Here is a 144,179-nt window from a genome sequence, read left to right on the forward strand (position 1 = left end):
TCTGAATAGCAGGAGAAAAATAAATTTGAAAATGTATGAAGCAGATTTGTGAGCTCAGTTTGCCCACTATAGAGTAAATTCAGCTCAGGATAATAAATTGCCCATACACGATATGTAGGGAAAAACAAGGCTACTGCCTGTTCACACCCAGCACTGGCATGCTTTACTTTCACCAAAGCTGATGGCCTTGTGCTAGTCCCGCAGACTGCCTTTGCACCAATGGCTGCCAGTGTTAGAGACTTGCAATGAAACTGGAAAGGCAGCAAACATACTGGGTTTCACAGAGCCTTGTGCACTTACTTGCTGCTACCCTAGGCCAGGCCTAGGGTTTCAGCATACACAGTGCATGCATATGGAATTGCAGTCCTGAACTGTGTAACAGGGGTGGCTCTGTGGTTTCTACACAAAACTGAGTCTGTCAAGGTTTCCAGCTGAGTTTGCTGTAAGAGTTAGGATCCAGCCCAGGCAGAGAGCACCATGCCAGCCTCATGGTTTCAGATAGCGCTGCTGCTTTGGACAGCACCACACAGCTGAGCTGAGTTGCTAAATTATGATGAAGTGGTCAGCAAGGAAACAGGGTCCCAAGTGCAACCCCTTGGTTGCTTAGAGATTTCACTCTCTGAAGTGGGCTGATAGTTCAGAACCTATTAGTTACGTCTCAAACAACGTCTAGAGAAAGGCATGTCCACACCAGATCGACAGTTTTTGATTGATATTTTTACATGACAGATGGCAGGCACAGAAGCAAGAACTGTATGTCAGATCAGTAAAGCAGAGGTGAGTCTGCAACAGGCACTCATCCTCTGGCCTCTGGCCTGCCATGGAGCTGGACAAGAATTGCTGCAGTGCAGCTTTCATCACTCCACTACATTTTCCTTTGAAAAAACGACAACATGTCAAGCCTTAAAGAGGTCAGCGCTGCCAGTTTCCTCCCTTCCACCCTCCTTCCCTGTTCCTGGCACATTAAGCTGCTTGCTACTCTGCTGCTCTGCTGCCAGGAGAGTGGAGCTCTAGCCAAGACAGAAATTAAGCACTGACTCTGATGCTGGTGGACATAGCCTCTTCTGTGCTATAGCAGGTACCTCATCCCTGACCCCCAGCATCTCCCTGAATCCCAGCCCGCACGTGGACGCATGCAGCAGCCCCTCGCATTCCCCTCCCATCAGGGGTCCGCACTGCACTTCGAAACGTGTGAGGCTGCTGGGAAGACTCAGTGCCCGCTACGTGCTTCAGCATTGTCGAAGCAGTTGGGCTCGGTGGCTGCGCCGTGCTCAGCCCAGGGAGCACAAATCAGCTCCTGGAGACCCATCACACGGTTAGGGCGAGCCAATGAGCAGCCGCGGAGAGGGCACGAGTTGCCAAAAGAGCAGATGTGTCCGAAGTCTGTACCAGTTAATTTCGTGACCTACTGAAATCACAGAGAGATTTATACTGCTAATTACTGACTTTGTTTCTGGTTTAATCATCCTTCCCTTCACCTTTCTGTAAAGCTGAGAAGGGAAAAAATGCTGGTAAACAGCATGTCTTAAGCAGGATGGTTTTTCGAACAGAATCATGTGATTGGAACGTGATTGGGGTTTTTGGAGAAAAACATTGACAAAGAAAATATTTTAACTAAAGCTTTTAATTTAGCAGTGAGACATATTCTTACTTTCATTTGTGAGCCAGAATCCTTCAAGCAGCGAAAGCAAAATGATTTAAAAACATTTCCTCTGCCCTGGATGTGAACGAGCGAACTGTGAGCAGCTGAAATTTCTCATCAGTGCTCAGAAAAATGGATGACGGGGATGAGAAGCTGTGAAAACGCTACAAAATATGCAGAGACCTTGACTCTGTGGAGTTTTATTTCCCTTTGTAAATACCTTTGGCATGTAATTTCACAGAGGCTAGTACAGCTATGCATGTGCATAAAATTGCTACATAGAGGCAGCCTCAGGAAACAGGTTAATGTGAACCTATTTCCTGTTAAATTTTTTTTCCGGTGATTTTTTTCTGGCTTCATGCATTTCTCACCCCTGTGCTTCTTGGATGCTGTGTTCATGTATTTTACATCCACACCAGCCCTGTACAGACCATGCAAGCATCCACACAGAAAGGCCAAAGAAAGAACCACAGTTTGCCAGACTGAACAGAACATCCTTATCTTTGTTATTTGCACAGCAAATCTGATTTCAAAACTGATTCCTCCTAAGGCATTGGGCAAACTATTCAAGGCTCTAAAGAGAGGTGGTAGGTCTTGCAGAGCCACTGGGCATCTTGGTAGTGTTGACAAGAGGCAGAGACCGTCAGAGAGCAAAGACTCTAAATCCTTATTGGTTTTTCCTTTGGGAAATATTTGGGAAGAATATGTGGTGAACCAAATAGCATATGTTGATCTCACTTCAGACATGCAACCTGCAGTTTAGAGAGCAGATGAAGAGAATAGTCAGTGCCGTATGTCCCTCTGTGTGTTTTGCTTGAGCAGCTACATCAGTTGGAGCGTTGAGTGTTTTAACCTGGAAATCAAAGAAAGAGAGGCGGGATGTGTCTCCGTGCACCACTCTCTGTGGCTCAGCCTAAGGCAGGCGGGACTGGGAGCTCCAGTTTCTGTTTGCTCCCAGCTGACTTTGGGTGTATCTCCTGCAGTTCCTACCAGCTCTCTCTCCACTAGGTTCAAGGTTTGCCTTGTGCATGGGGTTTGGATAAACTAAGAAATCTGTAGGAAAATGAGCTTCAGCACTTCAGGGCCTCGTCTTCTGCTTCCCGTGTACTGAGAACCAGACCACTGCCTGGCTGGAGGCCTGGCCATCAATACCCCAGTGACACCACAGTGCTGGGCGGGCTGGTGCTGGCGGCCCCTCAGACCGGGATAAGTGGAGCCGTGTACCGCTGCCGTGAGCTGCTCCCGGGGTTCTGAGCAGGGTGCGGGGCCGCAGCCCCAGACTGAGCACAGCCAGCGCTGCCGCACCTCCACGCTGCACAAGCCCTTGTTGCCCCAATCCAGGAAAATTTGTTGTCAGGGACTTAATTCCGTATGAAAGGAATGTTGTTTCGTTTCAGAACCAGAGATTTCCGACAAGACAGAGCATGAGCTTTCTGAAAGGAGAGTGCTTTTTGTTTTTTTTCTCACAAACATGCTCAGACATAGCTTTCCTTTCAGCTAATTAAGCTGTTTTAAAGCAAACTGGTCAAACAGTGACATCGTAGTGGGGAGCCTTGGAATCAATTGCCTGATGTAGAAGGCAGGACATTTAAAGGGTGACTTCTGCCATTGTTTCCCCTGGCTGAATCTTTTCTACTTGGTCAATGCTGCCAGAGTGACCCTATACAATCGGGAGAATTCAAAGCCACTGACCTCAAGAGATGCCATTAAGGAGGCAACTGCAGAATAAGATTTCATGGTCGGGAGCCAAATTTACCTTCTCCTTCCAAGTCTTGATGCTTACAATATTTTATATGTATGCTTTCTTCCTGTCATTAGCATATTGTTAAACCATATTGTTAAATGAAAAGGGAATGCAGAGATGAAGCAGCACTGGAAAAAACTGCATCTTGGGGATGAAAGAGCCGCACTGTGTAAAAGGAGAGCTAGAACTGAAAACAAATAATCTTAAGGAGTTACGGTGGTTCCTTCAGTGCTGTGACAGTGAGTGATTGGTAGGAGTAAGATTCACTCTGCTAGCACAGAAGATGGACTCTGCATAGCATATATTTTGTTAAAGAGAGTATGACATCCATTGTTTTTCCAAGCTGCTGGATATAAAATCAGTGAGTTTCAACATCTGCCAAATGACCGTACAGTTTCCCATGTGCAAAGAATAGACAGATTTGAAACATTCTATTAATAACCAGGCGCGCCAGCAAAAATGGGTTCCTCACTGCATTCTTTCTGAGGACACCAGGGAAAGCATTCAGCCTGTCAGCTGCCGCACAAAGAGACCTTGGGAAACCTGCAAACGTGAGAGCCGCCGCTGCCGCCCCGCCAGAGCCCTGATGCAGGCAGTGGGCACAGCCGGGAACACTTCCCATGCCACGGAGGGCTATGCTGCCCTGCTGCGTAGGGAGATCCCGGGGCCGTGCTGGGGTCCGCAAGGGCCTCGCACACACATAATTGTGCATTAGTGCAGGATTTCTTGTCTGGAGCGGCACTTTGAAGGTCATTTCTTCCAAGAGGTCAAAGAATTTGGAGTAAGAATGATTGCCCTCACTTGGCGCTTGCTTTACTGACCCTCTCATTTCAGCCATGGCTGAGAAAGGCCACACCTCCTGGCTCCCATCCCACAGGCAGCCCCTGGACTTCCCGAGTAGTGCCACACATGGCAGCAGCCTCACACTCCCCTGCCCTGTCAAACCCTGCAAGGAGCAGGGCTATGGATGCAGGGGAAGGAGAGGAGGGTGGTGGAAGCTGTTGGGCACCATGGGTCACGCTCCTCCTCCTCCTCCTGTGTAGTCGCAAGTTCGGCACGACGGCTTGCTCTGCAGAAGCCATGTGTTGTCATAATGTAACATCGTTAAACAAAGTGCTTAGAGCAGTTTTAGCAGAGCCAGAACATGAACAACAAAACCCGCCAATTACAGTATCATTTTGTGTAGTTGTTAAGGTTTCAAATGTCTCCAACTTTCTCTGGTAGGCCATATTGAGCGTGTCACAGCGAACATCTGAGATAACGATTTGCTAGGCAATGTGCAATTCTCGCCTTTTTTTTTTAATATCAGAGAAGAAAGAGTTCTTTATAATAATTTGGCTCAAATGTCTACACACATTGCTCCAGCGTCTGTAGCAGCATGTGTTTCTAGGATTGTTCTGGAAGAGAAAATGCAGAAACAGCAGGGAGCAGAAGATAAACAGGCAATTCGTGACTCATTAAAACAAGCATTGGTAGCCAACATTGTGGAGTGCGCGAAGGCCCCAGATCCAACTCGCCTATAAACTTTTTTTACCAGCTGGACTTAGCATCTGTCAGAGTTTGGAAGGGGAGATAATCTGGTACAAATGATTTCAGTGTGTTGCATTTATTAACCTGCCACCTTACATAACACCGCGATCGGGAGCATGGGATGGCTGGAGCAATGGCACACCTTATTGTCAGAGCATTACCACTCCGCTATTAAGGCTGCCTTCTTTTCTCTCTCTTTTTAAATTGTAATGAAGACAACAGGGCAACCGCAAAAGGGATAATGAAGCGAACTTAAAAAACAGCTCAGTTTTGAGAAATGAATGTGCCAAGACAATCACCTCTGCGGTTCTTTTCTCCTTTTATTTTTTTGCCACCCTGTGACTGGTGCCAGGTTGGGAGAGCATGCTGAGGGGAGGGGAGGCCCCATGTCCCACATGGAAACAAGCGGGATGCTTCTCCGAAGGGTGCTAGAGAGTTTTGAATGCGTTGTTCCCTCTATATCGCAGCTCCCCTCGCTCGTGGAGAGCCTGATCCTCCCCTAATTAATGCAGATGGAAAATTTCCTTTTGGTTCCAAAAGGGGAACGCTGGTTTCTTATGCTCTGCAGCAGCTACTGCCTTGACAAAAGGAAACAAATCTTTCAGATAACATCTGTACATGTCTCCTAGCTTGGGGTGAGGGCCCTTCCAGCTCACCAAACACCCACTGGGGAGTGCCCAACAAATAGAAAATCACAGGGTGGTGTTTTGCTTCTTTACCTGATTAGATGCCACGGATTTCAAAATAATAGAGATGTTTCCTCTCTAACACAGAATATGTGTTAGCTTATGAAATATGAATATGCCAGTTTTCTGTAGCTAAATACAGTTTTGCCATTTTAAAAAATGAAAACTGCTGAGACTTTGGGAGGAAAAAAATAACACTCAGGCTTAGGAATACCTCGCATTTCATTACGGTTAGCCTATTATTTGTAGTTTTGAAACTTTATTGGTCCCCAATCTAATCTTTTCTGAGTATGAAAACATTAACATATGGTTTAACACAGCACAGGGCTGGAAAGTCCATATCCCAAATGCACATTGTATGCAGGGTGACATTCACACTAAATATCATCCCACAGGGTCTGTACTCCATTTTACCTGGGATTGGAGAGCCATGAAATCTCTGGAAAAGTTGTTCATGAGTCTGAACCAAATGGTGCACAGTGTACTGAGATACTAGTAGCGTGTGCTGCTGCCAAAGGTTGTGGCTCAAATGTCTCTCTAAGTAACATTAAAAATCTGCTGCTTCATGCCTATGAATTTCAATATTTATAGCGTTCAATAAAATGGTCCACTGTCAGAGAGAGATGTGCCACTGTGCGCTCTCTGAGCAGATGGGCCGCAATATGGCACATTTACATGGACCAGCTGTGGAGTGCAGAAATGAATGCTGGTCATAGGCAGGGTAGAGGCACCACATCTGGAATGCAAACAGCCCAGCCTCCGCAGCCGCTGTAAAGTTTCCTGAGCAGGGCGCACGCTGATTTAGGACTGCTCACCAGTGTCCCTTAAACTGCATCAAGAGTCCTCATTAACACAAGAGACTGCAGCGAGGGTTCGGGCCTGGAGCTGCTCTGCTGGGCATCTGTTGGAGCCTGGGGATGGCACTCCGCAACCTGCCGGAGGGCACCCCGGGGAGGCATTCGTGTTGGTGCCGTGTTATGGGCTGAATTCAGCTCTTTTAGTGTAATTCTCTCCTGTACAACATTATCACTCGATGCCTTCCAGCGCGAGCAGCAAATGCGCTTCCTTCTCCCTCCAGCCCTCCCCACGCCTCTGTATGCAGTTCTGCTTATACTGGGGAACTGAACTGAGTATTTTTGTAAGCAAAAAGCAGTGAATGCTCCAGCACCAAAGAGAAAGAATGGTGTGCACACCTGCTTCATCTCTGCAATGAAAGGGGCTCAAGAAACCTTTAGGTCACACTTTCTGGAAAAAAGGGCCAGCAGCTACTTCTGTATAAATCATTTTACACTGCACTTGGGAAAAATCCCAGAGCCTCTGGAGTCAATGGCAGAATTCCCACTGATTCCCAATATAGTTAGGGCTTTGCTCAATTAGAATAAATAGACCTTCAATTGGGTATAAAATGTAATTTACTCACTTATTAAGGCCCCTCTGTGCCTTCAGAGTGGTCTAATGTGTCCTCAGTGTAAATAAAAATTATACCTTTAAATCAAAAGGACACAGAGAATACATATTCTTGGTTTAGTGTGGAAATAATCAAAACCGAACCAACTTACTGTCATGGAATCGCGAAGTGTATGGGGTGAAGAATGCAGGTGTGAGGGACAAGCCATTTTTTGCAACCAGAATGTCTGTGGCCTTGCAGCCTTCCCAGAGCTCATCTGGGTGACACAGTGCCTGATGAGGCACAGTGCTTCCCAGTGACAGACCTGCAGCTTGGCAGCTCCCCACTTAACTGCCTTTGGGTCTCAGATGAAGCGGTGTAAATGGGGGAGTTACATGCATCCCCAAGGCTGAAAACTCAGAGCTACCTAGAAGAGTTAGTGCTGGACTGCGAGGGAGTTTCCTAGCCCTCCTCTCCCCTCCTCCTGCCTCCCACCCTCTCACCCCTGCCATTCACGTGTTTTTAGAGCATTTTTTAAGGCTTGGCTGGTTTTATTGAATAGGCACACAAAGGGGGAAATAAACCGCCCGATTTATGATTGCTTCTGTCATCTCGTTGGAGGAAGGCATGACAAAAACTAACACAAATTGGGTTCAAACAAGAGCATTGCCGTCCTTTTCATCATTCCTGGGAGCCTGTGACACTGCAAAGCCCAAATATGCTGAGGAAACTTATCACTGAGGCATGCACTGTAAAGGCCTCATAGTGTGGAGCATCAATGCATATTTTAAATGTTGCTGAAAACAGATATATGCACTTGGGCCCAATTCTGCTCTCACAGAAGTTAATGGCAGAGCTGTCAAGGGCTGCAGCTTGGAGCCCATCTTTGTTCTGCCATTAATAATGCAGAGTACAGCTGAAACGGCCAGGGCACACCAGCACCACGCAGGGCACAGTGCATCGCACATGATGAGAGTGCACACAGCCTCGGGACAGCCTCAGCTCTGGCAGTTGGAGCATCCATTGTTTCTAGCTGACATGGATATGATCTGGCTTTATTTGAAGCTGCTGCTTCTTGTGGGGGAAGAAGCACAACCCAGATGTGGAGGGCACTCAGCACCTGTCTCAGAAGCAGGGGATGGTGCTAACCCAGGGGTTAGAACCTGAGTAATCGTTCCTCCACAAGCACTGTGTGGAGGGTATCAGGGGAGCCATGTGCTGAGCAAAGGCTCAGCCTGCAGCCCACAGCCCACTTTCCCTGAATCAACCAGAAAGAAGTCCTGCCTCATTGCACGAGAGCAGTGAAGAGCTCGCAGCCAGCAAGAGAGAAACACTGGTGCATGGAGGTGCTGGTTGCCCCTAGCTGCCTTGGAGCAGATGCGCCGGAGCGGCCGTTCCCATCACAAATCACCGGAGGCTGGATGTCCATCAGGCAAGCACTGTTCCAGCACAGAGCTGTCTGGCGCAACATGTGCCTGTCATGGACGGCTGCACAGGCAAGTTTTCCCATCTTGTAGGAGAGATTTTGAGCATATCCTTCCTGACAAGAAACAAGTCTATTTACAGCTGGCTTCTTTTCATAAATAACCCAGCCCCTCACTACGCTGCACACATACATGTATTTGGCTTCTAGTGCAATTTATTATTCATTTTTTTTCTTTCCTTCTTTTCTTTCTTTTTCTCCCATTGAAACTGCAGCCTAAGGAGCTCAAAGTCTGCTGTAATTGCCAGAAGGAGTTTCCCAAGTGCTGGGACCTCGAGGTCCCTGTTGGATTTCATTCCTTCCCAGGCTCTGCAGATAAAGCAGGACTCCTGACTGGTTCTTACCATGCCAATGGGATACCACTCTATCCTGGGATCAGCAGCGCTTCAGAAGAAGCTCTTCTCTGCCAATACCAGCATTTCACTGCTTGAGAATGAAAAATATAGTCCTGGACGACTGCACGGTAAGGCAAGTTTTTCTGCTCTGGTCAAGTTATACACAGTGGGAAAAGGCAGGTGATGGAAAGTTATGACAGACTTCAGAGTTTCTACTCATGTCCAAGATCTGCTGACTTCCAGCTTCAGGGTAAATTTAGAGCAGCCTGTGAACCACCCTAGCTTGTGCTGTTCTGGCAGGGGTCACTGGAGGGGTTCCTGCCAGCTGACTAGTGGGCTGGATGCAATCAAATCATGAGCTTTATCCAGCCATGGACTGTGCACCTGGCAGCAGCACATGAGCCTTGAGCTCCCCTTTTAAATGGCTGATAGACTTGATTGAACTGAGCAGAAAGATTTTGTGATGCTTTATCCCCATTCGTGGTGCAGAACTTGCGCAGGCCGAGGAGAGAGGTGGGTTTAGGTTTGGATCTGTGCATCCAGAAGAGCTGCCAATCCCCAGGAGCTCTCAGGGACTTTTTTGTGGTACCGGGGGAAACCTACCGGCAGCTGACTGACAAAGTCAGGCTGACTTTGGCATTCCTTCATGCCTTGCACAGGAAAATGAGAATGTCTATTATGAACTGAGCATCCCTCACCTGGAAATTAATGCAAAGTTGGTGCAGAGCTCCCTTCATGCCAAACTCTTTCCAATAGGAATGAAGGAAGAGTTCACTGTAGGGTCTGCAGCAGATGGGTGGACATGGGAAAAAAGAATCTGCAGGTAATTAGCCCCGATTTGTGTCTGCAGTCCCGTTCTTGATGCAAGCTTTAGGGATCCATTTGCTGCATGACAAGTAGTTTGTGAAATGCAAAAGCATCACCAAACACATCTCAAAGCAAGGTGATAAGGTGGGTCAGTGTCTGTCAGCCAGCAGCAGGCCAGCACAACCAGGGGAGCAGCAGTGGCACTTGGTCCATATGTGTGTCCTGCTCTTGCTGCTGAGCAGGGTCCTGCCACACCAGTTTCAGATATTTGGGAGCCAGAAGGGACCATTATATCATGCCGTCACCAGCCTGGATGGGGCTGCCCAGGCAACAGATGGCTGAAATGTAAGCAAAGCTCATCAGGAGGAAGAATTTCTGCTTTACAATAATTTTCCACCAAAAAAAAGCAACCCTAAAGCAGGAAATCCTGATAGCTCACACAGGGCTTTAACAAGAGGGGGAAAGGAAAAGCCAACTCCATGGTATTTTGTTCTGGAATCATCAGAACACAGTGTTTTTAAAACAAACCAAGCTCCCTTGGGCTCAGACCAGCTGCCATACAGTTTCACCCCCGGCATTTAGCAGGGGAAGATTTTCAGCCATAGGCAAGCATAGCGCTGACAGAGGGGTACCGCAGTGGGTTGTGACTTTGCTGAAGGCTCAGCCCATGCTGCTCTGACCGAGCTCTGGGATCTGGAGAAAGGTGCCTGACGCACTGCGGCTAGCACCCAGATGCAGCTCTCAGAAGAAATGTCTCTGTGGCACTCACAAGCGCTGCAGTCTGGTGCAGGGACACTGCCAGCCTGGCCCATGGGACAGCAGGCCTGGCATCAAGCCCAACTTGTACCCCTCATTCCCCCACGGGGGTCAGTGCTGCCTCTCATTCAACCAGGGGCCAGAGCGAGGCACCGGTGATGCCATTTTGCAGTTGGCTGCATCATCTGAATAGAGCTGAAGAGCGCTGCGGGAACAATGAGATAAAATTCATTTCTAAAGAGCCACTGCAGCATTAGCATCGCAAGGTCAAAAATGTGCCCAGGCGGCAGCCTGCAGGCTGGGCCCAGGCACCTGGAGGTGCTCATCACCCGACATGTCAGGTTATGTGCTCTGGAGCCCCCTGTAAGCAAAATCCTTGACTTTATGAAATGAAATAGAGGCCTAGCTGAAGGGATCTAGAGGGAAGCTGCCTTCAGCTTCCTTTCCATCCCTTTGCTCCCAGCTGTGGTTCCTCTCTCCTGACCCCAGAGCAACAGTTCACCTGCTGACAGCAAACTCCCTGTGCTCACGTGTCCACAGGTAAGGCACTTCAAAGGGAGCAACCACAGCAGCACGATCCATCAGCAGGGCCCTTCGCACTGATAAATGCATACCAGCCTCTGGATTTATCTCTGAGCTGAAAATGAGTAATAGAACACAGTAAATACTCACTGGGGAAAATCCAAACAGACCATCATTCACGTGCTAAATTTTTCCTATTATCTATCATGCTACTGCTTACTGACCAAAAAGACTTTGCATAGCAGTAAAGCTGTCTTCCTTCGGTGAAATGAGAAAGGGGTTAGGAAGCACAGAGAATATTTGCATTTAACTTCATCTCATGGAGACAGAGCATTAAAATGCTATTTGGTAACTTAGTCATAGAGAAGAATAGTAAAGACATAGGACTTTTTCTCTTTTTTTCTCTTTTTTTTTTAAGATGCAACTCTTTTAAGAGTCCCCTTAAGAGCGCTCAGTAGGGTGTGTCAATATTGCTCCCCATGGAAATCATATGGTTTGCCTATGCAGACAGTGAATTGTTTTGTGGCTGTGAAATATTGTGTGTTGCCCTGCGAGCAGTGGAGCCAGTGGCTCGAGGAACCGTTGTTGAGACTGACAGTTACATTGTGCCCCTGAATAGTGAAACGGCAGAATCAAAAACTCAAGTGGACCCAGACAGAATGTCCTGACCTTTAAGTAAAAGGCTGATTGGATATGGTGTGGGCTCCCCTTCATCTTTCACCATAATCCATTACACCTTTCTTGGCAAACCCTCGTAATTCATGTGGGTGCACAGATACATTTCCCATAGAATTTTTTTGTACATGCTTATCATTAAATCTCTCTCTTATAACTTACTTGCTTTTGCCAAATCTGATTGCAAGTTTAAGTACAAGCTCCCTATGTTTAAGCATTCGCAGCATTCCACCTAAGAAGTAATGCTGTGTCCTACAGTGTGAAAGCCCAGCAATGATAAATTTGTAGGAGCTCAGCCAGAAGGAAACTTCCTGCAGCACAAAAATAAATACACACCAAGATATCGTGTAATAACTTGTGGTGGAAAAAAAGCAGACTCAAGCCATGTGAAAGCACTGAACTTCAGTATATTAGGTCTACTATTTCAAATTTGACTGAACAAGACTGTAAAATACTTGGGGCAGACACATTTTATGTCTCTGCAATGTGCCACGTGAAGTGTCTTGTAAGAAGAAAGAAAATAGTAACAGAATCATTAATGTTTGCTGCAAACTCAGCTGTAGAGTTTGATGTTACCTAAACAAAGGAGAACATCATGCTAGTTCAGTCTTCATTTTTAATTCCAAAATTCATTACCAGTATGAATTGTTTCCTTAAATAAGAGCTGTGTGTATGAAACAAAATGTGGCAGTACAGAAAGACACCAATTTATTTTTAATAGAAAATTGCTAGCATGTGTAGAAAGATGAGTTTCCTTCTTCAAATACTGGGTACAATCCTACAAGTCAGAACTGGTTTGCACTCAGTGACATATTTAGGAGAAGCTGCATTACCAGCACCTTTCTGTGCAGTTCTCTGCACCTGAGAAAATCGGGCAGCCAACTGTAGCATGAGGAGCACTCCTTCCCCGAGTGTCTGTGCACATCAGTGTGGGTCCCAGCACAAGCACTGCACCTGCATCTTCTGCGTGGTGCTGGGGGAAGAGCAGAAGCAAAAGGCAGACAGGTTGTTTGCTGCGGCTGGAGAACTAAATGTACAAGGAGGGCTTGTCAGGATGGTCTTGGTTTTTTTAAAGCAAAGCCCTGGAATGTCAGCATGGCTCTCTTATTCCCAGCACTTACTCTTTTTATGGATAACAGTAAAATTTATACGCAATATCCCATGTTCAATTGCTTTTTTTCTTAGAGACACATGCGCTAATGGACACATCCCTTAGAGTGTTTCAAGGACTGACTGCCCCTTTTTCAACCTTACTCCTTAGCATATGTCAATTACCTTTAGTTTTGTGGTTCTGAGTGCAAATTTTTCATGCAGGTCACCTTGCAGTTTTGCAATACTGTGTTGATATTAACGTCTCAAGCCAATTTTATGTTATCATATATATAAAGATGTATTCCTCTGTAAGCCACTGTATGTGCAGAGACATTATTTACCTGGATGTTATCTCCTCTGTGAATAGATCGTGCTGCTGTATGCACACATTCCTATCTCACGATGTTATGCACTTTACCCGCTTGTTCTGAATGAGACTGTACGACAGTTTCTGACACGTCTGAATGTGGCACTGGCATTTTTTGCATCCCCGTTCTGCGAGAGGCAAGAATCTTCAAACTTAATTAGCATTTTAAAGAATAGGTTCAGTTCTGTGGTCCATTAAAGTCAGCTAAATTGATGCACTGCATGTCTTTATTTCAAAAATAAAGCTGAACAATTAAAGCCCATGTCTCTTTGCTCAGCTTTTGATTCCTCACAAAGCTTTCCCACTTGCTGCCTTTGGATGTAATGTTAACAAAGTCAGTTAACATCAAGAGCAGCGCTAACAGGCATGGCAGAATTTCTTGTTTTTGCTCAATCAGTCTGTGTTCAAACTATCAGTTTGATTTATTTGTCCACGCTGACCCTTATTCACCACTTAATTATCCTCATATAATGTTTCAAGAGCCTCCTGACACAAGGAGAAAAACAATTGCCGATGTTCTGTGGAACAACTGTTGACCTGATGGCCAAAATGATGACTGGGGGTCGAAGGTTGTTCTCCTTTTGAAGAACCCTCTCCATTCTTGAGGGCTCTGGCTGGAGCCGTCCGGCCCGCTGCTCCTGGCCTCCCTGCGCCCCTTGGCATGGCCAACCTCCCAACAGCCAGCCTCCTGGGCAGCTCCTGCATCCCAGGAATGGTGGTGTTGGCTGGGCAGTCAAGTGCGCTCACTCTGTTCCCATCAGCTCTTACCTGGACCAGACTGAACTGAAATTAGAGTCACATCTGCTGCGACAAACACATGCTACTAATTCAACAGCCTCCTTCGTCACCTTCAAGCGAAGGCTGGCACTTGTGTGCACTGGAGAGGACATCGCTTTATAGTTTGCAAGGTGCACAAACTGTCCCTTGCTCGAGATAACACACAATGACTTCCATTCATCCACTCCTTTCTGGCATTCTGGCTTCTAAGCAGTGAATGACAGTTCCCATTTGTTTACCATTCAGAAGTGAATAATCAACTAATAGGTGAATTTTGACAGGATGCTGGCATCTCATGGGGATGGAGGGCATGATCCATATTTTCAGGGAAGCTGAAGTGGTGATAGGGACTGGAGAAAGGAGCAGCTGAAGTGCAGCAGCATGAGTATCCATGCAGTGATTGAGTGAGAGGCATGGACATGAAGGCTGTCAGCTGTTGGGGCTGTGCATGAGAGAACCTGTGCTTCCTTTGAAAAGCAGTAGCCACCTCAGGTGTGGGAAGTCAGGGCACGCCTGGCTTAGTGTTTCCAGATAATTGACCTTCTCTAAGTGTGCGGGCTTTGTATTTCTGCAAACTGACACCATTTCAGAGCACCATCTGTACGACACCACTGAAGACCGTGCTCGGCCATGAAGGCCTGACATCCTCCCCACCAATAGGTTAGGCCTGGCTCCCCAGCCCTGGGATCCTCACTCCAGAAGGACCCTTTGCTAGCACAGAGGCAGTGAATCAGGTGCTCTGTCATCCCTCCATTCTCACTTAGAGGCTGTGTGCATGCATTTATTTCTGGCCCACTTAATTCTGCCCAACTTGGCAACCTCAGCAGAGATCTGGCAGGCACTGTGACTCAGGAATAGCATGTGGCCTCACTCAGGGCCTTCCTGTTTGCTCACTGTTGCTTGTAGTTCTCCACCAAATCACCGTGAAGGAGAAACTGTGGAGAAATAAAATGGCAGCCTGAGTACCAAGCCACAGCAGTGGGTTCTCCATCTCACAAGAGATCCTCCATCTCGAGGATAATGTGGTTGTGCTTTGCCCACCACCTTCTTTCAAAACTTCTGTTTGAGCTGAAATGCTCCTACATTAGCATTTTTGCTATTCAAAAGGCTCTCATGCTGTTTTCAAGCAACGTTTTTTGTTTTCATTTTTTATGAAAACTCAAAACCTGTCAAAGAAATGTTTTGGCCAAACTGAGAAAAATTGCTTTCATCAGTCTTTTCCAGGAGAGAAATAAATAAAGAATTCTCCAGCTGTCTTTATTAAACCACAGACATTGAATTGTGAAGGCAGGATGCTGCCAGCTCTTAGCTGGCTCCTCTCACGATGTCCCTGGGAAATAACCCTCAGCAGTGCCTGGTGTGCCCAGAGCGCTGTGTCAACACAGACTGCTCCCATGCCAACACTGCCAGTGTAGCCCCTCCTTGCAACGCAGTGGGAAGAGTTCAGTTACATTCCCAGTTTCATAGACAGAGAGTGGAGTGTTGAGACTGACAACGCTCACATTGTCACCTTTGAAGACCTGAGGAAGCACGAGGGTTTTTCACGTGACTTGCTCAAGACCACATGGCAAGCCTGTGCCAGGGTTGAGGACCTTCTCCTCACAGTCCTGTGTGTAGCCTGAGATCAGCAGGCCTGCCATCTGTTTGCCACAGAATTAAGAACCAGGTGCAGATCCTTGCCTGGGGTCACTTCAAATGCCAGCAAAAACCGCATGGTGAGGTAGTTCATCAGGTACCTCTGTCAGCTCCCCATGCCACGGCTGGCCAGATTTGGTGCATCCTGTGAGCGTGGGTCCATGCCCAGCATGCCCCAGTTTTTGTCTCCACGGCCCCGCTTGGCTGTGCCTCCAGCATGGAGCTTACTGCCCTCTGTGCCGCAGCTGTGCTGGTGCGAGGCGCAGCACCAGCCTGCCTGCAGGTGATAAGTCTTGATCTGAAACCCACAACTTTGATCAGTGCTAGGAAAATCAAATTATGGCTATTTTATGGTACCTAGGAGAGGGCCAAGAGTTGCCATGAAAGCTCATCTTTCATTCTGAAAAGAGCATCTAATCGCTTAGGGGTAGAATAGCAGGACAGGGAAAGTCTCAAACCTTGTCTGAAAGATGGAAAATTTATGGCTGCAAAGGGCAGCGTATATCAAAGAGCTTTTGGCCAAGGCTCACCAATAAAGCCATTCACCTACTGGGTGATGTGAGGACAGAGCAAGATGAAAGTAAAGTTAGATCATTTCTTCCCATCACAACAAAAAGGTTGATAAAGAATATACTTGATATCAAACAGAGCTTCCTGCTGTCTCTAGTTACCTGGGAGTTTGGAGCCTGCAGTTTGAATAATGTTTCCCCTATAATAGGGTTGACAGCAGAAGTGTGGAGAGACTGATGGGCCTTCATGCAGGCTCAGCTTTTGTAGTTCAGGCTCATTCTTTATTCTCAGAGTGGAGCAAATAATAAATGTGTAAATAAATAGTTACCAATCTTCTGGCACGGTAAAATAACTAGTTGCTTTCTTGTGCTGCAAAGAATTCAATCATATTCACAGTAAAGCTGCACACAGCTAACACTGCATCGCTTGCGATGTTTCATGTGTTTTGCAAATAGCTCTGCAAAGTCATTTGCATCATTTGAGATGGAGCATGGGTAACATTAAATGTGTCTGCCAAAGGGACTACAGCAACCACAAATGCAACTCGGGAAAGTTAGGTGCTTACAGAAATACAAATTTATGACTTATTTTGTCTGTTTGGTTTATAAAAACAAGTCTGTGCTAAATTCTGACCCAATCTGGTCCTATTAGTATGTTTATTTGTTTAATAAGAGCTCTGAGAAAATTAGAACTGGATTTCTACTAAAAGCTCTGTTTCTTTTTTGCAAAAATAATGGGATTTCTACTTGACTGCAGTGGCTGTTGTGCTCTGGGTTTACCATTTCAAGCTCTGCTGTGTTGTCTGTACATCTGGGTGATAATTTTGCCCCTTAGCTCCACAGCAAAGCAGAGAAATATTTTAAATGATTCTAACTGGGGCTTTCTCAGTGAAACATACAACATTTAAGCCAATGATTTCAATGGCAGATGCAAGCGAAAATAATGCACAAGTACTCTGAACACATCTAGGCAAATTATTTATTTCATCAAGTGTTTTCCATTTGAACATGAGCAGGAAGTGTGCTGCTGCTGATTCCCTAACTGCTGGCACCCTGCTCCCTGTTTGTAAGCAGGCTGCGTGCACCGCACCCTTCTGCTGCCTCAGGTCAGGGCTGCGCGCTGGAAAAGCACCCTCATCGAGTACATGGCAATTTGCAGAGAGCAGTAAATGAGATAAAATGGGTGTTTTTAAGGAGGCACCCAGGGAGATGAGAGTGAGTACGCCCTGCGAGGCTCTCCTAAATTAAAGCATAATCTCTGGGGCAGATCCTTAGAGACGACGCGGTACCATTATTCCCCTCAGCTTGGGGCTTCAAAGGCACTTTTTTTCTTTTTTCTCTTCACTGAGGAACTTGTTCTCAGGCATCTTGAAATGAGGGGCAGCTGAATTTTTGCTTTTTCAACAAGTCATTCAAATGACAGCTGATTCTAAAATGTAACGGCACTGGCAAAAAAAATTAACAAATCTCTTCTTCAGTAAATGTTTTCCTTTTTAGACAGAACAAAATGCAAACAGTGAAAGTTGAAATAGTTTCTGTAAGATTTTTCCTATTTTTACCCACAGCCATGCTGTTTACCTGAAACTCCTTTGTGAAAACGGAGCTATTTATTGTTTCAGTTTTACTCTTGTACAAAAACTTCAGTATAAAACTGTGCAAATTATGACTGAAATGACCTAAAAAGGAGGAGAGACATTTTAAACTCAGTTGTGCCACACAATACTTGTTCTAACTAATTTGTACAACACAGTTGAAAATGATGCGGATCCAAATTTTTGAAGATGGGATGTTCTTTATATCCTGGTGCTACGGAGATGCCTCTCAGTCTCCCAAGGGCAGCAGCACGTGTGAAGCCAGTGCTCTGAGAAGGCAATGCAGAATGGCTGGCTGCAGCTTTATGTGGCAGTCCAGCGTGGTGTTAGCAGCATCCTGGACATCAAACAGCTGAAGCCCACGCTTAAACAGTGTTAGCGAAGTAGTGCTAAATAGGTGCGTTGGCACTTCATTAATTAGTAAATTAATGCCTTTAGCAAATAGCCTGCCTGCACGCTTAGTGTCTGTTTCTGTCCGCAAATATTTCCAGGCAATATTAGCAGCTAGTGGCATAAATACAATTAAAATGGGTGCAGATTTGGCTGCTCGTGTTAGCAGCAATTAAGGAAATGAGGAAAAATCTTCGTAAAGTGTCAGTGTGTCACTGCTAACCCTGCGTGCAGTAGTGTCATTAGCTGCCATGATGCTGATCTCTTTATGAAGAGCCTGTGTTGAAGATGCCATTTTTGTTTAAACTCATCTCTCCAGCACAAGAGCCACCAAGTCTCTGACTTCCCGGGCAGAGGCTGACACCCGGTCTTTGTCTCTGCAAGTGCATCCAAGCGCAGCAGCACTGCGCACATTGCTCTTTGCTAGGCAGTGACAACTGCGGCCAGCAACTGTCCCAGGACTGCATCCTTTTGCAAGTGAGAGTTTTACCAGGGGGTTATAAAGTTCATATTCTAAGCCAGACTTTAATGCATTAGACTACAGAAGTGAAAGTGGATAAAAACCTGTTTTATTGTACTGAGTAATTTTTCCATTCTTTGCAGCAGAGAAGAGGGAAGTACCACCACACTGACATAGAAGACAGCCCCTGACAGAGCTGCAATGCTGATGAGAGCTGGAGTGAGATGCTGGGAGGTACTGAAAAATCTGCTTGTCGGGAAACAGCTAATGATCACGATGGAGCTAGGACAGCTCCTTGTCTGCAGAGAGACTCCCCATCTCTGATAACACACATGCTCAGTCTGCTTCCCTTGCCTTTAAACACTACCCAAAACCAGAAGTGAGCATTTCAGTTACAGCAGCAGATCTCTTTGCATCAGTTTCCTACATGTCCACGTATACGGTCTGAGAAGTGCAGTCTGATTTTGGGCTGTTTGAAGCAGAGGCCCAGATGCAGGATTTCTTACCTTTGTCACAGGAGGTCATCTTCTCCCCAGCAAGAATCCTGCAAAGTTTCTTCCAGGCTCCAGTTTGTTTCAAATATAATTCTTTGACTAGAATTTCACACAAAAATCATTGCTGTTCTCCCTCCACCTGAGCAGCTGGGAACTCAAAGGCACATAGGCACAATGGCACTACAGAGAAGAAGAGCTATTTAAGGGATTTGTTCCAATTTCTGTTTAATATAGATGTGCTGCCACAACATCATGCTGACAGGTGAATGCTGGTGGAAGGGTCTGCAGCCCCTGCTTCCCTTTGCAGTGCCGTGTGGCCTGTGAAGCTCCAGCAGAGACCTGGGCAGGATCCAGAAGCCCTTTCTTGTTCCTCTCTGTGCCAGAAAACCCACTAAGCACAAGCTACACTCTCAGGGTCTGCTTCCTAAATCTGTCAGACAAGTCTGCACCTAATTCGCTGATTCCTCAAAACTATAGAAGGAGCCCAGGGAAGATGTTAGGGAAAGCACTGAGGGAGCCCTCCCTGCTGGCAGTGATGCCTAGCTGGGGCTGCAGGGAGGACCAGGTGAAGTGGGTCCTTCCCACCCATGCAGCACCCCAGTGCCTGCCCACCCGTGAGCATGTCTCAAAGCAAGAGTGGTGAAACTGAATGAGAGATTTAGGGTCTCGCTGAGTTGGAGCCTCAGTCCAAAGTCTTTTATTTCTAATTGTTAATAGCAGTAAAATGATAGTTTTGCTGTTTATTCATTCAGCAAGAAATGAATGCCTTAGAACAAAGATGACAAACAGTTTCCAAACCTTTACTAACAATTTATGTATTTTAACTGGAAGGAACAGGTTAAAAAAATATTATTTAACAACCCTAACTCCATCACATATCTTAAAGCATATGCTTTATGCATACTTTTTTACATATTATTTTCACGCTCAACATAGCATGAATATTCTGTAAAAATCATATTATTGTAATTAGAGGAAATCATGACTACTCCAGAGATATGAAAGATGAACTGCCTTCTATAGCCTGTGAAAGATATTTTCCTGCATAGCCTTTTAGAGGAGCTAAGCAGTTAAAACATGAGATGCTGTCTGCCTTTCCAAAAGTACACAAAATCAGTTTATTGTCAACACATGTCAATATATTTACTTGCACTGAGGAAATGGCTTCTGTTGATTGTTTTCAACTGGGCTGATGCCTGTATGCCAGATTTGCAAATCAAATGTTACCACTACTGTTTTTCTGGCAAAAGAAATCAGAGCTGTAACTGGAATACCGAAAATTGTCTGTCTTTCACAGTCACCTGACAGCACTTACAGGCACAGGTATGAGATTGCGGCCTTTATTATTCTAAAGCATCAGTGGTGAAATTCAGGCTTTTCTCCACTGTCGTGTCTTCTGCAGACATTTCTGGAGGCTGAAGGACAGACTTAGGGAAAGCCTTCCCAGCCGACCGAGCCTTTTGGATATGAACTGTCCTAAGATGTTTTTAGCAATAGGGAAACAGTAAGAGAGCACCAAACTCAGGAGAATTTCCAAGCATAAATTTAGGGGAGTTGTACCTTATTGTAAATGTAGGCAACGCATGCTTCTACCAGGTCAAGACTCCTGGATTGGAGCTGTGCTGGTTTTAAGGGATTCCCAGAGGTCATTTTGACCAACCTTCCACTCAAAGCAGGACCATCTTCAGTCAGGCAAGGCAGTCATGCACTCATCAGACTAGATGTAATTCTCAATACACCTCATCCATAAGTGTCCAGCCCCTGCTGTGTCTTTGTGAATGTTTCCATTTGCCTTTCTCCACGACATCCAATCCACCAGCTCATGGTTTGGAAGAGGAGAAAGAACAGTGGCAGGCACCAGCAATACTGAAGCTTGACTACCTCGAACCAGAGGGATTCAACATCAAAAATGAGAGGCACAAGGCCTCTCTATTCATTGCCTTTTCCCATTAGCAAACCTTAAAACAATTAGCCTCTGCTCTTTCCAGAAAAACAAGATTTCTCACTTCAGTCTTCAAGTTCAGTGGAAGCTCCGGAAGATTTTTCATTACTGCCACCTGATTCAAATTTCCTCATGAGTGCAGAGATGGCACACATTTTTTCTGCCATTATCGCTCCCATCTTGAGCACTTTCTGCAGTGTAATTTGTTCACCTTCACACGTGGTACAAGCACAGCACAGTTTCCATTTAAATGTGTACACATCCATGCAAGTTGTATTTAAGTACTAGGAGAATGATTTGCAAAGCAGAATGAAAAAAATACGAATAATTTTGTATATGGTTTATGAAATTCCTTACAAATACTTTGTTACTTTGCATCTACAGAATTACTCATAAAGTTTGGAAGCACTGAGCTTTTAATAACACAAATGAGTTCAACCCCTTTGGATTCTCTGGGCCTTTCCCGCAGGAAGGCGATGGTCCACATTCAGGGCTCTAGCTTGTTACAGCAACCAAGTCTGGAAAACAGCATGTGGAATCAGTCAGTACCAGTGTCTAGAAGAAGAATAGGCTCAGCCTTGAATGTTCATGTTGGATATTGTCTGAAAAGTTGCCCATCATGTTACTGCTTGGAAGCTGTGGCAGTCGGAGATGACACGCTCCGGCTTCCCTATTAGCCCCCCTGCGCCGCGAGGACAAAGGCAGCGGCAGGCTCCCAGCCAAGCACATACATTTGCAAACTGCCGCCAGTCAGTTCCCAAGGCCAGGGGCTGGATGCCATTGACAAAGAGATGTGAACCGCAGGCTCGGCCTGCTCCGATCTCCCTGCCGCGTGAGTGGCGCTTCTCATGGAGATCCACTGGGCCTGCTCCGTCCCTCCCAGCCGGCAGTGGGCTGCCCAGGGCTGCCTCTTACTGCTCAGGTTTTCAACCAGACTGCTCTACTCAGCACCGCGGTGTCACATAGACCTCAGCAGCATCCCCTTACACCGTGGGTTAATGTGCAGGTATCTATCTGCCAGCACACGCAGCATTCCTTTCTTTAATCCACAGTGTGGATCACCGGCTTCATGAATTTGCTGTTCTCCATCAGTAGAGCCGAAGGGCAATTCTCTATGAACTGCAGTTTCCTCTTGGAAATTCCCAGCGCCCAAGCCTGCACTCCTGTCATGCTGTGATCCCAAATCTTCACACTTCCTAACAGCCCACATACATACCCCTCACTAAATACCTTTGACGATACTCCCAAGATCCAACAAGAATATGAGCATCTCAGGAACAATCTGTGCTAATGAGGGCGGCCTCAGTGTTCACAGGAGGGTGGGGAAACCCGTGTGACACAGGAGACAGCAAGCCTGGAGCAGACTGTACTTTGGGGATTCTCACTAGCCAGCAAGAGAACATCACACCTTCTTTTGCCAGTTAAATTAGCGCTCTAAGTTGAGGCAGGCCAAATTTCAGCTTGTGATAAGGTGAATTATCTGGGCCTCAGCACAGCCTGTGTGGCAAGACAGCCCTGCCTGTCCCGGGGAGGTGCTCAGCGTGATGTGGACTTCCCTTCTCATTCCAGCACAGACACTACCTCCCAGGTGGCTTTTCACTAGCAATTTGCCAGTTAGTTGGGAGGCAAATGCTAGGACCTGCCATGCATGCTTGGTCTTACCACGCAGGAGCTGCCTTGGGAGCAGAGGAGCTGCGACAGTGTACCTGAAATAAGCTGGAGACAGGAAGGTCCTTATTATTTGGAGGCTGAAAACACTAACCCAGCTTGGAAGTTTCATTATTAATAGCAGGATTTCCCTTCTCATCCTGTGATCTTGGCCTGGCAGGGTCTTATGTGTGATTTTATCCACACATCTGAAAATGTGGGAAAAATCATCCCAGATTGCAGCTAATCTCAAGCCGAGAACTTCCAGACAGTGATTCCTGCAATAAGCACCTTCAGGGCAGTGGCAACTCCCTTGTATTTCTGTATCTGGTTACAGAGCGGCGGCCTGCAATGCTCCTGCCCCTCTGGTCAGCATCCAGGCAATGCCAACACACTACTTTCAAAATGCATGAGTGATGCTCAGTCTGGTGCAGCAGCAAGGGATTTCTCTTTTTTCCTTCTTGCAGAAGTGGAGTGTGATGGTCGAAGTCTTCAAACCTCATAAACACTAGAGCTGAGGACTCTGCTGGCTTTGATATTCTACATGTATCTGCAAGACGAAGTAACGTCAGGAATTAAATCCCACTATGGAAAAATCTGCCAGTTCATTATTGTAGGTTTACTTAAGAGAATGTATGTCAAACAATCAGAGTGATTTTTTCCAGCAGACTTTTATTCTATTCTTTCCCTGATGTGACAGGCTGAGGACTTGAGCACATTTAGGAAAGAACACTGGATCCCAGGAATACAGGCTGAAAGATCACTGCGTTACTGTCACCCCCCACCATGAAAGAGTGCACAGCAGAGGTGCAGACCATCATCACCACCCTCAGTTTGCTCTCAGAGTCACATCTTTAGGACTACAGCACTGATAGAAGCAGAGTAGTCAGTAGTCAGCTTATCTGTGAACACATAGCAAACATTATATTTTTGATCCTCCTCCTCGTTTTTCCCTCTGCATAACTCTTTCTCCTCTTCAGCAGTAACTCAGAGTGTATAACTCTGACTACAGTACATATCACCCGTTCAAAAACATTTTTCCTGTTCATCTAGCTTTTAGCCAAGGGCTTCACAATCTTCTTTCTGAGATTAAAGCCAAAACTTAGCTCAAAGCAGTGGCAATGATTCTATTCTTGAGTCAAACATACATCAACCAGAAAAAGCAACAAATATGCGTTGCATTGGGCATTGCATTTGGAGCCCAGAAGAATTACTATTGTTGTCATAACTGGGAGAAAAATCCCACAAAGCTGAATATGCGCACACACAAGCTAATACACTACACACACAAACACAGATTTTTATGAGCAGTGCCATCAGCGAGAAGATTGTTTATAGCTGCCAGTAATTTATAGCTTTTAAATGTAATGTTGGAATGCAAATAACTTTCCCTATTCCCTTCCTTCTGTGACCTGCTCATGAATAAGGCTGAAAGGAGCCCGAGCAGGAGACACAACCAGGGAGGAAGAGGAGACGTAGAATGAATCAGCCTGCCCCCGCTTTCTCCCAGCTCCTGGAAATGTCACTGGCTGTCCATGGGATCAGTTCCCAGCTCAGCATGAGGACGTGGTGCACAGCTATGTGTGACATAACACTTAGCAGCTCCCATCCCCGGCAGCCGAGCAGGAATACTGCTCTGTCTACCATGAGCAAAAATGTATGAAATGGCATTAGGCAAGAACAAGCTTTCTGCTGGCTTGCAGCAGGAAACTGAGGTTTTTCCTTTCCCTGTGAATGATGATCCTAACTCTTTTCTCCTACCTTTTTACATCAGTAGGGAAGGATGAGATATTTAAAACTGTTGTTCTGTGCCTTCAGTGCCACTCAGTATCAGAACTACTGAAGTCATTTTTGTCACTGTTTAGTGATGATGCAGTTCATTGGTACTATTGGGAAATGTGCTTGCTCTTTTTGCAATTACAGTCTGATGAAACAACTTTCTAAGTGGTCACTTACAGACAGCAGCCTTTGTCCAACCTGCAGAAAAGAAATAAATGAAACCAATTACTCTGTATTCTAACCTCTACTCAGGCTTGACAGTGAAGTCTTAGAGGAAGATATTTAAAATAATACAAAGGTCAGCAAGTTACTGCAGAGTTCATACTCACAGGGTTAACAAAAAAACTTGTATACAGAGCTTCTTAGCTCCCTTCTCTTGTGTTTTCACAGCTTTTCTTCTCCTTCTGATGGCAGGGATTTCTATTTATTATTATGTATGGTTAAGTTATGGCTCCAAAAATATTTGGGGGATCTGCAGATGAAAAGTCAAGGTCTAGCCTGTCAGGTATTTGTGAATCCACACTGAAAAAGTGTCTGCCTCACCTCTCACACTGTTGAATAACAAACAGAAACAAAAATTTTATGGTACCAGGCAGCTGTGAATAAAGCTATCAGACTGATCCCAAGCAAAAACAGAAACAGTTTGTTTGGCAAAAACTTGAGTCATCAGCATCTTAGAGAAATAATAAAGAACTCTGGGCCACTAATTGCATGGAAAAAAAAAAAAAGGTAACGTGTTTCTAAATGCTTAAATAGAATAATATAATGAACTTCATTTAAAGGCCATGGAAACCTTGGGAGTTATTTTGGTGGGCAGAACACAGGGGTCAACTTTTTCAGCTTCTTGCCACCACCTCTGCAGGCAAGAAAATCCCACCAGATTTAGAAGGGGAAGCTGAGGTTTCATGTGCTCACGTCATCGCTGCGTGGGAGTTTTGAAGAAAAGTATTAATATCACAGGAACTGCAAAGCAAACGAGTGGCAGCTGGGCTCTGAAGGGCATGGGGAAGGATGTCAAAGTCTGAAGAGAGACACAGATTTCACAATCATTGAGTAATTTTGCAAATCTACAGGGCAACACAGTATTTGTAATGCACATCAATACACACGCATATAAGCTGGCAGAAGCAATCTCATGCTAGAGCTGCAAAAAGTCAGCTTTGGTCTGAGGAGCTTTGTTTTTGTCACGTGGATAGATAACTAACATTTTTGTTTTTCAGATTGTTGCTACATAGAGATAACAAGTCTGGGGTTTTCAGCAGTTTTAATGATCTGAGATACCGACGATAAACTCAATTCCCTAACACAGATTAGCAGAAAACTAATTGGGTTTGGTTAACTGAAAACCTCTGCAGGAGACATTTTTTCAGATAAGATTTTCAAGACCATTATCGTTTAAAAAATGATCATTAAAAAAAACTGGAAAACAAATAAATAAACTGATAATTTTTCATCCGGAAACTTTTAACATTTTCCTACCAGTTAGAATTTGTTCATTAGACATAATTTTCAATTTCCTCATATTTTGTAATTTTCTTTAGGTGAGGGAATGTTTTTAAAGTTATCGCAATCAAAGCAAAACTTGTCTCTTGGGAGAAGGTCTCCCTCAGGTTGCTCTCCCAGAAGTGTGGCTTTACCCACCACCACCGAGGCTGTTGTCCCTGCAGTCACGGATTATGTGGGTTGCTTTGTGCCTGGGATATCAGTCTCAGAATCTTTCCTTGGAGGGCTTCATCAGTCCCATTGTATTGTGAATGCAGGTTTTGTTGCTGGCTGCACCAGTGGATTCGGGGTTACAGCCTTAGACCAATCCCTCATCTTACTTGAGGAAAGAAGATGTGTCTGTCATCTTTGGTGGGTCAGTCTGCTTTGCAAGGGGGCTTTGGTAAAATGCAGTCCTGCTCCTGAGCAGTGACAATCTGGACTCTAATCCCAGCATAGGTACAATAACAATAACACTGAGGAGTCATGGCACAGGGTTTTCCACTGTGCCTTGACAGATTTAGGCAACTTTCATGCCTCTGTCTCACAGCCCTGTCCATCCTTTCAAAGCAGCACAAGATGAAGAAGCACCATAAGATTTTGTATACAAGTGAGCCTATCCACAACATTTCACATGCCATACACCGTGAAGCAGCAGCCAGAGTAGGCATTCTAGGAATGCCATGCCTCAGTGTTGGCCTCCTCCAGACACATTTATCCTCTGCCAAAATCAATGCATGCTTGCTCCTCTGAGTGCCAGGGGGTGCTCTGGGCTGCAGGGTCCTGGTGGCATATCTCCATGAGCAGCCATGGGCCTGCCCTTCCCTGGGAATCCCTGTGCTGCGTATTCCTCCCCTCCACACTCACACTGATGTGAAAAGCCAAAGAAGGGTTTTTGCCTTTTTGAGACACTTCCCAGTTTTTAATTCATTAATCCTTCTGCTTCCAGAGAGCAGTAACCCCAGGCTGCTGTTCCTGCTGGAGAGAGGAGGGAGCAGCTCATTGTGTGCTGCTGAATGCCAGGCTGCTTCACTGTGCAGTAGGTATCTACAACATGAACTAGAATTCACTGTATGCATCTCTTTGCCTTCCACATCTGAGAGTGACTCTGATGAAGTGGAAGTGAAGTTTTTGTGTATTTACAGTACTCATCAATTCATTAATTCATTAAAGTTGCGTTTTATTGAACATCAAGTACATTCTATCTAGCAAATAAAAAAATTAGTGCAACAATTATCTTGAAAAATGCTGTTATGCAGTTCATTTGGATAATTTAAAGCTGTTACCATTTTATAAAAGAGCCAAATTACCAGATTCATAGTAGAAACAATCCTAAATTATAGTTAATAAAGTTTCTGCAACAACAGCTCTCTGAAAAGTGACTGCACTTTTATGGAAGTTTGGGTTTGTCTCCACTTAAAATATGATCAAATTCAAAGTGTCCTTATTTGTTTAGACCCGTACTTCTTGGAAATATTTCAGATTCTTCAGCTACTCGACTTTCAAACTCCTTGTAAAATCAGCACAACGCTAAAGTTACAAATACTGGCACACTTTCAGACATGTCATGTATCAGAAAATATTTTCCTGGAGAAACAGAGAGCATGCAGACTGGGGTTGGACTGAGATGGCAGAAAGGAGCTAAATAAACCAAATGAAGTGTGTCATTTGCCACAGTGGAAACTCTAAATATACATTTGCCCATTTTTAATTACACGGAGAGTAGAAAGCGTGACATTTAGCAAAGACAAATTAAGTTTCAGATGGAAAGCATCACTGAGGTCAAGATGTAGCTGAAGAAAAAGATGATGTAATTAAATATTGCCAGTTGCATTACTAAGACTCACATTTATGGGAGCTGTTTGAGACCTTTCCCAGAAAGGAGCAAAATTTGGCATTTTTCCTGAATATCTTTGCGTGAAAGATTTTCAGATCTCTATAAAATCTGTGGAAGTCTCCATTTTGATGTATTTCTGCACAGCACCATGAGCTGCTGTACACTCGAAGCGCTGCAAGGTACCGTGATCCTACTTTGTAGTAATGAGGCACATTTACAGAAATATTCAAGACAGGGTCCCCCACTGTCAGCAGAATAAGGTGCAGATTGTTAGCTCTTCAGTGTTCAAAACTACTTCAAATTCCCTGAGAAAAGTAAATGAATCACTCCTAAGCAGAAAATAATATCAGTCCAACAAGAAATATATGTGAGCACATAATTATGCAGCAATTGCTGTTGAAAGGTATTTCGTTTTGCACCGAGCAATTTTTAATTGTAAATTTCGTAGCAACTTTAAACAGTAATTTTGCATATTCAGAATGACAGGATTCCATGTGCATTTTGAAGCTAGTTTCAAGCTGCCTCTTGCCGTTAACAGACAAATAGAAGTAGCTTCATTCCTGCTCAGCATTTCAAGCCGTATTCACCATTCCAATAAACGCTATTAAATAACAACTGCCGCAATCCCTCTGGAGTTGCCCGGAGAATTGCAGACTGCAATTGCAGCATCACTTTTGCATTCTGTTTCAATCCTTTTCAAAATAAACTGAATACGCATTTCTCTGATGACTCAGAATATTGTTCAGAAGCAAATACATCACCGCTTAAAGAAGAATGCTTGAGAAGAAAAGAGATGTGGCAAATGGGGCAACAGCGTTGCTGTGGACATCTCATTTGATACTTCAGTGCTTTATGGATGTCTGGATTGGAAATGACAGGGGACAGGGGACAGCAAAATATTTCATGACGGACACAGCTACGCTGTTCCTGCCCAGGAAACATCATCTCATCTCTATCACGCAAACAGAATTTCTTCACAAATCTGAAATGCATTCGTGCTCACTCCACTCATTGTAAGTCACCAAAACTGAAAGGTAATACATTTAACAGTTTCAATACTGTTGCAACTAGAGTGCTGTTTTATGTCTCTGCCAACAGCACTGCTGTGAAGGACTTATTTTAATGCTGGCTTGGTAAATAGCATCTTAAAACACTTTGTATCAGTTATGATGAGTGCATAAAGTGCTCTGTTGTTTAACCTCTCTTAACCATTCCAGTACTGGTGAGACTGGCTGTGTAACAGCAGTGGCCCAAAGCTGGAAGTTTTAGAATTAAATCCCTCATGTTTAGATGTTGTGCTGCGGGACATGGTTTAGTGGGAAATACTGGTGACAGGAGGATGGTTGGACTGGATGATCTTGGAGATCTTTTCCAACCTTGGTGATTCTATGATTCTACGAAATAAAATGCACCATTAGCTGCCCTTAGCTAACAACCTGAGGACAGTACTTTTCCCAGCAGCTGTACTCTGTCAGTCTCTGCCCATCTGGGGGGATCTTCATTCGATACTGAGAGGGTTGCACTTTCCCCATTTCCTTTCCTCTCTCAGCCCTGCCGAAGTGCACGCCTACAGACACAGGGATGCGTGTGAGCAGTCACCGCTTTTCAGTGGCACAGTTCACAAGTGCACACCTAACTGCAGGTAGGAAGTAATGAACCAATTCCATTTCTTTTTCTAATGAGCTAACACTTTGCTTTTATTTCAGTGTGCACAAGAAAACAGATATTCCTCAACTGTCTGCCAAAACGTAGCTTTCACGGCCCTGTTTCAACTCAAGCACATCACCTAATGAATTCGAAAGGAACTGTCGGTGACGCGCAGCAGCAGGCTCGGCCGCGGGCAGGTGCTGTGCTGCAGTGACTCCAAGCGGACGGGCACGGCCACTGCCACCGAGCGCTCCGCTCTGCTCGGCTCCCAGCACGCTGCGGGGGCTCCGCGGGACGCCGGCCGCCTCTCCAGGCTCGGGCAGAACACTCTGCGGAGAGTGATGCCACTGGTCTTACTGACGCCGCATCTCTGCAAAAAGCTGTGCGTGCCCGCGTCACAATCTTTAGATATAGGATATATAAACGCATATTAAAAGGTAAGAAATCAGGTGCTGGGTACCTTGAAGCGCATCTTTCTCTTTTGCTGGGTGGCCCCGTGGGTTACAGCAGGACTTGCTGTGGGTGGAGGGAGGCACTGGTCCAGGAGTGAAATCTCCAAAACTCTCAGGTAACTGCAAAAAAAAAAAAAAGTCTGAAAAGTGTAATGCTGAAATTCTGCATTTTGCACACTGTAATTCACCTATGTGCTTTCTTCCTAAGATTTTCTGGTAAAAAATAGCCCATGCACCACCCCTGTGTGTGTTACTGTGCCAGCTCAGTAATTTCTCTAGGATGGTGTTTTACTCCAGTATCTTACAAGACACTTTTAGGGAAGATGCCAACATCTTGAAGCAGAAAGGAATGACTAAATTCCACATCACTTGTTGGATAAGTTTGCTGTCATAAACAAGCATTGTTGTGCTTAAAAAGTGTCACTGGGCCCTACCAATGGAGTGTGTGTAGACACTGAATTTTGGGAAGCACTGGTTACCGTATGGGGACTTGCATATCTTTCCAGCACTATCCCTAGTGAGCACTGCCCCTGTGAGTACCTGAAGTTGCATGGTGTTGGCAGTTGTGTGCCACCCTCTCCTAGCTTAGCACCCCCTCCAGCAGCAGAGCAGAACTTCCCAGGAGCAGACAGGCAGTGCTGCCCAAAGGTCCCTGCCCACCCACCGCTGCCCCGGAGACAATGCTGGCTGCAGGGTGTCTCCCTGAGGTGCTCAGAGCCAGGGGTAAGCAGAACTAAGTCAATCATTCACTTTATCTCTTTTTTGCCCTTGCACAAAACAGATGTCTTTTGCAAGGATAAGCATTTGAAAAACCCTGGTATGATGGTGTTTTGTATGCTCTTCACTTTGATGTGAAGTACACAGAGTACAAGACTGGAAAAGCAGCTGTGCTGCACAGGGTTTCTTTGGGTCTTTGCTTACAAGAATGTTTTGGGAAGAATTTCATGCATAGTCAACATACACCTCCAGTTCTGTTCAAGCAGAGCCAAGCTGTGCCTCCAATACATTGCCAGCACCTAATAGAAAAGCTCAGCAATCCCACAGAGCCCAGCTTGAGTCGTTTAAAAAAGAAAACAAGTCACAGAGCCACCACTGCTCCGTAGCGAGGAGCCATTATTAGAGTAATCCTCCGGGGCCGGCTCGGTTGCGGTTGGTCAGTCATTCAAATATTCCTATCCGGCTGCCTTCATGCTGTCCAGGACATGAAGCAAATGAAGCCTGGCTGTTGCCCAGATGATCCACGATGTTGTGACCAGATGGAACTTCGCTTACAACATGTGTAGATGCCTGCTGGACAATAAACAGGCTTTTGCTGTCTTTTGCTCCGATGAACTCAAGGGGGTTACTGGCAGGTTAAAACAATCACAGCTCTCAAAAGATATTTTTTTTCTTTAATTCACACCAGATGAGCAGGACAACAGGGGAAAAAGAGGTTAAATAGATGTTTCTTTTCTGTGTTAGCGTTGATCTCTTGTTGGCGGTGTTGTTTTTTTTTTCACTTAACTTGGGATTGACAAAGAAAAATAGCTTCATTTTGGCTCATAACATTGTTTTTTTTTTTTTTTTTGCCTTCAAATTGTTGCGATAGCTACAAGCATGAGTTTACAGCTAAAGCAAAAAAAAAAGTATAGCTCCATTTCTACTCTGTGGGGATGAGTATGTGTGTGCATGTTTGCTCCCCACCTGTACTTCTGCATGACCGCCCATCCTAACTCCCAGTAACTTTCTAATAAATTAGACAATTTCAACTAAATAGCATCTGAATTCTTGTGAATAAAAAGTAAATAAAAAACCAGAGATAGAAGAAAGAGGCAGAATACAGTTCATGCTAAAAGGAAAGCTGCAGTGCAGACTCTCTTCTTGCTGCACATCAGAAATAGGAATAAAGGAACAGAAGGGAGAGAAAGATACATATGTACACACACACACTCTCTGTCTCATCTGTAGGAAAAGCCTTATTAGATACCAGAGAAGATGCTGGTCCACAGACACCCAGGCTTCAATGGCCCTACTGCACCATTTCTCAGAGCATGGATGTGTGAAACCTGAGTATACCATCAAAAAAGGAATGGGCAGAGGTCAAAACTCATGCAGAAATCTCAGTTCTCCTCTGCACCCTTAGTCTTGGTGTTGTTAATGAAATCTCTGGATTTTCTCAACATGAAACAAGTGCAGCTTCCTAGAAAGAACCAGAACCCAACAGCTCTCAAATGAAATTTCCTCGTTCATATCAGAGAATGCGAAAGCAGATTCCAACAACCACACTTCATATGAAAATGCTGAAAATTGTTTGATTGCTCATCACTCAGACATAATCCTCAACTCCAGCAGCTGAACCTTGTGTCAGCACCCCCAGTGTGCTCATGGAGAAATTCACCTTGCTTAGGCAAAACCGTGGTGGAAGCTTACACTAACACATGCACTTTTATGATAGAGGGAACCCCCATCAGATCTGTTCCACCAGCAGCTCAGCTGTGGGGTTAGCAACATCCAGCTGAGAAACCATAATGAACAGCAGGGTTTTTTCAAAAGTTTCAGCTGTCTCTCAGATAATCTTGTAACCTCAGATGATCCCTGCAAGAACAGAAATCTCTGCTTCTTTTACAGGAGGGAAGATGGAAAACAGGCACCGACCAGCATTAATCATATTATTTCCTATAGTTCTACAAAAAGGTTGTGTTCTTTCTTGAAATCCCACATCTGTGTTGGGACGGTACAAAACAAACCACAGTAAACAGAACACAAGAACTACAGGAACTTGGCAGTGAAGCTTCTCTGAGGTTGAATTTGTTGAGTGCTTATATTAATTTTCAGTTCCACGTTTTTTTTGTTTTGTTTTGTTTTGTTTTTTTGTGCTAACTGTACTAATTCTTGTATTCTTATGTTTTCTGCTCTTCCTTAAAAAAAAAAAAACAAAAACCTTTTTTTTTTTTCCCAAGAGCTATTATGTGTTTGTGAGGTTGAGGAAGAACACGGTGGCCTGTACATTTATATTTTCATTTCCTACATCCCACCAAAGGAGAAGCACATGCCACAGTAACAGCTTAGGCAACAGTTAAAATTTTAAGACAAATCTTTGAAGAACAGGAGCTCTATAGACAATGTTTTCATGGATAACTGGTGCCAGAATTCCAGATATGAAAAAGGAAGTGAGCTGCTGAGAGGATTTCCTAAGGAAAGAAACTGACGGATGTCTGGTCATAAGAAGGGGGAAAAACTCTGCATTTTATCATAGTAACTTCAGGCACATAATAAGAAATGGTGGTGCAGAAATTAGCTTCTAAAGTTGGAGACATCCTGCCCCAGAGATGTTTTGACCAATATATACTGACTTTCAATTCAGAGTGACAAATAACTCCAGTGGGGTGGGCACTTAGGAGGAATGCTCATTGGAAATGCTTTTGCCACCTGGAAGTAGAAAAAAGTTTAAAGGCAGCCCGGTCAACCTACAGCTCTTCATGAGGGGAGCGGAGGGGCAGTGCTGAGCTCCGCTCTCTGGTGACAGCGATAGGGCCCGAGGGAAAGGCATGGAGCTGTATGAGCGGAGGGGCAGCTGGGGGTTAGGGAAAGGTTCTGCACTGGAGGATGGTGGGAATGGAGCACAGCCCCAAGCTGACAGAGTTCAAGGAACATTTGGACAGTGCTTTCAGACATAGGATTTGGATTTTGGGTGGTCTTGTGGGAGCCAGTAGAGATATTCTATGATTTTATGATTCTAGCTTCCTGCAGTCCTGGACAATGAGGCACAGCTTTCACGGCAGAAAAGTAATGTAAAATGTACACTTGAGCAGCACAAAATCATGGCAGACACGGTAATTTTTGCAAATTCTTATGTACTCTTGCACATTTGAATAACAAAAGGGACCAGTATGATCACTTGTGCATTACACTTCTTAGTTTTTGCTTTAATCTTAAGTCTTCTATTAGGATACGGAATATTTTCCCTCCAGAATTTGTTCTGACAGATAATTGTTAATATTGCAAAAAAAATTTTCTTGTACTGCGTCTATTCAAATATTTCCCCTAGACTCAAGATCTATCATCTTCTATCAGAAATCTCTTCCACTTCTAGGTAGACCCCACTTTGCCCTCTGTCAGATAAATTCTACTAAGTGACCTCATTTAACTTCTCTTTACCAGGAAGAACTTCCAGATTTCAAATCAGTCTTTTCTGGATACTCTGCAAATTTGAAGCAATCCAGGTACAATCAATTGTCACTCCACTTAAGCATCAATCCTGATTATTCTGTCTATGGGTATAGCACAGTATCCCTTCTATGCCGATCTGACATTATCCCACTTATACACTGCAGAGTTATATTAGCTCTCTGGTATACAACTTTGTACTGGGAGCTTATAAGAAGTATCATCCTAAGTAAAACTACGTGCAAATGTTCACCCAGTTCTTACTCTTATCTAGGGTATGTACATAAATGCTCAGAATAATGCGTACACATTCATTTAGATGAAGGGCACATACAGAGATCCTCTCCTTGAAAACACATTCTGGTATCTGGCAAAGTGCCTCACCAGCAAACTCAACAAAGTTTTCCACAATGATCACTCACTGAAACCATACGATGCTATTGTGATGCAGCAGCACTTTTTTTTTTGCCCACAAATAGCTTGATACGCTTGCTTCCAACTGTACTGTTTTGAAGAAAAAGCAAAAGAAAATTGATGATGTTATTTTAAGCAGCATTCTAGATGTCTTCCTTGTAAACATGCTGTCCTTCCTAAGTCATGGCTTGACAGAGAGGAAGTGTTTTTTTGAGAATTTGTTCCCTAAATTGAAAACTCTTCTTCTTCTTTTTAATTTTTTTAAAATAAAGACATAAACACATTTGTGTAACTTTGAAAGAAGTGGCATAAGACCTCAGTTAAATAAAAATCCTTACCACAAGTGTATGCTCCAAGCAGTAAGTTCAGTGACAACATTTCTATATTTTCCTAGATGAAATCTGCATCCAGTTAATGGCTTCAGTCTGTTCCCGTACAAAGTTTCATTTTGACTTTGGATGCAATAGATGTAACTAAATTTAAAGAGATGCTAACTAGGCAAAAATTCAGATCTGCAAAGCTAATTTTGGCAGCCCAAGTGAGCGAACGTTCACTTGCAGGATAGAAGAACTGTGAATTTACCTGCTGACTGTTTACTGTTCTCCCATAAAATGATCCTCATGTATATTAATTACATTCTGACTTACACAAAACAGAAAGCAAGTGATATGAAGTAAAAATAATATAGGCCAGCATCTCCGATAAGTGTATATTTACCTAAAGAAGATTATCTAGATTGGATCTTATTAGTTTTCTAGACCTTGTTTTGAGACACAAAATTGTTTCTTGAAAATGTTTGTACGCCATTAAAGCAGTTCAACTATAATAAGTCAGCTGAAAAGGGTGTAAATCCCCCTGTGTCAGTTTTAGCAGCCCTCCAGTGCTTAACCTACAGCTTCTACAGCGTAACAAATGAGCACTGGTTAAGTGACTGCATTGTTCCTCACTACATATGTGCTTTCAATGCAAATTTTAAGGGCAGCTAGCAGTACACACAAATGTAATTCGGTGTTTTTTTTTCTGCCTTGCAAGCAGCAAGCATTTTCTCCCATAGTTATTTGAAGACTAAAATGTATGTACTACTAACAGAACCTAGTAGCCACTTCCATTATAAAGAAGAAAAACTGAAGAAGTTTTTTGTAAAAAGTCATATGACAAGGCCAGCAGCAGGACCAGAAATGGATTGCTGGCTTAAGCCAGAGTTTTCCCTGTTTTTATGTCTTTTACTACCTCCTTTAATTAAGTTATTTCTTTTCTAGTTAGATAAATTATCAATGCTACAATTTCCAACTTTGGCTTTTAATACTCCCTCAGTCCCACATACCACATCATTTCTAATACCAGCAGCTCTCCAGTACAGTCTGACAGATGCCTGGGGAGCACAGGATGATAATGTGAAAAAGCCCATAATGGTGCACTCAGTGCACAGTAATTCTCAGTGGCAGCAGCTCTCTCAGCAGGGCTCACCCTCCCTTCCCAAGACTAAAGCAGCAGAGGGCTGCAATGCTTACAATCTATTGTGGCAACTCAAGGGGACAGGGGCTTCATTCATGGGGTCTGTCTACATTTCTGTGCACTTTTATCTAGTTCTCACACCTTGCCTGTGGCCGGGCACATTTAGCAGGATGATCATGAACAAATGGCTGTGGCATAAAAGCAGGCCCAGAGAATGACTTGTAGGTGGGAGAAGATACTTCAGCTGTCATCTCCTCCACCAGCTGTTTCCCCAGCCATGACATGTGTATATTTAAACAACTATAGCAGGAGATTAAAAACTGTGCACCAGATCTGGGAATCGAAGTATCACGGAATGGTTGAGGTGGGAGGGAACCTTGGGAGGTCATCTGGTTCAAATAAAAATGGGAATGCTGCGTTTGTCACGACTGCTGGGCTAGCTGCTTGAGTCTCTCCCCTGAAGGCTTTCCCAAGGTACCTGCACAGGAGTGAGGCCTTGGACATCTCCTACAGGTTTGCATGTAGCCACTAATGAATGATGAAAGAGGGGCTTACACACCCTTTTCCCTCTGTAAGACACACCAAGCCAAAGCTTCAGGAGTGGGAGAGAAAAAACACAGAGAATGACCGTGTGCAGACTGTAGCGTTGGAGGAGATGGAAGGAAGCATAGGGTTATCCATACCACAGTGGAGAGGAAGAGGTGAAGTCTGATGAAATGGCAGCTAGTGAACAGAGACTACTGCCCTTGCAATCCTTGATAAATATGTGCCTATCCTGGGGTTCGATCCCAAAGTCTCTGACTCTGACTGGTCTCACCAGTCAACCCTTCCGTTCGCAGTTAGACTCATTGAGGGATTTCTCATAAACCTTTGGCACAGCCATTCACAGGGACTTGCTATCCTTCCCTCAAGTTTAAAGCACTAAATAAATATTTATTTTTCCACCTAAAATTGCAAAGCATGCAAGTCTATAGCATGAAACGAACAAACGCATCCACAGGTCCGTTCCCTTGTATTTTCTTACCCCACTATGGGTGACATTACTCATCTTTGGGGTGAAAAAGAAAAGCAAAAGAAATAAAAGAAAAAAACACCATATTTTTACTGCTTATTTTACAGGTCACACCTCCAAGTTAGTTTTTTCACTGACACACTTGGGCAGCATTTGAAATCCCATAAAAGTTTCCATTTTGCACTCTTGCCTCAGGAAGGATGAAGTGCTTTACTCAGTACACTGCCAGCTGTTTTTGTCTTTATTCTTCTGAAACTGTGCACCTGAGACTGACGTGTGCAATATTGTTTTAGTACTCCTTGTTAGTTCTCTAGAAGTCTCTTTACAGCTTCCTTTAATCCTATTCATCTTGAAGATTGTGTATAAGCCTGGGAATCACTGGTTTAAAAATGAATAGGAAAACAGACTCATTTGTTAAGCTATTAATAAAAAAAGATTGAAGATGTTTAACCCAGTCATTACAACAGCCACACAGAGAGACAAAAATTGAAACAGAGAGGCTGACTCTTCCCAGCTGTCCATTCTGTTTACCCGACAAAATTCATTTGTGTATCAAAGGTTTTGGTTTGTCCAGGTTGGGAGTAGCATTTTGCTGCTGCATTTTGGCTGCAGAGCAGATCCCTCAATTATGAGTTCTCTCAGAAAAAGAAGAGCAGATACCTAGCTCATGTTTGTTTGCTCTGCAAACACATTCTAGCCCGCACGTTGTTTTTAATCATCAAATTCTACCTGCAGGCGTCCCTTTTAGATCAGCTCTTCTCATCCCACAAACTGACAGAACCACAGATCCTGGGGCATCAATCAGATCTGCTCATTTAAATACAGGAGCTATTTAATAATCTACTTTTGGTAGATTATTAAATCTAATAATCTACTTTTTATGCTTTAAAGCATGAGAATAAAAGATTTAGCATTTGTTTGCCAGCAAGTTCAATGTCCTAAAGAATCAGAACAAAGAATAACACAGCTTTTGTACTCCATTTTGCCAGCTAAGTCATTGCCCTTTCAGAATTGCAGAAACTGGGTAAGCAAATGCTTCTCTATCATTTCTAACTCGAGGAGAAATTACTCCCTTCCTTTTTCATCAAAGTCATTTGAAGACTTGGCAATGAACACTGCCTTCTGGAACTACAGCCCTGCCTTTAAAAATTAAGTCATAGTTTAATACCAGAGAGACTATTTATTATGTCTTAACGTTTACTAAGTTTTGCTTAAATGCTTAGCATTAGGACAAAAGGAGGAAAATGAAAGAGAACATTTTTCTTCTATGTTATTAAAAGTATGAAAATAAAGACTTCCTCTTGTTCTGTAAAGTAAAAGCAATGTTCACATTTACTTAGTAATAACAAGATATAGTTTATCTCACATAATTGTTTATCTGATTGCTGTCGTTATCTTTTGAACATGCCGTTATTCCTTTAGATTCTAACTTATAGAAACTTAAAATATTTGTTTCATCCACATTGATTTTAAGTTTCTCTGATTTCTTTTCTAACAGATCCTGAGCATTGTAAGAAACAAACCAGAAAAAAATGTCTTTCATGATATCTCTGAGGTTTTTTCAGAAGTGTTCTGCCTAAAATGTTCCTGTCTTTGTTTTTCCCTATTGATTCTTTCATTCATAGTACTTATTTTTTCCTACTTTTCCTACCTGTTCTCCCCATGCTTTTTTGTACTGTTTCTGTAGAGATATCTTCTCACAGCCACTTGCCTCTTACAGCCACATTCACTAAGCATGCATGGTGGCCTTTGTGTGAGCAGTGGCTTCTGCTTGTTTGAACGGTAAGGGGAGTACAAGCCCTGAACACAGGAATGCAGTAATGTCCTCTGGCTGCAGAGAAGATTGCAGTCTTGGTAATTAAAACCTCTCCTCCTTAAGCTCTGCCTGTCATTCCATTGAGGTACAGAATAATGATGTTCTGAATGATCCAGAAAGAAAGAAGTTTGAAGTTGCATTTCTCATCTAATGTACATGCAGCATTTTCTTTCCTGTTTCAGTTCCATAAAGGCAAACGTCCTGTACAGGGACAAGGAGAGATTCATGATTTTCTGATGTGACGATGGCTTGTCTTGTCTCACACGTACACAGTTCAGGCCCAGATGACAGCATTATGTTTTGCACTAGGGATGGTTAGGGAATCAATTGCCAAACAGTCTGCAGTCAGCTGCTCTCCAACACAGTTGTGAAATCTGCCGTTCTATCTACAGAATCTTGTTCTGCCAAATAAAATGTCCCAGAATGCAAGCATCTCAGTTTTGCCTAACACACCCTAGTGTTGTTAAAAGCACGACATGACAGCCTTCTTGTCACATCTGCCTTTCACTGCCTGGAAAACTGATTACTAGTTCTGCAAGTAAAAATCAGTAGCTTAGAGAAGGACTAAAGACATGTACTTGTACATTCCTGATAAACTGCACCAGCATATTCCTGACAGCTTTACGCTTCCGAGTGAGAGCTGGGATTTTATCTGTCTTCACATATAATTCCAGTGGATCTTTGGAATGCGTCCTGGCACATGGGCAGTTTTGAAATTCTTGGCTTTATACATCCCTCTGCCCAATAATGGAGAAACACAGGAAGTTACGTGTTGTTTCACATGGGAAAAATAGACAAAGTATTTAAAAAATGTTCTCAGCAAAACTTCAGGAAAATAGAATGACACAAATTACTGATGGGTTGTTTAGCTGCCTGTTAATTGTGTATCATTATGTTCTGCTTATGTTCTACAGTATGCTATGTATGTCTGTTATGTAGATAAATTTTGTCTTACAAAATCCAAAATGTCCTCAATGTTTTTGTTTGCTGATCCAGTATAAGTATGCATTCATTCATTAATGGTCGGAATTATGCCAGATCTTCGAACTGCCTGATCTGTGTATAGTTGTGCTGAGCATTTTGTTTCCACACAATCACAAATCAGACTCCCAGCAATTACAAATCCACTCCCAGCAGAAATCAGGAAGATTCCTAATGAAGTCAAGAACTCAAGTGCTTTCTTCTCTCCTTCCACCAGATTTTACTTCCATGTTGACAGTGCTGTTTCAAAGTACCAGTTACGGGTTTGTTTGTTTTTTTCCTATGGAGGTACTGCCAGAATTTTTTTTCTACCATTCCAGGCTCTAACCTTTGTGAAAATTAGAAATCTTCTGATTTTCAGTCTTAATTCAGGCATGAACATTTTATACTTCCTGATTTTATATAAACTTTGCCTTTTAGTTTAAAAATAGAGACCATCTCCATGCTTAAACACTGAATGTATCCATAGAGGGGAGAAATTCCCCTTCCAGCCTTTTCTTTTACCTGACAAAACAAGTCAAGCTTTTTCAGCCCCTTCTCAGAAGAGAGTATATCCATTTTCAGCTCCTCATCCAAATGGCTCCTTTCAGCACCTGTTCCTGGCTGTATTCACCCTCTTTGGACAGAGCTAGCTGCTCTGGTGCAGTGCTACAAAAGGCCCCTCTCTGCTCCCTCCAACGACTGAATTGATAATTTTCTCCCCCCTCTAGATTCAACTCACAATTAATTAGTGTGACTTTGGTTAAAAGATATTTGATGCAACTTTCAACACTATTGTTAAGTAGTATGCAGCTCAGTAACAGCCCATCTTCCTAACACAACAAATTATTTTATAGAATAAAGATCAAGTGTTTTCTTCTGTCTTCAACCAATACGCCAGTTTCTTCTCTTTTGCTCCTGAGGTCCTGCACACTTCAGAATACTTGGAATACAAAACATTTGTCTCTCAGCTCCGTAATGAACAATGAAGAAGATGTAGAATACTTTGAATAAAAATAAGTCAATTCAGAGTTTTCTCATTATTATAAGGTACGTGATTCATTGGCTGCCCTTCTACAGACGAGCCGAAAATGTCCTGAAGTCCCTCTTCTTTTTCCTTGTACACAGTGTGGGATTGTTTGTTCTTCAGACCTTAAAATAAAATGTATTTCATGTCTGGGATTCCCAGCTCTATCTTGGGTTACAGGACTTGCAACACCATTTTACCTGTATTATCCCTGGAGTTTGATACTCTCAGGAAAGCAAGAATCACCACTAATTTATTAGGTGTGCTGTAGCTCTTTAAAGCAAAAGAAGCACAACATAGAAAAAACAAATTCTATCCATCAAAGGGTTAAGGTAACAAACTACTATTGAAAAAAAAAAATGACAAGATGAGTGCAAATGTAAATCATGAAAGAAAAAAAAATCAAGGGAAAAAATAGTCTCTGCTGTCTGAGATTTCTCTGAGACATCTCTTGGCAACACACATCCAAAGTCAAACTCAACAATATCCTGTCCCAAGAATATTCACCTTCCTTGTGGACCCTGAACTGAGCCCAGTCTCATCTCAATGGCCCCGAAGGGTAACATCATACAATTGTGCACAACTGAGCATCTGGAAAACCTCAGCTTCCTTTTCCTGTCAACAATCAACCTATTGTAATGCATGTTTAGTTCTCTTCAAATGTTTGTGTAAAAGAAATTAAAGCCCATCTGGTATTAGTATACCCATAGACTTTGTAATACGTTGGTTTTTATATTTAACTTTACCTTGGAGTTTTTTTTTTTCTGGTACTCATTCAAATTACAATTTCTTTGTCCTTTCCACAAAATTGATCTAGCTTCACAAAATGCATATTCACATAACATTTTCTGTGAGCAGCAGAATTAATGAAGCCTGCTTCCTACGGCCACTAATGAAGTAAGAGAATTGATATATTTAGAAATCCACCACCAGTACTATGTGCACATACAACTTCCAGTTAGAATCCATCCAATCATGAGGATTGAAGTCACATTGCAGTTGGGTTCTTACAAATAATTTCATAAAACATCTCTTCTTCTGTGTTACACATGCTGCTGAAAGTATTTGTGTCCACTCTCTTATCATTCTGTTCATCATACCTCTTATGATTCTGTTCCCTTTTTGAATAGTCCCTACATAGATTTCCAAGAGACAATACATAATTTTGATCAAATGGATTAATGCTTATCCCAACTATACATCATGGTTCTGCTAGGAATTTTTAAGATACCGTGCAGAATTGTAGTATCTCCTATTGTGATACTTTATTTACGCTGTGAAAAGGCTTTTTAGAAATTCACAAAATTATCACAACAGACAATTTCTGTTCTTCAGTTTATCAAAAAACAGCACGGTCTATATAAGATTGATTTTCACAGTAAAATAATTATGGGTCTTTAAAGGCACTATATATACAGTATCTCTATACAGTATAGTTGATGTTTGGCAATGATTTTGCATGGGACTTCCCACATCAGAGAGAGACATCAGATCACTGAAAGAGAACAAAGGACACAACTGTTTTTTTCCTGAGTCTGGTATGGTACTAGCATGTTTCATGAGTTGGGACCCTTTATCAGAAGACAGGTCTAGATCTAGGTTAATGGTACCCTCTTTCAGAACATGGTGGAAGATATTATCTTTCTGGTTTAACCTTCATTCTTACAAGGTGTAGGCCAGATTTCAACATGCAGAAGTTCACAAAGGCACCGCAACACAACTTCATCATGCCTGTGCTTCCCATGCTCAGATACGTCTTCCTCACCTCTTATCGGAATACTAGATTAGTCTCATTTCTGTAGCAATGCTAATTTGCCAAGAAAAACGTTGGTCTTTTACTTAGACTTGTGTCTGAGGATAGGACCAGAAGCCACACTGTCACACAGTAAGGTTTGTATTATACATTCATTTATAAAACACAAAAGAATACGGAGTATTAGAGGGAAAAGTATTTCCCAAATGCAAGAACTGACTTCAGCTTCCTCTTTTCTTATGGGTTTTAGTATGTTCCAATATATTTAAGAAAGTAAGAATCTCCTGGTTTGTCTTCTTTTACCCCATTCAGATCTCCAACTAGAATTAGGCCCTCTCTTACTGCTGACAATTAACGACTCCTTTCAGACCCAAACCATCAGGCTACCTCTTACCTGAGAGCACATAAGTCGTCATGCAGAATACCGCTCATTGGGATGGTTTTATCTCAGGGTGTGTTTCACGTCACACATGCATCAGCCAAACATAGTTAACAGAGGATAAGAAGTCATCTGCCAACACAGCAGCTACAGGAGAGCAACTGCTACATGAAAACATGGCAAACTTTACAGGATTTGTTAGTTAGCTCACAATACAGTCTCCTCAGTCAATCCTTGCTACCTTTTTCTCTTTGATTTCTTTTACCTTCCTATTTAGGCAGGCATCTTCCTCAGCCTCAGGTGTTGTTTTGCCTTGATTTGGTGGTTGACTTCCAAGCAGTGCTCATTGCTGCTGCTCTGTTAGAGGTAACCAAGCCAGTCAGCTGCCGCTTCATCAACAAGAGCATCTGGTGAAACTATGACTTTCATGGTGCGTTATCTACCTACCTCCTTCAGGATTTAGTGCCGTAGCAATTATAGTATATGTACCATGGGCATTTAAAAGACTTTTAATTCTAGGATTTATTTCCTAGGTAGTGGGGCATTTTCTCTCTTTCCTGGAGTGAGTAACTGTAAAATGCTGTGTTCCATGATGCAGAAAACCCAGTCTCTGACAATAGTACACCACAACTTAGACTGCTTCAGTTTTATTTTCTTTAGTTCTCTTCTTCCTGGAACTGTGATCTTCAAATAATGAGTGGTTGAGGAGAAATCAAAACAGGCAGAAACTGAGAAGAACTGCTAGAGAGTTAGCAAAGACAATGGATGATTAAGGTGTGTATTTTAATTAATTCTGCTTGAGAAGATCACTGAACTTCCTGACAGATTCACAGGATGTAGAGAAAGTAAGCAATCACCGAGAAGCTGTTTGCTGCCTTTTTTGGTTTACTTTGGTTTCGTTCATTTTTTTGTTTGTTTCTTCGTTTGTTTGTTTGCAGAGGGAGGTCTGATTGTCTGTATGCTTTGAAATTGAACATAGCTAGTACTTTAATGACTGGGAAAAAGTGCTGGTGGTAGGTAAATCCCTTGTGACTGTGGTTTCTCTGTGTGACAGGCCTTAAAAGAAGAAGACACTAGATTTGAAACACACCTTTGCTAAGAATGTTCCGACACAGACTGCAAACTTGTTACCACAATGGTAGTTTCTCTACCTTAGTTTTTCAAAGGACCTCGAGCAGTATTTCAAAGCCGAAACCCTGAAGGTCTAGCATGTAGCCCGCTTTGTGAGAAAGTGCATATATGCAAAGGCTATCATTAAGAATCAGCAGAGTAAGCATTTCTGACCAAGTGAGGTGAACATCCTGTAACTATTTCTGCAAGACAGCCAAACCCCAAGGAGCGCTGCTGCACATGGATGTGAGAGCACAAGAAGTTTGTAACAGTATTATGTGGCAGCTAAAAAACTGTCAACCATGACAAAAACAAACAAACAAATAAGATGGGGAAGCTTGTCCCATGATGTGAGAAAGTATATGCTGTTGCAAGACCTTTCTCACACGCAGGCATGTGACTGCCATTTGGGCTACTGACGAAAAGGCGAGATAAAGGGGAAGTTACAAGATATGATAACTGCTTTGTTTTTTGGGTTTTTTTTTTTTCTTTTCTAGCATATAACCATTCAAGACAGGGAAACAATTTTAGCCATTTTGTAAAGTTCTGGCAGGGATGGGTTCCACTGCCCTGAAGTAGAGCAGCCTCTGTTTGGAAATTGCTGTCACTTACTTTTGTGTAAAATAGCGTTTTAATCTGGCGGAATATACTGTGCAGGCATATCAGCATCTAAGCAGTCAGCATCGGCATGACAGTGAGCAGACACTCCTTCCAGCACACAGGTTCACAGCTGTTGGCAATGGGGCTCATGGCTCCGTCCTCCCTGCCACAGCTCAGGGAGCATAAGAGTGAGCACAGTTTGGCAATCCATCCTCCTTGGCATCAGTGCAGCTGGGAGAAGAGTGCTGGTCCTATACCCCTCCACACCACCTCACCAGCATTTCTAAGCCCTTACAACAAGGCATTTCCTTAGAACCAGCGCCAGCTTGTGATGTCTGCCCTTTTCCTATCCATTGCCCCTTCACAAGTCATGCTGCCTCCTCAGTTTTGCAAACATAGATAGTAGTGCAGCAGGCAGCAAGAAAAGCAACTCCTCTGCCCCCTTCTGTGGGGCTGCAGTTTTGGATAACAAATGAAGGCAAGGGAGCAGCTGAAGTAATTCTTTTCCAAGGAAAGCCTTAGAAAGAGGAAGCACAATAATTCCAGCAATTAGCTGTTTCCTTCTTTCTATCTCTTTGAAAGTCTGGGAAGAAGCGTGGGTGTGAGGGATCCCTTGCACTGCCTCCATTTTGCATCTGGAGGAAGATTTATTTGCTGTCTGGGCTCCATGTGGGGACAAAGGGCCCTGTGGGAGCCAGACAGGGTGGTAGAGGCACAGAACTGCAATCACTGGGGCCGGGTGGGGGCATGGGAACAGGATGGGAAGGGCTGCTTATCACCATCTGCCTTGGCAACACTTTGTGTGATCTTTGGCAGTGAACATGAATGCACTATTTGCAAGGAGTAAAATCTCTCAGCATAAATGAGGGTCCTTCTACACAGATGGCCTCAGAGTGCTGTTTCTGAAGGTCTCTGGGCAATAGGTCCCCAGACCAGTGGACAAGCTCCCACAGACTGGAAGGAGCAGCAGCACTGTTAGCTGTCACATACAACAAACAGAAGTGGAAGGCAGGCTAGAAAAGGGCACTTGCATTTGTTTGTTTTGCTTTGTGGGTTTTTTTTAACAAAATTGGGTTACAGAGAGCAGAAGCCTCAACATGACCAAAGCAGAAGGATGTTTTATCAGCAGTCAGGGCTGGTGAATATAAAGCAGTATCAGCTCTTACAGAAGAAAAGAAAAAAAACTAACCAACCAACCAAACCCACAAGACCCTCGGCCTCCTGCCCGGGAGCGTCTCCGCCCCCTCCGCGTCAGCACCCGCCCCTTCCCGCTCCTTCCCGCCCCGGGGCAGGGCGCAGGCGCCGCGTTCAGCTCGCGTCGCTATGGTCGTCGCTGGCGCTGCGACCCCGCCGTCACCGGGCGCTATGCGGGCTCCGCTGGCCCTGATGGTGTTAACGGTGCTGCTGGCGCCCAGCCGGAACGCGGCCTCCCGCCAGGAGCGGCCGCCCACAGGTAACGGGCCGGGTTGGGAGTGCTGCCGAGAGAGAGAGAGGGAGGGAGGGAGGGAAGCAGGGAGGGAGGCAGTGGGCGCGGAACGGAACGGACGGTGCTGTCGGTGCCCCACGCTCACCTCGTCCCGCCCGCGGCGGCTGAGAAAATATGGAGGCTGTTCCCAGCCCCCCGGCTCGGGGCCTCGCGGTGCTTTCCCAGCACGGAGGCTTGGGGCGCGGGGGGGCCGCGCGTTGGCGGTGGGGTTGGCCGCGTGCGGGGCAGCGCTGGGCCAGCTGCAGCCGCCGCCCGCTGTCCGGTCAGGGTTACGGTGCGCTCCTCGTTAGGTGGTAGCAGCTGGCTGCGGGCCTTCCCAGCGGAACGGCCGGTAGCAGCCTTCGGCAGAGCAGGTGCTTGCGTGTTTTGTGAAGGAACAGCATGTGCACGGAACAGACCTGTTGTAGCGTGCGTTGTAAGTGGATGTGGTCGAAAAAAGCAGGAAAAACTGGGAATTTAAGTCAAGGGTGGGGAGTGCAGGGCACGGAGTCCGTGCAAGGCCTAGAGGCCGAGTCTGTGGCCGCGGGTGCGTGTTGCTTCCAGCTCAGACCCGCGAGCAGCGTCTGGCCTGGCCTCTGAGCAGGTGGGGCCGTGGCAAATAAATAAACATGGGAGAAAGAGTCAGATCTGTGAGTTTCACTTCCATCTGGGACAGTTTGATACAACCGGAGAGAGCCATCTAATGTAATGGCTCGCGTCTCAAGAACGTGCACTTTGTTTGTGAGCGTTGAGAATTGCACGCAGTTCTGTACACTCCTTGCACTAGAGTTTAAAAATGTGCACGTGAGGTGAAAGCAGCAGTGCTCTCCTAAGCCCTACCCCCCAAAAAGCGATCCATATACCTAAAATAACTGCCAGCACGTGATCACAGAGCTGTTGGTTGTGTGCCTGTGTTCTTGGGATTCGGATGTGCAGCTCTGCTGGGGCTTCATGGCACTTAGACGTGGGCGGCCCTGGCACTGGGCCACAACAGGCGGGACTTGGGAAGATGGCTGACCTCACCCACTGGGTGCTGGGGCAATAAGACTTACAGTCCAGCTGCTGACGTGCTGCAGGGCGCTGATCCTGCCAAAATCCAGGCTTGCTCAGCATAGTATTTGCCACAGCCTAAGCCTGCAGAGTGGGGCTGCTATGGGATAGCAGATATATATCAAGCTGCCTAGAGAGAAAGTGCTCAGTTTTCTATATACAAGTGCAGCAAACCCTGAAAGGAACAGCGCGTACTTCCGAGCTGGTTTTTGGCAACACAAGCAGGGGTTTTCCTGATGACTAGCATTCAGGTTAGCCATAGCCTCAGTAACTGAACCATTCAGAGACTCCAACATTTAAGCAAAAATCTGTTTTTCTTAGATAACAAAAACAGGATGAGGGGAATTCTAACAGATATCACTGTGTATTAGGAGAATGAAGGAACAGGTTATATCTGTACTGACAAACTGTTATTACGCAGATACGAACAGATGTGCTGGCTTAGATTGGAAAAAAGAGAGTAGGAGAATGGGAATTCTGAAACGTGTTTATAGTGCTTTCCTTTGTTAAGGTAGAGTGATTACTTTCTGCAGTCTCAGTAGGGCTTTTGGTGTCTGGTAGTGTGTGATATACTTCAAGCAATGAGGAAGTGCCTTTCTGTCAGTTATCTCTTGATCCAGGACTCAACTTTTCCTTGAAAAGGCAGGCAGAGGTTATCTGAGTAGCTGATGTGTGCCTGCAGTTGGCTGCTCATGTCAGTCTTGGTCTGCCTGTGACTCAGTGGTGGAGCAGGGCTCTTGGCCGCGGGAACTTTGCATTTCTGTATCCTGAATGAGGCCTCTGGTCAAGGTTACAGCAGTAGTAGGAGATACCTGACGCTGCTATCACATTCTCTGTATGTCTTGCACATTGGAAGCAAGTTTTCCAGGAAGTGTGTGTACTTCATTTTTGTGGCTGACCAGTTGTGTGTGATGGTCTTTTTGGTTTGTTATTTTGGCTCTTTTTACTGGTAGTCGTAGCAGTTCTGCTCAATTGCAGACTTTCTAATAGTGCTCTATTTAGATATCTACTTTAATGGCATCTCAGGTATTTAAAAAAGTAAGAAGTAGACATAAAATATATAAAACAGTATTTAGGCTTTACTGTCAAAGCAGGTTTTAAGATGTTCATCTTGTGCAACTTAATGGGTTATTTTATTTTTTTTTCTTTAGGACATTGGGCTAGGTCTAACTTCCCTTCATACAGCATATTACCTCTGTGAGCTTTCAGTCATAAACAATAGTTTTAAAAGCACTGTGGAACGGTATAAGCCCTGAAGAAATTAAAGCCTGTTGTAAACGAGCTGTTTTCAAAGTTTTTTGAAATAGTGCATCTGTTTATTCCTGGTTGTGTGAAATCATTTATTTCACTTGCTAAATATATATTTTAAAAATAACATCTTAAAATGTTACCCCTAGTCTTTGTACTCTTTTCATCTGTAAATTGAATGTGTTTTCCTTCTTGAATTTGAGATCCTTCTGAGAACTTCTCGTGGAACCTTCTGCCCAGAACTGCTGTTGCAAGCTCTAATTCAAGCTGACTTTAAATAACTTCATTAAGAATGTACCACCAAGGAATGGGAGTGATGCTACAGGAGAGATGTATGCCCCAAGTTTCTTTAGAAGAGTAAATGAAGGCAGGTGAAGGTGAGCACCTGCAAACCTCCTGGCACGTGCTACATGGCTGCTGCTACCCCAGGGGGTGGCCAGACAGATTGCAGGACCAACATCCTCTGCACCTTGCAGCCTGCTGCCAACCCGCCCTGCTCCCTGCCACAGTGACCCTAGTGTCAAGGAGCGGGCTGCTCACCTCCTTGCTGCTCTCAGTCCATTCCCCAGGATATAGGCTGCCTTTGTGCAACCTTCTGCTTTTTTCTTCCATGGAGGGGAGATTTAGATTAGATGTCAGGGGGAATTTTTTCACTGAGGGAGCAGTGAGTTGCTGGCACAGGCTGCTCAGAGAAGCTGTGAATGCCCCACCCCTGGAGGTGCTCAGGGGCAGGCTAGATGGGGCCCTGGGCTGCTGGATTTAGTGCCTGATTTAGTGGTTGGCAGCCCTGCCCAGGACAGGGGCATTGGAATTGGATGATCTTTAAGGTCCTTCCAGCCTAAACCATCGTGTGATGGTTCTGTGATCACTTCGGTCTTGCAGAAGTGTTCTTGGGGTTGTGCAGATTTACCCGGACTTTTTGGTCTTTTCTTTCCTTTCAGCAGTGTTGATGGCTAAGGAGAACCAAAATTTTTTATACTTGTAGGGGCACCAAAGCTGCTGCCCTTTCTGGGTGCTGTTAGTGTGGATATACGAGCTCAGATGGAGCACAGGGCTGACATAAGGAGGGTACATTGTCTTCCTAGACAGCAGCCTGGAAGGGTGGATCGTTAACTTTGTGCAGGCTGACGGAAAGGCAACAGAGACTTTAGCAATCATGATTTTGCACAGAAATAGAATTAGGTACGTTCATTGTGAAACAACATACAAGGAACCCTAGGTCCATGGCATAAAGGGAGAAGGTAAGTCAGTGAGATCTAATTTTTCTTTTAACCTGACTAAAGGAAGCTACGTATCTTTGGATTTTGAGGATAAAGAAGAATGTCAGAAAGTAAAGACAGGAGTAAGGAAAGGCTGAAAGCATGCACAAGCGTGACCGCAGGATGACTTAGAAGATTAACACCTAACAGAGATGAACAGAAGTGGGAATGCAACCACAAAGCTGATCTCAGCAAACTCACACCAGCATCAGTTTAACCAGCATAACCAACATGCGTAACTCAGAGAGCAATGCAGATATTTACTTGTTCATATATAAACAGTCTAAACTAACTAATGCTCCCATGTTGGTGGCAGAGATCTCCCCAGATGTGATGGGTACTGTGGTGGTGTGTATAAAATCAAGTATCTTCTGAAGTGTGCAGTTATCTTCATTAAAATATTAGAACTTGGAAGACTTCCGTGTCTTTGGAAAACTTGCATAGCAGACAGGAAGGAAATGCATGTAGGAGGTGATTAAAAGCCACTGAAAGACTTTTGTTCTGCTGCACGTATCTGCTGCTAGATTTCAGGCTGCTAAGAAATAATACATATATTTTAAAATGTCTTCCAAAGTAAAACAAACCTACCTTACCAAAGAAGAGTGTACCTAGCTGCATGCTCTAGCAAGATTGCAACTGCTGGATTAGTTCTGAGAGCTCACTGTATATGATATAGTGCTGTCTTAAAAACATCAGTGAAATGAGAAGACGCTTGCTAATGACTATTAGACAAACTTTCTTCTATTGTTTTATTAAAATATTATATTGTCTAAGAGGGCAAGGTGGATGGGGCTAATTGCAAGTAGAAATCTGCACCTTTTGAACTGGAAGTGAACTAGAACTATTTGAATGTCCTATGTGGTGCAGCGTGATTTGATTTACTGGTCAGTTTTCTGCTCAATTTGTCCGTAATTAAGTTTCTCATTGTTGAGATTTGTGCCTTGAGCGTTGCTGCGTTTGTGTTTGTTTCTTCTAAATCAGAAGTTTTGTATTTGAAGAATACCATTGTGTCAGTAACCACTACCACCCTCCTCTAGTTGCACGTGCTGGACAATGCAAGAGAACAGCACACGATGTGTTTTAAAAAATGGCTCTTTGTTGTGTGTTAAATAAAATAGTGTTCAAATAAAGTATTGTGGCATTTGTTCGGCAGTATGCAGAAACAGTATCCATGATGATTAAATGGTAGCGCTTTGAAAATCTACGGTGCACTTGGCACAGGATTGGAATGTGGCTGGGCTGTTCCTGCCTGTGCACACGTCAGGGGACAGGAAGGAGGAGAAAGCATTAGAAATCAGATAGACAATTTGAGGAAGAAGGCATTGTGAGCTGGGCACTTAAGATTCTTTAAAAAACACACAAATACAGAGGAGATAATAAACCTGAAGAAAAGAACTAATGTTGTCTGGTGGAGGCATTAAAAGTAGACTAGCTTATCCATTTTCCACACCCATTCCGAGGGCCTGTGGTTTAATCTGTTGTAATGCTGAGCCCCTGCTTCCGCATCGTACACTGCTGCGACTTAAGCTAAGTCAACTATTGCTGACTGAACTGACAAAAGTGGTCCTTGATGACTCAAGTGCTTAGGACCTGTTTGCAGGCTGAGATTGTGTCTTCCATGTAGATAACTAGAGCAGTTTGGAAAAGGAGATGATCTTCCAGGCCTTCTGGACCCTCAAAAAATAAACAAAGGCTGAGAACAATTTACACTGAAGTTACTATCTATGCACTAGACAGTCTGAGAGACGAGGCAGACAGTGCCTGTGGAGAGTAAGGGAAAAGGAGCAAAGGTGTCATCCCCCTGGAAAAGAGAGGGAGGTAATTCTTGGCCTGTGAAACATGGTGGGATGAATGAGTTGAAAGAAGGTGTGCTATAAACCTGTTTCTCTACTGGTTTTTGCTCTTAGGTAGAGTTAAGAACTTCAGCTGCTCAGCCTATGCCGAAGGTGTGGTTTTGGTCTGTCTTTAAGGATATGGAGTGGAATATAAGAGATGGAGTACTAGTTCATGGGAGATACTACTTGACTAACTTGTCACTGGAAAAAAAGTTGTTAACAGTCAGGATGCAAAGGATGAGCTGATGGTCTGTGTGACTTTTGCTCCTCTAAGTGATCCAGGCCAACTTGTCCTGCTGTTGTGGTATGGGGTAGTGATCTTTCTGGTGGCTGGGAAGGTGGTTTAAATGGTGGTGCAGTTTGTGAAGAAGATTGCCTTTTCAGGAGGAAGGCTTGTTTTCAGCTAGTTTCTGTCAGTGATCTTAGAGCTGGAGCACGTTAAGAGTCATCTCTGGGAGGAAGAACAAAGAACTAAGTTGAGTACTTCTTGGAGCTGGAGGAGTGGAGAGATGACTTGGTAGATTGTTCTCATTGGTCACTCAGCAGATTTCCTGAGTATTTTGTTCTTGTGCCTTCGATTGATTTAGTGTAAAGTGGGAGTAATGCTTGCTTCTGTTATGGAGGTGTTGGGAAAATACTTCAATAGATCTAACTGCATTTGCTGACTTAATATAATGATAACCATCATATAAACATTAAACTGGAATATCAACTTTATATGAGAGCCACATTTGAATAACTAAGTCATGGAGATGCTTAGTGATTTGAATTAAAGGAAATACTCAAGACCGTTCCTTAACCCTAGGTGATGTCTGTATACAGAATAGAGTAAAAATGTGGGGGCAGGAGAAAGCATAAGGGAGGAAAAAGCAAAATGTTGTGTAATTGAATAATGAAATCTGTGTAAATTCTACTGACGATTCAAATTTCTCCTGGGATTTCATTTTCTACTCTTCTGCTAAAAGCAGTTTTATTCTTACAGTAGTACCGACGGTGAGATCTCATCGGAGTTACTACCTCCAGTATTTATTTTTCGGGACGTGATGTGACATTTGTGTGCCTTGACACCTCTTCTGCCGATTTGTCACCTTTTTTTTCTTGTGGTTGAGAAATTGATGATTGTGTTCCTTTTTTCCAATAACTGAATACCACTTTCGTATACGCTGTAAAATAACTAAACCGCAGCACCATTCGCAGAGTGACGTCTATTCTGTGTATCGTATCTTCGTGGTTAATAGTGTATCTCAGCCTCTCTGTATTGCTTTCTGTAAAGTGCTGTCTTTGTGGTCTTGTTTTCAAGACATGAGAATTGTTTACTTTCCCTCAGAAAATCACGAAGTGAAGTGAGAGCACTTCACTTTGTGAGAGGTTATGAACGGGCAGGTCAAATATGAGCTGTCTTTCAACATCTCACAAAAGCTGTATTAACAGAATCAAACATTGAGAAGCTAAGAAGTGACAAAATAGTTGAGTAATCTTCATTTTTCCTCATCTGAATGCCATGTAACAGCCATTAATAGTTATAGGATCACGTATTTTTCCTTCCCCTGCATCTGTTCCGCCGTGCCCCTGCTGCTGTTGGTGCTCAGAACAGAAGCTTGCTGCACGACGAAACTATCAATGCTACTTATTTTTGTGTCGCCTATTACCTCACCTCTGATGTTGTTAAATGTACTTCAAATGATCTCTTGAGCATGGAGCTACATGATAGCTTCGGTGTTCCTTACCAATGTTAGTAGGTTTATTATCACAGACTTAAAAAGAAATACTACTGAGGATGTAAAAATGTCAGCATCAGAAATTCACATTGCATCCGAGCTTTACCCAGCAGACCTGTTGTCTTTTGGCAAGGCTGTATTAGGAGGCATTAGGACCCCCTGGAGCACAGAGCCTGGATTCTGCAGCTGTGGTGACGTCCCTACGCATCCCCGTCTGTCTGATTCAGTTCTGAAGAGCAACAGAAATCTGCAGGAATTGGGCTAATCTCCTCTAACTTCAGAACATTCTCACTGTCTGTCCTGGTTTATCTGTGCAATACTGACATAGCTCTGTCATTGTCACAGCCCATATCAGGTTCATCAGCTGTCTGGTGGATTTGTTTGCAGTGGGCATGGGTTATCTGAGGTTTTGTGTTGTAAACAGGAAGAAAACTGTCTCTGTGGGAGAAAAGAAAAGCAAATCAGTATGCAGCGCTCAAATGTGTTTGTAGTGGTGGCAAACTGGGTCCGTCTGGGGGGAAGAATTTCCAATTTTTCTGTCTAATTTTTCCAGCCATTTCTAGCATGTTGCCTTTCCCAAATAATAAAGTAATATGTTTGACTGTTCTCATGTTTTACTAAGTGCAATTGTTTCTTTTCTTCCAGTGCCTTCACCATCAGGGACTGAAATCACATCCAGAAATTTCAGAACTATCTTGAAGTGGCAGTACCCGTCCATGTCTGAAACTCCTCGCTTTGTTGTTGAAGTCAAGCCTTACGTGTAAGTTCATATTCTTTCATCATTTCCTGCACCTCATTTTTTCTTGAAGCGCAAAAGCAATCAGTCATGGTAAACAGTTATGATTTTTTGTCCTGAAGTCCTGTAGCATGAAGATTTCCTAAGTGTAATTTAAGCCAAAATTTGTCAAGTCATGGTGTAGTTGAGACTGGAAGGGACCTCTAGTGGCCATCTGATCCAACCCCTACTCAAGCAGGGCCACCCAGAGCAGGGGGCCCAGCAGCATTTCCAAACAGCTTTCGAAGTTCTCTAAGGAAGAGACTCCAACCTAATGCCACCCACCCGCACTGTTATTTTATCACAGGCAGTGTGTTGTTCAATATTGTCCTGTTGTGTATTAATAATAGCTCTTTTGTGATCTTTTTTACAGTATAGGCTACTATAAAACTGTCTCAGCTTGTGTGAACATCTCAGCTACTTCTTGCGATCTGTCAGGGGAAATAGAGGACAGTTCTTTTTCCTACTGGTTTCGTATTAAAGCTATTGTTGGATCACAACAGTCTGAGTATGTTGAGACAGATGAGTTTGTTTTGCGAAAGCATGGTAAGTTTCATCGTAAACTAAATCTTGTAATTTTTCTCCCGGTATTTTCTTTTTTATTTTTTAATGAACAGAAGTATTCTTTTGTGCTGTATTATTGTGTTTCATAAGGTCAGGAGTCCAGGGCAAAGCGAAGCATGATGATTGTTCAGTAGGAACTTCTGTAGTACTGCCTCTGCAGGGACTTGTTCGCCCTGTCACTATGATATTTTAAGATCTTTTTAAAGCTTCTCAAGGCAGAGAAGTGATGATGACAGTGTATTCTGTGCATGCTTCTCATGAATTTGCCTGGTGGCTCAGGTACCAGGGTAGGGTAAGAAATTGCCCCTGGAGACTGTGGACCTTTAGGCATCTAGAAGTTGTATTCAAGTGGTAGGTGATACTTGGACAATAAAGCCCCACTTAACAAGTTGGATTTCCTGATGATAATCCGTTAGTTCCATTTTAGAAGCAAATTCACTAATGTACTGACATGCCTCTTATTTCCCAGTGTTGCAACTATATGATATTAATAGCATTCATATAAATGTATCAATCTTCGCAAATCTCTACTGAATTTTAGAAAGGTAACTAAGCTTGTTCTGTTAGATTTCTTTTTCTCAATACTGTGTTAAAAACTTTGTCCTAATAGTAAGGATAAAATGTGTTGCAGGAAAAGTTGGACCACCAAAGCTGAATCTCTCAAGGCATGGAGCTGAAATCATAGTTGATATTTACCCTCCTGAATTTCCATCTGTGGAGGTTCAGCCTTGGATTGAAAAGATTTATTCAGATCTCTCATACTTGGTGATCTTTAGGAATAGTGAAAATGAGGTACGTTTCAAAGTGAAAAATTAAATTCAAATTAAAAATATGTTTGTAGGTTTTACATGCTTAGCCAGGGCTTTGCTCCCCATGGCACACCCAGCCTACAGATACGGAGAAAATAGTTGAATGTAACAGAAAAATGAAGAATCTCTAAAATGTGGGTCATGATGAAAGAGATGTCTTAAAGGTCTGACTGTTAGTTGTCCATCTGCGCATCTTCTACCAATAGTCAGATAATTGGAGTAACTGTACACAAAATACAAGGGTACTGCATCACACGCAATTATTTCTACGTATCCTGTAAAAACATGGGTAATTTCACTTGTGCCCCTTTCACTTGTTTAGATAGACCTTTCATTTCACAAGATGAACATTCAGAATTATCGATACCACATTATTTAGTGGTCATAGAGGGTGAGAATGATAGTTTTTCTTGGAAAATGATAGTTCATAGGTTTTTTTAGAGTTACCTTTTGTGTGCAACCAAGTACGTGCTTTGTAAATGAAGTATGAATGAAAGTATGGAATATGGATAGAGCATGTTTTGGATGCGTCTGAAAATTGTTGATGAAAGCGCCATGACCTCATCAAACAGAATGTCTTAAGGTAGGTCATAAATTGATATCTGAAGTTTAAAGCTTTTGCAAGGCATGTATCTATAGGAGCTGCATCTAATAGTGTTATTGTAACATTTTAGAAGTGGTAGAAGGTACTGTAACGTTCATATTGAGGCAACTGATATAATATGACCTTCTTTTGATTTCCGATTTTTTTTTTCTTTTAGAGTTTTACAGAACACTGTACAGTTTTAGAGTACACTGGGGCAGACTATGAGACGAGTAAATGTAACCTAGCCATCCCAGTTCCTTCTGAAGGTTCTACGTACTGCGTTTCGGCAACAGGACATTTTTATGATGATCTGATAGTTGGTGCCCCATCAAATGAAAGTTGCATTTGGGTTCCTCCCCAGAACGAGGCTTGGAGTAAGTGAATTCTTAAATTTAACAAAGAATGTATTGAGTCCGATCAGAGATATGACACGGCGAATTTTTCAAGCTGTGATGCGACCATGGGATCACTTGGATATCTATGGGAGAGTTATGAAAAAAGGAAAAGCACGATCGTTCTTTTCCAAATGCAGTCTCCCAGTTCTAAAGGCTTTTAAAGATTACGTATTATTTTCAAGTAACCTTGATTTTCCTGGGTACTTCCCCGACTTCGCTGGTATCTTAAAACCTTTTTCTTTCCACCTGATCATTGGTGTAATTAACAGATGACAAATGGATTGTTTGTTGAGTTATATGGCTTTTGGCAACACTGAGCCTGTCTTCTAATAAACAGCATTTTGCTGAATCGTATCACCGAAGAAAATGTGTGTGGACGTTCTAGAGCTTGAAGTGACTCTGAATTTGTAAGAAAATTGAAGTATCAGCTATTTTTTTCTTAATTAAAGGAATCAAAGGTGGCTAGTGTCTCAACTTTGCATGTCTGGTGACCTATTACAATTATATTTTAATTTTTAAATTACTTCGTCATGGTCCAAAACTTCAGCAGGGAAAAAAGAAAAAAATTCTAGAAACAGTCATATATTCTTTTCGGATTTTTTTCTTATGCACAAGAAGAGCACTATGATTGAGGGGGAAGACTAAGGAAAATTGGACTTGTGGACTCCTATTAGTTGTAGATAGCGATTCTATGTTTTGGAAAATTTCACCTTTTAATTTTATTGCACAAAGATTATGTGCAGTAATTCTTAAGTCAGTTAATAGGATATCACATGGAAAACGTTTTTAAAAAAGAACTTTGTCCCCACACGTAATTTCTAAGGAGGAGAAATATCAGTTATTAAATTCCTTTACTTTTATAAAAGCATGAACATTGTATAAATTGAAAATCTTTTGTTGTAATTTTTATTTTGTGTTTGGTTTTAGAAGATGTCTTGAGTAGGGGAAAAAAGTAATACATTAATAAATTCACAAGCTACAGCTAAACATTCTAAGCAATTTTTAGATTTTTTCTAAGTGATACAATATTAGTTTATTTTTCAAGCTTCCTCATGGAATTTGTTTTAACTTCCTAGGTACAGAAGTTGCTATAATTTTATCTACAATTCTACTGATTGTGGGCCTAATTTTGGCAGTGTGTTATGGCTGCAAGAGACTAAGGAAGAAAAACATAAAGCTGCCTAAATCTTTGGTAAGTTTAGCCTTGTTATCTGTGTCAGATTTTTCATCTCCAATTGGGGAATTGTTGGGTTTTTTTATAATGGCAACGCCTTTATGGATGTCTTGGTCGTTCTTGCCATGATCACATAAAAGTTCAGAATGTGTACCAGTCTTAAGATTCTGATAGCTTTTGCAGTACTGAGTTCCCAAAACCTGTTTGTGTGCACATAGACTGGTTTGTATTCACTGTAGTAGCAGAGACGCAAGTGTTATTGAGGTTAGAAGATACTTTTTGAGGTTGTCTTGGTTTTGCTCAAGTGGGTTGCCCCAGACTTCACCCACTTGGGTTTTGAACATCTGTAAGGAAGAAGGCTCCACAACCTGTCTGGGCAGCCTATTCTAGGGTTCTGATGACTTTGCAGTAAGAAACCGTTTACTCGTGTTCAGTTAGGATTTCATATGTTTGATTTTTGTGCCCATTGCATTTTGTCCTGTCACTGGACGTGCATGAGATTCCTTCATTATATAGTAATATCGTGATACTGCTGAGTATTATAATGTTCATAGCGATGTGCAGAGTAAGAAGGAAAAAAGCAATAGCACTGTAGGAAAAGAGAGGGAAAAAGTACTTGGGGAAATCAGTTCTCACACTGAGCAGTCACAGGGAAGAGGATCAGCTCTGCCTTAAAAGCTCTTTGCAGGAGAGTGCTTGAAGAGCAGTAGAAGCCTTGTGCTTTCATATCAAGCAAGCGTGAATATCTGGCAAGCATCGTTATACTCTTCTTATCGTGTCTTGTTAGTTATAATAGCTGAACAGCCAATAGTAGTTGAAACGATTTTCAAGAACTGCTGTGTGAGGTAGCAGTAATTCTTAAATGGTAATTGTATCAAGTGTGTATCTCGGTAGGTACAGTAAGTCTCATGAGACTTCTCTAGAGAAGAGGCAGTTCTTCTATTCCACATTCTTCAACTTCAGGACTCGTAACGTGGCACATAATGCAGGGTATCTAATACCTTTCCGGAGCCTGCTTTGTTTGGAGTAGAATGTTAGGAGGTGACGTTGCTCTAAGTGAAGATGTCCTAGTGAACTATGTGGGTCCCTTTGTCATGAGCAGTGATCTAGTCCACCAAATTGTGCAAACAGTCTGATTTCCAGCGCTCGTAAGGATTATTTTAATATGTGAGATATGAATAATGTGGGAATGTAAAATGAATAATTAATAACTTACGGTTTATCTTTGTAAGATTAAAATTACATTTAAAATACCTTAAATAATCAATTTAATGAATAACTAATGCAAGCAATAATTTATGTGAGTAAATGTTACTGATAGGAAGAGCGTCTGTTACTGAACTTTTGTGCTTTACCTGATCTTGTCTGAAAGTGAAACATCTCAAGAGTTCTTCCATGTGTCAGAAGGCTATGGGCAAGATGCCCCACTGGAAGACTGCTGCCTTCCAGTGATCTGCTTCAGTTGGATATTATACAATCAGATCATTCGAGCCGCTTTCAGGAGGTTGAAATTCTGCATCAGAAGGCTGTCTCAGCTGCTGAGATCTCATAGCCATAGGGGAGAAAATCCACTGTCATGTAGACCCCAAGAGCTTTTATAACATTATCATGATGCTGTTTAGGACTTCCCAAGAATGCCATGTTCAGGTCTTTCTCTAATGGTAGTGACCGTTCTGTGTCCATACTGAAAGTGTTACTTTCAATGTTTGAAACACCCTTATTCGTAACAGGGCCCTACCAGGAATATAAACCTAGTGAAACGGGACAGATTCTTTACAATAATTCACGGTGCTGGTGTACTGCTGGATGACAGGAGTCTGATGTTTCAGCTGTGTAGCTGCAGAGAGCACCATTTGTTTTCATTCAATTACCTCACAAAAAGTATTTCAAGAGGTTGTTTCCTTCCAGTCATCATCTTCAGTCATTCCAGCTTCTCCTGCGTGTGGAAACAGATTTTTGTTGTAAGATTTATGATAGCAGATTATTCACTTCAAGAGGAGCCAGTCCTTAATTGACTGATAAGCTGTGGGCATCTTTGTTTACTTCAATTTTGCTGTGTTTTATTCAGTGTCTCCTATCTTTAAATGGTGGAAAATACTTTAGTAGGTAGAAAACACACTAGCTCTATGAGGCAAAGCCTCATCAAAAAGCATCAACTTGACTTAAGTATGAGATAAAAATGCAACTTTTCTGCAAGCTGCTGGTGCTTTTTCTGAGCGTGACAGGGTGACGTGGTAGTGTTCTCTCACTGTGTTTGCATAGCACTTAGCAATAGTGTCAATTTGTGACTGGATTTTTTGGTCATTAGGATTACATGGCATATTTCTGATTTTCAGAAACTGTAATTGTTTGTAAATTTAATTGACTGATATTTGGCATAAATAGTTACCATCTTAAAAGAAAGCAGTTAGTTGGTTAACATTTGTGAAGGATTTTTTTTCCCTGTGGACTCTTACAGTACAGCAGCATAATTTGCTACTTACACATTCATCCAGCATTAATTTGTTGTGAAACCATGCAGGGCTGTGTAGATTTCAGTGTTGTAATATGGTTTGGAATAGACCTCTTAAACGCTCTTCTAGAAAACCTGTTCCTGAAAGTTACTGGGAATGTGTAGGTGGACAAGCCCTTCGTAAAAGGGCTTGTCTGTTGATTGCACTACCTGTTACTGGTAGTATGCACAAAGAAAAAATATTAACTCACTTATGGTAAATACTTGTTTTTAAATAGTAACCCGTATCTTAATTGCACTTGTTAATGGAGATGCTTTGAGTGTCATTACAGTTATTGTAGTAAGATTTATCGGTTCTTCTCTTGAAAGCTAGTAGTGAAGGAGAAAACTGCTACATTGTGTTATAAATCCATGACTAAGTGACTCTCAACCTTTGCTACCAGGAAACCCACGAGGGTTTTTTCTTCTTGTGACTTCCTTCTTCTTTTATGGATCAGAAATGTCTCCTACCATCTTGCACTGCAGACAGAAAACTGGTTTCCTTTTCGTGCACAGAAGTCTTGGATGTAGTTGTACAGAAGCACCAGTTTGATTCTTGGGATCTTTCTCTCGGCATCGCCAGCCAGCAGTGTGAAATGCAGAACCTTTGTAGAGTACAAGACACTCCCTTAATGTATTTTAGGACTAAGGCTTTAGAAGCACATAAAAATCTTAAAGGGGCATAAATAAGAGCTTATGCTTTTTTTTTTTTTTTTTACTTTTTGTTTTTGCTGTCGTATAGCAGGTACAGGTATTGGGGGAGGGAAGAAGTTATACGTGCAACCTTTAGCCGTGGTTTCTATATCGCTTCATTTTAATTCTGTAAGAATGCCAGCTTAAATAACAAATTGTCTTCTCTTATCTCTTACTGTGTGACTACTGGAGCCAGATTTTTGCTACTGCCAAAAAAGGCTACAGATGCTGGTCCCTTCAAAATCAGCTTAGGTATGGCATAAGAAGATAGATACATGAAAAAACACTGTGCACACAGGTTTTGGAAAGGTGTAACATGAATATCAGCTGTTCATTACACTTAGTATGTATGCATTCTAGATTTGCATTCTGGTTTTTGCAGCTGTCTTAAGCGTCTGCTTCTTATGAGTGGGCAGTTTCCATACATCCTTAAGTAGAACTACTCTGAGTGTTCACTGTATAGTGTTCTCACTGTTTCTATATAAGAAAATGAACTTCCAGAGAGAGCAATGGCTGAAGGGCAACTAGGTTGTAATGTGGCACATTCTTAGTGTTATGAGTCGCCTTGATGATTTTTTTTCATTTATTTTGTTTTGTTTTTTTTAACAGTTGCCCAGTGGCAATCTTTGATTCCCAAGGTGATCATCTCAATTGTGTTAACGCACCTGTTAGTAAAACTCACTTAGATAAGTAATTCCTCTCCAAGGAACATGTGTTGCTGTCTTTTTATTTTTAGTTCCAATAGTCTCATTGATCCAGCATACACAGTACCATATACTGGTATCAGGGCAACTGAGGGGAAGGCTTTGGGGTTGAAGGGAGAGATGCAGGGAAGGTATCAGCTCTAATGAGATCAGCACACCATGCAAGTATGAATGTAGAAGTACAGCCTCTCGACCTTCTGATCAAGGAAGATGCTTGTAAAGCACAGTCAGATTTGATCGTTTGGTTGTGAAGGCACTCTCAGTTCTTCCACAAATACAGACTGGGAGATTCTTTTTGCCTATTAGGAGCTTTACTTCAAAGGCACTGTTTTTCAGCCTTTTCTAATCCCTGCATACATCCCTTTCTTCCCAGTTTTCCTCAACCAGTATTTTCAGCCAAATTGTGCTCTAGGGTATCTCAAAAAATAGTGACCATTTATATCTCATTAAGAATTTAACTTATGTGAAGTGGCTTGTAGCCTGAGATACACAAGTGATGAATTAGGAAATTTGGAAAAGCACTCTTGAATTGAGTAACCCTTTCTCTCTATGCTTTCTTGTAGCTTTAGAGGGCAACAACATACAGCTAAAAGTTTATCCTTGTTTTTCACACATACTGTTAAAAATTTTAGTCAGAACATCCCCAGGCTACAACCTCCCCTACAGGCTTGGAAGTGTCTGGAAAACTGCCTGATGAAAAGGGACTTTGGTGTGCTGATGGACAGTTGGCTGAATATGAGCCAGCAGTGTGCCCAGGTGGCCAAGAAGGCCAATGGCATCCTGGCTTGTGTCAGGAATGGTGTGGTGAGCAGCCCCTGTACTCGGCATTGGTGAGGCCCCACCTCAAGTACTGTGTTCAGTTTTGGGCACCTCAATGCAGAGAGGACATTGAGGTGCTGGAGCAGGTCCAAAGAAGGGCAACAACAAGCCTGGTGAAGGGCTTGGAGAATATTCCCCATAAGGAGCGACTAAAGGAACTGGGGCTGTTTAGTCTGGGGAAGAGGAGGCTGAGGGGGGACATCATTGCTCTCTTCAAGCACCTGAAAGGTGAAAAAAAAAAAGTGAGAAAAGTGAGAGCGGAGCTGGTCTCTTCTCGCAGGTGACAGGACAAGGGGAAACAGCCTCAAGTTGTGCCAGGGGAGGTTGAGGCTGGATATCAGGAAAAACTTCTTTACAGAAAGGGTTGTTAAGCACTGGAATGGGCTCCCCAAGGAGGTGGTTGAGTCACCATCCCTGAATGTGTTTAAAAACCGTTTGGATGTGGTGCTCAGGGACATGATTTAGTGGTGGGTTGTTAGAGTTAGAGCAGTATGGTTAGGTTGCGGTTGGACTTGATGGTCTTGAAGGCCTTTTCCAACCTGAGCAATTCTATGATTCTATGACATAACAACAGATCGGGAGAATCTGTTTTTAAGGCATGTCTTAATGATTTAAAGCAAGCTGGGGCCTGGCGCTTGAAGAACTTAATGTGTTCTTCCTGTGACAGAGTTTTCAAAGCGAAACTTTAAAGTTCGTTGTAGTGTTGAGGCAATGCTTAGTGATGCAGGAGAAATAACTAAGAAGACTTCAGCATAAATGCAACCATTGGGAATGTGTGAAGGTTCTTAAATCACTGTGAGGATCTCTTTCCAAAGATCCCTTCCAGTTGAGGCGCTTGCCACAAATACACGGTCATTACAAATTAGCAACAGGGTGTGGAGGATGTCCACAGTTAATTCAAGAGGAGGAGTCCTAAATCTTTTTCTTCTTCCCCTGTTTCTTCCCTTCCACAGTAAACTTCAAATGACTTAAATTATAATGAATGAAAATTACACCTGTGAATGGATTTGGTCCTTGCATATATACTTGCATGTAGAAAGCATTTTTTGAGAGCTTGCATAAAGGTATTAACGAATCAGTTGGAGTCATGGGTACAGGCTGCTGACCTTGCCACAGTCTCATATTGCTAATTCCTGCTGAAATTGGTTGTGATTCAATCTGTGTTCCAAACTTATCTCTTTTTTTTTATGCTCTGAATTTCAACAGAAGTTAAAGCCATTGAATTCACAGATTATGTGGAAGTAAAAGTGATATATTTTTTTTTCCCCACTTAAGGTCAGTGTGATAAGAAACCTGAACGCAGACCACAGCTTCGAATCAAGATCAGAAGCAAAAGACATTTGTGCAGTAAGCGTCGTGCCAGTCCCATCTGTGAGTGTCCCATCATCAATGAATGATGATGAAGCCTTGCTGAATGTGGAGTCAGAAGAAGAAGCTGTTACTCCTGAGAATTTCAGTGAAGGAACATCTTCCGGTCCTCCTCTGGAGGCACTGGACAAAGTGGAAGAGACCTCTGTGCAGGAGAATACAGAAGCACATTCTGGTGTTACACAGAATCATAAAGAAAAAGAAAACAATTTCATTTCTGATAGTAGCCAAACAGATGTATGTAGTAACTCCTCAGGTCCAGCGGTTTCTGCCACGGAAATTCGACAAGCAGTCATTCCAAGCAGCTGTCCCAAGTTTTCTGGCTATGACAAGCCTCATGTGCCGCTAGATATGTTGATAGACGTTGGTGAAGAACAGCCTGTGATTGCATACAGATCAACTGAATAACTGGGATAGCTGAAATGCTTAACCAGAGCTCATAAACAGCAGCATTACCGAAGAGAATGAAGAGCCTGGGCTATGTTTTGAATGTCTGCAGGTTGTGCTTGTACTGATGGAAACAGCACAACCCGTATTCATCTTAACGCAATGGAATCTTGAGATGGAACTGAGAGTAGTGCCTGAAAACTGTATGAAAACTTGGGGGAAAAATTCATAATAACCTGTCTCTTACAAAAAAGATTGCATGTAGGACATGGCTTCCTTTTTCTTTTTTGAACAAAATAGCTGTGTTGATTGAACAGTACTCTGTGAAGAGCAGAGGTTTTATGAAGGAGTGTAAAAAAACAGCTGCTGTGTCACCAACTCCCTTCTGTTTCAAATACTTCTCAAAGTTCATGAACTAAATGCTTAACAAGTCCTTGGTTATGACAGAGATGTGCTAGAAAAACTAACCTTTTTTTTTTTTTGGAGCTATTTTCTTCCTTATATTTGCGTTCTCCAAAGTGCTTGAAGTACTAGGAAATCCTAGTATTTCCTTTAAGTAAGGATGTACCTGTAACTTTTTCCTGTGTCACTTAAGAATTTGATTCCGTGGGCCAAGATCCAGTCATTGATGCTCTTTTCTGCAACTGCAGATGTGTACCAGAGCCATTACTTAGCGCTTTTCAGTGAGGAAACATTAAACCTTTTTTTTTCTTCAAAGCACAAGTCTTATGATGTGAAAAGCAGTTCTTTAAAGTGCTGTTATTTCTGTATAGCTGCATCCAGCTGCCTACGTGTGTTGTGTAAACACGTCACGTTCTGGGTGACTCCCGTATAGGCGTCCTAGCTGTCCGTATTGGAGTGGCAGTGGGGGGAAAAGAAGCATGTAACAGGCACAGGCAGTTACACAGATTCTTTGGGAAGAGTTTTTTCCAAACGGATAAGCCTGCTTTCCTCTAGAGCGTTTTTTTTCCTAAATCTTAGAAGAATATGGGGTTTTCTAATAGAAACCAACATTACTTCTGCCGCTCACATCTTGCAGCAAGTTAAAAAATGACAGAAAGGCAGTGAGTGATTTTCCTGACGTAACTCAGGAACTACACCAAACTGTAAATACTCTAAAATACATCTCAAGACAACTGAAAAGTAGTGTGATAATTTGAACTTCTTACATCGCTTTCGTCTGCTCTGGGTGTTGTTGTGCAAGATAATAATTTTGAAAAGTAAAGGATGTGACTTTTACTTTTTTTTCTATTTAAAAACTTCGTAAGTCTGATGCCTACGAACCAGTTATTTGCCCTTGAATCCAGGTTTGCTGGTGTTTTTTTTAATCTGTTTGTAGGAAATGTTTATGACAGGACTTAAAGGTTAGTTTGAAGAAATGGGATATTTTTACAGGCAGTAAAACGCACACTTAAGGTAGTGCATATAGAAAATTGTTTTAAAAGATCATTTTTGTAGGCATCTCAGAAGCATTTGCTTGTTATAGCAGGATGTTTTAAAGGAAGGGGTATCGTTGTACTTTTGTCCTTATGTTTCTCAGTGGCATGAGTATTCCTAATGTAAATCTTCCACGGCAGCTACTGGAGTGCTTCCTTTCCTGCAGATGGCTGACATGAACCACAACTGTATGTGCTCAGTTCCCAAAGGTTTAAAGACAGTAGCTATTTTTTCCCTTCACTGTTCACAGGAAAGTAACAGTTCCATCAGTAGTATTTTGATAATTTTAGGAAAAACCAAATCAAACAGCTGAATTCTGTAACTATGGAATAGTGGAAAACCCAGCTAGAAAGATTTGTGTTACTTGGCTGTGGTTTATTCCTTTGTTACAGTCAAGTGTAGTGAGACCCCATGGTAAGTTGTTTTTTTGTCACGTTCGGTTTGAGTTCCTAGAAGGCGTTGCAAGTGAATTACTGCTCAGAGTCCGCTAACGTGTAGATATCTTTACTGCAGCAGTGAAGAAAACAACTCTTGGTGTTACGCGAAAGCTTTGAAAGTCAGAAGTAACTTGCAGTCTAACCTTCAGCTAAGCTGACTTCTCAGTTGATGACATGGTTCACCACTGACGTGTGCTTTTAGCAGTCTGTTCTGCCAAGGAGATGTCTCGTGCAGAGCTTCAAGGTGCTTTCATTCTTTCTGTGTCATTTCTTTCAGGTTTTGTTGGTTTGTTTATAAATATGAACTGCAGGGAATATCTCAGGACTTAAATTTTAGCTACGTGCCAAAATCTAACTACATCTGACTCAAGGCTCAGAAGGGTGAAGTAGTGTCTTAGAAATCATCGGGTTAGCTTATTTTTTGGAAGGAAGTTTGTGATCAGATATTAATTTGTTGAGCGACTCTTTCCTTTGCTAATGCTCAGCACGTTTCAGCTTAGCATACTTGGCACCTTATTTTCCTTTTCTCAGCTTTGTCCTAAACTGTTGCTGTACTCCAGGAAGATCAAGATTTGGCAGTAGTGGGCATTCCATTTAGTGTGCCTGCCTCAAAACCCTTTTGTCATAAGTATGTAAGTTCTTGGAATCGTTAGCTTTACATTCTTAACTCCTTGTTGGAACGCTGGCACTGTTAGAAAAATTACTGCCTGACACTAGGCATCTTAGGGAGCTATTCTGTTCACACGGCTCTAAGTATTTTCTATTCTGGTAAAGTATTCCCTTCTGTTTAATTTTTGCCGCGGTGCTGGAAGAGAAATGGTATTTTTTACCTGTTGGAGAGCAGGCAGATATATTTTAGAACCAAGTGACCTCATTCTTTTTCTTTCCCACCACTCTTTCAAACTACTGCATTATATGTTGTTTCTTCTGGATTGTTCAAGACGCATGGAGTCCTGTGTGAGCAGAAGGCCAGCCAGGTGCTAGGGTATCGTTCAGAATAGGAAGGCTAACATCAGAAACAACACAGAAATATATCATGACTATATGGGAAGAAAATGGCGTGGTGAACAGTTATATATAATGGAAAAGCAGTCATTCTCTAGCCTGAAAATCAAGTACAGGAGAAAGGGAATTTTATGCTACACGACCGAGGTCTGTGTGCCACCTTCTCTGCAGGTATCAGTCTGCGTGCTGTATATTGGAAGCCAGTGATGTGAGGATTTCTCAGGTGTTGCAGCTGCTCCGGACGTCTTGCAGGTTTTGTAACTGTGGTGTAAAGAACTTTCAGGGTGTGCAAAGCACCAGGTGTGTTTCTTTGGTAGCTGTGACTGAAAACGTGAGGCCACAGTGAGAGAAGAATGCTCTGTGGACCAGTAAGCTTCATTTTCCCTAGTCCTTTCTACAGCAGTTGTCAGCAGGAATATTAAGAGCGAGACTAAGAACAGGGCAAGTGCATGACAGCATTTCTGCTAGGATACGATCTGGCTACCGACAGCTGCAGTGTGAAACCTTTTTGGAGCAAGGAACATGTGGCTCACCAGCCACAGTGTTGCTTTTGCGGCTCTATAGTACCAAAAAATTGAGCCGTTGTTGTTTTGAAGATGGTATAGGTAATATTTAGCTATACATTTTCATTTAACTATTAAATGTATTTAAAGGGATAAGCTCATATTCTTTTGGTGAAGGCATAGTTTAAGTTCCCAAATACTTGTTCATAGCACTTACGGATATCAAGAAGCCTAACACTTGCAGGGCCAAAAGCACTTAACACGCATGCTACTTACTGCCATAAAATAGCAGCTATTCAGTATGACACACGGGGAAGTTTTCACCACTTTCGCCTGCTTTGGGTGATTTTTACTCTTGTTATGGATGCTCAGCCTTCTTCTCTTCCAGTCTCTTATAGGAGATGTGGGAGCTGATGGAGTGTAAGATTTCAGAACATTCTATTCTTTGTAAAACCACATGCATCGCAGACTTCGGGGCTAATACCTGGCAACTTCTTCTAAGAGCTGCTTTCTCTGTCCTTTTTGCACAGACGCTGTAGGGTTTGATGCTCTGTAGTTAGAATCATAGAGTCATTTGTGTTGGAAGGGACCCTTAGAGGCCGTCTGGTCCAACTCCACTGCAATTAAATGCTGCAGCAGTACTCTGTGCTGGTGCAGAAGCGTAAAATGTTCTGGTTTTATGGTTTTTCTACATAAATAATGTAGCTTGAAAATAGTTATTTACGAATCTCTTGGCGTCTGTGGAAACAAAATGTAGTGTCCGGATTGCTTAGATAAGTTTGTATGTAGTCCGTCACTAGTCTGGATTCTGGGAAATGAGGCGTCATTGGAAAACCTGTTTCTCTCAATTAAGGCTTGAAATAACTGACTACTTTGAAATGGTGCCTTGTAAACAGTATTAGTAAATGGAGCTGTTGCACTTCATTCACATTGGTAGTTCCAGCATGTCTTTTCTTAAATGCGCATTTTCATCTTCCAAGTTACGGAACCCAAAATACAGATTTCCTATAGTGGCCTGCATAGATTTTAAGTGTAGCTTTTAAAAAATCAGTCCTTTGAATAGCGAGTCCACGTTTGTTCCTACACTCTGCGTTCTTGAAATGGACGCAAGCACTAGACTGTGTGGCACCTCCTCAGGTCTGCACTTTGTTCTTCTCCCCACACTGTCATTGCTCCTCCTCCATGTCTATCTAAAGACTCCACAAAGCCACCAGGCAATGTGCTCAAGCAGTTGTCATCTTTAGAAAGCATTTTCTTAGTGTGTAACCCAAGTCTTCCTATCTTCAGAAACCATCTGCAGTGAGCCTCTCCATTTTTTTTATTACCGGTGTAAATACTCTGTATTGAAAATGTTTGTTATTAAAAAAATCTCAAAAGACAAACGTGTGTGCTCTCCTTTTTCCTTCTGCCAGCTTCTGTTCTGAAAACTCAGTCTGATTTGAAGTGTGCTCATCTAACTCGCAGTATGTAGTGTGTGCTTGAGCATTACTGGAAATGAATAGACAACACTGGGGTGTCTGTGTAACTGTAGGCAGTTACTGTATTCTACCTGCCAGGTGTATTAGCATGTAGAATACATTTTAAACTAGGACCGCTTCTCTTTTGCTGTTAAGAGTTTGAGTGAAATACCACTTCCTACAGTCAGTGATGATCTTCTGATCAACTTGGAGGACACAACTGCATCCTCTCATTGGAAAAGGTCCATCTCCTGCACAGACGTGAGGTTGTACAGTGCCATACCCCTGTCTTGGAGGGGGTGAGGGCCGGGCACGCAGCAGGAGCTCTTTGTCATCTACTGGTTCTGGCTACATCATCGGCTTTGCAATTTCATGTTTTGTCCAGTAATTCTGTTCACACCGCTGATGCAGCAGGCAGCGCTTTCAGTCCTGATGCCAGAGCCTGGGGTCTGTCCTCAAGTGCTATCTAAAAATGATGTCTGAGGGTTAAATGGTCGCACCGCTTGAGTGGGTTAATTGCTACTGAGCAAGGAAAGCCAAGTCTCCCTGAAACTCCTACTAGCACCTTCATTTGAAGCTTAAATAAACAGGAGACTCTCAGATACATATCATTCACTTTTTAATTGCAAACAAGTACATTCTGATGTCTACCTTGGAAATCAGATGTTACTGTCATGCTAATTTACCCAATGGGACTTGAAATACTGTCAGAGTTTTGATTTCATTTGGTTGGCAAATCTAGAATGTGCCGTTTCAAGGTATTTTCTACTCCTTTCGTCCAAACTCCTTCTTTCGTGTAATTTCTTAGGGTTATGAATAATGCTCTCTTCCTGTTGCTTCCAGTTAGAAGAGTCATGCCTTAGGAATTCAGGTTCTCAGAAATGGCTGCAGATTGAGTGTTTTTTAATGCGCCCATTTGTGTAATTGGCTGATTGGTGGTCGGGCCAAAAACTCATTTGTTTTGTGCTGATGAAATTTCATTTTCTAGCATGCAGGCCTAACTTAAAAGAGAAAATGCGTCGCAAACAGAGCAAGCAATGAGTGAACAAGCCAATAGTCTCTGCTAGCCCGCTTGCTGTGTTCTGCAGAACGAATCGTGGAGCTGTCAGATACTCGCAGTGTGCGCGCAGCAGAGCAGTGAGTGGCAGTGCCGGGTCTGACCCAGCTCATTCCTGTGCAGACATCTCTGGAGGAGCACAGACTCAGAAAGGTTATGCCCCTTCAAAGATACCCTTCCACAGAATGTGTATATAGTCCATTTAGATCTAAAGTAGAGAGCAATTCTTTTCGCTCTATCATCTTTCTGGGTCCAGCAGTAGATGGGTGTAGGGGAGCAACCAGAGGTGCAGACGAGGCCCTTCTCCCACCCACGCTCTTCCCAGCTGCCTGTCCTTATTCCCCATGCCTCTCCACTACCCACTAGTGAGGTTACACTTCTCTCTGTTCCCCATCTCATGATGACTGGAGAAGGCTGGCCTTCATTCGAGCATGGGATAGGAGCTGTTTTTTTTCCCTTTCCTAAAAGTCCTTTTGAATACAATTGGAACAAAGCACACATGATTTGAGTGACTGATTATTGAGAATGTAAATTTCATACAAGATTTAAAAAAAAAAAAATGGGTACAAAGGCAGACAGGTTACCCTGTGATGCTTCATTCTGCTTAAATGGTCACGGTGCAGTGGGCTCAAAACTGACACTCCTGGGCAGCGTGGAAGCCGGTTCTGCTGAGTGTGAAAGATTCTGTCCCAAAAGCTCATTGCACAGCTTCGGGAGTGCATGGGGACCTTTACCCACACGAGGCACTGTTGCTGTGTTTTTGCTTTTAAAAGACAGTTGTGAAACCAGCGTGCTTACAGGCAGGGCTGTTTTGGGAGCAGTGGTGCTGAAAATTGTTAGAAGAGTTCAGCTCTAGTGTGTGCTCTTCAGCTGATGGGGAGCCCCTAGTGAGAAGCCAAAGGATGAGCACAGAGCCGATCTGCAGGCTGGAAGGTGGGATGCTTACAGACCTTAAGTTGCAGAACAGATGAGTGAGAGGGGATTGACTTTTCTTATTTTTTTTTTCAGTGTATGCATGATGAAGAAAGCAGGGGGGGAGGAGGGAAAAGACTGTGAACACATACTGTGACCTAGCTTCCTTCCTGAATAGAAACCTCACAAAACTAAGCGCATCTGATCTTCAAAATTAAGTCACTTTGTGACTGTCAGCAGTTGATAGCACGGTGCATTGAAGGAGCCACTGGCCTGAAAGGCACAGAGGGTTCTGAAATCAGCCTACAAAAAAGTTGTCGCGTGGGTCCTTGCAGTGTCCTGCACTTTGGTCACAACAACCCTGCTCAGTGCTACGGGCTTGGGACAGAATGGCTGGAAAGATGCATAGCGGAAAAGGATCTGGGGATGCTGGTTGATAATGGCTGAACATGAGCCAGCAGCGTGGCTAAGAAGGCCAACAGCATCTTGGCTTGTATCAGAAACAGTGCAGCCAGCATGAGCAGGGGAGACCTTATTGCTCTCTACAACTGCCTGAAAAGAGGTTGTGATGAGCTGGGGGATCAGCCTCTTCTCCCAGGTAACAGTGATAGGATGACAGTGAATGGCCTCAAGTTGTGCCAGGGGAGCCCATTCAAGTTGGATTTAAGAAAACTTCCTTATCTGAAAGAGTGGTGACTGGCACAGGGTGCCCAGGGAGGTGGTGGAGGTCCCAGGCGGTGCTTGAGAAAGGTGTAGATGTGGCACTGAGGGACATGGTTAGTGGGCATGGTGGGGGTGGGCTGGTAGTTGGACTTGGTGATCCTCGAGGTCTTTTCCAGCCTTTACCATTCTGTAATTCCTGCCCACGCAGCTGATGGCTCAGGCATTGTCTCAGCTGCTGCTGGCACTGCAGCAGAGAGCAGGCACTGGCACTGCCTGCCTGCAGCCCGCCTCTCTTTGCTCTAGTAGGTGGACCAAGGCAGCATGCGCAGTGTTTGCCCTGTGCCTCTCCTGCCTCATCTGTGGTTTCAGCTAGCCAAGCGATCACCTGGCACACTTCCTACACTTCTAACATTGCTTCAACCAAAGCAAACAAAAAGCCCTACTCCACCTGTCTCTGCTGGTAGGCTTTAGCCTGCGGGTGCTTCAGCGGGGAACACACAAGCTGACAAAACCCAGATCTTTTATCAGTGTGCTAAAACCAGCTGTAGTGCTCTAGCAGTAGGAAAAATATGTAAGGCTTTGCAAATGAGAGAAACGGTCAGCCTTATCAAAGACATTTGCCATTTGAAGAACAGCCTTCGCACCATTTTTGTATTTACATTCTCTACAGTTCCTAATGAACTTTGGCTTTGGTTACTACTGTTATGGTGTAAGGCAGCGTCTCACACGTTGTTAAATAAATATTTTTTTGCAAATAAGGACTTGCTACAGAGGGAGCTTTCAGCACGTTCACATTTCCCACCAGGAAGGTGCAGATACGATACTTGGTATTTTTTACTGTAATCTCCCAAACGTTCAGCCAAGCCCGCTGACAGCGAGAGGTGAACAGTTCATACCTGTGGGTGGGAAGCAATGAATACCCACGCTGTACAGGGAAAGTCAGTCTCACTTCCATAGAAACTTTTCTGTAATTACTCTTGTGATGTAATGCCACTTCCCTGAATGGCTGAGAAAAAAAAAGTCCCCGTTGCTCGACTGTGGGTGGTTGCTGTGGTTTTTTTCTGTTTGGTTTTTTTTATGATTCACTTTCAGAGTCACCGTTAAGGCAGTGAAGGGCTGCTGCTGCTGTGCCAGAAGAGGCAGCGAGGCGGCTCAGGAGGGGATCTCAGCGCTGCTGCCAGCTGGATGAATGAGGCACTTACAGAAAATACAGGTGGGCTCTGCTCAGAGACCTGCAGCACAGACACAAAAAGCCACTGTCGTGGGTTGCAGCAGGGAAATCCCAATTAGATATATGAGGGAAGAGCTCCCAGTGGGAGTGGTTATGTGTGAGATGACCCTGCCATCAGCCCAGCTCGGAGCATCGGGTTGGATGAGCTGAGCTCCAGAGCCCCCAGCCGAGAGAGGTTGTTCCATGGATCTGAGCCCACGAAACCCATGTGCAGATTTGTTCCCAGTGGCGGAGAGCAGCTAGAGGTGGCTGCAGGAGGAGCCTTTCTGGGGTCACATTTTCTCCCCTTATGGTCAGGAACAACTTGCTCCAGCGGAAAATAAAGCGATAAGGTGCTGCTATCAGACAGGATGAGTCAGGCAGCTTCCAGCAAGAAGGTACTCAGCTTTCACCTCTGTGTGGCAATAGCCAGTCTTCAAGAGAAAGAAGCCTGTTTACCCAGTGTTTAGACAGGTTTTTATTCCAGGAATGGAAAAAATTCTTGCGACCTCAGCTCTGTCTGTTCACAGAAGCACCAGAACTGCTGTGTCACAAAGGTTTGGGTCAAAGCAAATGCTGCAGTGTAAGTAAACAGCAGCTGTAGCGTATCTAATGTGGATGCTGCTGGGGAAAGGAACGTTTTCATTTACCATTTCATTATCAGTATCATTCAAAATAAGCAATACTGTTTCTTAATTGTTCTCATTTATTTAAATGTGTTATAGATGTGTTGTACCCAAGATGTGTATGACTATGTGGGTGCGTGCAGCTGCCACTCGCTAGAATGTAGCTGTTTTTATTGCACAGAGCTCTGCGGAGACACGATTGAAGTTCATGAGAAAGAAAATGTTACAGATGCTAAAAGCACGGGGATTATCAGTGGGTGTTTCAATAATCGTGAAATTACATGAAGAGATTGCGTCACATTGCCAGGCCCAATTACAGAACAAGCACTATTGGTGCTGTGCGGGAAGCCCCGACCTTCTCCATGGCTTGGGTGTTTCTCTCCCCATTTAGCCGTAGCGAGGTGAGCAGTTGCCTTTCTGTGTTTGGAAGGCAGACCCCTTCCACGGGGGAAGCCAGCATGGCCCCCCCATCCTGCAGCCCCCCAATCCCAGCTCTGGGAGGTCTTGCCATCATGGGAGGTGCCGCTGCCATCAGCGATTCTGGCAAAGCTCCACACTTGGGTCCTAGTAAGGTGTGTTGGTACAATTCAAGTAAGTAAATACACAACCTGTGGCAGGCGTGACTAAACTTTGATGGCATTTCAGCCTGCTGATCAGTTCATAAAAGTTCCCTATTCCCGCAACTGGGCTCGTATAACATGATGAAATACAAATCGTGTGTGTTGGGGGGAATTTCTTAAAAGTCATTGAATTTTGAAAATGCTTTTGGGAAATGGATAGACAATAACTTCCCAGATGGCAATGCCAAGATTGCCTCTCCACCTTCTACCTTGATTTTCTTTTTTTTTTTCTTTTCTGCATTCCTTCTCAGCTAACCACATCTTGCAGTAACTAGCTATTCAGAGTTACGCATCTACAGTTTTAAGGTGCCTGCTTCAAATTCAGTGCTCACGTGACGATGTGCATGTGCTCAATTGAACTCACCAAGACCAGATTCTTGATTAGGTTGTGTTTAGTTTGCCTACTGTAACCGAATGCCTTTCGATCAAAAAGCACCTTAATTTGCACAAGAACTTGCACTTCTTTTCATCCTGGAAGTGTTTGCTTCTGCCTTTTCCCAAAGCCAAGATGAGGGGTTAGGCAGATTTTTTGTTTCTGCAGACAGAGATGACCTGTTTCTGCAAGCAGGCAGTTTCCACGCCATTTATTCATCAGTGGGCATCACTACTGTGTGCTGCTCTGCACTGTGAGCATTTGGGCTGTCTCTTCTTGCTCACTGATGTGAGTGTGCAGGATGTGAGGGCACCTGGCTCATGCTGGGATACCCAGTGTGCCAGCACTCAGCACAGCCGCGCTCTCCATTGGGCAACAACTGGCTCCCTGCAGGCTGGCATACACGGCAATAACGCATCTACAAGCAGAGTGAGATCACTTTATCCCAAGCCCAGCATCCCAGGTTGGGGCCATGGGATGTGCACGCTGGTGGAACAGCACTCTGAGTTGCTGTGGTGCACACAGTGTGGCAGCACGCCAATGCATGTTCAGTGCACACTGGCACATTGACCAGTGGGCTGGGCTCAGCCAGCCCCAGCCTCCCGCTATCTCTCCACAGCTCTCACTGCGGTGGTTTCGTGTCTCCTTGTCTCTCCAATGACACGTTCCTAGATGGCATCCAGCACTGAGAGCTCTGACAGCCTCCACTCTTGTGTTTGACCTCAAGACAGGCCACCGACATGACATCCCATCAGTGTTTTGTGTTACTGCAGCAAGATTTCTTGTGTTCTGCAGGACTGAGTGACTGGCAAGCTGAAAAACAAAATCCTAGCAGAGCAAAGAGGCAAGCTTGTGTGACATATTTTTGGGATAAAGCAATATTGCCAGACATTTGGGAATTAATCCCTGAAAAAAATGACATTTTTCTCATTGGTTTGCTTCATAATTAATTCCAAGCTTCAGAGTGATCACAGCTGCCAAGTAAGAACAATTGCTTATGTTTTTTCAGCTAAACTAAAGCCACAACTTTTTTTTTTAATCTCTGAGCATGGGGAAGTAATTTTAATAATTACTTCCTCATAAGACATGCCCAAGAGGAAAAGAGATGCTCTCAGTCATGGAGCTGCTCTCGTAAGCATGAGGGGGATCAAGCTTTCCTCCCTCTGCTTTCTGATGCACCTGCTGCTGGACAAGATAAGCAGTAAGTAAAGGCTTTCAATTCTCTTCTTACCTGGGGAGGGGGGCTGGGTCTGCCCACAAAGCAGGGCAAGTCAGGAAGTCTCTGGATACAGAGGTTGGTTTCAAAAGTCCTGTCATCTCCAAATTAGTCTCATTTTGTCTTTCAAAATGCAGCTGAAACAAGCGTGATGCCCGCTGCATTTATTTATAGCTCTGTTACCAGCTTCAGTTCAATTTGTAGAGTCTCTAGTTCTGAGATATGCCACAGATAAAGCTGCAGGCATATGAAGTTAGCTGAGTCACAAAATCCAGAAACTTGTTAAAATTTGGATGCTTCAGAGAGTGTGTTAACTGATTCTGTCACCTGTATCTGTCTCACTTTGGAAACAGCTTATCTTGAAAGCTGTCGGGCAGCTTTTTCCAGCAGTTCAGACGGGAAAAGCAGTGAATGTCACACTATTTTATTAGGCAAGAACCAACAAACACAGCTGTGGTAACTATTAAAACAGCTAAAGTCCCTGCAGGTTAAGTCTGAGATAGGAAGGACAGAGCACCCACCTTTAACTACTGGTACTGCACGCTTTGAGAGCTGATCGGAAGGGTTTGTCTGCTGGGGTGTCCGCTGGGCATCTTTCATGGCAGTAAACTCAATTAGGAAAAAGAAAAATAATAATAAATAAAAAAAAAAACAACTACGCGATTTGTTCCTTTCACAATCCCGGCTGTGGTCTGTAACTTCTACATCTGGTCACTGCAACACGGAAAGTTTGGAACATGAGACCCAGATGTAACTTCCCTGCCAGCTGCTAGCCTGAAACCACGTGAGCAGCGTGTGCCTGAATGCAGAGGTGCCTGCTACAACAAACGTGTGCTGTCACTGTTCCTTACTTTTTTGCAGTGATTTTAGCCCTGGAAAATCGAGATGCAATCAAGCCACGGGAAGTACGGTTTCACTCCCTGAACTTCAACAGCACCCTGCGCTGGCAGCCTGGGAGGGCTGGAGAAGGAGAAGCTACGCTCTACTTTGTGCAGTATAAAGTGTAAGTACCAGGGGAACTCCAGCATGCCTCATCCAGCAGCCCATCCCTGCTTGGCAAGCCAGAGGGATCTCTCGGGTGCCAAAGGATACCTGGGGCACAGCCACGTCCTTCACTGCTCCCAGTTCACTGCACTTATCTCAAGCCCGTAAAGTGCAGCTGAGCAGCCTGAAGGACGCGGAGGGCAGGCACATCTAGCAACGTGACACACGCCCTCACGGCACCTCAGTGTGGCACATGCACTTGGCTTGTGGGGGGCCTCAGGTGCCGCCAGCCTGTCCCAAGCAGGTCTGTCAGGCCAGGTGCCTTGCGGGAGGACAGTCAGGGGTTTGGTGGCCCGCTGTGCCACAGGGTGCGATGCTGGAACCTGTTCCCCAGGAGAGGCCTGCTCCCAGCATGAGTGTCTTTGGTTCCTTTGGGGAAATGAGCTGTCTGAACCAGCTCTGCCCACAATCCAACATGCCGGCAAAATCACAGCTCACCTGCAAATGTGGCTCCCCACAGAGCCAGTGATCCACATATCTACTTCAGGTTTCTTTCTGAAAAGACAGAAACCTGTAGCTTCCGGACACACACAAAAAGAATCTTCCCTGCCGTCCTAATGAAGAAAAGAGTTAGTTTCGAGAGCAAAACTCATGTTAGCACGGCTGAGTGAAAACGGACTGTTACAAATCTGTATAGATCTTGTTGGTAGTAGCCAGGGCTCACATTGCCCCTCCTTTCCCCACAGGTATGGGCAGAGCAAGTGGCAAAACAAAGAAGAGTGCTGGGGGATTCAGAGCTGTTTCTGTGACCTGACGGAGGAGACTTCCGATGTCCAAGAGCCCTACTATGGCAGGGTGCAAGCTGCTTCGGACGGTGTCCGCTCTGACTGGAGCCTCAGCAGCAGATTCACTCCCTGGCGAGAAAGTAAGTGCAAACACATGGGCTCTATGAGCAGGGGGCTGGGTTTTCTGCAGCATTTTTGCTCCCAGTCTGCTGTCACAAGTGATCTCCTTCTAGCTAGAAAACCGTACCAAAAGAAGTTGTGTGTCCACAGCTCTCAGTTGAAGTGTTGCGATAAAATAATTTTCTCCACACTTAAACCAATTCCAGGCAAGCAGCTCCTTGTCTAAAATCAGGGGATCAGAAATGCCTGGCTGCCTTCCACTCAACCTCTCCCTCGAGGCATGGAACTCCACAAAATATTCACGGCAGTTTTGGGGGCTGCTGGAAGGATTGAGCACAGTGTGTGGTGAAGAAGGAAATGTTCTCTGCTAGAGAGAAAGGGGAGGAGAGAGAAGGCAGCTGCATAGCCAACAGCCTTCTCACTTGTATGTGATGTGTTTTTCTCACACGTATTTTCCCGACAGCGGTATATTTAGAAAGGATATGCGCAGAGTTTTAGTTAGTCCAGTCACTGTAATCCCATACTGCACAATGACACTGCAGGACTGTTAGAACACTGAGCAGTGTCAGTGTACCTACCACTAAGCTCCCGTGAACTATCCATTTTTTCCATCTCTGGTCAATGCAAAACTGAATTGTAGACACAAACACAAGTCGCTCCATGGCCCTGAAGAGCAAACTAACTTGTCCTGTGTAGGCAAGACTGCACGCTTTGAGCTAGAGCAGCACCTTGCAGCAGCAGCTCACCTTACCCTGCACCACATCCTCCCAAGAAGATGTGGGGCAATCACTGCCTTCAGGGGTATGCATGCACCATGTGAAACCCCAGCTGTGTTTAAGCAAGCAGGCTGCACGAGTTCTGAGAAGAGTGATTGAAGCTGTGTCCTTGACATACCTGAAGTAGTTCAAACATTGCTGCGGCTCAAGACAGCAGAAAAATATGAAGATAAAAAATCAGGGCAGAGAATTCAAAGCATTCTGTTCTGTGAATCATTATTAATAACCATGCTATAATCATGCTCACAGCTTTGTTTATACCCTTAGCTATGATAGGACCTCCAACAGTAAAGGTGGTTCACAGCAACAAATTCATAATACTAAAGCTCCAGGCTCCACGTTCGGCTTACAAAAGGAAGAGAGGAAGCATGATACCAATGACAAATTACTATGATCTCCTGTACCAAGTCTTCATAATTAACAACTTGCTAGATGAGGTAAGTGCATATTCAGATATAAACTCTTTACCATTGAAAAGCCAAGAGAGTATGGTCACACTCTTCCCTTCTACATCTGAAACAGCTCTTTGGGATTGCAAGAGCGTAAATGGCTGTGTAAGTATCTAAGCACAACATAAGCTTATTTTTCAGGAATTGAATTTGGTTGAACTAGGTTGTAATTCATCCCCTTTTTCTTCCTTCCCATTGGTGTAGTATTTCAGAATCTAAGCCTGGTTGAAACAGTTGGGAAATGAGGGCAATTTGGGGTGTTTTTTTTCTTTTTTTTTTTTTTTTAAAAAAAAGAAGAAGAAAACAACACCAAAACCAACACATAAATAACTAATGCTGTTGACTTACTGCAAACCTATGTGTTGTTCTGGACCCTCCATCCTTCCCAACCTAGTCATAGACACACTTGCCAGGGCAATGTGCTTGACCAGCTGTTTCTCCTCCCTCTGTCTGAAGCAACACAGAGTGCTGGTGTATGAAGGAAAAGACAAGGTGATCAAAATAGAAGATCTGAGGCCGGGAGTCAGCTACTGCATCACAGCTAGAACATCAGTGCCGGTGCTGGGCCGCAGCAGTGCCAACAGCAGCAGGCAGTGCACCGTGTTGCTGTGACCAGGCAGGGCCAGAGCCAGAGATGATGCGGGAAGGTGACAGCCACCCCCTCACCAAAAGGAGAAGGCGACGTATGGCAGGAACACTGCTGTCCCACAGGGCATCGTTTGCCAGAGTTCTTGCATCTTCTTGGCTCGTTTCACTCCAGATGGGAACAATACACCCAAGAAGGTTAGAAGAATGGTGTGGATAATTATTTGCATGCTGTCGGGGTGCTCAGAAATGCCTCCTTCTTCCCTTTCTTCAAACAGTTATGCATAATGTTATTTCAACAGTTTTTACTGCTGTCATGCAATTATTAACCAGGAAAATAAGTGGCCTCCAGCTTTGTTAACTAGCAGTTCTGCTGCAGCTTCTCCAGGGATTTATCCAGTGTGTTTAATCTAAATGTACCCATTGTCTCTTTATGGCCATTATTTAAGCATTATGTGTTTAAAAATGAATCATTTATCAAATTTCATGAGTTTCCATGAGCCGGAATGAAAGAGTTATTTCAATTAGCTGGTCTGAATAGTCTATCTACTCACCTCAGTCACTGTATTATATTCATGTATCACTCGCTCAGCAAAGAGATTTATTATTCATCCAGCCTTGCAGGTGCCAAGGCGCAAAGCACCGTAAGACATCAGTGGCATTGGCCACAGCAAGCTTAAGTTTGGGTCCCTTCTAAGGGGGGAAACAGGGAAATCTTCAGAGTTTGAGCCTGTGCTTCTGTTTGCCTCCTGGTTATAGCACAACTGTAACAGATTTTCCTTCTTCCGCTTCAGAATGTGATGCATAATGATAGTTTTTCTTGAGATAGAGTCAATAGTTAAGGCTAAGGAGCTGGTTTCTAGGTGATTTCCTCACACTGATGAATAGCTTTCCTGGTATGGTACAAAGCTGAAAGCTTAGGTAAGAGCAGAACAGCCTACAGAGGTACAGGAGGGGTGCGGGCAGAGGGCATGCATTGCATCTTCAGTTGAATTCCATAGCATGCAACTTAAACGTGCACTGCAGCAGCAATTCTTTCTCTTCCCAGTTCCTGCGATAATGGTGGAGGATGCCTCCTGTTACAGGCCCAGCTGTAAATTGACGTCTGGCGTCTAGAATATGGCTGGACTGCATATGTGGATGCTTTTGAAGTTAAACCTTGCTGCATTAAATAATTAATGCATCACGATCATTTTATGTTATACAAATCTCAAGGATTCTTTGTATGCCCTGTAGCACAATTTAAGACAGTATCTATCTGCGCTTACAAACCAAAGAGCCTTGTTTTGTAATAAAAAAACTGTGAAAAGCACTTGTGAAAATATCTTTAAGATTGTTTCTATGGTTTTCTATTTTAAAACTTGGAGTTAAAACATGACTTATGAAATAGAAGTTTCAAACACTTTATTTCTTCTATAATAAAGGTTGTAGAAGAAAGTGAAAAAGAAGTTCTTTAAAATACGTGTGCCCGGTGCTACATCTTCATAGTGTCCTCAACATGACATTTCTGGTAGTGAAATCAGCATGCAATTAGACAGGAAATCATGTAAACTGAAACAGAAAAGATCTTTGCTTTCAGTTAATGACAGACAGTTAAAGGAAAGAGATCTCTATTTTAAACAGTTAATGAACAAATGCTGGCCATCACCTGTGATTTCCAGTGATTCAACTCCTCTTCATCTTTGTCCCACAAGAGAAAAGTTTTCCCAGGTAAGGTCTGGGTAGATATTCACTAAGCCACCAATGGAGAGGGAAAGTGCTTTTTGCCAGGTCTACAAGATCTGTAACTAATAATAATCTTAATACTTAACATCATTCTACTGTCGAGAATTATATGAGGCAGTGAGAGTGGGGCAGGCATAAGAAAGCAGAGAAAGCCCTTGGGTAAACAGAGTTCCATGCTACATAGTCACTCCCCACTTTTCCCTTAATTTACTGATACTGAGCATACTGATACAGGTACTGAGGTGGATTAGTTCATTCTAAATGACAGACCTTGAGTTCACTTACACCCCGTCCAAATTATTTTTCATTTTTTGTCATCAGCACCTCACCTACAAGCAGCACTGCTGAAAGCAGCAGCAGGATGCCAGCAGAAGCAGGATGCCAGCAGCAGGAATCTGGGATGAGGCCATGCTTAACTAAGTGAATGCTGGTCACTTGTGCCTTTACCAAAATGAAGAAGGACATCATATATTAAATATTTCCTCCATTTGATTCCAGCACATGATGTGTTTGAATGACCACTCTTGTAGGCATCTAACAGTGTCCACAAACTTAGTCCATAAAATCAGGTTTCCTTCTCAGCACTTCCCTATTTACTCCTACTGTGCCCCTATTGCACAGTTTCTTAACTTAGGTACATTTATTTGGGTAATGAGACTAATTAAACCTCTATACAATACCTAACCCCATTACAAGTTCCAGATCTCAGCAGCTGGCAATAAGCTGCAAGAACTGCATGCAACTTGCAGGATCCAGCTCTGCTCTGCTGCATCCCTCTCATTGGGCAGAACCTCCATAAAACCGCCCAGGTAAAGCGTTAGGAAACAGCATGTCATGTATTGCAGCACTGATGACTTTGTCCACTCTTGAGTTATCACAACCTGAAAAAAATATTTGCAGTAATTCAAGATCTTTCTCGATTTCACTTCTTGCCCTAGGGCAGCTCATTTTGCCCTTGTTAAACAAAAACAATGTTTTATTAAAGTCACAACTGCTAACCCTGGTCAGGGAACAGACTCTGGATACTGTACCTGTGTCAGATGCAGAGCATGAAACTGTTTAGGACTCTGAATCTTCAGGCTTTATTAAGAAGAAGGTGCCTGAAGAGTTCAGACCTGGCTAGGAGTATAGTAGGTGCCATGCTATAGAATCATAGAATCCTTAGAGTTGGAAGGGACCTTTAAAGGTCATCTAGTCCAACTCCTGTGGACTCAGAGAAGTTGGAAACCAAAATTTTTTTTTTAATTTGATACAATTATACAGAATTATACACTGGGAAAAAGAATAAGAAATCTGAAGAAGCCTTGTGCTATCATATTTGCTAACCAGATTTCACTTCCTTAGCAACAACACAGCCTTACAGAAAGCGGTGCAAGAGTTGCAGGAATTGCTTCCATTCTGACAGCAGTATAATTTATTATTAACAACCCCATGATGTTCTGCAAAAGTCAATTTTCTCTTTCTGTTTGGAATATGAGTTTATTTTTGGCTCTGCTCTGCAATGCAATTTTAATGAGGAAGGGTTTGGTAAAATGGTTAGTGCCGTATTTTTCTCCACAAACAGCAATAGTGCCCTGTTCCCACAGCAAGCTTCATTGGGTTTGCAGTACAGAGGGCTCATACAGGGACAAGTACTTCACTGTAGCAGTTACCAGGTGCATGATCTGCACCCACAGCACCTAGATAGTGCTGGTAATGCTGTTGCTTTTAAAAACAAAATTTTGGATGCCTTGTCCCCTATGCTGCACTGCTGTTAATATCTCTGTGAAGGTGGAAAGGAAGAAGAGCTTTCTCCTAGGCTCTGAACTACAGAAGGGCTTTCCTGAAGGCAAGGCAGTTTGGAAATAATTGGAAAAGTGAATTCTGGCCTTCTTCCCCCTTCCTTCTCATGGGTACAAAGAAGTCTCTGCTGTGGGTTCACCTCTCAGAGCTAGCCTTAGCTGGCATACAAGGTGTTCAGCACATGTGCCCACAAGGCAGAATGCCTTCAAGTTGTTGGCTTGATCCCTAGAACTGGGCTGTCCATGCAGTGCACATGCTGGAACTCTCCTGAGCTCTTCTCTGATGGAAACTATGGAGGGCCTTCTGCAATGAAGCCTAAGTAGGGTGGAGGAGAGCAGTGTTCAAACAATTCCTCCACAAGCCATTCCCTGAAGCACCTTTTCAGCATTTGAAGAGAGCTAGGCTCACCAGCCATACTTTCAGAGCCTTTGATTGTGGAGGGCACCTGGCAGGATCCATCTTCTAACATGGGCCATGCCTAAGGCTCATGAGATTACATTTGCTGACATTTCCAGCTAGCTTGTACATCTGGCAAGCAGTTTGCAGGGCCCAGCTGAAAACACCCTTCCCCAGTTTTGTGCCGCTAGCAGACCAGGCACTTTCCAGTAAAGTGCCAAATTCCAGCTTCTGATTCGGGAAACAGAAATAAATGCCGGTTGCTAGAGCCATGACATTTCCATAGAGTGGAAAGTTGAAGCAGAACAAAATCAGGACTTGTGCAATCTGTTCTCTAAGATCTTGCCTGCTGCATCACCGGGGATGTCTACAGTCACATGCACATGTCGCAATGGCCTCATCTGGGCATGTCCTCCTATCACAGCTGGAGATCCTGCCAACAAGAAATAAATATTACATATTTTACAGTATGCCATTATTGATCTTTGTGTGAAGTGGAGCCCATCCCTCAAGGCCAATCCTTTCTACCTGACCATGCTGAACATTACCTTATCTGTGGGATGGAGTAACAGCTTATCTCCCACTGTAAATGATATCAACTTCCCGTTCCACTGGCACACACAACTGCAATATTCGACTACTAGGAATTCAGTAACAGAATTCTGGAAAAGCTGATGGAGCAACAGCAATGGAGCAGATGCTCTAGCCTTATAAATTAGGAGAATATTATGCATAGCCAGCTGTACGATATAAATGCCCAGTTTTATATGATGCCATGATCCTTGGTGTTTATCGTATGGTCTAGCACTGGGCCAACCCTGTTCACGCCCATATATCTGCTGTAATCAGATGTAAACTTGGGGGTTATTTGCTTGCATGACTTGATCTCTTGTAAGAACCATTCTCGTGGCCCAAGGGTGGGGTGTGATTGTGAAATGACGTTGGTTTTTGCATCAGATCTATCAGATGTTATCAAGCATTCCACTCACAGTGAATTTCTCCGAACTACGTGATTTTCTGTGGATTCCCTGAGGATTTTGATGTTTGCTACAATGATTGAAGGTATTAACCTGCAAAATCTGTCTTCCAGTAAAAAAAGAAGCATGAAGAAAACAAAAGCCCCAACTCCTGAGAGTTAGTTTGCCACAAAGGACACAAGACACCAAGGAAGAGTACATCTGTAGAGAAACAGGGAAAGAAATGGCACTGGTGTTCATCACTGGCGAATGTACAGTATCCTTAGCCGCTTGTTTTCAAGTTCTTTTATAAAATGTTTTCAAGAAGAAAAAAGCTTGAAAATTGAATTCCCCAAGTGATGATATAGCTTGCTGTTGTATTGCAGGTCTTACGAGTTGATTTTGCTGAAGGCCCTGCTCAAACAGTCCTTGCTGCCAGAATTTTGTCTTGAGATGGGAAAAAAAAAATGGGAATATTGAGCCCTGATGCTTACAAGAAAATTTCAAAAAGAGAATTCCTGAAAGGGAATTTGCCTGAAGCAAATATTGAAGATTCACTAACCATTTTTTTTATTATTATTATGTTGGTCTTTTCTAAGGTAGAGAGCGTAAGGATACCTTACACTGATTCACATAAATAAATACCCTCGGCACTGACAAAATGCACCCCAACAGGATGACATGTTTAGACAGAAGAGGTAACAATGAGCATCTGCTGTGCTAACTGTTGTACCCACAAGAAGAGTGATTGTTAAATTATCATTGCATTGATGTTCTTATGTCCTTCGAGCAATGTCATTCTGACACAAGAGGGGCATTGTTTATTAATTTTGTTTGTTTGTTTGTTTTTTGCAGTACATAATATCGATTCCAAGAAACAGCCTTAAGCTCTTGTTTTTCATGTGGAAACAATGGATAACCAAGTATTTTTAACATCGTTAGAGGACACTGGGTTTGTCTAAAACCTGGTAAATGACAAGCACTCGATTGTCATAGGACGGGGATGAATTCTTATTTCTGGGCTAAAATCATATTCCTAATTTTTATATTGGAAAGAATGAAGGTTCTAAAATATATCAAGAAAAAGAAAAACAATAGAGTTGACTCAAAATCACACTTCAAATTGATCTGCAAAATCACTGATTGTGTTCCCAAATGCAAAGTTAAAGACAGACATACAAGTGGGGCAAAAACAGATGTAAAAGCTTGATTTAGGCAGAAGAATGAGAAAGATTCTGGGGAACAGCAGAATGACTAATACAAGGTAAGAAGAGAGAGTGTACAGAGAAAGTGGCTGGGGATAAAAATGGTTGCAGCATTAGAGGAAAAATGTGTGCTATTTCAACCAGCTTACAAAATACAAGCAAAGTGACTTGGGCAGCTACATGGTACAACTGCTGGCACAGACACTAAACAGTTTGTGCCTTTGAAAAGGACTGTTATAATGGCATAGAGAAAGACTATTTTTATGAGTGTGCACAGCCAAGGAGAAACCTTACACCTACAGGGACATGATGTTCATGTATTCTGCTCAAAGAGGTATTTCAACACCAATCTTTAAGCCCAAAGAGCCATTATCAAGATTTTAAAAGCTGCAGAGAGAGATTCATCCATGGAAGCAGGAGCTACAGTTACTGGAAAGGCTTATTCATTGCAGCTGTTCAAGAGATAAATCCAGACACATAGTGGGGCTGAGTCACCTCAGCATAGATGCCATTTAAGATATGTATACAGTTTTGTGGTCATTTCACAACAATGAGAAGCTAGGCCCCACCACACTGCTCTCTCACTCCCCATCCTCAAAAGAATATAGGAAGACAATATGATGAAAAAGGGTTCATGGCCTGAGATAAGGACAGGGAGATCCCTCACCAAATACCGTCAGGGGCAAATCAGACTCAGCATAAGAGAGACTGATGTACTTTATTGCCTGCTAATTGCAGACTAGAGCAATGAGAACTAAAAACAAACCAAAAACACTTCCCTCCACCCACTTCTCCTTCCTCCCAAGTGGTGAAGGGGAACAGACAATGAGGGCTGCAATCAGTCTGCAACACTTCGTCTTTACTGCAATTCATGTCCACTCTCCATTCCTGCTCCAGCATAGGGTCTCTCCCACACCTTTAGTATGAGCAAATACAGTGCTTGGGATGCGCTGGCATATAGCTGGCAAAAATGGCTTACGGAAAGATTTTATCCCTCTTTTAACTAACAGAAACATATTAGAAACAACTGCAAGCACCAAATTATATTACCAATAGTCATCAAAAGGAACACTATATTGTTTATTTTGCCATGACTGACCATTGTCGCAAAAATTATCCAGCTACTTCCAGACAAAGTAGGAAATGTAACATTTTAAAACTAAGCAGTCACCATGATCCAAGGAAGGAGCTATGCATCCAAGAACTCAAGCCCTGTAGCCAGAAGCATGACCTCTCACGGTCCAGTGACAGCCAGTCATGGTAAGGGATGAAGTGGGCAAATGAGGTGAACTGGGGAGGGCAAACTGGAGAGTGGAGAAGCTTCAGTCGATTTTCCACAAGCCCCAGCTTTGCATGGCAGTAGGATCAATGAAAACACTTCCAGAAAAATACTTCTAATGAAAACATGGCATTTTACTGACGGGAAAACATTTATTAAAATGCGTTTCAAAACATTATGTTCTTCAAGTGAAAAGCCAAAGCAACTTTCTATTCTTTGTGGCCAAAAACATTTCCTTTGTTTTCCAGACTGTGAGTTTTCCAATTTCAAGTCGGTACTTCCTGGAGAAGGACAGCTCCAGTCAGTCTTCAACACATCTAGTCAGAGCTCTTACTGGAAACAGAAGTAACCTTTAGGAACACTTCCAATGAGACACCATTTCTCTGAAAGGAGAATAATTCAATAGCTCTTCCTGGAGTGCAACATATAACTATGAATGCAGGAAGCAAGAAAGAGGACATTGCACTGCACTGACTACTGTCGCAAGAGGGATGCTGTGATTATTCTGATCATCCTCTGCTTTTTATTAATAATATTCCTGTGATTCCAGTGACACAGACTGATGTGTCATCATTATATGGACGTGAAACCAAAGAGTCTTTCCTACCTCAGGTCAAGGCTCTTCTCTGGTGCAGGAATTCTGTTCATTTCTTGCAAGTTCCACAAATAACACCCTGAAACACACCATTTCCCAAATTCCTGCTACACTGGCTAGAAAAGAAGAAAATCAAATCAAAGCCCCCAAAATCTTCTGCTACGTAATCACAGGTGTTCGGACAGCTTACTGAGGTTTACATGTGGGGAACGAAGGATTAACTCCCCTCTCCATGCTTCATTTTAGCTGGTAAATAACTTAGAAGATGATGCGTCTCTACAAACAATCACAATTAAAACCATATATTTAATGTTTACAATCCAAATGTCACTAATAGTATTTTTAATGAATTTCATGACTCTAGCAAGCTGAAGATTGACCAGACAGTGGGACAAAATACATACACGTTTATGTATCAGTATAAGAAAGGGAGAAAAAATTCAGTTCTAAAACTGAGGTAGAAAAAAATATAGGATACCCTTGTGATGTGGAACATAGAATTTCCCAGAGCTATTTATACTTTCTTAGGGTCCAAGGAGAACAAAAGAGAAAGAGATTCACTCTTCCCTTTTCACCATCTTGCGTTGGCTATCATTACTCAGGGCTGCATACTTAACCCCAAAAGGAATTTACTTATGTAGTAAAAACAGCTTCTGGGTAAGGACTGAGCAGGCACCAGTCAGTGGTACTGCATGTAATGCATGTAGAAGACTACAAGTTTGGGCTGGTGTCACAGCTACTGCTGAGCACAAGTAGAGCACTCTCCCCTTGCTCTAGGCTCTACCAAAGTCTGACTGGGCTTTCACAATCCGATGGCCAGCTTCGTGCCATGAAGCAGACCATCTGCATTCACTTGCTTAGAGAAGCATCTTAGCCATGATCTGCATAAAAACACCAGATGTGAATGTTTCACTGCCATAGAGAAATTCAAAGTGCTTGGAAAAAGATAATTTCTGTTTCTAAAATAGAAGAAAAAAAACAAACCTCAAACCACAGACACGTATAGTTTCTTCATACTCTGTAAGCTTGTATAGTTTGGCATGAGCTGTGCATGAAAAGTACATTTGAGAACTCAGGCTTTAATAAATGTTTATTCTTCTTCCTTTATTTGTTTAAATAAAAACATAAAAAGAGAACAAATCAAATTCACGTAGTTTTTGTTGTTGTTCTTGAAACAAATTTGTTCTTATATTCTTGGGAGAGGTGCACAACTATTCGCCCATAGTTGGAAAAACAAAACTGAGAGGAACAGTACAATCCCAAATCCCAAGTGAACATTTTCCATGTAAACCAGGGGATCATGAAGAGTACAGTCTGTCCGAACTATACATGGGATTATACTGACATGTTGTGGCAACACAGTAGCAATGCAGTGCCTGAGTTACTTCCATTACCACAAGCTGCACTGCTACTTTTATTATGGCTATCGCCCATGTTTCCAACCAAAATGAAAACAATGGTGAAATGTCAGATTTGGAAACTACATCGGCTAAGCAAGTTCTGTACACTTTCCAGGTACGATTTCCTTTTGGTCATGAGCATCACTGCAAGGCTTCACTTTTGCTTTATCCTCCCTCTGATTGAGGGACAGAGAAATCTGAAGTCAGGAACAGACAAGAAGCCCAAGAAAATATATAAGCAAGAACGTGGGAATGGATCCTTCCATGTTTCCAATGATGGTACCTGAAACAACCAAGGTATTTCCACATTTCAGCATAGTGGAAAGTCTCATCTAGTTAGAGATAGGCAGAGCTGACTTTGAACCCTGAACTGAAAATCCAACACCTCACACAGCTGCAGCTGTGTGTTTGGAGGGCTCTAAATTGTCAGCCACCAAGAAACCTTTGTTTTCCAAAAAAATTTTCCCTGAATGACTCAATTGAATAATCCTTTCCATACCTCTGCTGCTTAAGGGGAAAATGGTTCAGGCACGAACAGTGCTGCAAAGGACAAAGAGCGTGCCAGCAGAGTTCCCAGAATGGGGCAATGATTAAGCTGTCTGAACTTTATGCCTGTCAGTCATGGTGACAGTCAGCACCTCCACAGTCAGCAGGACTCAGAATCCTAGTTTTAATAGTTTCAGCCTTTTCAAGCAAAACAGCTAGAAAACACATTATAATTGTGAATACTGTATGCTTCTCTTTCCCAATGTAATCTGGTCATCAGGCAGAACTCCGCCCCACACACACACTTTGTCTTCCTAGCGCATTCCCCAGGCTATTCAGAATAAAATATTGATATTTCCTTCTAATGACTTCTCATGGTAACTTTTCATCTAGCATGGACTTAGTCCGTGGAATCCCAAGAATCAGACTTAGTGCCACTACTTAGAGCTTCACTGTTTGTCCTAACCAGAGAGCAGCTGTGGTAAGGGAGTGAAGGATGATGCAAACAGTGTGTATGTAACACAGACAGCTCTACTGCACCATCACCCTCTAAATTGTCAACAGGAAAACCTCTGCAGAGTTATTTGCTGTATGAAACCTTTCTGGGCAGTGAGAAAAGTCAAACATAGAGCCTCTCTGTGAGACCACGAAGACCACGTGTCGTTTGAACATTATGTTAGCTAACAGAGTTCACGTTTCCTAGGTATGAGGAAAGGTGTTCTGTGAGGTACACAGTATTCAGAGACCACTGACTTCAACGGGAATTAGGCAGCTGAACAACATCCCTAAGCTTTGGAGTGCCTTAACAACTTTAGTGTATTTATTTTCTTATTTATCTCCCTGCGAAATAGGAAAGGGTTCTAATCTGGTCTATAAAGATATCCAGATGTATTTGTAAACATATATGGACAACCCCAAATGCCTTTGAACAAAGTGATTTGCTATGATTGCATGACAAGATTATGGAGCACAGGGCACTGAGCTTTTTTTTCCTCTGGTCTGAGGACCTCAGATCCAAGATCGCTGTGACGGTGCTCATCATTCTGTTGCCTGAGACCACACAGTCTCCATTTAAATCCCCCCAAGTGATACATGACTGTGAAATCCAAATACAACTTCCTCTGAAATAAAGACAACGACACCATTTATATAACTATCAGTGGCCTCAGTGGTTGAAGGTAGCCCAAATCTTGAGTGCCATTTTAGGGTAAAACATCTATTCTCTCACACTGGATCACAAAGGGCACAGACCATTACAGAGCGGCTGACACAGCAGCAGAAGCCACAGTCCCTTCTCTGAGTCCTCCCTGAAGATTAAACACAGATACTTTTTTTGCTGCAAGAAAGAAAACACTAAACAAGCAGCAAAATGTTTTCACTGAGGAAAAAAGTGCATTCTCCACTTCAGCAGAAGATGCCCTCTCATGTACTCCTCAGGCCAGCAAAAACATGCATCCTCAATCCACAGCTAGGGATGTTTAAATGCTGCTATGCACTGACATTTTATGCACTGTTGTAATTAAAACCAGATTCCTATCAATGGCACTGTTGTGTAGGCAGTGAGCTGCATGAAGCAGCAATAGATCTGACTGCTGAACTTTATTTAAAGTTAATTCAGCTTTGTTATTCACTGCTATCTCAGACAATTCTTTGCTCCTTGGGCACAGAAGAGCTGTGATCATTTCTGCGAGAAACCTGCATAAATGAGCTGGCAATTCCTGTTCTGCCTAATGAGGAAATGTTTTCAGAAGTGACCACAAGTGTACACTCTGCTGAAATGACATTTTTTCCTTCTTCCTCCCTTCCTCTATAATAAGTGTGTTCAGATTGATGTGCTACTCTTTCTTTGAACAGAAACGTGATGTACCACGTTACACGTTCCAGGTTTGCCTATCTGAGCCCCTCCAGTCACACATTTGGCTTCACAGGGCAGCAAAATGATCTTCTGCAAGGTTTGTCTGGAAAAAAAGTGACTAAAACTGATATCACAACATAATTCTTTTTCTATTCCATCTTGCAATTATTTTTAGTTAATATAATTCAAGCATCAATATAAAAAGAATAAGAATCAAGAAATGTAACTTGATGCAAAAGAGCTTTTTCCAGTAGACAAACATTACTGCAATATTTTTATCTACAGTAAGAGGAACAGTTCTTCAGTGGCTAATGGCCACTGCCTAGTGCATAATTCTCCTTTCTGTCCCAATGCATCAGTCATTACAAGAAGTATGGATACAAATTCCAACTGCCTTGAAGTTTACTCCCAAGAAAACAAAAAAAGCATTATCTTTAAAATAGTCAAAGAACAATTGAAATGGGAGGGTTAAGACTTGAACTGTTTTAATATGATTAAAATTTCCTGGGTCAGGGAAAGAAAGGTTGAGAAAACCTATTCTGCAGCCCAGTGCTTCTGGCACTCCCCCGGAACTCTGCTTCCTGCACCAGTAATAATTTTGGTATTTTATGTTACTGCAGAGACTGGAGAAAAGCACCCCAGGCACTTGTGGCTCTCTGGTTAGCACAGCCAGCTTCCCCTCCTGTTGCCTACGTGCCAGCTGCTACACTTGCTCCCAGAGCAGCACGCACTGCAGCACCGGGAGCCTAATTTCAGTGATGCTTATCTTTACCTCCCAGTGTAATAAGGGAGGCAAAAATCCAGCGTGAAAGTATGGGAGCATGAAGCAGAAGGTAAGAGCAGGGAGAATTCTCCCCAGCAAGTTGGCTACTTCATTTAAGACTGCACTGTACCAGGCATGATGCCTAGAAATTAAATATTACACTGTCAAATGTTGCAATGCTGAATGTTGCAATGCACAGATCCCACTTGTCACCCTACCCCTCCGAGCCCTGGCAAAAATGCAAGAGATGAGTTTAGATAAAGTCTTGCAAAAGTCCTGTGCTGACTAGCAACCCTGTGCAGGGAGTGGGCAGGAGGAGGCAATGTGCACCCAGTGGGGACAGCCCACGCCTCCCTCCTCCAGCACCCTGAGATCTGCAAAGGCCACGGCACAGGAGCATCCGGTGGTTTGCAAGAGGGATACAGCTGAGTGTTAGCTTGAAAACGCTTGTGTGTTTGAGAATGAGAACGCTATGAGCATTTCCAATCTGGCTGTTGGCTGCAGTATCGCCTACAGTCTTGCGGCTGAGCCTGTTTTGCCCATGATTGTAACTGGTGAGGGATCTCCCTGTTCTTATCTCCATCTTTTTTCATCATATTTTCTCCCCTTAGCACCCATCAGTTTGAAGCCATTACAGATATGAAAATGCTAACTTTAAAAAGAGAACTTTGTACCTAATGTATGGCCGCAGTTTTTGTTGGTTTTTTTTGGTTTTTTTTTGTTTTTTTTTTGTGAATGCTCACACAATCCTGGCAGCCAAATTGCTAACCAAGACACTTGATCACCTCTGAAGTGTGCAGTCTCAGCATCCCAGTCAGTCTCCAGCTTTGGTTCCTCAGTAAATTTGCCTAATGATTTACTGACAAGGCTGGAAATAAGTTCATGTCTGTTCTTGGTTCCTTTAAACAGCCTGTCACTTCTCTCTGTCGTGCTACTGCTGCTTGTCAGAAGTGCACAGTAAGAAAGGAAGAAGCACAACCCATCAAAACAATGAGATTTCTATTGCGAATGTGAGATGGAAGCCAGCTCACACTTACACACTCACTACCTCTATTGTTATTTGAAAAACCATTTCAGCATCAGCTGAGCAAGAAACCCCCAGGTACTTTCTCATGTCTTAGCATGATACAAGGACCCAGTATGATTCAATGGGACTGTAATTTATTTTGGTAGGCAGATGGCAAGACAACACGCAAAGCATTTTAATAATCAGTGTGGGTGTTGCTAAGACATGAATTAAAGTTTACAGGCCATAAAGTCTAGGATTTTATAGAGATGAACTGCATTATGGACACATGCTTTCAGTGTGGGCTCATCAAAATTATGAAAATGAAGATCATGTGAAACTGATGGGTACTTCTGGGGTGGATCTAATTATGTGTCACCAGTCCAGCTCTGTATACATCCAGCTGCTTCCTGCTGTGGGAAGTCCCGTCAAGCTGAGTCCTCTGGAATGTTTTCAAGGACTGAAACTCATCCTATAAGGTATGTTAAAACCAAATGGAGTTGAATTTGTGCCCCTGCACAGACTCTTTCAGACCAAACATCACACAGGGGACTAGGAGTTTCATTTAGTTCTGATATTTAACGCCAATTTTACTAGAACTCCACTGAAAACATATATGAGGCAGGATGCAGTCACTTAAATCAGGGCTGTAAGTACATTCTAGGTGCTGAAGGATCCTGCCGGGACTCCAGCTGTCACACTACAGAAGAGACTTCAGGACTCCCTATGAGATGTCGTATCTACCTGTTCTTGCAGGTGCCTCGATACCAAAGGGCATGTTTAACAGTTACAAATGCCTATACTTAAGCAACTACATCCTTCCTCAGCTGGCTAGTCTTGCTATTGAAGATCCACTGCCTGTGGTGGCAGGTCAGACACCCAGTGCATAAGTGGACACTTGTCCTCACACCAGCTCCTACAGAACAAGAGGCAGCAGCAACCAGCACTGGCAGATACCACTGGCGACGAGATGAGGAGCAGAAGTCTCACAGGCAAAGGGAACCATTCCTTAATCTGGCTGCTGACAATGGAGAGGCAATACCAGTTAGTAGGATTGCACTGGGAGACTTCTGCTGTGTGATAAGCTCTCTGTCCCTTCAAGGGATAAAGTGAATGTTTTAACATCAGCCCAATAATTACAGAAGGAGGCTATGGGTACCTATCATCATCTCTGTACTGACTACCACTAGCAGGCTATAGACATGGGGCTATATAGGGATTGTAGATAGCCACCTTTGGGAGTACTACTGTTAATGCCTCACCTGTTACCTAGCTGTGCAGTATTATTAGCAAAACACATGCTGCACCTCAGTGAATGGTTTCTAGAGCCTGGCACAGAGTGCATGTATTGTACGGCACAATGCCAGGCAGTGGTGACAAGAGGATTGGGGTAGGTCTTACATATGACATGCACAGATGTCTGAAATCATTTCTCCTCCAGAGAGTTTACAATATGGATGGAAGTATAAATAAAGCTATGGTGCAATACAAAATCAAAGTGTCTCTATTCTTCCCACATTCTGAATGAAGATGTTACAGAAAAAAAGACTGCTTAGAGTTCAGCAGCAATAGCTTATGCCTAGTGCAAAAGATTTGAAGACTAATACATTCTCTTGTGGTAATAAAAAATACCAACCATTGTGGTATCAAAGAGCTTTGTTTTCAAAATGATGGAGGTATCTTGGATACCTTGAATATAGGTCCAGATGCTGCTGTGAGATGCCATAGCCCTGGCCACAGTACGTGCATAGCTCTTGTCATATGGCATGGAGTAACATCCTGCAGAAAAGGCTTGTCTCATGCATCTGACTACGTTCCTGAGGTCTGTGTACTTGATTTTGCTGTCCCACTTTGGCTGCATTGCCACTTGGATTCACAGACGATCAGTTCTCATGACTTTGGTCCAGGAAATCCTTCCTCTTCCCTGCACAAACCATCACAGTTACATATGGAGATTTTTGCTTATTTGAAGCGTCCATGGTAGGTCAGTGCTAAAGCCAGGATACCAGATTTAAAAGGTTAATGATCTATCCATTATGCTAAATCCTCTGCAGCAGCACTAATTCCTCCTATTCAGTCACACTTTTCCCAGGAGCTTGGGACAATACCATAGACATGGAAGGGTAGCTGATGTATTGCTTTCATGCAAAAGGTCAGATGAAGGAAGGCCAGACGCTGGAGGCTGTTGCCCGATAAACTTAGTATCTGACTGGTCTGTTTGCCTTAAAAGTATTCTTTGACACTGAGAAATTACTACAAAAATAGCACAGAGACTTTCAGTAAATTGTACTTCAATTATCTCTTTGTACTCCAGTCGAATAAGAAAATAGGTTTTGTTATCTTCTAGCATCACATACTCATTCTGCAATGAAAACTAAGACTTTCTGATTTACCATACTAGCTGCATGTATATCATATCTTCATGTTGGGGAAACTGATGAAAGTTATCACAGAAGATAACCCCACAGTAAGGCTGTAGTTAAGAGTTCTGTTATTGATCTAGAATTATCAGCGTAGCAGAAACAAGGAGTAAATATTTTTCCTTTGAAATAAACAGGTATATGACACTTTTCAGCTCAGAACTGCAATTTATGTCTATGGACAAAGCATATATCAGTATACATGTGCAAGTACAGAGATGCGCTTATATGTGGCATATTTGTTTATGTATATATAAATATAAGCGTAATATAAACATGTATTAATTATATATAAGCATGCATATTCTCTGCAAACAGAGGGACACAAAAGACCTGAAGCCCTCACTTCTGAGCTTCTCTCTGTAGGAGAGTTAATTTCTGACAGCAAGATAAATGAAGGGGCAGCTGTGTTCATTCTCCAGCGCTCATGCTTATTTAGTATCCTGATTAATGATGAGTGCTATACTTAGTCTAATTTATCTCTTACAAGCCTTTATATGCTGTTCAGAAGCCAATGTAAAGTTTATGTGCAGATGTACCCACACAATAAAATGATTCCATATTGAAAATGACCACAGTTTAATTTCCAAGTGAGTCCCCAAGGAACTTATTGCTAGGGAAGCAGTATCTCCGCCTGCCCTGACTTTAAGCTCGCATTGCAGATTCATTGGCAGTCCACAGGAGAATTATAACATGCTAGTAAGAAAAGATGCAGTGGAAATTGTGAGAAAACCATGACATTCAATCACTACTAAGATAAATTTTATAGTTTATTTGGACATTATAGAAAGAGATGGAAAGAAGTGGGGGTACTGATAGAGAAAAAACTTCATATATTAAAAGCTCATCCTCAGAAGACATATCTGATCAAGTCAAGAGACTCCAACCTGTATTCAAATACTCCTTGCTTGGGAAGTCATTCCATCCCTGAAAAATGTACATGTGTAGCAAATGGCATGGCATGAGTCTTCAACAGAAAAAGCAAATTATGGAGATCTGTTGCGCCCTTATAAAAGCCTTTTAATGGCATTTCCCTTTTCAACTGAAGAAATATTTTACAGGATGAAAGTAATTGATAGAATGGCATAAGTGGGGATCATCAGAAGGGCTTTCACTCCACTTCATGGACCAGTTCATTGGAAACCTTTGCAACAAGAAAGAACTCTGTGAGCAAACTCTGCATGGACTGCGCACCAAGAGCTTGAAGAAGCTTGGAAATGTCCTGTGGTGGGAGAGTGGGTAACAGGAAGAAGCCATTTCATGATAAAGCCAAATACAGAAGGTTAGCAAATGCGAACTCAACAATATTCACCGATTTTCAGAAAGTCCAATAGAAATCAGGAATAACTCCCACACTGACACATAAGCTCTTAGAAATAGAAGAGTTATTTGTAAAAAAAAAAGGATATTCTAAGTAAAAAAGTAGAAATGAAATAAAGTTCTTCAGAGCAAAGAAAGAAAGAACAGCAAAGAAAAGCAGCCATAGACAATATATCTGTTCTCTACATTTAGGTGATTGTTGCTTTCTGATGAGATGAATGTCGCCATCTAATTCGCAGGATACCACTGAGACCTGCAAAAGGCTTGCACTTCTCTATTGATCGACCCACTGGACATTGAGTTCGAGACTGATCTTATTTAGAGTTGCATTTTCAATTTTATTTTCTCTTTGCTTCGTATTTCACTTTAAATTTAAACGGATGCATTTTGAGCACAATTTCCCTAAATAACACTACTCTGGGATCATAGAATCATAAATCAGAATCACAGAATGGCTTGGGTTGGAAGGGACCTCAAGGATCAAGTTCTAAACACTCTGCCATAGGCAGAGCTGCCAGCCACTAGAGCAATCTGATTGCCCAGGGCCCCATCCAACCTGGCCTTGAACACCTCCAGGGACGGGGCATCCACAACCTCTCTGGGCAGCCTGTTCCAGCACTTCAGCACTCTCTCAGTAGTGAATGAATATGGATATTCTTCTATTCAGATTTTAATTACAGTTGATAAAATATGCAAACACAAATCAAAGTCATCTTTAAACTCAGATTTTGTGACAAATATAAATTTAGTATTTATTTTTCTCAAGTAAATCTTCTCGGACATGTCTTATAGGACATGGACGCTGATAAATGTAATGCAGAAGCTGCAGTTTCCATAAGAGTGGATTGCTGACATTTTAAAAATCAGATTTAATGGAATTTACGATGACTCAAATACTCATTCTATCAAGCATTTGCATGGCCATGTTGATTTTTTTTTCCCATTGTAAGGAATTGGAATAGCAATGATGTGTATTCCCTTTAGAAGTTAACTGTCTCAGTTATAGCTAATGCTTTCAAAATTACACCATTATGGCTTCTTCACAGGCTATTTTTTTTTTCAGTTTCCTACTGCAACAAAATACTTGTAAAAACTTGATATACAGACAGTCTACATGTGGGATACAGAAGTCCTCAGCACCTGCAGCAAACCCTTCAGCCCATCTCCCAGGGCCCTCTCTAGCTGCTGCAAACCTCAGTTTTGGCACTTGCCAAGCTACTGTTCAGAGGGGTTGGAAGCACCAAGGAGAAAATCCACTCTCCTGAGCTGCTTCCTGCGGTGCCACAGTTCTGAACACTGCAGTGTCAAAGACCTCCAGCTTCTTCTGAGTCTCAGACATTCTTAAGTTTTTACCACAAAACAGCAAACCCCACTGACTCAAGGTAAGATGCTATGCTTTCCATCACATTATAGCATTACACACATCCTCTACCAAAGAGCCTCAAGCTCTCTTTTAATGCCATCAGCTGCATTTTAGGTGCCAGCAGCAGCTCAAAGCAGCTGCTGGGAAGTACCATCTAGATCAGCATGTGTACTTCTGTTCCTCTTAGAACCACATTTTTCCTATCTTTATGATAAAACCCTGCCTTCGGGCACCTCTCCAGTGTTCTTCTTCCCTAATGAAACATTGCCATAGTGACACTTAACCTGTTACATACATACCACCTCTTTCAGGAGTTAAATACAGTAGAATCTATTCCTTATTTATAAGGATCTAAGCCTTCTTTCATCATATGATGATGGTTTCATCTGTACCTTATGATTTATTAAGCATTTACAATGTATTACTTTGTTACACTATTTTAATGCATCGGTATTGCTTTGAATAGGATGGTTTCTGCTGTTCCCAAGGGGATGTAATAGGTTAAAATAACGTGTGATTACATCATGGCAATCCCCACAGCGATATACTTTAAGTACAATTCTTGCAGTAGGTCACTGAGACGGATTCATTTGAATGACTTAATGAATCATGATTTATTAACTCCTCTTTCTAGGAGACAGCAGAGTGATACGCAATTCATGCTCCATTTGTTCAGGCTGCTTTGCACCAAAAGACTACATGAGTGCAACCTTCCGATATTGTCAGAGCTGTCTTCTGAGTACAGGACAAATTAGGTCTCTTCAGGAGGGACTTCAGTTGCTTTCCTCTTGCAGGATGCATTAATTGCTTCCCACTAGCAGAGTCTTAACAGAAGTGGCACGCTTCCTATTGCACATTCTAGGGCCCGATATTTCTCAGAGTTGTTTGTGCCTCAGTGATGTGCTGGGCCCAGCTCAGTTGGGGACAGCGCTACTATAATTAACAGTTCTCCATCTAGGTTAGGATTTACTGTCTCAGTGAACCCACCTTGGATTTGCCTTTACAGAACATGACAAGTTCTCTTGGCTGTGGTCTGTGCCTGGGTCTGCTGTTCAGACTATGCAAAACAGGATTTGCAAACACACATTTCAGAATAGCTCTGCAGCTGTGATTTTGGAGGATGAAAGAATTATTTTCACTTCCTTTACTGCAATAGTTTAACTTTATGGGTTTTGGTAGTATCAGCAGATGGAATGAAATTAAGACTGAATGCCATATCCTCCTACACATTACACCTGATGTAATCTGATGGTGAGTCATAACTAATCTCAGTTGAATTAGAGCCAAGGAAAGACTCTGGTAAAGGTGCTAACAAATGTGGTCACTGGAAGGCTTACCACGCTTTCCTGGTTTTTGTTTTTAGCTTATCTTTATAGGAGTTATTGACAACCTTCAGTAGTCTGAAGCACCCTTCTGGGAAAACATCATTTACTTTGTGATTTCCTTGATGATGAAATCCAGAGCAGCATGTATGCACAGCATCTTTGCACTGACCTCAGCCAGTCAGGAGACTCTCTTGAGAAAGATTCATTTTAATTCAGCCATGACCTGGAGGAGAGGAGGGTCAGCTGCGCAGAGGACCATGTCATACTGCACAGGCAGGACTACCATTATTGCTGTTGTGCAAGGGAACACAAATAGAAATCTTACTCACTTGAGACTGCGCTTTATGGAGAGCTCTGTAAAGGGGCCTTTCTAATTATAGCCATGTATAGCAATTACTTTGTTTTACTCTTTTGTTTTACTTTTTTTAAGAATGTTTTTTTATTTGTTATTAATGTACAGAGCAGAGGAAGATGCGATAAGCAATTTTTAAAGTGTTTCAGTTCACAGTATCAGGCCTTTCTGAGATTCTTCTTAAGTTCTCTTTTAAATGATACCTGTTGATCTCTCACTCAACTTTGTAGTGAAATATAAATATCAGATCCTTTTCCTTAGCCTAAGACTGAAAGTAAATGCACCACATTTTAAATACCTTCAAAATCATGAGATACGTCTCTCTTACAGTAAATTAGAAAAATGTCTCAGGAAACAAGATGATGAAGAACCTCTTTCACAGGAGGTATTTTATGGGGGGAAGATGAACAACCGTTGCTAAACTGAAACTAATAGCATATGAGGAATAACCTGTAAGGTCTGTCTGGAGGAACTTGAGTCATCAATCAAAACTCTCTTTACTAACATTCACAACAAATTTATTTTGCCCTCTTCAGCTTTCTATTTGTGGGATCTGTCATTCACACATTAGGGAAAGAGAAAATGCTATTATCGTTGCCTGAGACTTTATTTCTTTTTTTGTCAAAATGTGACTGAACTTCATAATCAAAAAGGAAGAATCACAAACGAATGACTTTTGCTTGTATTTCCCTTTGGATATTTCTTGTTATCATGTTTTAAATAACAGCATGGAAGGCAGCGAAGGCAGCAGTTGGTCAATCTTCCCATTGATACAGACAGTATCAGAAGTATTTATTGGAGAAGCAACAAACACCAGTATCTGGCAAAAGGTACGCCTTCCAGTCTGTCTTCTACTGAGCTCAACAGCAAGACCATTGCCTTGATGTTGCACCAGCAAAACCAAATAGCCTTCACCTGAGCGCTGGCAGAATAAAAATTCAACGCAGAACTAATGTATATGCAAAACAGGCTGTAAACACAAAAGGCATAAAACTGTACATGGTCACAACAAAAGCATCCCAATCTGGTTCTAAATCAATTGATAAAACAAAAATAAAAGTGGCCCAGCAAACATTAAACTACCATGATGCCCTGGTTCCAAATCTGTTCAGAGACAGGAAAAAGCTTGTAAATTTGTTATCAGTAAGTGCCCCTAGTGAGGGGAATATGAAAGATGTTATCACTGCTGACAGATGATGACAGCCACTGTTTCTCAGGTCTGCAAGGTGGCTCATATTCAGGATATGCAAGACACACAGGTGTGTTTCTATAGTGAGTGCAAGACACAAACAACACCTGTCTCAGTTCTGCATCAGGATTTCAAAACATAAGCCTGATAGCATCTTTTAAGTTCACTGGAACTTGAAGAATTACTAAGTGATTACTATTGAATAAATGCAAAAAATTCCTGAAATGTTTTTTGATTAAGAATGTTCTTTTCAATGTAGCATTTTAAAAGTAGCCACAGCAGCTTCACTGCCATGTTTAATTATAAACACTTAACTAATCTTTCTATGGAAATATTTATGCCATATCTCTGACCTTTCAGGTTCCTTTCTTATTCTCATGTTGTTCTTTATTAATGTATTTGGCAATGCCTGATGTTATCTGCGTTGTAATAAGCCTTTTATTTACACTCCAAGTTAAACTACATACAGAGTAAAACACAGTCTCTGATTTTCCAAGGCAATCTCTCTGTTTATTGGTGGGAAGAAAAGTATCTGAAAAGTCATCACCTTCACTCTTTATTGCACAGAGATTCAGCGGGGATGTCAGAGCTCTAAAACAAAATCCAATTCTATTTTGTCCAAGCAGTTTTTTCTATTTCTAGCAGAATATAAGCATGATCTGCAGTCCTATCTATGCAGTCCATCTACCTCACTGTTAGTTCATCCAATAATAGTCACCACCCAAGTGTAGTCAATGTATGAGCAGCATCTGGCACAAGCACAGGGCCAGATACTGCATGCCCTACTCAGGCAAATTTCCAATAGTGATCAACAAGCAGCTTACACTGAGAAAGGAGCATAGGATTAAAGATAGCCTTAAAGCCAAGAGTTGCACGTATGCCTGCACATGTGTGTCATTCCATGCAATAAACATATTTCTTAGAAATATGAACAGTACTTAGGATAAGATGGAAAGCACTGAGTGGTTTGACTATGACTTGATTTCAACTAAATCTCCCATAATCAGGAAAAGATTAAAAAAAAGAACCACTGCATTCCTAGTCAAACTGATACATTCAAGTTGGTTAAAATCCTCAACCCTGTCATGTTCAGCATCTCTTCCCTCCTGCTGGACTTCTGCAGCTGAGGAGGTCAGGAGAAGAAGCAAAGAAACATCCTGAGCCTGCCAGCAAGTTCCTTGGGGAAGCAGGCTGCTCTATAACAACCATCACGTGGCATGCTATCGGGAAAGATCACAATCTCCTTCTCACATCTGTTTGACAAAGGCAGGAACAACTCCTTAGTTACCCCACAGCCTGGTAACTAAAAAGGAGTAAAAATCCATGTGTCTAGGATTGGAGATTTCTTGCATAGGTGCATAATCCTAAGTAGACTTCTGACCTTTCCCCCTGTATAAATAATCTCACTTCTTGAACTATTGTTTTACATTAAGGAACAACTTATTCAGTCAACTCAGTCTTCCAGCCACTACAGATAGAAGTTAAATTCTGCTGTTAAGCACTCTCTTGTACAATGAATCTGGAGTAAATCTGCAGAAGTTAAGGGCTAATGGAAACTTGCTGCTATGTAAATGAGGGAAACTACCCCACTGAAGTTAGGATCTTCTACTATTAATTTGTTATATATACCCCCCTGTTTTAGGGAAAAAAAATGAGTTGGAGAGGAAGAAAATCAAATTAAAATAGAAACAACTCTTATTAGGAGTTTGGAGCATTGTCAAAATCTTGAACGATCAGTGCAGTATTTTATTTGCAGGAAAGTAAAATAAAAATGAAATAATAAATCTCTGAAGAAGGGGAGTAGAAAGGTAAATATTCAAGAGTCAAGATGGCTAGACCTTTCCTTTTCTTCTCCTCCTTGAAAGAGACAAAATACAAAGAAAAAAAAAAAAAAGAACTGTATCATAGAAGCCTTAGAGTTGGAAGGGACCTTTAAATACCATCTAGTCCAGCTTCTCTGCAAAGAACAGAGACATCCACAGCTAGGTCAGGTAGCCCAGGGCCTGATGCAGCCTCACCTTGAAAGTCTCAAAGCAACCAGTGTATTCATTATTGGCTACTGTGCAACTTTTCAGTAACTTCAGTGCAATGCACAGAGGAAGAAATTCTTTCACGTTGCCCTGGTGCCCTCCAGCACTACCAACCAGCTGTTCAGGTCCCAGAGCACTGCTAGGCTGAGTACAGCCCAGACAGCCTCATGAAGAAGCTGTGCTGTGTCTTGTGCCTGTTTGGTGGGCTTGGGTATCATCAGTCACATCTGTGCTCTGTCTACATCAGGCAATGGGTCAGTGAAAAAACTTCAAACTGTTATCTTTCATTGAGCTTAGACTCACAACTCACAATTACTTCTCTGCTCTCCAAACCAATTCCTGTCCTGGGATCTTTTGTGGCCTCTTATTCAATCTCCAGGCTAGGTTACTGAAAGAAGCTGGCTGGACTATAGAAACAAAGAAACCAGTGATGAACACAAGTTTATAGCCTACTCTTGCCATCCTTACTTGAAAAGCATCTCTTTCAGTTACCAGCACAGCTCAGCAGCTGAATGAGGAGGAGCTATTCAATGTTGTGCTCCACAGAACTGGGTGGACTGACACTCGTCTAAGTTTGTCTCACTGCAGAATTACTCCTGCAGCCAACACCCCCAGGGGGGCTGCAGCATCCTTCTGAGTTCCTTATTGTTCTGAATACATGCCTTCAGGAAATACCTACTTGCAGATAACTGGGAAATATTTCCCAGACTAATGTGCACACATTACCAAGATGTGTTGATGGCATCCAGGCTGGGATACATCCAAGCTAAATTACATGCAAGTCCTATTTAATGGAAAATGATTCAAGCAGGAAGCTGCTCCACTTAATGCTTCCCTGATTATGCTGTGCTAAACCCTCTGAAGCTGAGGGCACAAACACTCACGGCAGCTTCTGCTGTTAACAGGACTGCATTGTCCTTCTGCCCCGTCATGCAACCCAAAGTCCCAGCCGTCAGATTACAAAACCCTCTACTGGACTGGTTCAGCTATCAGAGAATTCCGCCGTAGGCCCAGAGCCTGACCTAACAGCTGTGTTTCACAATACCATACAGGAGGGATGGCCTGTGCATGCAGGAGGCTGGGCTGATGCCTGCTGGCTGCCAGCTGCAGGCCTCTGCCCCACAGGAGGGCAGGCTGAGGGCAACAGCCTGATTTTCAAAACCGCAAGCAACGCCCATCGCTTTGGCCTGCTTTTCTGTCAGCATCTCTTCCCACTGACAATTCAATAATGCACTAATAGCATGGAAGAACAAAAACAAGTATTGCTCTCAGCTTCCTTGTCACTTTGTGTAACTGCATATGATATCCTTGCTTTACCATCCCCTTTCTCTGCACCAAGCTTTGCGTTCTTTGGACTTTGTCTCTTTTTTAAGCATTTCTGTGCCCCTTTCTTTTGTCCTTCCAACTCCTCCCTTGTGCCTCTGGTGTTGCTTAACTGGTAGCTGTTACATCAATATTATTATCTAACTCTTCAATTCTTGGGCAATTGAAAGCAAAGCACCACAGCCATGTGTGCTAGAGGCAGCCTGAGGTGATAGCAGGGCTATGGGCAGTACCAGACTGTCTGGAAGCAAAGATAAACAACATGTATTTGTGTAAAGTAAAACAGAAGCGGAGACAGTGAAACTGAAAGGCTAGTTTCAGTCTGTATCATACTGACAGACTTTACCCCTTGTGTCAAGCTGTCCATGCTAGAAGCCCAGCTGAAGCCTTCCTCAGGCTTAAGCCAAGTCAGCTGGGACATTTCTAGGAATAAGGGCAGGGGAAAAACACCAAAGGACCTCTTCTTTCCACTTCTGTTTTAAATGCCAACAACTTTTATCTGTAACAATTCAAGGAATTTCAATGGATTGTGGAAAAAATTCCAGTTAGAAAAAGCAGTGTGATCTTTCATCAAAGTACATCTTTCCCTCCAAAACAATCTGGCCAAAATTCATTGACAGGAGAGACACTGAGCTTCAAATACCTGAACTTGCTGTAGGTCCTATCACTATTGCACGAGTGCTTCAGTTTGAGAGCAAGCAGGATGACTAGCTGTGTGACCAAGGCTTTGGTCTGTGGAATCAGCACTGAGACTTGTTTTTCCCGTCACACCCACAGAGTGGGCCTATGTATCTGCACAAGGGCACCAATGCCCCATTTCTAAATCAGATGGCAAACCCACAGGAGCTGCTGGGACGAGATTCGGAACTGCAGAGACAGCTGATTGGGCATGGGAACCACCACATATCACTCGGGAGCAGCACCATTCCATCAGAAGCTCTACTACAGCAATAGTCACCACAAGTTTACCGCATGTGCTTCCTCCTTTCTAATATTCTTCTGCCAACTATTCACAGCTTCTGCTGTGATCACTGACCAGACACCTCCACCTTAGACATTGCTACATGCTGGGACCCTGAAATGGTCAAAACTCATGAATCTGTTTCCTGTCTGGCTTGCACAAATTGAAGTCCATTCCCACACCGGTGAGCCATCCAATTCTAGACACCGTCTCTCGTTGTTCTACCCAACACTACCCATGCTGGCCCCTATCCAAAGCGCCTTGGTACACGGGAGCTAGGCACTGCAGTGACATAAAGGTGCTGGCTCCTCATCGGGTTACAGGTCTCACAGACTTTGCTTGCAAGATCTTCCTTTTAGGCAGAAAAGCCTGAGAGGAAATGGCAGGGAAGGAGAAGGCTAGAGCGAAAGGACTCAGATACATCAGTGCGGCAAAGCAGGGCTGGGGCAGGCAGGAGGTGAACGGAACCACTCAGCGGACAGCGGGTCGCGAAAGCCGTCAGGTAACGAGCTAAGGGGATCCTGCCGAAGCAGAGTCCCGAGGAAGCAGCACGGCGGCCTCCACCTTCAGCCCCGCCCCGGCCCTCGGCGCCCCGCCCGGCTCCTGCCCCGGCCCGGGCTCCTGCGCGGCGGCGGTGCGGGAGCTCCGTGCGCCCCGGCCGGGAGATGTGACCCATGGGCTTGCGCCAGCCGCGGCGGGGGGTGGGCTGGCTGCCGCTGCTCCTGTCGCTGCTCCTGCTGCCGCCCCCCGCGGCGCACACAGGTGAGACGGGGTGCGATGCGATGCGGTGGGTTCGGGGGTTTTTGTTTTGTGTTGTTTTGTTGGGGTTTTTTTAGCACTTTCCATCAGTTCAGTTTCCATATTTCTGCCCTCTGATATTTACGTGGGAGAAGAGTGATGCGTGCTTCTTTAAGGCTGTTTCACCTTTTCTACGATGGTGCTGGAATTAGGTTTTTACAACTTTATGTGTTTTCTAAATGTTAATTTACTTTCAGTTGTAATTTGACAGCGTGCTCTTGGAGTACGCCTTGTTCTATACGTTGGGTTAATTCCCCTCATACTTCTAGTACCTTCCTTTGTGCTTGACAGCCACCAGCGCCGAGGGTCCCACCTGAGCAGTAAGAGACATGTTACAGCAAGGGGCATGGTGAGTTTTGGCAGAGTTCTGCTGTGCATGCCGGCCTCGGCTGTGCCTCCCAGCAGAGCAGAGCAGTGCCCTCATGGCAGCCTGGGTCGGGGCAGGACAGGGAGCAGGAGAGCTGGTGGCTGGAGTGGGTGAGTGAGCAGTCTGGTTAGCAAGGTCTTGGGCAGGAGCAGAGATATCACCAGGTGAGAATGAGCTCCTATGCCTAAGCTGCTGAATGCATGCCTGTGGTGGGGCCCTGCTGCTGCCAGTAGCATCTCACGGGATTTCTTTGTTATATCCCTCCAGTATATACAATGCAAGGCATAGCAGAGATTAGGAGAGCTTCTAAGAAACAAACCCATGCTGTCTTTGTGCTCTGGCTCTCTGCTGCAAATGTTACCGCCAAAGCTAAATATGTGAGGATGGTCTTCTCCCATTTAAATCCACAGCAAAGCATCCAAATCTGACAAGAGCTGGTCTGTAGTAAAGGCATTCTTCGTCCCAGCTGCTCTTCAGCAGTACTGAGGACAGTTTCAGTTATCTTATTTGACAAACTATTCCATTATGCTTCAGTTCTTTGGCTCTCAGGGACGTGCACCCGAGCAGTCCTCTGATACGGCCAGTTTCCTTCCAGGCAGCTGACCGTGCTGTGCTTGTCTCATTGGGGTCTGCTGAGCACCAGGTCAAGTGTTTGGAAAATTTGTATAACTTCCAGAGAAGGTTTAGAAAAATGTCAAGGGGGATGAGTTGGCTTTGAGTAATAGCTGTACAAGGGAGAAGGGAAACTCCTTGCAAAGTCCTGAGTTTTAGCTAGACATCTCTTGCTGTGCAAGACAGTAAAAGTTTTTTAATTCATCCTGTCAGGATTTTGCTAATAACAGAAAAAAAACTACATGAGGTGCTGATCCATCATAGCAGCTCTCCCACTCTCTCAGCAGTGAAGTTGTAGGTACCTCAGTCTCCTTTGGGCATTTTCCTCCAACAGAACAAACCTGGGTTGCCAGTCATGAGCAGAGACAATCCTACAAGTACCGCAGCTGCCCAAGGGCTGGGTCTGGTGCCGGAATAGGAGCCGATCACACAGGGTCCAGTTGCCATGGCAAGCAATCTTACAGCAGCATTTCACAAACTCAGGTTCCTGCGTCTCACAGGGTCTATACTGTGCATGTCCTTTGGGAGTCTGCTATTTAGTTCATCTCCAAACCATGTAACAGCAGCTGTCAACTTACAGCTGGACCACTGCAAACAAGCAAAAAGCTTTTTATGGTGCATTATTGGGTACAGTCCTACCCTTACTGGTATACGTTAGCTGTTCTACAGGTCTCTGAAAGCTAAGATACTGCTGTCCAGGGCTGTGTGCCTACCTCACAGGTGGTTCTCGTTTTGCAGGGTGCACTTATCACTGTACTTCATTGGGTTTTTATAAATTAGTGCTTCATTCACTGCTAAAAATCTGTACGGTAGAACTAATGCAAAAGCGTGGAAAATGCTAAATGGAAAATCAAATTAAAAACAAAGGAAAATCCATTGTTTAATTAACAGGATCAGGAAATATGGCAGCTCCTCTTTACACATCAGAGTTTAGCAATTTTTGCAAGCAGCTCACAAGGTTAGGGAAGAAACATCATGATTTTTTAAAGCAATAGAATGTCATCCTAAGAATTTACCAAACTCCATCTTAAATCCTTCAACATGCTTCTAGTTGAGGTTTCCTTAGCCATACTTTTCTGTAATTACAGAAACCATTAAATCTGTCTTGCAGATATGTACTTATTCTGGGGAAGGTACTTATTCTGTCCTGTAAAAACAGAAATGTTTTGCTGAATTTCAGGCATGTTTGCTATTTTCATTTAGATGAGGCATGTGATTTTGAAGCAGATCTCTCAATCCTTGCACTTATTCTGCTTTTGTCCATGTTGGGAAGCATTCTTGGCATTGGATTTCTCTTGGATGAAGCTGACCTGGAAGGTGCGTTCCATGAGTCTACCTAATGCAAGTACAGCTAGTACAATCTTAAAAGGAAAAAAAAAAAATGGAATAAGTGTAGACAAGATTCTTTTTTTCAGTGTTGATATTTCCATGTAAGAAATCTACTCGTACTGGCTTGCTTTGTTCACTGATGTAGACATAGCTGTAAATGCAGTTGAGTTGGTAGGTGGCTGTACCAATTACTTTTCTTATGGTAGGATCTTGAAAGCTTCCCCCTTTTAAGGTTATCTAATCGTTGCATAAATTACTTGGTCTGCATTGACACACTTAGTTTAATTTACTTCTCTCTTCTTCCACTTTATCATGGAATGTATTTATTTTTACTAATGAATATGTCTGCATTTTGAGAAGCAGTCTTCCCTTTGAGCAGATTTGTTTTCTTTCACAGTCACTAGAGTGCTGAAACACACAAAACATCTATTTTTATAAAGGAGTTATTTGGGAAATACAAAATAAAAGGACGAGATCAGAGTATGGACCTTACAGTTAAGCCATTGAGCTTGAGATCTGGGATCTTGCTTCTTTCCAAGCATTGTATTTTACCCTGTTAAAGCCATCCAGAAGGTGGGCAATGTTCCAGTGCTAATAATCTGCTGCTTTTCCTCCTCACCTACACACAGTAAGTCACTGAGAAGGCATGCACCAAATCTGAATTTTTGAAGGAAGGGCAGAAAAAAAAAGCTCATCTCAAAAGTTCAGCAGTGCAGAGATGTTAATGTACTGACACAAGGTGATCTAAGATATATTTTGGATCTGAGAAGAGGCTGATCTCTTATGTAGACACAGCCAGTAAGTATTAGCTGAAGTATTAAATAGCAGACTGAAGTGTCAGATATTTCATATAAACAGCATGCAGCATGTGTGTTATAAATAGGCTGATTGCCCTATGGATGTGCTCTGTGATGTCTGTGTGCTGTGAAGCTTTCACTGCCAATAGTGGAAGTATAAGGGAAGGCTGAGCTTTGCATTCTGCATGGTACTTTCTTGCTCTCTGCAGTGTGAAGGAGAGAAGAACAAATGTAACGTAGAACTAACTAAAAGGGGATGCTGGCTCAAGGCAGACTACAATATATGAAGGAGTGTCGTGATCATACATTTGAAGGACTCACCCTTACTTTCTCACTGTAACCTACTGCCTTTTCTCAGGCTGTTTCAGATAATGCCACGGTCTGTGCCTGATGAGTTCGCTCTGCTTACAATTTCCAGAACTTGTATAATACTTATTGCTTGTTAGTTAGGGATGTAAATAGTGAGAGAAGGTAATTCATTCTGTAGAGAAATTTGAATGCTTTTGGGAAACTGTGATTAAAGCCCAAAACTTAGATATGTTTTGCAGTTCCCAGTGTTACCATTCAGGTTCATCTCACTAGCTTATAACCTTATCCTTCCTTCACGGTTGTTCTCTAGCAGCTTTTGTATTTTTAATTCCAAGAGAAGCAAGTGGTTAGTATTACTCAAGTCATTTGTGTATGTGTGGTGTGGTTTATGAGTTTTTGTAATTGTGGCTTGTACAAATTGATTTCTCCTGATTGATTTCTCTCCAAGATTTGGTGTTGATTGTCTCCAACTATAAGATTAATAGCTGAGGTTATCCTTTATGACCCAAACAAGATCTTTGTTTAAGAAGTCAAGGTTTCTAAAAGCCTGAATTTTGAAAACCAAGTCTATCTGTAGATAAAAATGAGTTTTTATTAGAAAGCTGTGTTTAAACAGCACATCTGTTTGTGCTTTATTCTTTGTGTACTAGTAACTTAGGGAGTTTTTATCCACTGCTCATCGTATCTTGAAAAGAGTACAGTTAAAGGAGATGTAGCAGAAAGACATGGCAATGGGATGTGGGACTGGAGGTATAGGGCAGTTTACATATGAAGAGATTAAATAAGCCTGTGCCTCTTCTTCATGAAAAATAGATGACTGAAGAGGACTGTATTCATCTGTTTTTTTTCCTGGCTGACTGGCTAACTTAAAGAGTGTTTTAAGGTGAATGAAGGGACAGGAGAAATACTGTAGTCTCCCCTTCTTCATTCCCCAGCACTTCGAGTTACATCTCAGATGGCAGCTGAGCCATCAGTCTCCCATTTTCCACTTCCTTTTCTGTGATGGAACTATAAACGTGTCCAAAAAGAGTTATGAGAAGAATGTTGCTTTAGGAGGGGAAAGAGAGGTTACCCAGATTTATCTATTTGAGCTTAATCACACTCCATGCACAAAAGCACACAAAAGTTGGTATTACAGCCCTGTGGTGAAAGGAGTTACTTTATTTCATAATAGTTTCATAAAGGCTGGAGAGAGCAGTGAGGCTAATATTTATTACTTCATGTGGTTTGGCACTTGTGCTTTCTGGAGATAGATCAATATCTTGATGTTAGGGTGTACTGTAGTCAGAACAGTAATGTACAGGATATGGCTCAGAAACAGTAAAGCTGTGCCTGGAGAAGGCTGAGACACGTGTAATTGCTGACAGCTTTTTCACATTGTGCGAAGGTAGCAGACAGAAGTGGAGCTGTGCGACTCCCCAAGTATAAATCAACCTGTAGCAGTGATACATGACTGACAGCTAACTTCTCCATCGGCACAGTCCATGCGCAGGAACAACATACACATGTATACTGATCCACTGAACTTCAGAAATGAAACACTGCCCCTTGGATCCAGCTGCGTGTCGCCACCTAGAATAGTATTTCAGAAGCAGTCTTTCATAAGCTGTAAAAGAAGTAGGTGATTACGCTGAATGACTTCCTCTGTACAGCGAAATCACTTTAGACCTGTAGACGGGGTAAATGAGGCTGAAAATCATGTCTGGTGGTTTTAACAAAAAATATTTGCGAAGTCCAGGAAAGATACTAAAAATAATTTGATACCTATTATTAGACACTGTCTTGTTCACATCTGAACTTACTGTGGGAGCGCTCTGAACAGTCATACAGTGCCTCGAAACACACCGGAGTGTACCTCAGGGGAGATTAGCAGAAATGGGCAGATAGCCCAGGAAACCTTCTGTTCTTGTGAGTTCTCTGCAAGCAGTACCTTCCCAAAGGCGTGAGAGATGAGGTACTGCCAGCATGCTGGGTGTGTGAGTCCTGCCTCTCAGCTCTCTGATGCAGAAGGAAGTGTTCAGTCTGCATCTTCTAGAGCTAGCTTTCCCTCAGAAGTGATGGCTTTTCTTCCACTGACATCACGCTCAATCTCATGTCTAGGGGAAAATGTGGATTCAAAAGATGACGTTTCACTAATTCAGATTCCAAGAAAAGCAAAACCCCTTGTCTAGACAAGCTGTTAGTAGGTTAGAGAGCAAGGAGCAACAGCCTTTAGGCAATAAATAAAATCTTAGCCGTTGTAAATGAACAGCCATTGCCTCATAGATACTACCACTAAATAGTAGCTCGGTTTGTGTGAAAAAATATGTATTTTATGAAAGGGTAGGTTAGGATTGGTCTGCAACACATTGTGTCGGAATTCAGCTGATGACTGATGCAGCAGCAGTTTTACATTTCTTTTGAAAAAGAAATGTACTTAACTCTTGCATATTTTGAAAAATTTAAGATGTCAGAAATATTTGAATTAAGCACTCATTTTCTTGGCTGCTGGGTTGTAGTTGATCTAAGAAGCGGTAAATTGATAATGCTAAATATGTTCTTGAGAGAAAAGAAAATCTGCAAACATTAGGCAGTTCGGCTATTTTTAATATTTTATATAATTTCAAAACATCTGATTTGAAAAGCACCTATTGTGGCAGCAATGAGATTTTAAAATTAACTTAGTTATTCTTGACAAAAAAGTACTTCTGCATTTCAAACTTAACAAAATATCATTCAGGTATTTTTCATTTTTGTAAAAAGGAGAAAAAAAAAAACCCACACACCTCTGATGGGTGATGACTCTGAGAGTCATAACGGGGTTATGAGTAATTTTAGACTTTCTGTCAACTTATTTCACACCAATATTGATCACTTAAAATTAATAGAAAACACACTTACAATAACTTTCTCCCATTTGACTGCATCAGGGAGATATTTTTGCAGTAAGACATGGTTGGGTAGTAAGAGCTCTACTCTGGCACTTGCAAACTTTCAAAGTAGCGGGAGGAAAAGCACTTGGGTCCCTAGGATGTGGCGTGGAGAAATAAACACAGGGTTTCACACAGAGGAGGGGAACATGGCAAGGCAGGCTGCACCATGCTTTGGCACCCACTCTTCATCCTACCCTCATTCCTTCCTCAGATGACCTCCTCATTTTCACCTGATTCCAATGGCAATCTGCCTGTTTTCTTCACAAACAAACCCCACACGCCCAGGTCTTGTCGCTCACGTTTTCCCATCTCATTACTTCTGCTTTTCTGTTTGCTCCACCATCTCATTTTCATTTAGTCCGATGACATTATTTCTGTCCCCATAGTTCTCTCCCTTTTCCCCATGCCCCTTTTGAAGAGGGTGTGACTGGTGGGCCCGACTCCTCTTCTGGGAGGGCAAGAGTTTGCTCCACGGTTACCTCTCAAGCACTGTTATGACTACAACAGGAAATCACCTCCACAGTCCTCCCCCGATTCCCAGCACCACTGAAGTAAAAGGGCTTCACTAGCCCTACTTCACGTGCAGAAGTTCCAGAGCTCCAGCAGCCCACCGGGAAAAAGGCAGGGATGCTCTAATGACTTCTGCCTGCCTCCTCCTCCTCACTATCCAATCTGTTGAATTCCAGAAAAGAGCATGTAGGAATCAGCACAGAGGAAATCTTTCAGGCTGATTTCATTAAACAAAACAAAAAAAAAATTAACTCATCTCTTTTAATTGTTGTAAAGATGACTAATATCAGGCAATGACATTTGCTAACGTGTATTCCTGGCTCTGTGGGGTTTCCCTTCCTCTCTGTAACTTCTGATCTTCCATTTTGGCTCAGTTCCCCTGTTTACTATCTCATGCACTCCCTCGCATTCCTGCATGGCCAGTGCCAGCTTGCTTCAGACTGTAGATGTGCCAGGAAAGACACTCACAGCCCTCTGCTAGCAAATGCTACTAAACATTATGTCAGTGGGCACTTGTTCTGAGTACAGCCATTTTTATGATATGCTTAGATGTGTTTGAGGCAACATTTTTCATTGCAAACAACATATTCATCTAAGCAGATGAGCTGGAGGAAGAATAAGTACAAATTCAGCAGCAGAGAAGGAACAAGCAAGATTTCACAAGAATTTGGTGGAAGTCACTCATAGCTGAACAGAAAGACAGGGCAGTGTATTACAGCACAGCCAGGACCAGTGTGCTAAATTGCTCCTGCTTTGCTTGGTATTTCACTGGTGGTTCTCATGCCAGTGGAAAAGGTGAATCAAGGACTCGGCATCTCTGAAGGTCTACTCCCTTGCAGAGATTCACAGGTTGGGTTAGATTGGTGGACCTGAAGTGGCAGCTGCAAATCACAAGGCACAGGGAGTGAGCGTCCACTGTGCTGCCCCTAGTCTCAGTGCCTGGGGCAAAGGAGCCGCTACCATCAGAGGTAGTCCCAAGGGCTACTTTTGCATAAGAAAATGCAACAGAAGTTGAAGCCAAAGTCTTCGCTCTGTCATTGTCAGAAGAGGAGTTCCTCATTTAAATAGAAGCAATTGGTAAGGGAGGAGCACCTGGTTTTTACTGCCATAGGTATTGGGAAAAGCTGTGTTGAAGTAAGACTTCCACTTACATGGAATAGTTGTCTAGAGAAATGCTGTTGCTTTCTATGTCATTTTATTCTGCTGGAAAATTTGGTGGGACAGCAATCCTTATAGCCATGACACAGGAAATACAACAGGTGATCATTTGGCTTGAGAGCAGCACAGTCTACACCAATACTGACACGGGACACGCTTCTGTGGCAACAGCTCAGTTTTCAGTGGGTATTTGTCTTCTCCCCATCCTATAACTTTAGAAAGAAAAATCTATATTTTTGTGTATTTATGTATCTTTATGCTTTGCAGCTGCTAGGTTGTCTAAATCAAGAGACACGTTAACAAATGTGTTCTTAGTGAGAGAGCTGAGGCAGCTGCAGCTGTATTTGTCTTGCAACACTGACATTAAACACAGCCATTTATTACTGAATTAGATAGCGCTGCCTCCAATCAGACAAAAAGCAGACACACTGAGCAGATAATAGTTATAACTGGAAATTGGCTGTGCTTATATTTGTATAGGTGTGCATGCATATATATTCAGGTGTGTATAGATAGATTGATGTGGCTGTACCCAAAACCAAGGTTTGAGCAGTAACAACTTGAGCAAGGCACGTACATGGCGGTGAGCTACATGCAGTTAAAACTGACCACATTTTTCAGCCCACCAGGCACTTTCACAAAGAGAGGATGAGGCACCTGCTGTGAAGTCTTTTACTCATGTGAGTAGTCTCACTGACGTCAGTGGGCTTTTTCGCTCACGTGAAGGTGTTTTCAGGCTAAGTCATATCTATTTTGAAGAGTCTCGCAGTAGTGTACTCTAAGATCAGGACTTGGCTCTTCATCGTGGTGGTGAAGTTTACAAGCCTATATTACTACATTCTTTCCAGTCCAGGTGTGCAAAGAATTATTAAGATATGAAGAACAACATTGCTCAAGGTTTGATTTACAGTATTTCCAAATGCAGTAATAAGAGCTCCAGGTTTTTTACATGCAAGAAATAAATAAGGGAAATTATTTCATTATACTGAAAAGTGATGACAGCCATTGCAGACTATCTATGAGACAGATTGAACCTAGAAAAGCGCATTGCGTGACTGATTTGTGCTCTCATGTAGGCCAGTGTAAACTGAAAATACTTCATGTGACATCCATGCTATTAATCCATTAATGGAAAGAAAATTGGAGTAGGGTTGGTTATATTTTGAGACAAGATACTGAAATAAGCAGCTGATAACTTTGGGAGATATAAGCTACGTCTATATTCTGTTTTTTGCACATGCCTCCTGATATTACTGAGCATCGTGGAGACATGAAGGAGTTCTTTCTTAGCTCTTCCCATAGAAATAGCGGAGTATGGCAGTTTTATTCATGTTTTACAGATGCAGAATTGAGGAATAAAAAACATGCATGGTTTCTTCACAAGGCAGACAGATGTGCCTACCAAAGTGACAAAAACACGTATAAGAAAGTAAATCTCTGCCATCGCAGCTGATGGAAAGTTAATGTTCTCTGTCCCTCTGCCTCCCAAATCACATTGAACTTGGGGCAAATCGGAGTGTGCTTGTAGTGTGATAATGCTTTAGATCTTGTAAAGATACAGCCTGCGGGTTCTGCTGGCTGAGATTGGCTCATCCACTGCAGTCAGTGTTTCTGTTTTGAAACTTCATTTACCACATCAGAAACCACACTAGGCAGAGAGAAAATAAAAAAAAAAATCAATTAAAAAAGCACATTTATGTTACTAGTTTAAAAATATTTTAGTGTAACAGGTAAGTTCATGCCTCCTGCTACTTTAAAATGTGCTTAAGGAATATAAATGTTTATATTGAAGGTTGGGCAAATGTCAAAAGTGGCAGGTACACAAAACCGATCAGAAAACCGGTGGAAGTAACTTCCTTTGTTTGTGACGAGCTGGCTGGTTCCATTCACTGACCATGTATTAGCCCCATCAGCAGTACATATTTTATAAAACTTTAAAAGAAAAAAAGTGTCAAATGTGAGCCAATAGGGAAGGTTTCAGCTGTCCTCTACTTGACTCAGCCATATCGCTAGCTAATCAAAACAGGGCTGGCAGTGAGCCTAAGATCCCATCCGTCCCACTACCCTTAGGCAAAACCAGCTTGGTGTTGTCTCTAGAAAATAGTTCTCTCATCTGCCCTTTGAAACATCCAAAGCCCTCCCAGACAGTCCACCTTGTGTGTCCTCTTCTGCCCATCAGCCACTGCTGCTGGTGACTTCTTTCTTTCTGAAACTGAGCTCCCTTCTTTCTTTTCCTTGTTGACGGACAGCATGGAGGATAGACTGTCCCTTCATGTAAAGACTTGCAGTGTTGCCCCAGCTCCCAGACAAGGTCTGGTAAGTTAGCTGCCAAGGAAGCAGAGATGGAGGCTGATCAGCTTGGCTGCCATCTCCACTGCAGGGAGTGAGGGGCATCTGCACTAGTCCATCCTAACCAGAGAGAGGAACCAGCCCATGGCAGTGCTCACTGGCCCTGTTGCTTATAATTTATGCAAAGCAGATGCCTTCCTCAGAGAGTCTGAGTTATCAGAGACATACCTCCTCCTCTTCTGCTGCTAGGTTGGGATTTTTTAATCTTGGCTCTGGAGGTTTTCAGACTCTTCACTGTGTACTTTACTTCATTCTTAATTCTCTCCTTGTTGGTCTTTTAGGTTTTTCCTCAGTGTTTTTTAATGAGAAGCTTCTTATGACTTTGATTCCCCTCAACCTAAGAAAAAAATCTATTTTCTGTATCCTCCTGTTTGGGAATTGCAGCAGAAAGTTCATTTGTGCTTCAGTACTTCCTCTGCTCTCTACACAGATTTCCCAGTTGCCTTCTCCACGGCTTGGGCAGGGCTGTGTCACTTCTGTTTTTTTTCCGTCTTGTTCCTGGCTACAGGTTGCGCAGTTGATGGCTTCCCTGCAGTCTCATAAACGTTAATGCAGGGATTTGGTGCAAATTATGAAATGTGATGCATGGATGATTTCTTGCAATCCATGTAATACTCATTTAGGTTTGTTCTTCTTACTAGCATGCACATTAGTATTTTAAGTGCTTCTCCACTAAACAAATGTTGCAGAACTTTAGGATATTTCTTGGGCAGTGTCATGCTTACATTTGGATTAGTTTCACCTAGAACAAGGGGGTTGTGGAGGACATTTATTTTGGTGGAAAGTAAAACTTTATTTTCTAGGCTATCTCCCACTTGGAAGAAAATATTGGAGTAAAGCAAATGCAGAAGCCTTCTTGGAGGCCTCTTTCTGCTGCTTTCACGTCCTCTGGCATCTCAAACTTTTTGATTTCATTAACTGAGCCTGTAATTTGAGCCCTTGTGAGGTTACAGTCATTGGCCATTTCCATGTCCAAGCGTTCAAGGAAAGGGGACTTTCTATACCATTGGTAAATAAATAAGCTTACTCTAAGGACTATGCTTGATAACAAGACTTGTTCTCCAGAAAAAAAAAAAAAAAAATTGAAAGTTAGTGAGTACTAGCTAAGTGCTAGGGAATCAGAGAGAGCAACATTATAAATAGGTTCATAAATAGGTTTATGGAAAGCTGAAGATACAGATGCAGGCATATACTGGAGTTTCTTTTGAATGTTAATACACAAACAGAGGCTTGGAAAACCCAGGATTTCTACCATGACAGTTTAAAGTATTTGGTCTTTACAGAATAGTAAGGATATTGTTTTAATAAACATATTAAATAAAAGCTTTTACTGATTGTTTCAAAGACAACTAGAAATGAGTAAGTTAATCAGGAAAATGATGGTGATTTTTACTTACAAAAGCAGCTATATGTTACACATACTATGTTATATGCAATTCATACAAGAGAATGAACACTTTAGTAATAGAAAAATACACTACCAAAGAAAAAAATAAGGTCTGCTTAAGGAGACAACAAAAGTCAAGGTCAGTTCATTCGTATAGGTTCCCGCTGTTCGTGTTAACGTGCTGTATTTCCTCCTTTCTTTGTCACTTTTTGCTGTCTTAAGAACTCAGATAGCATCCCTGGAGGAAGAGGGTTCTGAAAAGTCCTGAAAGACCACAGATTCACTTTTTCTCTTCCCTGTTATGCTCTTGTGGCTACTTGCAACAAGAAGCTGCTCCCCAGTGGTTGCTGCTTCAGGGTTGATCTCAGGGCCGCTGGGAGTTGCTGGGGATTGGCTCACAGCTTGAAGCTTGGGGTTCTGCCCCAGGCCCAAAGTCCTCCACTTTGCAAGTAATTTAGCAATGTGAACATAGGAAACTGGGCTCTGAAGAGTCCTCAGACTTGCTTGCTTTGCTCACTTATTTCAAAAGATGGTTCAAGGAACAGTAATTTAGATGAGTGACATACCAGTAAGTGTCTGCTTTTTGACTTTATCAGGAATAAAGGCAATATGTAGCATTTTATGGCTTATATAAAAAATAAGCACCTGTTTGGTTAACTTCGAAGCGTACATGTTTGCAGATTCTTAGTGTATGTTGTTCTTTTCTTATTTTCTTTCTCAGGAGAGTTGTATTGTTCTTTGCCCAACCCTAGGAATGTTCGTTTTGAATCTACAAACATGAAGAATGTCCTTCACTGGTTAGCACCAGAAGGTACAGGCGATGGAGTACTCTACAATGTGAAATATTCAATGTAAGTTGGCTTCTTTATTGTATTCTTCCCTGCTTTTTTTTCTTAGCATTTTAAATTTAAAAAAAAATCTTTACGCAAGATATGGCTGCTAAAAAGTAAAGAAAGAACTAAAGCATGGCTTAGATTTAAGCAATTGTCAACGGTTTACAGGCCCGATTCCGTGACAAAGGGGACGGGGACCCAAGGGCCCACGCCCCGGGAAAAGGGGAAAGGGGAAAAGGGTAGGGAGATGGCCCTGAGAGCAAAGAACAGCGGCAACAATCTGAGGAGAAACAAACTAATTTACTAAATAAGATAGCAGAATGCAAAACAACACACTATAATACAATATAATTACAATTTAAGCTGATAAATCCAATACAGAGAGACAGAATGTCCCAAAATCAAGGTAGGCCTTACTCTACTACCGACGATAAGACGGTCGGAGAGCGAGGTGCTAACAAGACGAGAGACGGCGGAAAAAGGGACGAGGTCTCGTGATCTGCAAGTTTTTATACTGTGAGCTTTTATCTTTTCCCTCCGGCTGGAAAATGGTAACAGAGGAGCAAAGTGCCGTGGGGAATGTAGTAGTCCTTCTCTTCTGAGAACCAGGTACATCCACTACATGATGTTATGATGTGGAATACCAATAACCGAAAATCATAAAACCATGACAGCAATATAGTTTTTAACTTTTAATTCTGGTACTGCTTACTTCAGCTACAGTTAAAAAAAATTATAAGGAAACTCTTCCTATGAAAGGAGTGTAGGATGCAACCTGAAGCTTTCAGGGCATTCCACAGAAATGAAGCTAAGGAACAAGCAGAGACAGTGCTGTGGATTGGCATCATAGTTGCCTTCTGTACATGTTTGAATGGTTCTGAGGATGTAGCATTTAAAGGAATATTGAGAGCAGACACTGTTTCATCAGTCTTTTCTAACAGACTTAACATCCACAGGTTTATTTTGATTCCCAAAGCCTCTCCAGTTTGGGAGTCAATCTAATGAAGTTATCAAGTATTATAGGCAACCAAGTAACATGGTAAGAAACAGAGCTTGCCTGTTTGTAGGATATCAAGGAACCTGAGTGAAGACCAGAATCCATTTCCCTCATTGCCACCAAGAGAACACTAGGTCATCTTAAGAGCAGTACTGGAAGTTTAACTTATAAATAGGTGTAGCACTGCTGTCATAGATGATATCATGCTGCTAGTCTTATCCTCTGCTACATACTCTTCCCTCAGTCTAGTATTTTTTTCATGACACTAGAACAAATTTAGATCTCCAGAAGTTTCCTGCAACTTGTACTGATTACTTAAAAAAAAGCAAGGAGTTGCTTCTGCAGTTAGAGTCTGCAACCTCCTGTTTCCCAGATCTTGCCATCTGTGCTAGCAGAGGAATTACATAGTCCACATCCCTAGGAAAGGCAAGGTTTCTTGACTATAAAGGAATAAACAGTAATCATATAGAAGGTAAAAAATTTCAGAGAATGTTAGCTGTGGTGACTGCAGGTCAGCTGGTCCACAGTAGAGTCTGTAGTCATAGTTATGGCCATCTTTCACAGGTAATACAAAAATACTTATCTGTATCTAGTTAGCTAGAAAAGCAAGACTTCGAAAATGCAGTCATGTAAATGCTGCCACGCACACTTATTAATTAGCAGCTAAATTGGGATTCTTCTTAGCATAATGTGAATTTGAGGAGTGGGAGCTCCTGAGAAAACCCAGGCAGAAATTTTCCAAGGAAATTTTGATTTCTTCTGCTAGTGCGTAAGATCAGTACTGAAGCATTACTATAGTGTGTTTATGCCCCTGCTTCAACAAGAAGGATTTTGAAATTCATTGTATTACAGATGGAGTCTTTATTTTAAACAAGAAAAAAAAGTGACCAGCAGCTTAGCACACATCCTTTACACAGCAGAAAGAGCCACTGGCCATTCTACAGAACATTTTGTCATTACATAAGTAGTTATCCTGACTCAGTTCTCCTGTGTTTGGAGTTTAAACCAAAGCTGTGGAGACTGAAGTTGAGCGATCCATGTAAGCAAAACTGGACTAGAGTCAGTATTGGTAACACCCCTATTGCTGCTTTTGAATAGGACCTGCGCTGGTTTATTTTTCATTTATTTTTTAAACTCATATTTTATTTCAGGTGAAGTTGGGAATTCCTTGAAGTAGCACATTTCTGCAAAACAGGCAAACTATTCTATCAGCTTGATTATCATTTCTTCGTATATAATTGGGTGAAATATCAATGTCAAGAACGTTTGTACAGTTCCCTTCTCTTTCTTGTTCAACATAGATATGGTGTTGGCAAATGGATTAGGAAGCCAGAATGCAGGAATATCAATAGAACATGGTGTGACCTCTCCAGTGAGACTGCTGACCATGAAGAGCAATACTACGCGAGTGTTAAAGCCTTCCTAAATGGGAGGTGCTCCAAGTGGATAGAGACGACACGATTCAACCCTCTTACAGACAGTAAGGAAAGCTAATCACAAAACCAGGTGTTCATGGCCTTGGTTAATACTGTGTGCTCAGAGTGCATGTGTCTTCATAGCATACAGTGTTTTAATTTTAATGTGAGCTTAGATTTTTCTGCTGCTGTTTGAGATTTATGCTGCTGGCAGCAGTGATTGAAATCATTATAATTTGGATATATGTATGTTAAAATTGTGTATTAGGAACTGTTATAAATATACTGAATACTGTTCTATGCAATGATAAATCTCTATTCAAAGGAAAAAAAAAGGCATGGCACATCTACTTTATAAAGAACTCTGATTTTGAAAAGGCCCTATTAAACTGAGCAGTAATCATACTCTAAAGCACCGTATCTCTTATCTGTGCCAGATAATCTGACAACATACTGGTTATTTAGCTTGTTTTAGCAAATTGAGTTTTGATGTTGTGCATTCTGCAAAGTCACAGGAGTTCCTAGGCAAAATTCCAAGTCAGTGTTCAGCTTCTCACTGTGAAGTTTCTCTTACTTAGCTGGAAAATAATTTTATATCAGTATAAATAAATTGTTCAAGGTTCTATTTAGACTACCCAAAATATTACAAAAATTTAATATCATCCCCTTTAAGAAGCTGCACAGTCAAATCTTCTGATCCATGTAACTATTTCTTATAAGTTTTTATTTTTCCAGCTGAAATTGGCCCACCCATGGTAAATGTGTCTTCTACCGAGAAATCTATTTCAATCACACTGACTGTTCCTGAGAAGTGGAGAAGTCCTGATGGAGAATCTGTATCTCTGCTTCAAGTATATCCTGGCCTGCAATACAATGTGTCTGTCCTCAAGAAAAAGACAAAGAAACGAGTAAGCTCTGAGAAGGCTATAGAAATTTACCTATTAAGTCTGTGCACTGTGCTTTGTAAAAGCAAGAATTGAAATAGGGTTCATAACATGACAGGAGCTGTCGGATCATTGTCCATCTTTCTCTGTCAGGTGGACCAAATCTGGCTGCAGTACTCTAGATGTGGTGTGATGAGCACCAAGTGGAGAGGGATAATCCTTTCCCACCACTTACTGGATCTTCTCCTTTTGACACAGCCTAGGATGCTGTTGACCTCCTTTGCTGCAAGGGCACGTTGGTGGCTCATGTTCAGCTTGCTGCCTATCCCAGCCCTCTTCAGCAGAGCTGCTCCCCAACCAGGCAGGCTCACCCCTCATCACAACAAAGTGCATCCTTTGCCACCACATCTGAAAGTCTTCATTTGTCTGTCTCTCCAGATTTAAATTCCAAAGGAGTAATTTCCACTGTAAACACAGTAGATAAAGAAGCATGTAGTGATTATTCACAAAAATATCCATTCTTCTGCTCCTGTCCTCCAGACACAACACCTGTCTAGCAAGTGTCTGAATTTCCAGAAAAGAGGAGAAAGGGTCTTTACACCAAAACAGTCCCCTTCTGTGAAAGAGTATATTAAAATGCTGAAATTAGCATTAGCTTGACAAAGAGCAGTTACTTTACTTTGGACTCCAAGGCCTACATAAAATCTATTATTTTAAGGCTCCTACCTTTACCAGAACATCTAAATTTGAAAGATTTTCAGAATCTGTATCATGTGCCTTTTATTTGCCTACACATCAGGAAGGGGCTCGAGTGGTATTTTATCTCTACTGCAACATCAGCATGAGGATGTGGGTTGGTGATGGCACGTGATCCTACTTTATATAAACCATGTTCAGTAGTAGTAGAAGAATGATTGACTGGAAGATAAAATATTCGGAGATGATGTGACATAATAAAGAATTTGAGTTTTGGTTGCATTAGGAAAAAAAGATGAAGCTGGCAGTTATTGAAGTATTATTATTTGTCTCAGAAAATGTGTTCTTGTGACAAATTTTATGTATAAAATTTTTACCTTTCTGGAAGTGAGGAGTTAAACAGGAAAGAAAGACTTTTTTTTATATGTGTTTCTTCTAGTGGTTCTTCTCCATCAGCAACAGCACCTTGGTTGTGCCCTGGTTAGAACCTGGAACGGCTTACTGTGTGAGTGCGCAGATCCATGTCACTACGCCACTTCTACACAGTGGGTTTTCTAAAGAACGTTGCATTTCTACTTTGAAAGGTATGTGTAAGCCGGCAAATTACAAAGTTAAGATCCAGGTTAGAAAAAATGGTGAATGAGTTGGTAATTTTTTATGTCTGTTCCCTCTCTGTGCATTTGCACTGATGAAATTATCTTTGATTTTAAAACATAGTTGGGACCTACTGACTGAAAGGTAAGACAGTACCTCTGAAGAAAAGGCTCTGCTTTCCTTAAGTCTCAGTGAATGAGATCTTTTCTTTTTTTTTCTCCTTGAATGAGTCTTGGGAGTGAGAGAGCTGGGACAATATGAGGGGGTAAAAACTAGCAACTGAAGAACAAGAGGGAGGTATTGTTACTTCTTTTTATAGTTTAATTTATAATTTAGACTAAAATAATAAAAGATTGTTCTGTAGCTCTTTTTTTTCTTATTTCCTGTAAATTCCTGTTTTATTTAAAATATATTGCTTTTTGGACATAGGATGCAAATGGTAAATGTGTATATTACTGTCTGAATACATTATAAAATTACTCAGTACAACAAAGTACTTTTGCTTTCTTAATAGATAAAACAGTGGATGAGACTATAACAGTCATATTTGGATACATTCTGCCTATCGTGCTAGCTGTCCTTTTTACTTCAATGGCATGCTGCTGTGTGCACAGGTACATTCATGTCAGCAAACAGAAGCATCCATCAAGCCTGGTATGTATTCTTTGTTCCTGGATGATGCTGCCAACCTTGGCTGTCACAGCAGAGTTGTGTGTTTTCTAGGAGGAAACCATGGCAAGCTGCAGATAAAAGCTCTGGTTGCCACTCTGGTCAGTTAAAACAGAGGAATAACTCCAGTTAGCAACTGTGACTAGATATGAAAAGATGACCAAAAGTAACAAAGATTGGAACAGATCTGTTTGCTTGGGAAGGGTCAGTGCCACAAGCAAGGTCTGAAATGCACTGAGGCAGGTTCTGTATGAAGTCAGCACACCTCAAATGTGTCCAGAAGGAAGCACAGAAGAGACTTAGTGAATAAAAAGTTACTAATTGGCTGAAATCAGAAACTAGAAGGGAAAATAATTCAGCAGTGCAGAATCCCCTTGATATTTTCTTGGACCATTACTAGGTGTTGCCAAACTTTCTCATGTGTTTGAGAAGGTTTTAGCACAGAATCTGAATTTCAAGAGTTCGTTCATATACAGCACTCTGTTTCTTTGCATCCAAAAAAATATACCAACAAGTGTATTCTTTTATACTGTTCAAAGACACTTTCTATGTAAAAATGCTTGCAAATTTCTTAGAACCATTCTGTAAAGTTGGTTAAATTTTGGAAGGAACACGTGAAGTCTAAGAAACGTTATCCATTTCCATCCCCTGAGCCCAGTGAAATTTTCTTACAGCTATATGTGAACAAGTTGCTCAGTCACAAATGCACAATTGATGAACACTGATGTTAATCCAGTCTGCATGACACAGTGGGGTGGGAGGTATAAGGGAGGTGGTTTCAACACTTTGATCTTTCTGAAGAAATGCAGAGCAGCACAGAAATGGTAGAAGTGTTCTCGGAGGGACTCACTTCTTCATGAAGGGGTCAGAAGGAAGGAGCAGAGCAGCTGCTGCTGCAGTATATTCGGACATGCACTGAGACATCTGCAACTGACAAGGTGCCAGCTTTGTCCTGGGGTTCAGGACATGATAGGGGGATATAGCACAGTTTGCCGTGGTTTGGAAAGCTAGAAGGACAGAGGTCCACAGCCAGAGGGCTACTTAGAGACAAATTCCCACTCAAGAGCAGACTAAACTCCAACTCCAGGAGTCTTTTCTCTTATAGACATTGTGCTGTTTTTGTGGGTCTTTCAGGGAGTTTTGCTGGGGTTTTTTTTGCATCCAGTGAACTTTACATCCAGCTTGAAAGCTTCAATTTTATTTCCGCACTTCTTAATTCAGTTCATGTTAAGATAACAAATGAATACGGAACTGCTGTTTTAGTGATGGTTTTTGCTTGTCCCAGTCTACAGACTGTTCCACACAGCCATCCCTTGTGGTCAAAGGGAGGTGGAATAGGCAGTTCAGTTTGGACTGGCACTTCTGACCTGGGGGATCTTTCAGACTACAGAGATTAGTCGTCTTAGTCTTCCATTCAAGTTTGAAATGTTGAAGTGCAGCTTCTGGTGGCTGTTATTCTATTGCATTTTCTTTTACTGTCTGCTATACAGTGCTTCTGTCTGCTAGAAATATTAGTCATTTCAAAAAGATTGTATATTATTCTTTATTTAACTAGCTGATGTATTGCAGTCACAAATCCAGCCTGTGACCCAATACACAATGCAGGTTCCATACACTGCTGTATTTTCCTTCTCTGAGAGGAAACTTGATACTATTTAATCCTCTGTAAGTTGCACCTTAGCATGGTAACCAACTGTGCTTGTGGGATGTGGTTTTGACTGCACTTCCTCTTTGCTGGTTAAAGAGAGTGGAATAGATTTCTGTAGTGTGTGACCCAAGTGCAACTCTGAAGTTTTCTCAAAGTCACTTGATTTTGTGCTGGTGGAAACAAAAACAGAATTTGATAGAATTGTTCTAACCATTATTTTGGCACGGAGAAGATGAGAAAAAGGAAATTAGAGCTAATCATAATATTCTTTTACTTCTGATAGAATAATAAAAGTGAAGCATTTTAACACTCTTAGAGGTATACGTGATGAACTTCCTTTTTCCCTAAACTGAATTATTTACTCCTAATATGGTCTAAGGCAGCCTTATCTTTTAAAAACAGACAACAGTATAAGAAGAAGCAATATGGTATTTTTATTATACTTAAATAAAAATACTTTTCATTTTCCAGGTATGGCACTATACTGATAAATGCAAGGAAAAGGTTTTTATACCTTGTGAAAAAATAGTTGTCAACCTAATCACAGTAAATGTGGATGAATACAAGCCATCTCAGGAATCCATTCATCCATCAGAAATGGAAAGTCCCCGTTATTATACTGTTTACAGTGGCACTGAAGGGAAAGATTTGCCTCCGAAAGAAGTGCCAGAAACAGAACAGTTGCTTGATATTGCTCATGAAGAGATTTCACAAGAAGAGGACATTTTAGCTGAGTGGGATAAAACTGGAACAAAGAACATCCATCTTGGAACAAAGAATACTTTGAGACAAAAAAACAGAGGGAGCATAGAGTATGAACTTGGTATAAGGGCTGAAGACTTCAGTTCTGGCCAAAACCTAGAAGAACTCAGTCTGAAAGAGAAGACTTCTACACCTGGTGGTCTAGGTGAGCCACAGACTGCTTTGGGAAACTTAGTTAACGTTAAAACAGGAAAGGCATATTGTTCCCAACTAGTGGTGAAGGCAACAGACCCTTCTTTGGGACAGGAGTTAGAGGAATTTAAACTGAAGATGGCTGATGCAGTGGATGAATTGCTAAGTAAGACCCTCATCAACTTGGTGGACTCGGATGCTGAAAAATCTGGGCAGAGGTCCTATCATCAGCTGGAAAAAATAGCACAAGACATCACAGAGAAAGAGAGTGAACAGACCATACTGGTGGATTGGGACCCACACACTGGAAGACTGTATATTCCTACTTTGTTTGGTGTTGAAAATGAGGTGTGTGAAGGAGTATTTAAGTGTGATGATCCTGACAAAGAGGGAATTTTGTCCAGACTGTATGAGAAACAGGTATCTGAAGAATCATCTGAGGACCAAGAAGTGTATCTGCTGCAATTTCAGGAACAATGGGGCCTGCATGTAGAAATGGAAGACTGAACAGTGATTTTCTAAAATACTGTAAAACACAAAACCCTGTTTACTTTGCCGAAGAGAATGGTGGACTCAGTGGAGCAAACATATCTTAATGTACTGAAGTTTTCAGAACTATCACAGTTGAGCAACTTATTCATATTTATGACAATTTCCAGGCATGATAAGGTGATTTCAACTCCCATTATAGACCTCTCAGGTAAAATATAATGGTTGTGAGATTACCTTCTTTTTTTTTTTTTTTTTTTTTTTAAATAAAAAACTCTGTAAAGAGGGTGCTCTGTTAGGATTTTCATATTGTAATTGCTACCAGAGCAAATTATTTTAGTTTGGAAACTGATTTTTAGCAATAAAAAGCAACAATATGATATTTTGCTGGGATATGTCACATATCTTGACACAACATAGCCTTTTTTTATGTCTCATTCCTGCTAGTTGTAATGTGTGCATTTGATTTTTTTGTGGCGCTCCAGTATATGGTTTCTTTGCTTTAAGAACATTCTGTTTAACAAAGACGTTCTAATTTATTTTTCATGGAAGACTCATCTGGGATGCGGGGTCACTACTGCTACTGAGATACACATCCAACAAAATTTCTTTTAATGAGTACGGGTGCAGGTTCAGCAAACAGGGGAGAAAGTGGTGAGCACTAGTCATATTTTAATCTGAGGGAAAATGTGGTGTGGGGGAATTTAGTAATACACCTGCAGTCTTCCTGGGTGGACTGTGTCTCAGCCAGCCTTAGCCACTAGCAGCAGAGCAGCTGTTCCATGGTGAAATGACTCATGTCCTGTGAGTGACTGTTCCTCTCTAATGACTTTAACAGCAGTCTAGTGTGACTAGCTCAGATGGAGAAGTCTGCTCTAGGCTCACCACTGCTTTTCCAGACGCATCCTGCTTACCACAGCAGACCCAGAAAGTGTCCTGGTGAGCTTTCTTTTCCTACCTGATGTCTGAACCAGAACTTTCAATACAAGTTCACTTTTTCTCCACATTGTGTAATATTTGCTTAGGATAGTAAAATTACCTACTGAGGCAGGTGACACTTCCTTTCAAAGTCTGTTGGACACTCTTCTCCTTAGCAGACTTTTTTTAGAGCACCAAAATAAATCACAATAATGATATGTTTGGCTTTGAAGAGGAGAAACAACAAAAGAGAAAGCTTTTCTATTGTGTTTAATACTTGTAACCTCCAGTACATGGTGTAATTTTGAAGGAAGAAATTTAGCAATATCTGTTTTAACTCTGATAATTTATTTGTTGCATGGCTTTGGCTTTTTTTTGGATAGTCATCCTCCAGAATATCTTAGCTGCAGTCATAGATTTTAAAACAAGAAATGACAGTCAAACATTTCACGCTGATGACTACCGCTGTAAAAAAAAAATGCTCTCAACTGTCTTTATAACAAGAATATATATATTGCATCAGTGTTACATCTAAATACTTACTTATATAATGTATTTATCTTTCAAGAGGTTCACAGAGGGTTACAGCTCAGGGTGAAAGAAGAAAATAGTTGGAGAGTGTCATCTGAGAAGATGGGAAAAGGCCAGAATTTCTACTGTTACAGACCAGCTTCATTAAGCCATCCAAAACTAGTCCCACTATTTCCTAAAGATTTCTTAACTAACCTCTGGGATCAGAGTCTTCCAATTGTCTTTTGTGATATGGGCACATTTTTTTTTTCTTCCCAATGAATCACTTACTTTTTCCTGTAGCCCACTGAATTTTATTCACTTATTTCTGCCCTAAGATCAATTACTTGTGCATCTTGTATGTCTTCCATACAGAAGAATGAAGATGCTCCAGCTCCCCTACTGGTTTGTTTCAGCTGCCAACCGACCTTCCTTGAAAAGGAAGGCATCTTTATTTTTGGCTTGCATTTTCTCTGGTTTTATTTGCCAGCTCTTGAAGTGTGCAACAAACTTTGCCCCAGTAGCTGTGCAAAGACACATACCATGATCATGTCACTGCTGATTAAATTTGAGAACTTGATACATAAATCATAGAACTTCATTTCACCCAGTTCTTTGGCCATTGTAATTCCCTTTCTGTATATGTAGTTGTTTTTTTACTTTCCACTTACAATTAAGTTGTATAGCAATTAATTTCTCTCTTGCACTTGAAAAAGGCATCGTCTTCCTAGCTAATGTTACTTGTGGTCATAGTATAGTGTATTGAGATTCTTGTAATCAAGCTGCATTTTCATGATAAAATTTCATGATAAATAAGTTTGCAGATGACACCAAGCTGAGTGGTAATATCAAGTTTCCCAACAGGCTAGAGGAGAAGGATGCCATCCAGAGGGACCTGGACAGGCTTGAGAAGCGGGCCTATGCCAACCTTGTGAAGTTCAACAAGACCAAGTACAAGGTCCTGCACCAGGGTCAGGACAATCCCAAGCACAAATATAGACTGGACAGAGAATGGCTCAAGAGTAGCCCTGAAGAGAAGGATTTGGGGGTGTTGGTTGATGAAAGACTCAACATGAGCCATCACTGTATGCCTGCAGCCCATAAGGCCAACTGTAATCTGGGTTGCATTGAGAGAAGCATGACCAGCAGGTTGAGGGAGCTGATTCTGCCCCTCTACTCTGCTCTTATGAAACTCCACCTGGACTACTGTGTCCAGCTCTGGGGCCTCCAACACATGAAGGACATTGAGCTGTTGGAGCAGGTCCAGAGAAGGGCCACAAAGAAGAAAGGAGGACTTGAGCACCTCCCCTACAGGTATATATAGCAATACACATACTGGTGTATTTATTGCTTCCTTTTAATCTGAATTTGTATTGAATTCAGAACTGATACATTATGCAAACCATCCTTGTTCATATTTATACGATATACTTTCAAAGTTTCCTCGGGATAATCACAGCAGGAAAAAAAAGTTGGGAGAAAAAAGCTAATAAATTATTTTGCATAGAAAAGAAAGTTATCAGATTACTTAGCCAAGTTCTGGAATTGATTAGAAAGAAAAATGTGCACTAATTTCTAGTAATAGTATAGCAGTAGATTGTTGGGAGCTTTTTTAATATCCTCAAGGATATTATATATACCATATTTTATATGATATATATAATATATCATAGTTTGCCTTAGGACTTTCTAATTATATGCAATTGATCAGATGTGATAGCTTCAGCAAGCCAAACAATCAGCAAGGAACAAAATACTTCCATGTAAAATCGTTACTGTACCTACAATATTTCAGACAAGAGTTAACTGTTAATTACACGGAAGATCCAAGCAGTAAGAGAACTGACACATTCTCAGTCTTTAATACTTCATTCAACTTTGGTTAGCCACATTTAATGGACTCAGTGCAGCCAAAAGCAAGGTAATATATATAGACTACACAAAAACACAAGCCTACCTGTAGCCTTGAAGTCAATGATTTTGAAAATTATGTGGGAGGTTATTAGAACTAAATAATGGTGTGTTGAGGAAAAAAGGATATATACTTCTTAACCACAGCAGCAACAAAAACAGTACTTTACCTCTGTTTGTATGCCCAGTGTGACCACCACTAGAAAAACAGTTTACAAACTAAGCAAAGCCATGAAGGTAGAAGGTAAATGCCATGATGAAAGTCTAGCAGTGCTCTTTTGAGCTTGAAAAACAGGAAGTCTTACTATCAAAAATGAGCTCTAATGGTGATGAAACTGATAGCCAGGTGTGGGCACACACAGTTTTGGAAAAGGAACTGTGATTTTAAGTGTGGCCTACAGTTAGAGGGAGTGACAGGGTTCTTGAAGGAGTGGCTGAAACAGGCATCTGAGCACAGGATACATCTGTGGTCTGACTTACAGCAGCTCCGGAAAAATTACTGCACAAAGAGAATATGCTGATGGAAAAATACAAATATGGCTTGCAAAAACATAGCTTGAGCTGTGCACATAGTACTATACAGTCTGCAGCCTGAGAACCTGTGCAGTGCAGGAAGTTAGCCAGATGAGGAACGCATGATAACTGCCTAATACAAGATGCAGGATAACACGGAGAGAAGTGATCTAATTGTTGTAAGGAAAACCAAATTGCACATCTGTTGAATGCAAGCAGTCTGGACTTCACAGAGCGCTCCAATCACCTAACAGAGAACTCTGCTTTCTTGCTCTGCCAGGCTGATAAAAGAGCATGTATGACTGGACAAGGCTGAGGTGAGCATGTTCTCTGCAAAAGTGAGATCAGAAAGAGTTCTGATAGGGGCAGTGGACAAGAAGGTGCACCTTGGAGAAGCCAGCAATGCATTAGCATCAGTGATGACCCAGTTATTTGCAACACACAAACAGGGCATTGATTAGGAAAGGTTACACTCTGGAATGAGCTGCTTGCACTGCTAATCAGATAGCACAGCTCTTCCTAAGGTGAGTACAGCAAGAGCTGTGAAAAACATTCTCAGGGCCTAGGAAACTTACAACATGAAAACATATCGGTCCTAAGCAAGGAAATCCTTCAAGTTACATTATTAATTGATAGTACTTACCCTCCACTGATATCAAATTAAGATTTAAGTTAAACTTATTTTTAAGCACTTCACTGAAGAGGGATGAATTCCTGAATTTGATACTGACAATATACTAGATGGTAGAACAATGCTTATGCTCTATGAAGTTTGAAAACCGATTAATCCTTTTTCTCCCCTTTCAAATAAGATCCATACAGTGGAGTTTTAACAGTTTTTCCTTGCATCATATATATATATTTTTTCAAGTAACTGCAAGTTACTTTTCAAGTAACTTTTTGTCTGATATGATTAACTTTTGCAAATTCAAATCAAAATGGTTTGCAAAACCATTCCGCCATCTCCCACTGTCCATGCAAAATACCAGTCATCTCCTTAAGAGGCAATAAGCTATGATTTTGCTGTTTTGGTTTTGCATACAGGTTTCAAGCTTCATCAGCCCAGGATCAAATAGCAGTGAGCATAGGAAGTCATTTTCATGTTTAGTGTTATCTACAAACCATAAATAATTTTGGTAATTTGTATATGTACTATATAATGATAATACTGAACTGTTCTTAATTTCTCACGGTCTTTTCCCTTTTCTGGCTCAAAGAAAGAGAAGAAAGAGTACAGACTTCTGGTTTTGAAAACCTCTAGAATCAGATACAGATTTTCCTGGTCTAAGCTAGATTTTAAGAAAAGGACTTGCTCCTTAGCACCATAGAGCTGTGAAAACCTCAGGTAGGGAACAGGGATCAAAAGCTTCACAAGATATTCCTTATTCACAATATTCCTCCAGCTCTTCCTCAGCTCTACCTTTTGTATCCGTTCTGCTGGAGGAGCAATATCCTACACAACAGTAAAGTTTTTCCATCACGCTGTTCTTGCTCTGACTGCTGGGTGCTTGCCACTGCTCGTGACATTATTGTAAGCTTTGTACAGGCTGAGAAACCAGCAGAAAGGGAACAGTTCTAATTCTACAACGCATACAAGATTGCCTGCTAAGTCTCACTCCAAGGTCCAAGGCATCACTCATTGCCTTGTCAAAGTTACAGTTATTTATCCAAGCAGAGAGCTAGCACTGATCCTGACAGCAGGTGTCTGCTAGCATCTGACATTGCTACAGTGATGCCCATCGTGCCAGCAATTGTCCTTATTTCACAGCATCTCACACAGGCACTGGCTTTAGCAGCAGCAGCCTGTGCCATAAACATGAATCATCAGCACTGCCTCCCAAACCTGGCTTCCAGAAACGTCTTTGAGCTGTCCAAAGTCAGTCGGCATGCTGACAATAGCATACCCTGTGCTGATAGCTCGCTCTCTTCCAAGAAGTACAGCAGTGCAGTAGGGAGGCTGAGAAGAGAAGACACTCAACATGCTGGGGAGCAGAGGCCTGTGAATGCATCTAGCCAGTGCTACACTACACTGTAAGCTGCTTCAGTCTAAACAGAGACAAGCCCCACTAGGCAGTGTGGCTATCAGCAGAACTGCTTCTGCACCTTCACTTTGTTCTTGGCCTCAGATGAGGCATGGGATGAGGGAAGTGGTACTTCTTTGCAAACCCCTTGTTTGGGCGAGATGAGCCCCCTCCACCTGGCCTCCAGTGTCTCAGTCCTGCCCCTTGCTGTCTGTGCCAGCTTCCAGGCTTCTGCTCTTCCAAGTCATCCTTGGCCTAGAGCTCCACCTGAATAAGCACTGACCTGCAGCTCTGAAGAGATAGAGTGTTTGTGAAAAAACTGTTGGAAAATGTTGGGTTTTTTTTTTAATGCACTTTTTAAAAATGCATTTGGAAGTTCGTTTAATTATTCTCTACTCAAACACTGTATATCTATTTGTACATCTATTTCTTATCCCACATCTGTTAGAAGAGAAAGATGATGTTCCTTGGACAACCCCTTGCTCCCCATAATGTAAGCAACTGTATCTCTACTAAAAGATCACAAGGACTCAGCTTGTACAACATAATTTAGTGTTTACTGTTACCACATTGGACTTAAAACCATGGTGTGCTCTGTCTGTCTCCACTGATCTGACTTCAAAATGGCCCAAAATATTTGTCCCTCTAAACTGACTATGTTTACATTTTCCTGTGTGATCCCTGAGACATTTTACAATTTAAGCAGTTACCACAGAAAACACAATTCTGTTTCTATGATTAAATAGGTTTAAAGATAAATCTTAAAAACTGTTGGGGTGAACTTTTTACTATTTACCTGGCTTCATAAACAAATAGCACAAATGTTAGTAAACAGAGCTTACATGGCCAATCCTATTTTGTAGCTGTGGGAAAACACAGGTAACAGTCTGTTCTGCTACTCAGTGCTATTCTCTTTTTCACCCAAATCCTTTGTGCCGGGACTCACATTTTTAAGCAGTAGCCAAAAAGCAACCAGGGAGTAGGGTAGGTAGCTATCAGCCAGCAAGGAACACCCAGCAGTTGTTCAGGGGTAACCAGCTAAGTTAATTTTGAGCAGTGCAGTTGGTGTGCATTGCAAAACAGCAAAGGAAAATAGTAAAAGCTGTTTAAGGGGACCTTTCTGCTCTACAGAATCAGGCATTTAATTATGACTGAGATGAGTAGAGAGGCCTCACACCTTCCCTGGGTCAGTGGCAGGAGCCTTCTACTCTCTTGTTTTTCGCAGGAACTTGTTGCCACCTGGAAATCGAGGTGCCTACCTCCCAGCACTGACCTAACTGGGATTCTCAGTGTGCAGTAATAAAAGCTTTTGACAAAGGGCTACAAATAAATTACAAGAACAAGTTTAGCCTCTGCCTTTAGCTGTCACTTGAAGTATTTTTCAAAGGATTACAAGCAGAGATACTTCCAGGAGAAAATAGGGGTAATGACAGGAAATTGGACTCCTGCTCCTTTCTATTGCTCTTTAAGGGACTTCATTGTAGCTGCTGACAAACCGCCTGCAGCAATGTCACCTGCTCTGCAGAGCCTCTGCACAAATGCTGACGCCAGCAAGAAGCTCTGTATGCTCCTCTCTTGTTACAGAAGCAGAGGTTGTCAGTAAACCAACCCCCTGGCTTTTCAAAATGAACATGAGCATGAATAAAAAAAGAATATTAAAAAAATCACATCTTTGAACACATCCTTTACACTCCAAGTTGTCTATTGTACTAATCTATTAGAATCATAGAATTAGCTAGGTTGGAAAAGACCTACAAGATCATCCAGTCTAACCATCCACCTACCACCAGTAATCCCACTAAACCATGTCTCTCAACACAACATCTAAACGTTTCTTGAACACCTCCAGGGACGGTGACTCAACCACCTCCCTGGGCAGCCCATTCCAGTGCCTGACCACTCTTTCAGAAAAGTAGTATTTCCTGATGTCCAGACTAAATCTCCCCTGGTGCAACTTGAGGCTGTTCCCCCTCGTCCTGTCACTAGTTACAAGAGAGAAGAGGCCGACCCCCAGCTCACTACAACTTCCCTTCAGGTAGTTATAGAGAGCAATGAGGTCTCCCCTGAGCCTCCTCTTCTCCAGACTGAACAATCCCAGCTCCTCAGCCGCTCCTCATAAGGCCTGTGCTCCAGACCTCTCACCAGCTTTGTTGCCCTCCTCTGAACACGCTCCAGGGCCTCAATGTCTTTCTTGCAGTGAGGGGCCCAAAACTGGACACAGTACTCGAGGTGCGGCCTCACCAGGGCTGACTACAGAGGGACAATGACTTCCCTACTGCTACTGGCAACACTATTTCTGATACAAGCCAGGATGCCATTGGCCTTCTTGGCCACCTGGGCACACTGCTGGCTCATGCTCAGCCAAGCATCGACCAACACCCCCAGGTCCGTTTCCTCCACACAATCTTCCAGCCACTCTGCCCCAAGCCTGTAGCGTTGCCTAGGGCTGTTGCGGCCAAAGTGCAGGACCCGGCACTTGGTCTTGTTGAATCTCATACCATTGGCTTCAGCCCAGTGATCCAGCCTGTCCAGATCTCTCTGTAGGGCCTTGCTATCCCCAGGCAGATCGACACTTCCTGCCAGCTTGGTGTCGTCTGCAAACTTACTGAAGGTGCTCTCAATGCCTTCATCCAGGTCATCAATAAAGATATTGAAGAGGATAGGTCCCAGCACCAATCCCTGAGGAACACCACTCGTGACCAGTTAAATCCAGCCAGCTGGATTTAACTCCATTCACCACCACTCTCTGGGCCCAACCCTCCAGCCAGCTCTTTACCCAGCAAAGAGTGTACCTGTCCAAGCCACAGGCTGCCAGCTTCTCCAGGAGAATACTGTGGGAGACAGTGTCAAAGGCTTTGCTGAAGTCTAGGTAGACCACATCAACAGCCTTTCCGTCATCCACTAGGCGGGTCACTCGATCATAGAAGGAGATCGGGTTGGTCAAGCAGGACCTGCCCTTCACAAACCCATGCTGGCTGGGCCTGATCCCCTAGTTGTCCTGCAAATGCCACGTGATCTCCCTCAGGACAATCTGCTCCATAACCTTCCCTGGCACCGCGGCCAGGCTGACAGGCCTGTAGTTCCTCAGATCCTCCTTACGACCCTTCTTGTAGATGGGAGTCACACTGGCAAGTCTCCAGTCTTCTGGAACCTCTCCAGTTGACCAGGAATGCTGATAGATGATGGAAAGCGGCTTGGCTATTACCTCCGCCAGCTCCCTCAGCACTCTTGGATGGATCTCATCCGGCCCCATGGACTCGTGGCAGTCCAGATGGAGTAGTAGGTCTCTGACCGTTTCCTCCTGAATCGCAGGGGGTTTATTCCACTCCCCATCTGAGACTTCCAGGTCAGAGAGTAGAGTAGTCTGAGGATAACTGGTCTGGCTTTTAAAGACGGACGTAAAGAAGGCATTGAGAACCTCAGCCTTTTCATTGTCCTCAGGGGCCACATTCCCAGCCGCGTCCAGTAAAGAATGGAGATTCTCCTTGGTCTTCCTCTTACTGTTAATATATTTGTAAAAGAGTTTCTTGTTCCCTTTTACCCCAGCAGCCAAGTTGAGTTCGAGCTGGGCCTTTGCCTTTCTAATTTTCTCCCTGCACATCCTAACAACTTCTTTGTACTCTCCCCGAGTTGCCTGTCCCTTCTTCCACAGGAGGCAGATTCTCTTTTTCTCCTGGAGCCTCAGGAAAAGCTCCCTATTCATCCACGCTGGTCTCCTTCCCCGCCTGCTCATCTTGTGGCTTAGGGGGACAGCCTGTTCCTGCGCCTTCAGGACTTCCTTCTTGAGGAGCGACCAGCCTTCCTGGACTCCTTTACCCTCCAAGACTGAATCCAAATGATTCAGTCATGAATTACTCATCTATTGATGGGTAATCCACAGTACATTTGGGGTGTCTTACACCAATAGGTGAACATTAATTCCATTTGTGTCCCTCCTGTATTTCCAACATCCTTAACTTCTTGATGCCAGCATAAATATTTCACCATGATCTTTTGCAATAGCTTTAATTCTAGTTTATCAAAAGCACAGGTGTCAGAACCATGTAAGCTCCCAACTGCTGCCAAAACATTCCCAGAGCTCTATGAACACATTCCAGTCTGACAGGCGGAGGTGCTGCGAGACTGTTACCTTTTACCCATCTAGTAAACATTCAGTTTGTGTCACAAAGAGAAAAAGCTCTTACTTCCATGATACAATCCAATCTCATCAGCAGAGCCCTCACATGGGATCAGTTCAACCCTACTTACACCATTATCTTTAATATCTTTCTTTCTGTAATCAACACAAATTCAACCTAAGACCACTTCTGAAGAGAAGTAAAAACCCTTTGTTTTCCAAAGAACATGATACACTTCTGAAGAAAAAAAGCACTCCTGGTTTTCAGGAATTTATCTATACTGTTGATAAAAAGAAGCTAAGGAGCAATACCTGACAGATTGAGACAGAGCAGCCAACCCACAACCTCTCTAGAGCAGAATGATCATGCAGTGTTAAGTTGCATCTGGCCTTAGGTCTGAATACTGTATGATTTATTTTTATCATTCTCAAGTACAATTCTACAACAGCAGATATTTTACCCTGTTACTGATGCCATGCAATGTTTTCTCAAGTCTGCTAGGGCTTTTCTTTTTCTAGCTAACTTCAAAGGAAATCTCTTCAAAAATCTTGACATTTCAGTGCTGCTCTCAGACCCAGAATGCATCCCGGCCAACTGAGCAAGCAAGACATTTAGAAGCAATTACTGAATGGCCAGGTTGCTTCTCAATACTACATTAAAAAAAGGAGAGAGATCCATTGCTTCTGCCAGGATTGAAGCAATGGAGCATGAAGAGCAGCATGGTCAGGGCCTGAGATCCTCAGTGACTGCACTGAACACTCCTGACAGGGACTGGAGTATTTGGAAGAAAAAAATCCCCCACAAAAATGAACTCAGTCCTAAGCCTGATGGATAATACAATAAATATAAAAATAGGAATTGAAGATTTTGTTCTGAATGCTTGGAGCACTCTCTAACACCAAATAATTTCCTGTGGGCATTCAGGAATACAGAATCTCCTACCAGCAGGTATTTTCCTCATACCTATGGCTGTTTTTAAGAAAAACCATCACAATTACCATTCATAGTTTATGCATTGATTAGGTCATGTTACTCCTGTCTGCCTTAAAAAATAGCAGTCTAAGCATCCAAAAGAGATGAAGCGTGCATGTTCAAGGATCCTGACTGATCCAAAGCCAAATATTCCAGTAAACAGCAATAATGAAAATCCATTAAGCAGATGAACCGGTTGCGGTTTGTTTTCCCTAGCTTTTTACTGTTGTGTTTTTCATCATTAAGAAAGCAGCTCTGTTCCTCATAACTTTGTTAGCATTTATCAGAAAGCTATCTGCTATAGTGAAGCCTTAAGAGTTCCTGGGGAAAAAAAAATACATAAAGACCAAAACAAGCAACTAGATTTGTAAATTTCCTTATCTACTAACTTCTGGTCACCGTAACACACAGCAGATGGCCAGATTTGTTCCAGTCTAATTTGATTACTACTTATATTTGTCTTTTCTGCAAGAAAGCACATAAGACGCTATGCTGAGTTAGTTGGGAAGGACCTCCTAAAAGCTAACAGATCTTATTACTCAGCTACACAGTGCCCTCTCCATTGCTCCAAGTAGTAAAGAAATCAGGTATTGTACTCAGTTGAAAGTCAGTTCAACTAAGCACCTGAACTAGGCAGTCTGAATGTTATCCATTAAAAATGGAAATCTCGTAGCAGCAAGCATGGTAGAAATACCAACAAGGAAAGTAACTTAAGTTAGGGATGGAAAGTTGTTTGCAGTTAAGTACCAAGACAGGAATTTCCCATTTAATCTACATGCTTGCAACAAATTTCATTAGAATGTCATGCAAACCAGTTTATTTCTTCCTGTTTTCTATTTCTGTCTCTATTAATGTGAGTTTATTATTTATACAGCTCTGAAAATCTCTGATTTTTTGCCTAATGCAATACATGTGGAGACTGAGTTTCATGCCTCAGGTAGCTTTAGCCAATGTCAGAGCAGGAGTAGACCTAAAGGAAACACAGGACCATTTCAGCTGCCAAGACACATTGCAGCTTCTTATAACAATCACCAGGAGCTGCAGGGGAAATCCTTTGATTCATCCTCTAAACCACAAAAGCTGCTTGGCAGAGATGTGTCACACTACTGAGCGGGAAAGCCAAGGCAGCACCTAAGATTCTGCTGGCCAGCGAATGCCCTGAGACAAGGAGGCACACCCACCTTTTCACTTTGTACATAAAAGAAATAAGGGATTCTTGAGTTTTCCCATCCAACAGCTGCTGAGCAGTGCCAGCCTACACAGGAAGGGTACCCACTGACTGAAAATATCTTCACACTCCGAACAGAAAGTGCTTTCAGATTATCTGAATCCACTGCAGTTTTTTGATGACTTAAAGCTGTTGCAAGCAATGCAGGAAAAGGTAGACAACCAGTCACCCACCAGTCACAGCTTCAAGGAAAGCAAATGACTGAGAATCTGGTCAAACTCCCAGTTCACACCCATTTTTTCCTCAACTACTCCATTTCTGAGTTATATGCTCAGGTCATAAGAGCTTCAGAGCACAGGTCAGATATATCTCATTTCCTCTGCACCTTTTCGGTAATAGAAAAAGAGAAAATTTAGTCAGCTTAGATTCTCCAGTAGCAGCACACTCGATGAGAACCTTCTGGTATGTAATGAATGCCAAGGCAGAGACAAGCAGCAGGTGAAATCCACATGCTACTTCCATACCTAGGAATGTAAATCAAGTGGAGTCACTCAGAATAATTTATAAACATAACGGAATGTTAGAAGGCTAAACCTGGCAGGCTGCTTGGAAGGAGCACAAGTGTGACATGTAACTGAGGTTAGTGCGTAAGTCTGAAGCTCACGTAAGTGAGCACATATACTGCTCAGGCTCACATTCATCAATACATTTAAATTCATTTTCAAACAAGACCCCTGCAGCACCTTATGAAGGCCATCTCACGATTTTGCATGTGACCTCAAGGACTGCTTATCCTCTTATCTGATTCCCATTAATCAAAATGAGTCTCTAGCTTAAGAATTTTAGATAGGTCATCTAGCTGGTTAGTTCTATATTTGAGGTGTTCAGCACTGCCATGAACTTTCCTCTACGGGAAAGACTTAATCAGCACAGCTGAGGCAAACTTCAGGCAAGTTCATCCAGCTGTTCATCAAAACGTGGAGCAGCAGAAACTTGAGACTGAATACACACTTTTGCATTAAGAGAGTAGAAGCATCTTTTGGCAGGTTGGAGTGAAGGAAAATGTAAGGACATCTGCCAATCCGATGCAGCATTGAGCCAGGGACCTCAGTTCACACTCACTTGCAGAATAAAGGCAGTCATTAAGAACTTAAGGAGATACTGGGAGAGTTGAAGGTAAAGAAAAGACTTCTCAACTACCCTTTTTCAGTATTTCACTAGCAAAAAGCAAAGCAGCCAAGACACACGGTACAATTTTCCTAAACATTTTTGTTCCTATGTGTTGATTCCTGTGTAATCCAAGTGGAGGTTTTGTGTTTGTGAGACCTTGTTGTGGGTTGATCCTGGTGTGCTGCCAAGCCCTGCCCAACCAAATGAGGGAGTGAACTGGAAGGGCCAAAGAGAAAAGTTGTGGGTTGAGATAAAGACAATTTTACCTTTAATAGTTAAAGCAGCAGTTGCACGCACAAGCAAAAAAAAAAAAAAAAAGTGAGCAATTCACTCACTAATTACCATCTTCAGGCAGATATATTTTGCTATTTCCAGGAAAGCAAAGCTTCGTGCATAACAGTTGCTTGGGATGACAAACAGCAGAGCCACAAAAATCTGTTCCTTTTTGTCCTACTTCTCCCAGCTTTTAATACTGAGTACAACACAGGGAACATCCCCCAGCACAGGGAACATTCCCCCAACACAGGGAACATCAGCTGGGGCAGCTGTTCTAGCTGTGGCACTGCCCAACATCCTATGCACTCCCCAGTGTACTAACTAGCCAGGTAGCATGAGAAACACAGAAGGCCAAAGCACTGTTCAGCATCAGCTAAAACTTCCCTTTGTTATGAACACTGTTTTGGTCACAGGTCTAAAGCATAACATCATGAGATACTAGGAAGAAAAAGAATTCCATTGCAGCCAAAACCAGCACAGACCTGCCAGAGATTTTCCAGGGATAAACGCTAAACAACACAGCTCTAAGCTGAGTTGCAGATCCAAGACAGACAAATCACATGCCCTGCTTACAACCTTTTTGCGAGATTAGTTAGCCCAGCATCTTGCTACAAGGCTTTTAATGATCCTAGTCACCACACCATCGTGTTGTAGGCACTGGTATCCCTGAAAAATATTTTGCTTTGTAGGCATAAATTTAGAGCTAGTGGAACCATTTCTGCACTTGCAAAATAGGTAACGCAAAAGTACATTCTGGGACTGAAAGAAGGGTCATGCATGTAAGTTTCTACACTTTGCTCTGCTAGTCAGTCTAATAAAGATGCAATCTCAGCCGTGGCATAAAGGCAAATCACATCACCTAGGACATCTTAAAGAGGCATGTTTACAACTAAGTCTGCTAGGTGTAGCACACCATATGGAAAGGTGCCAGTCAAGGATTCTTGAACATTTCAGGGCTAAGTTACCACCATATTAGCAGTTGTACAGGAAAGCCTCAAAAGTGCACACACCCAATATACACCATTCTAATATTCACAGACCTGGCACATTTGAAAACCCTTCTTCATCTTCTCTGTAGCCTATAGATAAGAAGCCACCTCCAGGATTGTCATTACCTTGCCCCCCATGTGCGAAAGAAGATTCAAACAAGTGCAGCTGGCAGCTGGGCTTGCCAGGTGAAACTCACAAGCAAATAAACTGTCCTTGGGGGCCACACCCCTGCACATGAGTCTGCTAACAAGCTTTCAGGTGGGGCAAGAGATTTTTCCATTACAGTACCTTGTTTGTGCTAGTTATTTTGGCATGGGTTAGCATGCTGAAATCCATCAGACTCCTAGAATCTGTTGTCCCTTCTGCACCTCAGTTGTGATGCTCAGAAATCTGCTGGGTGGCTCCTGCAGGTGGATGGGAAATGATCAGGAGCTGCCTTTCCATTTTTATTTTTTTTTTTTAAATAAGACTACAGTGTTTCCAATCTATTTTCTGCTTGCTTTAAGTATGTGGTATCTACATGTAAAATGTTATCCTTGATCAAATGTTGAGAAGCTGCCCTTGCTAGGGCCCCTGTAACACCGAAGGCACCCACCCACGCAGGCCCAGCCTGTGGCAGGCACTGTATCTTCTTCAAGCCCTGAGTGTCTGGTTCTTGGCTTGATTGCTCTTATCTGGCCCTCGCCTGAGGGGTTCACAGCAGATAAGACTGCAGTTCGAGTCCAGCACCGGTTATTTCTCCATTTCTATTAATTAAAACCTTACGAGGCAGGAAAGAAATATCAAAAAAAGCCTGCCCAGCGCCGGCAATCTCTCTGACCCGCGGCTCCGAGGCGTGCGGTCCCCAGGCAGCCCCAGAGCACACCTCCCGGCCCCGAGCACAGGCACAAGAGGCCCGCTCCCGCCTCCCCCCGGCCGCCAGAAGCCGCACGCTCCTCGCTCATAGCCACGCCCGGCACGGCCTGGCCGGTGGCTGCCGCCATCTGGCGGAGGCGCTGAGGGGCGCAGCGTCGGGCCCGGACGCCCGCGGAGGGGCGGCAGTTCGTGGCTGCTCTCCCTAGGTATCCCGGCTTGGTTCAGAAAATGCTAGGTCAGATAAGAGCCAGGTCGGGGTGAAACGACAGCCATTCTATCAGGCACGTTCTAGCAATTACCTGGCCTTGTCTGGCGCTAATCCTCGGAGATTACCATTCCCTACATTCTGGAGCTATCTTTAAAGACTGTCTGAAATGACCGCTATATGGCAACAATAGCACCAGTGTATTTGAGTGATTGGATCTCTCACCCAGGAAGCGGTCAGAGAATTTAAATTCTTCCTCTGCCCAGGGACGCATCCAAATCTGTACTGATTTGAACACTCGAGAACTTTGAAGGCTGAATAGCAACACAGGAACTTCGGAACTGTTATAACAATTCAGGGAGGAAAATGTCGTATCTCTCTTGAAGAACACAAAGAAGAAAACAACTGTGAGTCACGTTTCTGCTCTCGGTACTGCTTTACTATTTTATCCAGAAATGTAAATGCTACTTACTTATAATGGAAAGAATAACAATTCCTCTGAATATTCTCTGGATGGAGAACATGGCAGCTAGCATACAATTTGTGGGGAGACTGGACGTGTCATCCTCTGAACAGGCAAATGGATAAAGCCCATAGGGAGATTTAGGCCAAAACCAAATTAGTTTCTGGATCCCAGTCAGGCTCTGACATTGTCAAAGCATATCTCATGCCAGTATTTAGACATTGCCAAATCTGAACCCATCTATCCTTTTCACCATTTAAATACTCCAGTTCCACCCACCCTATAGCTCTAGCATTGAAATAATGATATTTTCAACAAAGTATATTTTGTCTTTAAACAAAGGAAAAGGAACTGTAGAAGACAGAGAAGCTCCACAGGAAAAGCTGCCTTAGAGAAGAACAGGATCCATCCCAAACACTTAAGAAAGTCCAATCCTGTTCAAGAGAGCAGAAGGACTTGAAAAAAACAGACATAAGCACAGGAAAAATCCAAGGATGGTAGCAAACCTTTTCTTCGCTTGTTACTAGAGAACATAATATAGAATATGACAAGTAGGAGGACATAGCCAAACTGGCTCAGGGGGATGGATATGCTAAACTGCTAATTGCTATCCATGATTTGGAAACGAAGCACACAATAGCAGAGAGAAAAATTAGACTAGAAATGAGAACAAAGTTTCTTACTATTGGAGAATTAAAGCTGTGCCCAAACCTGAACATTTTTAAGATCTTCATGAATCAGTGAAAGGGATTTTATTTGAGATTGGACAGAAGTAATCCTGCATATCATTGGCAGTTATAAGATTATGTTTATTCATGGAGCAGGGTCAACAAAATCCTTGAGAGACCAATCACAATCACTCTTCTTCAGAATCAAAAAATACTCTTAGAATAGACTAGAATTTTGGACAGATTAAATAATAATGCAGGCAAGGCCAAATTTTGCTTCTAGGTCTTCAGATGTTAGGGTATCTATGGCTGAAGTTCCCATTCTTAGCTATATAACTATCTGTATCTATAACAAGTTTTGTGCAAATTTTGGACCACCTTCTTATTTCCTGCATGTGGGGGTGGAAGTCCTCAAAATGAGTTGAGAGCATTTTGTTGATCTCATACTGAAAAATGGATGCTGATAGCAATCCTCCATGTTCTGTTCCTTGTACAGTGAGAAAAGCATAATGCCAGGCCAGGAGCCCTGGTGATGCCACAGAAGTGGCAATGCCTCAACATGCAGTGATGGGAAGGACGCCTCTTCTGCAGTAAGTGCTTCCCTCTGCTAGAGCAATACCAGAAAACACATTTTATGCTTGGAAACTGCTCACATTTCACTAGTGCTTGGGCATATAAGCCACAGTACCGTCCTCTTAGTTTCTTTGCTGGTGCAACAGAAGGACTGAATATAGAGCTTGCATTTTTCTTCCTCTTGGAATTACTAGAAAATGGAGGCTCTGCTCTTGGAAGGATAAACTACAGACAAGTGCCCTGGAAGATAAAGCTGGTACTGACCAGGCTCCCTGGAACAATTTTACTGATAGTACTTTGAATTAGTGGCTCTAGATTCATGGATTTTTAAAAGTTATGAATGCCATAGGTGGACTGAGAGGGTGAACTTGGTAGCAATCCTGCAGAGATAATAATACCAGGAATTCATATTTTGCTTTTAGATTGCCTTCTTTCTTCTTCTTTTTTTTTCATTTGTTTAAATAAGAGGAATCACTTTTTCTGAGAAATCCAAATAATCAAGAGATCTGTCAAGACTTCTCAATTGCTCTTCTCTTTGAAGATAAATAGCATGCTTTTATGTCTATATGCACAC

General features: G+C 42.6%; 3 protein-coding genes and 1 long non-coding RNA gene across 8 annotated transcripts; 3 read left to right on the top strand and 1 right to left on the bottom strand.

The window, feature by feature from the left end:
* LOC110395972 lies at positions 28,895-48,314 on the bottom strand. Its single transcript, XR_002436716.1, has 3 exons — positions 45,913-48,314; positions 29,678-29,789; positions 28,895-29,597 (listed from the first exon to the last, which is right to left on the bottom strand). It is a non-coding gene; the product is annotated as an uncharacterized LOC110395972 (long non-coding RNA).
* IFNGR1 (interferon gamma receptor 1) lies at positions 45,593-68,445 on the top strand. Its single transcript, XM_021391106.1, has 7 exons — positions 45,593-45,794; positions 53,562-53,676; positions 54,065-54,237; positions 54,887-55,047; positions 55,826-56,024; positions 57,122-57,237; positions 63,202-68,445. The coding sequence occupies exons 1-7, from the start codon at positions 45,665-45,667 to the stop codon at positions 63,700-63,702; spliced, it is 1,395 nt and encodes a 464-aa protein (XP_021246781.1). The 5' UTR covers positions 45,593-45,664; the 3' UTR covers positions 63,703-68,445.
* On the top strand, positions 71,038-87,905 carry IL22RA2 (interleukin 22 receptor subunit alpha 2). 3 transcript variants are annotated; one of them, XR_002437213.1, is made up of 6 exons: positions 71,038-75,182; positions 76,059-76,200; positions 76,928-77,106; positions 78,130-78,299; positions 78,768-79,094; positions 79,945-87,905. XR_002437213.1 is itself a non-coding variant. In XM_021392571.1 (5 exons), exons 1-5 carry the CDS (start codon positions 75,068-75,070, stop codon positions 78,921-78,923), a joined length of 762 nt encoding a protein of 253 aa, XP_021248246.1. In that variant the 5' UTR covers positions 71,038-75,067; the 3' UTR covers positions 78,924-87,905. The 3 variants fall into 3 exon arrangements, 2 of the variants coding, with proteins under 2 accessions (XP_021248246.1, XP_021248247.1); XM_021392571.1 differs by having other exon boundaries at positions 78,768-87,905; XM_021392572.1 differs by having other exon boundaries at positions 71,039-72,365; positions 78,768-87,905.
* On the top strand, positions 105,242-128,899 carry IL20RA (interleukin 20 receptor subunit alpha). 3 transcript variants are annotated; one of them, XR_002437229.1, is made up of 8 exons: positions 105,242-105,389; positions 117,877-118,006; positions 120,287-120,465; positions 121,136-121,308; positions 122,420-122,564; positions 123,089-123,228; positions 125,363-126,485; positions 128,567-128,899. XR_002437229.1 is itself a non-coding variant. In XM_021392597.1 (7 exons), exons 1-7 carry the CDS (start codon positions 105,302-105,304, stop codon positions 126,290-126,292), a joined length of 1,785 nt encoding a protein of 594 aa, XP_021248272.1. In that variant the 5' UTR covers positions 105,242-105,301; the 3' UTR covers positions 126,293-126,654. The 3 variants fall into 3 exon arrangements, 2 of the variants coding, with proteins under 2 accessions (XP_021248272.1, XP_021248273.1); XM_021392597.1 differs by lacking the exon at positions 128,567-128,899 and having other exon boundaries at positions 125,363-126,654; XM_021392598.1 differs by lacking the exon at positions 128,567-128,899 and having other exon boundaries at positions 105,262-105,389; positions 117,908-118,006; positions 125,363-126,654.

Source organism: Numida meleagris, chromosome 3, assembly GCF_002078875.1.
Source record: "Numida meleagris isolate 19003 breed g44 Domestic line chromosome 3, NumMel1.0, whole genome shotgun sequence".
Taxonomy (NCBI): Eukaryota; Metazoa; Chordata; class Aves; order Galliformes; family Numididae; genus Numida; species Numida meleagris.

Bases quoted from the DNA above. Each gene is read 5' to 3' on its own strand.
- IL20RA (XM_021392597.1), top strand. From the start codon at position 105,302: ATGGGCTTGCGCCAGCCGCGGCGGGGGGTGGGCTGGCTGCCGCTGCTC. The intron at 105,390-117,876 runs GTGAGACGGGGT...TTTCTTTCTCAG, and splicing joins GCCCCCCGCGGCGCACACAG to GAGAGTTGTATTGTTCTTTG. The intron at 120,466-121,135 runs GTAAGGAAAGCT...TTATTTTTCCAG, and splicing joins ATTCAACCCTCTTACAGACA to CTGAAATTGGCCCACCCATG.
- IFNGR1 (XM_021391106.1), top strand. From the start codon at position 45,665: ATGGTCGTCGCTGGCGCTGCGACCCCGCCGTCACCGGGCGCTATGCGG. The intron at 53,677-54,064 runs GTAAGTTCATAT...TCTTTTTTACAG, and splicing joins GTTGAAGTCAAGCCTTACGT to TATAGGCTACTATAAAACTG. The intron at 56,025-57,121 runs GTAAGTGAATTC...TTAACTTCCTAG, and splicing joins TCCCCAGAACGAGGCTTGGA to GTACAGAAGTTGCTATAATT.
- IL22RA2 (XM_021392571.1), top strand. From the start codon at position 75,068: ATGCCCAAGAGGAAAAGAGATGCTCTCAGTCATGGAGCTGCTCTCGTA. The intron at 77,107-78,129 runs GTAAGTGCAAAC...TTATACCCTTAG, and splicing joins ATTCACTCCCTGGCGAGAAA to CTATGATAGGACCTCCAACA. The intron at 78,300-78,767 runs GTAAGTGCATAT...CTCTGTCTGAAG, and splicing joins TTAACAACTTGCTAGATGAG to CAACACAGAGTGCTGGTGTA.